This window comes from Schistocerca cancellata, chromosome 11 (assembly GCF_023864275.1).
Source record: "Schistocerca cancellata isolate TAMUIC-IGC-003103 chromosome 11, iqSchCanc2.1, whole genome shotgun sequence".
Lineage (NCBI taxonomy): Eukaryota > Metazoa > Arthropoda > Insecta > Orthoptera > Acrididae > Schistocerca > Schistocerca cancellata.
In genome coordinates this window covers 164,846,112-164,990,290 of record NC_064636.1, presented here as the reverse complement: position 1 = coordinate 164,990,290, position 144,179 = coordinate 164,846,112, and the positions used below count along the sequence as shown (strand labels likewise).

The window sequence follows — 144,179 nt, the reverse complement described above, 5'->3', positions numbered from 1 at the left end:
CGTATGAATTTTTTCGACAGTATCTGGGTTTGAGTGTTTTCAGTTAACGTGTGAACTGCGACTAGGGCCTCCGACTATTTTTAGAGACATATCGTGTATCTTATTTCGACTACCAGTGAATAAAAAGTATGTTTTCTAAAAATATCACTTTGTATTGCGTAACAGACAGAACCGTCAGACTTTTGTCAGTCGGTGGTCTCACACTGAGTGAAACTGTTCGAACCCAAAGAGGGAGGGGAAAATTCGTATAGCTGACACGCCCACAAACACTCATTTCATTCGACTGAAAGAGTGACAGATGAAACACCCTGACTGTCCAATCGGTTATTAAAACCAGTCAGTCGTCCCAACCTCTCCAGATTTGTTGCTGTGGTCGGCAGTTGTTTTCACCTGAAGGTGCATTTAACTGTGGTGTCCTCACATTGACGGCTCGATCAGTAACAACAGGAGATGTATTCACCATATCGGTGAGCCGGAATGGAAATTATAAAAACGGGGAAAAAAATATTGAGGAGACGAAGTAGAACTTCTCGTACAATACAGGTGATGCAGAGCGTGAGAACATTACGAAAGAGGCCAAAAGGTGGAGGGATAGAGGTGCCGAACTGGATGATAATGGTAATCATTTTTGCCTTCACACATACAATATATTGCACAACACACATTGGAGTACAGTGAACTATTAAGTGCCGGAAATTAATTAGTGCACACAACAAGGTACCTTAATGCAAGTGCGTACGTAACTTTTCGGTTGCTACATTTGTCTGGGTCACTGGAGAGTCCTGCCCTCTCTGGAGTTCCCCATACCAGAGGCAGGAGTGCCCCACAGTACCTTCGCTGCCGCGAGGTGTACCGGTACACTCTGTTACTTAATATAGCGACACGTCTCACTCCTTCCTGCTATACCGACTGCACTGATCTGAAAAGCGAAATGAGAGCACGACGACGAGCACGTACTGTACCTCTACTATCGTTTACATTCTGCAGTCACAGTTTGTGGATGTTGTGGACTCCAGACAGGAAGTCATCTGGCAACAGTGTGTAACGCCGGAAATGCATATCCTCCTATTTCCATCTATTGTACTATTATTTTTTTTCCTTGCTTTGTTACCTCAAGATATGAGATTTCTGTCTCTTTGTATATTGTAATTGTTTTACTGTTTGTATATATATATTTATGCATTTATGTCGATGTATAATTGGTTTGTTTCGTAAATATTATTTGTATTTTTACGCTGGGTCTTGCCTAGGGAAGACTGCTATCGAACGATTACGTCGATAGGTCGTGTGAAGAATCAAAGTGTGTAGGATCTTTGGGAGTGTTAACTCTGCCGCGTGGAGCGCGGGCTGAGCAGAGAGAGTCTGGCTGGAGTAGCGAGTGGAGCAGGTGTGTTGTGTGAAGCTCCCGTGAGTTGCCGCGCTTTCGGGGTTTGGTAGCATGTAATTGCGCTCGACTTGCAATGATAGTTTCTGACACGGTGTCCCGGACGGGAAGCATTAGCTGGCGCACATCAAGAGCCCGTTTCGTCTGGTGACCGTGTCGAGAAGAAGGCGCGCCAACATCCAGCTTCTGCAACAGCGACGGCCGACAATGAGTGACTGTCGCCACCTCCTCGATCGACGGCTTCAAACCTTCAATCAACCAACAAGGAAGACTAGAAGCACGCAAAGTTTTAGAACTGTATGGCAGACCTCAGCTTTTAAAACTGTTCAAATCACAAAATTACAGCAATGTACCATGAACCTTTGTTGCTCATTGTCCCAATTGCATTACCAAGCAGGATCCCTTCCTTTTCCGGAATGAACCCGAGTGTCGTTGAAATTCAAACACCAGCATTAAAGCAGCATCATTCGATTTCATTGCTTTAATTTCAAAGTTCAGTTAAGATATTCATAGCTGGCTACAATATTTAGATTACACAAGCACAAATTAAGAGTGCGAGTTTTGTTACCGTATTTTAGCTTACCTGTGACTGCAGCTCAGCTTGGTACGTACTAAATTTTACTATTGTTAATTGTTCAGAATCATTTAATTCGAGTTCAAAGTTAAATCTCTTATTTATAAATTGCGTAGATTCAAGTAGCTTTTGAAATGATTGTTGAGGTAGTCCAAGACTAACCGTATTTTATTGAATTTCGATGTGCTTCAGAAAGAAAGCTCACTATTAACTTCAGTCACTAAATTAACTTTCGATTATCCGGTTTTATTAATTCTTTTGCTAAATTAAGTCAGAGTGTAGCGAAATTTATTACTTCTGACAAACTTTCAATTTCCACACTACACGTGTCAACCTTCAGTTGCCACGCTTCTAGTGCTAATTATATGTGTAATAACCTTTCTTTTTCAGTTACTATAGTAATTGTCCTTAGGACTGGCGACCGTAATTTTCCCAAAATCTCAAATATCTAATTACCGCTAGTTACTTGTTAATGTAACGGCCGGACATTTACTTTCTTTATTAACTTTACCCCTTTTCAAAATTAATTTCCACCAGTTTCATTTGCATTTTTCCTTTCATTTAGATGTAATCCTTTCCTCCCTCTTTACCGACAGATTAACTTTGGTGATGATTGCTTTTCCCAAATTTCCATTAGGTACACGCGGTTTAATTTTTCACTGTCATTAAAGTCGATAAGTGAGGGGGAGGTTACAAGTGGTCTATCCCCAGAACAAATGAAACTAAATTACCTAATCTCTTACTTTTTCTGCCATTTGATTACTTACTAGACAGTAAACGAGAGAGCTGTTCACCACATTATTTTGCTTTACGAGAAACATCGGTCGTACAAAACTTCTTTAAAACCCCATTACACAGTTTCGTAGCTAGTTGCTAGAGAATACGAGGACCGTCTTAGAGTCCTCGAGTCGCTGCATCTGGAAACCGACTCTTACAGCACAGTTAGTGACAATGGACAGCTGGACCACCGCACTGAGAATTGGCACAAAGGCGACCGTAAGAAAATACTCGAGGTAAACGGTATTGCGAAAAGAATCGGGGCGACAGATCACTTCGTGAAGTAGGTGCCCACACTGAGGCAAAGACGAACTGTACCACTCCACGGGGGAGGACAGCAGTGCGCGCAGCTGCAATTGCTAGGATGTCATCGTGCTCGTCGCCACCACGTGTATATTTTCATTTTGTGATTCACCATTCATTCTGAACCGTTCCTCAGTTCTTTTAAATTCCTGGTACTCCTGTAAGATATGCAGTTTTTATTTCCACCTGCAGATGCACAAAATGGAAACAAAACATGCTGAAAATCAAATTGAAGGAAACTCCACTTTTGTTAGTATCAGACTTTATGTAATGCAATTACAGTATATGTCTCATCGAAGCAAAAATTGTCTAGCCCCATACGGTTTTTCTGATGTCGAAATGAATTACTTACACGATCGCTAGTAACACTAATAGTCGATGTTATTCCGTGTGACAGCTCCATAGTAGTACAAGGAAATATTTCTAATCTCACAAGAAATATCATTGGCATAATTTTGCTAGTGCTCCAAAAATTTATTGTATTTTTAACATTTTCTGTCACCGAAGAGATAAAAGCACTCCGTCTATAGGCCGCAAGTAGCCCATCGGGAGCATCCGACCGCCGTGTCATCCTCAGGTGAGGATGCGGATAGGAAGGGCGTGTGGTCAGCACACCGGAGCCGCCACTGTTCCGTGGAGCAGCTCCTCAGTTGGCACGACGGCGGCCCGGACGGTGACCCGTCCGAGTGCCGGCCACGCCCGACAGCGCTTAACTTCGCCGATCTGACGGGAACCGGTGTATCCACTGCGGCAAGGCCGTTGCCACCTACCGAAATATGTCCAGATTAAAGAAAAATTAGATCTTCGATATAGTTTAACAAGGGCGTCACTTGGCTCTGTATCATTTAGAGGTGATCAAATATTCAAATGTGATGTTGCTAGGAGCTTACAAAACAGTCCCTTACTGACAGTGTGGCTCAGCTCGTCCGACACTCGATTGTGTCGCGAGAGGCTCAGCTAGTCTGGCGTTTACACGGCTCGTATAATTTCGTATATAGTTTTGCAAAACATTCCAAATTTCAGTGAACATTTGCTTTGCTGTGTTGCAAATGGAAGAATATTCTACTGGGAAAGAATGTGACAGTCCTGCTTGTGTCTGAAGCTGCCAAGTATTTGGAAAGGCAGGAATGATTTATATAAATATCACTGGATGAGTGCTGAGTACTGCAGAGCTACACAGTCACACAGAAGTTTATATCTGATTGGTAACAGTAGTATGCCACAACAACACGATATTCGTAAAACATCCATATACAAAAATTTTGAAAAGATAAGACCCTTTTAGCTGCAAGTCCTTTATGTACGGGTTAGAGTGGTTTCACAGCATTTTAGTCCTATCTTCAGGTGCAATCTTTACAAAGTGGGAGACAGAGACTCGTGTAAGGTAGCAAGAAAACACAACTAAAATTTAAAAATACATTAAGAGATCAAAAGTATCCGGACACCCCCAAAACATAAGCTTTTCATATTAGGTACATTGTGCTGCCACCTACTGCCAGGTACTCCATATCAGTGACCACAGTAATCGTCAGACACTGTGAGGGAGCAGAATGTGTGGAACTCGCGGACTTCAAACGTGGCCAGGTGATTGGGTGTCACTTGTGTCATACGTCTGTACGCAAGATTTCCACACTCCTAAACATCCCTAGGTCCAATGTTTCTGATGCGATACTGAAGTGGAAACGTGAAGGGACACGTACAGCACAAAAGCGTACAGGCTCACCTCATCTGTTGACAGAGAGACTGCCGACAGTTGAAGAGGGTCGTAAAGTGTAATAGGCAGCGATCTATCCAGACCATCATACAGTTATTCCAAACTGCATCAGGATTCACTGCAAGTACTATAACAGTTCGGCGGGAGGTGAGAAAACTTGGATTTCCCGGTCGAGCAGCTGCTCATAAGCCGTACATCACGCCGGTAAATGCCAAACGATGCCTCGTTCGGTGTAAGGAGAGTAAACATTGGACGAGTGAACATTGGAAAAACGTTATGTGGAGTGACGATCACGATACACAATGTGGTGGTCCGAGAGCAGGGTGTGGGTATGGCGAATGCCTGGTGACCGTCATCTGCCAGTGTGTGTAGTGCCAACAGCAGTGGTGTTACGATGTAATCGTGTTTTGCATGGCACTATCACAGCACAGGCCTACATTGTTATTTTAAGCACCTTCTCGCTTCCCAGTGTCGAAGAGCAAGTCGGGGACAGCAATTGCATATTTCAACACGATCGATCACCTGTTCCTAATGCACGGCCTGTGGCGGAGTGGTTACACGACAATAACGTCCCTTTAATGGACTAGTGTGCACAGAGTCCTGACCCGAATCCTATACAACACCTTTGGGATGTTTTGGAACGCCGACTTGGTGCCAGGCCTCACTGACTGACAGCGCTCTGTCGAACGTATGCCTGCGACAGTGGAAGCTGTCGTCGAGGCTACGGGTGGGCCAACACCGTACTGAATTCCAGCATTACCGAAGGATGGCACCGTGAACTTTTACGTCATTTTCAGCCAGGTTTCCGGATACTTCTGATCACATAGTGTATACACAGGATGAACAGTCACGAAAACTAATAGAAAGAAATTCCTCGTTAGAGACTACGAGGTAGGTAAAATATTAACAAATTCCACTCACCACAAGTAACAGTACGTGGTGAGCTTGCGGAATCACCGAATGTCGTAATGGTGCTAGAAGCACGTCCCGCATACGATCATCTACAGAATAACGTAAACATCGGTCACCAATTGCCTAAAATGGATTAAAAACCGTATTGCTAAAGACCTAGTTATTCGAGCTAAAAGTATATTGAGTCTTCTCAAAAATATCCAGCATAAAGCTATTTTAAAGCTTAGCACGCAACTGCGTGCAGTAAATAATGGAACTGAATATCATCTCGTACCTAAACAGCTCAACTGATGAAAAGTGACGCACTGCGAGGCCAGGTGGCAAGAGGCCGATGTCACCGACAGCAGGTGCACAGTCATGTGGAGTGCTGTGATAGCTGGGTAATCCCTTACAAAGTAGTACTTGTCTTCAGTTTTAAGACTGGTTTGATGCACCGCCCTACACTACTCTATCCTGTGCAAGCCTCTTCATCTCCCAATAACTACTGCAACCAACATCCTTCTGAATTTGCTTACTGTATTCGTATCTAGGTCTCCCTTTGCGATTTTTACCGCCCACACTTCCTCCCAATAATAAATTGGTGATCCCTTCTTCTAGTCTGGTTGTGACACATATTTATTGTCTTCCAAAATTCTATTCAATACCTCCTCCTCGTATACATCGTGTATCCGTCCAATATTCAGCACTCTTCTGTAGTACCCCATTTCAAAAGCTTCTATTCTCTTCTCGTCTGAACTGTTTATCGTCCACGTTTCACTTCTGTACGTGGCCACAATCCGTGCAAATGCTTTTAGAAAAGAATTATTAACACTTAAATCTACATTCCATGTTAACAATTTTCTCTTCTTCAGAAACACTTTTCTTGCCACTGTCAGTCTCCATTTTACACCCTCTTTACTTTGTTGATCATCAGTTATTTTGCAACACTCAACTACTACTTTTAGTGTGTCGTTTCCTAGTCCAGTTCCCTCTGCATCACGCGATTTACAATTCAACTGCATCCCATTATCCTCGTTTTAGTTTTGCTGATGTTCATCTCGAAGACAGTGCTCCCGTTTCGTGCCACTCGACTCTCGTAACTGTCGTCTGGTTTCTGTACACATTGTGAATAATCTTTCACTCCCCGTACTTTACTTGTGCTACTTTCTTTTATTCGAGGATCCTCTGTGGCCTTATTTCACCACTTAAAGCTATCCATTACTCTTCTATTGTATTCTTTTCCACTGTTTCAGTTAAATGTTTTCCAATTCTCCCTCCAAAACTATCAACAATCTCTAATTCTTTCAACTTATCCAGGTCCTGTGTCCGTAATGTCCTACACTTTTGCAAATTCTTGAGTTTTGATTACATTTCAAAACCAATCTTAAACAATATATTTAAAAAATGTAAATTTGTAAAAGCTATTCTTAATGGCAATATGGTGGATGAGGTCGTTAGTGACAGAGCAAAGCTCGGATTAGGGAAGGAAGTCGGCTGTGCCCTTTCGAAGGAACCGTGCCAGCATTTGCCTGAAGCGATTTAGACAAATCACAGAAATCCTTAATCAGAATAGCTGGATGCAGGTTTGAACCGTCGTCCTCCCGAATGCCAGTATTGTAAAAGGTAGACCGTGGAAAATCTGTGTATTAAATGGCTGCAAAATGAATTCAATATAGCAACTACCTAACATTTCTCAACCATTAACATAATTTATAAAAAGATCTGAGCTACGAGATGATATTCAGTTCCACTATTTACTGCATCTCAGTTGTGTGCTAAGTTTTAAAACAGTTTCATGCTGGATATTTTTTACCACTATTTACCAAGGTATTTTAGGTAAGTGGGCAGCTGTTAGCTGTCCAGTTTTTATATTATTCCGTAGGTGCTTATATGTGGTCTGTTTTGATAACCCTATCAACATACGGGGTTTTGCTGACTTATCAGATCCTATTCCTCATCATGATTGGAATTTATTAGTATTTTATCTACTTCATAGTCCCTTACTAGGAATTTCTTTTTATTAGTTTTCCTCCTTTCTAAGTATCACAGGAGCATTCTATGTTATTTTAGTTTTGACATCCATTACTTAGCGAAAATTTGTAGATTATAAACACTGGCTCATCCTGTTCTCTTTTTTCAGTACAAACGTGACTCGATTTTGTGAGTATGCTCATCCCGTGCACACTTTTTCCATTTTATTTGTGTTTTCCTGCTACCGGACATGAGGTTTGTCTACCAGTTTGTGCGGACTGTACTCGATGCCCCCGAAGTGCTGCAAAACGTTCTGTGCCTACAAAGAAAAGATTTGCAGCTAAAGTTGGGTTATCTTTCCAGAACGATAAATTCGAGTTGTGGCTGCCCAAACTTTGAAGTTTGGCATAAACGAAAATACTGGAAAAACTATATTTGTTAGAGATGACAGCAGATTCAATTCTCATAACCTCAGTGACGGCAGTCACTCTCGCCTGCGACGCCTCGCTCGCTGTCAAATGCCGTCTGCCCCGCAGGCCGTGCCCTCACAGGGTGAGCAAACCTGCCTCGCACATCCACGTTCTGTGACGACACGCGGACGTCCAGCACCTCGTTGCCTACTCGAAGTTCGCAGTGCTTCGACTCCTTTCCGTAGGTGCTCACGACAGTAGCATGTGGACGTGTGACCAGCTCTGCCATTTACGAGATGCTCGTTAAGAGCTGAAGCGTAACACCATCATTTGACAAAGATACTTACATCAGTGGATTTCCTTATTTCATCTACATACACGTACACGTGCCACAAACCGCCATACGCTGTGTGGTGGAGAGTACCTTCAAAACTGCAGTTCTCTAAATTTTCTGAATAGTCTTCCTCGAAAAGAATTTCACCTTTCCTCTAGGAATTCCAATCTGCTTTCTGAAACACGTCTGTAATAGTTTTAGGTTTTTTGATTCGACCAGTAACAAATCTAGTAGCCCACCTCTGAATTCCTTAGATGTCTCTCTTCATCAGATGTGGTAGTGATCCCAAACTCCCTAGAAGTACTCGGGAATGGGTCGCATTAGTGTTCTGTACAGATGAGCCACACTTTCCCAAAATTCTCCCAATAAAGCCAAGTCTACAATTCGCCTTACCTATTACAACCCTTGCAAGTTCTTTCCATTTTGTATCATTTTCCGACATTACACTGAGACATTTAATCGATCTGACAGTGTCGAGCGGCACACTATCGGTGCTGTATTCGAACATTACAGGCTCGTTTTTCCTACTCGTCTGTATTAACTTACGTTTCTCTACATTTAGACCGAGATGCCACTCGTCACGCCAAATAGAAATTCTGTCCGAGTCATCTCGTATCCCCTGACAGTCACTCGAGTTTGACACCTTCCTGTATGTCACAGCATCGTTGGCAAATGGCCAGATTGCTGCACGTGTTGTCCGTCAGATTTATGTACAACAATGAAAATAATCAATTTTTGACAATGCAATGTAATTGGATACATTAAAAAATCTACTCACCGTGCGGTAGTAGCAGAACACGTGTACAGAAAAGGTTTTGTGTATATGTCAGCTTTTGCAGCTCGTGGCTTCTCCTTGCGGCAGAAGGGTCGAAGAGGATGGAAAAGGACTTGTGAGGTTTAAGAAAATGGGTAGAGTTTGGAAAAGTCGGTCAGAACCCCAGGTCTGGGGAGACTTACCAGACGGGAGGAAAAGGAAAGGCTGATCAGTCTTTGCCAGAAACAGTGAGTGCCAACACTGCACCCACATTCACATGACTGCCCAGCTGCCGCAGTCGGTGTAGAACTGTCCTCTTCTGCGTATAAAAGATTTTTGAGCGATCGAAGACACAATCGTACTGCCGAACATTTGAAACCGTACCTGAACGTTTATGTTTACAATAGTAACCAAATGCAAAATAATTTGCAAATAATACTTCAGTCTGATAATACTAATCAAATGTTAATGTTGTTCAAAAATTCCTGGTTGTATGTCATTTTCAAAATAAAATATTACGGAATTCTCGTGCGTGCCCTTCCGCGTGCAATATATCTCTAAGTCGGATATGTGCATATCTACTGTTTTGTGGGGACTAACTAGCATCGCATTCACTCATTACTGCCCACAATACAAATAAGGAATACTATTTGAAACACAACGTGCATTTCTTTTTCAATTTCTAAAAATTAATCTCAGAAATGACCCTGTCTAACCTCTACCACAAAGTATAGAGATCGTGAAGCCATTCCAAATGTTCCTATTTTTCAGGTGGCCAGTGTTCTTCTTCGCAATCGATATGCACAGGTCCAACTTTGAGATATATCATGTGCAATAACTACTATGTTTTTTATTATTCGATCTTGCACGTTTCGACACTTTTTGTGCATATTTTAAGCATTTTTAAGCATATTTTAAGCTATTTATATTGCAAATAATCTGGCGTCCAACTACAAATAAACAGAAGTGCTCTCTGAAACTGAAATAATTAAAATGTGCAGTTACTTAGTGACTGCATCTTGTAAGGTAACAAACAGGTTTCAATTAAAGCCGAGTATCCCATACAGAATATCGTAAATGTTAATGTGTGCAATTCTACAGAATTCTTTTGTGACAAGATATTAAAAGCTGTTAAAAGAAGTACAGCGTTCCATCAAAAAACTATAGATACTTCAGTATTTCGACAGATGAAGTTTCGAGTATTAATTGTACCGTGAAGTACATACCTGTCTGCACGCTATCATTTTCAAAAAACCTCTTTTTCATATCTAGAGTCATTTACGAAATACAAGAGGTTTCTACGACAGAACAATTCACAGTAAGCGCAAACAGAACACGGGGTGCGCTGCGCTGCACGCAACCCTCCAGCAGATATACAGTCTACGCAATGCATGTCTACCTCCGCAAAACTCTTTAAGATTTCGAGCAGTAGTTCACAAAATTTGCCACACAGTAACCGAGACAAATAACTAAAAGAAGTTCAGTCCTTTATCGAGCAAAGATATTGGGCTGTAAGATGTGAAAGAATCTACTTTTTTTCACCAAATAGTTTTCTTAATGTCGGATGACGAGTATTTCAAAGCGACTAGCACATCCGCTCACGAGCATCGCTGACAATTCGTGGAGTGCTCCAGGAATATTCGGTACAGAAAAGCCAGACCGTGCGGCAAAACCAGTATTGACGTAGTGGGCGGAATGCGGTTTCTCGGCACAGATAGCAGTACGAGGTGAAAACGGGCCCACGTACACCACGGAACGCAGCGACCTCGTCTCTAGTGGATGGAGAGTTTTTAGATTCAGTTACCTCCCTGGCAGTGCGCGGCAGATGGAGTTAGTCAGCAAAACTGTGACATCACAGCAGAGTCCAAGAGGAATCCCCGAGTGCTCTGTTCCGTAGTCCTTACACTGATGTCAGCTTCCAAACCATTACATTTGTCTGGAATAAATAAAAGTATTTGACAGAACCAAAATACGGAAAGGAGGAAAAATGTAATTATTTACTTATCTGTGAATACAAATGATAAAAGTGGAGTAAATTTAACCTACCGATACCGCAATTCAGTTTCGTCCCACAAATTAACGACGTAGTGGGTGCACTGAAAGGTAGCCAATCACTGAAAAATATTTATTTTGCATTAATATTATTTTTGAAATGTACATTACAGTGACAGACTAATATGCTGTGGTTAGGCTGGAAGATGATATCGACCGGAGTTGGCCGAGTTTCATTATTTCCACTACGCACAATGACGCCATTCGGTATCACAGAAAAGACGGCATTCGAGGAATTCCCGAGGAGCGATAATTAATTTGTGACATTTCAGTTCCTCTCATTTTGTAAGCACGGAAAGCAACAGTTTGTGAAAAATGAGAACGGGTCCGTAAAACTAGTATATCTAAATGATTTTAACTGGTAACAAGGCAGCCCTTTACATGCATTGCCAAGGTAGTCTAAGTTTACCTTACATCAAATAGTATATACGAGCATTTCTTACGGGAGATGCCGCTCCCAGCTAGCACTCGAGCTTATTTCAAGGTGGATATTGAGTTTAGGTTCAGTTGAAAATTCAAGATTGAAAAATCAACCTGTTACACAGTTTACATCAAGCTGTAAAAATTTGGCTCGAATTAAAATAATTTTCCCAAGCTTGAAATAAACTGTAATTTCCCTGGAAGCCTGTACAGCAGACGCGCGCGCACCATAGCTTCCGTAGACGTCCACAGGAAGCGCCACAAGCGTTTATAAGCCTTGCACTGACTCTGCTAGGTTTACAGCCATTTTACTTTTGTGACGCGCGTTAATGATTGTTGACTCTTGTGAAGTTTGTTTTATACTGGAAAATAGTTCGGTAAGTGTGTGGCGTCTCCTGCATTACTGCTACTCCGGGTCTGAAGAGGATATATAGTGTATTACAGGTACGTTGGTGCATTTTTCTCTAGTGGTACGTTAATATTACAAATGTTAAATATTATTACGTAACGTAAAGAAATATCATATTCTTTTAAGTAGAAAAATTGAGCCTGGATGTAAGTGAAATGGATTACCAGCTAAGAATACATATTACAAGTTGTTCAGCAAACAGAGGTCATTTTAAACTAGCTCTCTAGTACGTGGCAACAATAAATTAAAACTTAATGTTATTTTACCTTTTTAAAAATCTCGCCTTTTTTTGTTCTTTTACATTTCAGTTCCACAGAACTGGTAATTTCTTAAATTCATTTTGATTTCATCTTTTATTTCATTTTGATTCAGTTTTACTCACCAAAAAATAATTGTGGGTAGAATAAAAGTCTACATTTTTCTAAACAGTGGATTCCCTGTAAGCTTACTGTATGAGGTGTATATCATTTCAAGTAATTGTTTCTTTACAATTCAGATTAAATGGCCCTGAAACAGTTAGAAATAGTGATGTGTGGCTTCTTCATGAAGTCATCGCAAAATTACCCAAATGTCATCTTTACTTTAAAAATTTCAAACAAAAAGTTATTTCAAATTACTTTAAAACTCTTTGGAATGAAGTCACCAGAAGCAGCTGCTTACTCAGTGACGTTTATACTAATGATTCTTACTACATCAGTGAGTTTGAAGTTATTTTGCTAATCTGGGGTATAAATTATATTTAGGTTGATCAGTTTCAACTTTTTACATTTTTTATGTTTAGGTATGGCTAACATTTTCTTTTACCTGTTACAGGATCATTATACTGGCAGAAGTCAGCGATATTTGATCCTTCTATGGTCTGTGTGCTGGGCCTGGAGGGGCTTCAGAATAATTAAACTTTAAAATAAAACAATTTTAAACACTTCAAAAATAAAAAATTTTAAACATACATGTCTTGATAATTTTTTTCACACCATTTCCATTCTGATATTTATTTAATTAATTAGGTTCAATAAATTCAGATTAATAATTATATAACTTAAAACAAGCTGTAAATACCAGGCAGTATTCCACGTGTGTAGATACAGCTGGAGCCAAACTTGATAAGTCAAGCTTGAAATATAGCTTGAACTCTGCCAACTTCGATGTTTGTTTCAAACTTGAATCCAACTAACAGGCCTGAATATTCCAGCTTTGATCAAGCTTATATACTTGAACTTTACATCTGGAAACAAGTTTGAAACCGGCTTACTGTGCTATCTGGGCTTCCTTTGTGTGCAATTAATACTTCTTAATAAACTGGTACCACACAGTTGTTGCACGAGTGAAATATTGTCTAAAACTTGACTGGAACAAACTACCACGATGCTGTAGCGGGACTTTGAATTTCGCCGCGCTGCACTCGTTCCCTCAGACATGAGTCGTGCCGTCGCAGCGGTACGAGCGCTCGACGGCAGAGCAAATACTAAAATTGTAACTCTTTTTTGTTTTCTATCCGCTTCTTGGTTGTCTCTCGATAGCCGAAGCTTAAGGCAGACGTGATCTGATGCTGACATAAAACACGTAATAGCTAGTCTTGATCTGATTTTAATGTGTAAACATATTGAGGAAGATATGAAATTTGGAGGAGGGAAGCAACGAAAAATAAATTGCATTTAATATCAAACGGTTTTGTGTACATTAGAAATTCCTGGACAATGAAACTTATTGCAAGATTTCGGAGCAGACTTTTCACGCAGAAATGAAGGAGATTTTTGAAGACCTGGACGACGCACGAAAGAAGACAAGTTAACGTGGAAAAGGATGATCTCTCATCTACGCCACTTCCCCCTGTCAGTTACATTTTGTTATTCTCTGTTTCTTTTCAGTATAGTGGAAATTGGTTTAACTTTTGCTCAAAAACGCCACAAGGACCACCCCAACTATAGCTTTTCTGTAATACGAAGTCCGATTTGCGTTTCATTCTTTCCTTTTTTCACGGTCATTTACAATTTTAAAACCCCCTTTTTTATTCACCATTTTTTCCCACAATGGTCAACCTTTTCTTTTCTTCTCTTTCTCCTTTTCCTTTTTTATTAACCACTACAACTGGCTCCCGCGACAGGACGCAATTTTCGGATGTGTCGTTTTTGAGCAAATCTTAAACTTTAATTTGTATTTTTTCCCAACAGAGAATAACCAAAAATCCTGAAGTTTAAAGGGTAACGAAAACACCAACTTTATTGTACCTAAGCAAATGATTATACAACAATATTGTAAAGAATTTTTGTAACTAATTCAATCTGTTTTCTTTTCATGGCATGTATTGATGCAAAACTGTTATTTTGAGACCTTTTGGTGATTATCCGATGGAGATGTAAAATCCATATTTTGACGAATACAATTTACACAGAACTGTTTGACCAGCCGCTGCATGACAGAAAATTTAATGGTGAGTCGCAAAATTATGTTTCATTAAACATTCAATAGCCAACTGCAGAATCCATTTTTCCCTTTCCACGCATCCTGTAGTTTTCTTCTAGATTTTTCCAAAATTATCTATCTCTATTGTAGTTTGTGGTAATTATAGTATTGTTGTAGCATATGAAGATCGTGAATTTGACCGCCAGTCAGTCATTTGTTACGAAAAATTTTGTCCACGCTGCTGCATCTTTCTCAACCATTGTTTGCAATAGAGCAATCATTTACATTGACGAGAATATATTTCATCCTAAATTTGAGTCAAATCTTTATTAATCAGACTTATATTATTCCCTTTTTGACTTACGATTATACATCCTGTTACAATGGAACGCGGTAAGGTAGAGAGAGTTTTGGCAGATGAGTTAAGTGAAGTAGATTCATCTTTCAACCAACAAGAAAGTCCGCGTTTACCTCCATGGACGAATTCACAGATCAATGCAATGATTTTGCCTCAAACTCGCAACATTTGTGATAATACACAGATGGCGACTTTAAATGACAAAATGTGGAATGGACGCGAGACTAGACCGTCAGCACCATTGTTAACATCAATGTCAGAACCGAATATGAGACAAATTCAGCAATGTGACACAAATCAGACTATTAGAGTTATTTGCAGACATGAAACGAGACGTTAGTCAGAAAATTGACGCAAAACTGGACGCACTTGGTCAGGACTTTAAACAAAGGCTAGATAAAAGCGACGAAAAATTTGACGTATTAAACCGTACTATGACCGAAAATTTTGAACGAACGACAAAACAGATGACAGAATTAAATAATACCACTCAACAGCTCAGCCAGCGATTTGAGACATTGTCCGACCGAGTCACTAAACAGGAAGAAATTTTGGTTACATTCACACACGAAACAAAAAACAATATCGCCCGATGTGAGAATCAGTTAACTCAAATAGTTAATGTGCAGCAGGAAGTGAACACCCGTGTGGAAGAGTTAGCTCAGGCCCACACTTCAGCTAGCTCCACCCAAGAAAAGCTGACTGAAGAAGTGGGAAATATTACCCAACAACTCACAATGGTAGTGCTTGAACAAACCCACCTCAAAGAAAAGATAGAAAAATTAGAAGACCCAGCGGACCTCGCGTCACTAAACAACGACACCAACACCGCCGAGAGAATTGTACACGAATGTAAATTGTGTGACGACTATCTGGACAAAAAATTTGAAACAATTACACAGGACATACTTTCAAAAACAAAGACACATGTTAAAGACGAGACAAAACACATAGAAGACGAAGTGACAAAATTACGAGACAATGTTGTGCCGTGTTTGGCGATTGGTGCAAATGCATCGTCAGGGAACGACAAAACAGCTAAAACCGTGGCTAATGACACAGACAGAACACCTATTGTGGAATCATCTATTTCAAGTCAAAATTACAATGTGCCGCTTTCTTTTCCACCAAACGAGCAATATTGCGGTACGACACCTAGAGTAGCAAGTGACACAAACCATGTCAATAGTGCTATACCAACCGGCATGGCCGATGACACGTTTGTGAGGCATGGGTATTTCCAGACATTTTCCAGTGAGGACAAGCACAAAGTCCACCCTGTTGTGTTTATTAGATCATTTTAGGGTTTTTTTACACGTAGTTGGTCAGAAGTCGATAAAATCAGATACATCACCAATCTCATGAGAGGAGGAGCAGCTAAGTGGGGTGCCACTATGAAACGGCGGTGCCTTTCGTTTGAAAAGTTCGAACAAGCCTTCTTGGACGAATTCTGGTCCGAGAATGAGCAACAGAGTCTAAGGAGAAAAGTGTACAACCCCGAGGCCTATGACCCTAAAAAAGAGACATTAAGACAATACTTTGAGAGGTACCTAGACAAGACAGTGTACTGGTCCAAACCAGCCGACTTGTCAGCGATAATTGACTCTCTAAAGAGCCACTTACCCTTTCCATACCGAGACAGATTAATAGGAGTACCAGAGAATGACATTAAGACTTCCTTAAACTTCTTAGATCAAATGGACGTAGTTTACAGAGGCGATTCACGCCATTCAAAATTTACTCGTATTAGTAACCAAAATCAGCACCCACCCCAAAGGAACCGTAGTGACGGTGGTTGGTGGAACCATCCGTCCGCGCCGCGACACAATACGATGCCTGCGCGCAAAACATATTCAAATGGAAACGTGTATGACGGTAGGAACAACTGCAGAAATTCGTGGAATAATAACAACAACAATAATTATCACCCATATCAAAATGGTAACTACATGGAAAATGAAAATCACAGACAGTACAACAACAACAACAGGAACATGCCATATAACAGACATAATTACCACCAAAACAATAACAATCCCAACAATCACCGACAGAACATGTGGAACACACAAAATGCACGCATGACAAATCATAACCCTCCACGGAATCCGCCCCCGTTCCCCAGTACAGTTACGCACTCCCCGCCACGAAGTAGCAATAGCAATTGCGGCGCGCCATCAAATGACGCGTGGGCGCCAACCGGCCGGAATGTAAACATAGTGGAGCTGGTCAACGAACCCGGCCAAACACAGCAGACGACGGAAAACAGTCGATGACCGAGCTAAGCGCTCGTGCTTCGGTCGGGAGGTGTTGTAAGAGCGCAACGGCTGAGACGGTTTGTTCTCTCAGGTACGATGACAAAATGACAGCAGATCAGGAATTAAGAAACCTATCAGGTTCATGGCCTTGTTCTTTTGCGTTCACGTCCCAAGTCTACAACATTAAAACAACTGAACAGAAAATGACAGCTATTATACTCAGGTCCTTTCAGAATAGCAAGCATACCTCACCCTGGTTGTTACTCCCTAGAATACCCGTTATCTCACAAGCCGAGGGGGCTGCATCCCCACAGACATTTGAAACCCTTTGCACACTAAAACAACATAATATAATGATAACTAAGTTGAACATGAGCAAGTTGCTGTGAAAACGAGATCATAAATATTTGTATTGAATACACGAACATTAAGTTATACAGCCTAAGAACACAAACATTCATTTATGGAAATTATATACTGCAGTTACACTTGTACACATAATTATGAAGAGAATGTAAACTCAGGTGAGTACACTTACTGAATGAGAAGATATTCATACAGGACTGAGATCTACGCAGGTTACATTTGTTGTTAATTGTAAATTATAAGGTTAATCAAGAATTAGGTAGTTATTTCAAGGCACTCTAATGACAGGAGATAATAGCTATTGAGATCAGTAATGACATAGGTATGTAGCAGAATGAATGACGTAAGAATGAATGATCAGGATGAATGAGTTAATATAAGAAGGTAAGTTATTGTGAAATAGTTGATGTAGACAGATTATTTGAGGAAAATATTATTGGAGTTTTATGAGAATGGAAGTGCCAAATGGCCCCACGTATGTGATATACTAATGTTTGATCTTTCCCTCTCCTTCCCTCTTTCCTGATGAGGCAACAGTTTGTTGCGAAAGCTTGGATTTTGTGTGTATGTTTGTGTTCGTTTGTGTGTCTGTCGACCTGCCAGCACTTTCATTTGGTAAGTCACATCATCTTTGTTTTTAGGTGTCTATATATATATATATATATATATATATATATTTATTATGATGAATATGCGAGTAAGGAATGAGTGAGAATGTTTTGGTAATATTTGTACTACATAGAGAAGTGAGTAAACAGTCTACATCTTTAAGATTACATAAGAATTTCAGTTTGAAAGAAAACATTTGTGATGAGTTGGAACACGTGAGCACAAGACGTTAAATGTGAATCTATTTTCAGTGCCCTTGAAAATGAACGAATGCAAGAAAAGCAGAGTGAACATAATGATGATTACAGCTGTTGAAAGAATGTGACTCGGAAACACATTAGCTTTAATTTATTTCAGAAGTGTAACTTGGTAACCTTTCGTTAAGTTTTGTTAAGCCACTGTGTGGAAGAAAACATTTATAGCTCGTGTTCAGGCAGGAGAATGATATTTTAAGGAACTTAAGTTGAAATATGGTTTTTACACAGCCCTCACGTGAATACATTTGTATAATTTTTTTTACGAAAGTGAAATTTAGTGCCATGTTAGCCTTTATTATACTTACACACAACAGAAAACCATGAGGAAACAAAAAATAGGAGAGTTATTAAGGCCGTTTTGCGATTTGTACAACACCTCCACTTAAACGAACAGATGACCAAATTACATCTACGTTGAAGACAACATTTGACTTTTCATTTTATGCAAGGTAAGTGCAAAGAAGCAGTGACCACCCGTGCAACCAACGTCGAGCAACAGACACTGCAGAAGAGATATTATACTGTCAATTATAATACTATGTTCTTTATTTATGTTTTATAGAAAGAAATTATATATGTACACCACATACATGATGTTTAACCTTCACTAAAATAGAAGAAAGTTCATGGTTGAACTCTTGAGAGGAAATTTGGTATGTTATTATATAATACACATTATGAAAGAGACAATCTCTGTGAGATATATTTTCCATTTGTATAGACGGTACCCACAAAAAGTGGAGATATCGAGGAAGTACTGAGCAGCTATGTGATTTACTCATGCAAGGATTTGTTAATGTATAATACACTTAGGTCGGTATTACACTATCAAATTTCTTTGTCAAAGATTTGATCAAAGATGTGATCCAATATTCCGTCCAATATATTTGACAAAGATTTTTGACGTAGAGCTAGAGGGGGTATTACACTGTCATCAAATTTTTCGTCCAAGTTCAAGATGGCTGACAACAACTTGTTACTAACCGCAGCAGTTCTACGTACTCCAATTGCATTGTGTGCACATGCGGAAAAGAAGTGGAGGAAAAAATGGAACCATACATACGAGGTTGACAGTCTTAAAAGTCCTGGGATTACAACTTGATAATAAATTCAGTTAGAACTGCAGAAAGGCCTTAACAAATCTGTATTTGCAATTCGAGTGTTAGCAGACATAGGAAACATAAAAATGAAAAAGCTTGCATACTTTCATTCCATAATGTCATATGGGATAATATTTTGGGGTAAATCTTTAAGTCAAACAAGTTTTCAAGGTCCAAAAGCGTGTAATACGTATTATTTGTAGAGTAAATTCACGGACCTCCTGCAGAAACCTCTTCAAAGAACTGGGTATACTAACTACTGCCTCTCAGTATATTTACTTCTTAATGAAATTTGTCATAAATAATATATCTCTTTTTCCAACAAACAACTCAGTTCATACATACAATACCAGGAACAAAAATGATCTGCACAACGACTTAAGAGCGTCTGTGATCTATTCTGTTACTCGTTTTTATTCTCTGTGGGTGTTTTTAGTATTTGGAAAAAGGGACCAATGACCATCGCAGTCTGGTCCCTTTAATCCCACAAACCAACCAACTTACTTTAGTTCAAAAATGGGTCCACTACTCAGGAACACTCATCTTCAATAATTTGCCAGGAAACATAAAAAATTTAATTAGAAATAAAGATCAGTTTAAAAGGAGCCTGAAATACTACTGGCCAACTCCTTCTACTCCATTGGCGAAATTTTTAATAGAAACAAATGATGTATTGTATTTATTCGTACTATTAGTATTGTTATTTCAGCTTAAAAAAAAATCGACATGTTCCACATCCACGAGGCTCTCCTCAGCACGGGTCTATGGAACGAAAAACTAATCTAATCTGGGTGAAGCCGTGGGTTTTACGACGACACGATAAAAGCATTCAACAAAACTTGTTACATGAGCTTACAGTGGAAGACGTCAAGTCGTACATCAATTACTTAAGAATGGATGAGCATACATTTCTGTATGTGCTCAATGAAGTGTATCCTCATATCACAAAGCACAATATTCACTTAAGAACTGCTACATCTTCAGAAGACAGGCTCACTATAACACTCCCATTCCTTGCTACAGAAGAGGGTTATGTTAGGTTAGATCAGGTTAGGTCTCCAATCTTCTTAATCTATTTTTGTATTCAGGGTGCCTCACGTTGTAAAGCGCCTCATCAGGTTCAGACATCTCTATTAATTTTGTAGTTGTCGGCACACACCAATTGTATTTACCGGCAATGGTTATAAAAACACTACAGACGACAGTACGCTGCAGCGATGCTAGCGCTCCATGTGGTATCAAGTTAAATTGCAGTGAACAGAAGACAAGCGGTTTCTTTGATCAAATATACAGCGAGGCCCTAGATTTGATCAAATATTGGACGACATTTGACAAAGTCCCTATTACACTATCAAATATCTTTGACAAAGATATTGGACAAAGAAATTTGATAGTGTAATACCGGCCTTAGTCATATGAACAGTCAGAACACAAACAGAGAATCTGTCATGATGTTACACTACACAGACTTGACGTAAGGACACTTACATTTACCCATGATTTGGTAAATTGTAAGCACCTCCTTTCACACACCCCTGAAGATGATGCAAACGTTATAACGTATTGTGTTCTCTTTTTATGTAGTAGCTGTAAGATTTGGTAGTTTATAGGTAGTGAATAGTTTCTTCCAGTCTATCTTTCTTTCTTTCTCCATTATCCTGCCACCTCCTGCAGCTGGGTATTGTTTGTTTATGAAATGTAAGAATATATTGTGTGACAGTAAACTTTCAGGTATGAATAAAAAAGACATGAATATTGATGGCATTACAAGCCTGGTCAACCACTAGCCAAGATATGGAATCAAAAGGAAGAAATAAATAATAAGTGAAGGAAAGCCCGTGCTTTTAAACATTAAGTCTTATATCCCTTGGCACGCCCAAACCTGAATAAAAAATTAATACCCCAATAAAAGAAAGCCAATGGGACTTGGTATGATTTTTTAGTGTAAATATTTCATATGCATATTCTTGTAAATTTATATGTATTTGTATGTGTGTTAAAACTTTGCATATTGTCAACACATTCTGAAATGTGACCACAAAGCGTAAGCTTTCATAATTAACTATGTAAACAAGCTGGGACACAGTGAACTTTGTTAAAATGTAAATATGGCAAAAAAGTGTTGCAAACTGAACGTTATAAACGACGAATTTTGTGTTATTTGTGAAACTTATGGTGCATAAACCAAATAACTGTTTGTAAATCGATATAAACTGCAATTTACTTCGACAATAATGAGGACTTTCACACTGCAAATGAAAGTTTGTTGGCAAGTGTAAACAACGTGGTGAAACACCTACCTTTGCGAACATCAACACCGTTGTTCCTGGCCGGCCTTCAGATGCTTTGGAGACAATAAACTCAGCACCTGTCGTAGGCGATGTGGAGGATAAAACCAACATCGACCATATATGCCCCGGGAACAATAGTCGTAAAACGCACAAGGACCTGGAGTGTTGTGTCGTAACAGAAGACATGGACGTTGCTTCAGATCACGCACACGCTCAATCTTATGGTGTCTCCGGACTTAACACGCCATTTATGCGGGAATAACAACTTGTAATGAACACTATGTGAAAGTGAATACTGTTCAAGACTGTCATAACACAGCGATTTTGAAACTGCCGCACGTGAAATTCAGTGATGCTATTGCGCATGCGCAAAGACTACATGCTGCCAGAGATTTATTGAGAAACCAACGCTGGAAGCGCACAAAATTAACTGCACTGGCGAGCAGCTTGATCAAACACACACTATGTAAATATATGTATATTAATTTTTTAAAAGGGATCCAAACTGTAATAATTGTATTTAGTATATAAGTTTAGAAAGTAAGTGTTGGCAAAGATTATCCCCTGTGGATGCATGTGGCCTTTCCAATGAAAATATACATGTATTGACTTTTAGGTTTGCTAGCCTGCCACGCTAAATGTTTTAGCGTGACAGTCGAGGGGGCGATGTAGCGGGACTTTGAATTTCGCCGCGCTGCACTCGTTCCCTCAGACATGAGTCGTGCCGTCGCAGCGGTACGAGCGCTCGACGGCAGAGAAAATACTAAAATTGTAACTCTTTTTTGTTTTCTATCCACTTCTTGGTTGTCTCTTGATAGCCGAAGCTTAAGGCAGACGTGATCTGATGCTGACATAAAACACGTAATAGCTAGTCTTGATCTGATTTTAATGTGTAAACATATTGAGGAAGATATGAAATTTGGAGGAGGGAAGCAACAAAAAATAAATTGCATTTAATATCGAGACGGTTTTGTGTACATTAGAAATTCCTGGACAATGAAACTTATTGCAAGATTTCGGAGCAGACTTTTCACGCAGAAATGAAGGAGATTTTTGAAGACCTGGACGACGCCCGAAAGAAGACAAGTTAACATGGAAAAGGATGATCTCTCATCTACGCCACTTCCCCCTGTCAGTTACATTTTGTTATTCTCTGTTTCTTTTCAGTATAGTGGAAATTGGTTTAACTTTTGCTCGAAAACGCCACAAGGACCACCCCAACTATAGCTTTTCTGTAATACGAAGTCCGATTTGCATTTCATTCTTTCCTTTTTTCCATGGTCATTTACGATTTTAAAACCCCCTTTTTTACTCACCATTTATTCCCACCATGGTCAACCTTTTCTTTTCTTCTCCTTCTCCTTTTCTTTTTTTTATTAACCACTACAATGCACTGCATAAGATTGCGGCGTTCTTCAGAAAATGTTTCGGCACACAAAGTAACTGGGAATATTAAAACAAATGACACCAGTAAATCTGCAAGTATTTGTTTATTTCTACAGTTACTGAAATGCAATTTAGACCTGTAGCTTATTTACTGGACAAGGCAGAAAACCTGCCGCATGCTGCAGCCGAGTGTTCATTTTTTAGAGTTTTGGCGTTCACAGTGAGTAAAACGTCTCCACACGACGAGAAGTCACATTATTGGGAATGGAACAGTTATTTCATAAAAATCTATCACAGCCCTCACAAATCTGTGGGATACACGACTGCAACTGCCACTTTCTGCGTACCCCGTCCAAACGGAGCCCGCGTACAAAACTTGAGGACACAAACACGATAAGGTAACACAAACAGTGCACAAAGATCACAATACTGCTCGTAACTTGACAAAAAATGCTGGCAGTTATTTCATTTGTTAACTGAATAACTTCCTTTTTATTCACTTTGTAAATTCACTTAAAATATGGAAGAGGACGAGCAGTGGCAAAATGATATGGGCTGGGGGAGGGGGGGGGGGGGGGGGGGGGTAAGTGGCAGATTTAAGGTTCTATCCTAATTATACTGAACTTAGATAATAATCATAATAATACAGTAATAGCAATAACAGTGATGTCCTTACACTGAACGACTTCAGATTTATTCCTCCGAAGAAATTAAAAGGCAATCTAAATGAAAAATTATCACATATTTCAGTCACTTTCTGTTCCCGTTCGTCCAGTTCACACACCCGCATGGCAATACGCACAGGCGGATGCACATCGCTGCACAGTCTGCCCCCTCGTCACTGTGATGTTTCGGGTGGCCGGCAGACGGGCAGACTCCGCCGCCTCAGCGCCTCCCCTCCGCCCCGCCGGCAGGGGGAGCCGCGCCCGCGCTACGCCCCCATCGGCCGTCACTTCTTCTTCAGCTGGCTGCATATCCACTCCAGGCCCTGGTACAACCTGCAACACGGCGTTCGCCTACACGTCGTGCTCTTCCGGGAAGGGCTGTAAAATTGATTATTAAATTTTGTACAGTACATATCTGCTACCGACTAATGACATACCCGTTACTACGATTTCGTTATTCGTCACATCGTGTAGTGTTACAGAATATTCTCTGTAACACGGACATCTACCAGCCTTAGCGCGTCGGGTAAATATTTACGAGTTTGTTTTAAATGTATATTATCAAATATCTAGAAACAATAATACAGAAATCGAATAATAAGCCGACAAAACATAGCACAAGAAACAGGACTCGAGATATCCTTCGGAAACATCGAGACGGTGTTAAAAGACTGGCTACTAATAAACCACACAACAGTAAATGACAAATGACAACAGTAAAAATAGTGAAACAATTTTAATACCTAAGAGAAATTGTTAAATGCACGTTAAATGAAAAACCTCCTTGGCAAGAAATAACTAGCAAAATGGTAAAGTCTCCAAAACACACACGGTCCACAGATAATAAAACGTGTATCGATCAAAACAAAAGTAACATAGTATGAGGCAGTGGTTCGGCCACAACAACAACTCTCTTAAAAGTCACACACACACACACACACACACACACACACACACACCATAAAAGAAGAGAGAAGAACAGCTAGATGTACACTGCTGGCCATTAAAACTGCTACACCATGAATATGACGTGCTACAGACACGAAATTTAACCGACACGAAGAAGATGCTGTGATATGCAAATGATTAGCTTTTCAGAGCATTCACACAAGGTTGGCGCCGGTGGCGACACCTACAATGTGCTGACATGAGGAAAGTTTCCAACCGATTTTCATACAAAAAAGCAGTTGACCGGTGTTATCTAGTGAAACATTGTTGTGAAGCCCCGTGTAAGAAGGATAAATGCGTACCATCATGTTTCCGACTTTGATAAAGGTCGGATTGTAGCCTATCGCGATTGCAGTTTATCGTATCGCAACATTGCCGCTCGCGTTAGTCGAGATCTAATGACTGTTAGCAGAATATGGAATCAGTGGGTTCAGGAAGATAATACGAAACGCCGTACTGGATCCCAACGGCCTCGTATCACTGGCAGTCGGGATGACAGGCATCTAATCCGCACGGCTGTAATGGATCGTGCAGCCACATCTCAATCCCTGAGTTGACAGATGGGGACGTTTACAAGACAACAACCATCTGCACGAACAGTTCGACGACGTTTGCAGCAGCACGGACTATCAGCTCTGAGACCGTGGCTGCGGTTACCCTTGACACTGCATCACAGACAGGAGCGCCTGCGATGGTGTACTCGACGATGAACCTGGGTGCACAAATGGCAAAACGTCATTTTTTCAGATGAATCCAGGTTCTGTTTACAGCATCACGATGGTCACATCCGTGTTTGGCAACATTGCAGTGAACGCACATTGAAAGCGTGCATTCGTCATTGCCATACTGGCGTATCACCCGATGTGACGGTATGGGGTGCCATTGGTTACACGTCTCGGTCACCTCTTGTTGACATTGACATCACTTTGAACAGTGGATGTTACATTTCAGATGTGTAATGACCCGTGGCTCTACCCTTCATTTGATCCCTGCGAAACCCTACATTTCAGCAGGATAATTCACAACCGCATGTTGCAGGTACCTGTACCTGTACACGCCATCCAAGGTCTGTTTGACTCAATGGCCAGGCATATCAAGGCCGTTATTAGGGTCAGAGGTGGTTGCTGTGGGTACGGATTTCTCAGGATCTATCCACCCAAATTGTGTGAAAATGTAATCACATGTCAGTTCTAGTATAATATATTTGTCCAATGAATACCCATATATCATCTGCATTTTTTCTTGGTGTAGCAGTTTTAATGGCCAGTAGTGTAGTTTTTTGCTGTGACCTTCATCAAAGAAAGCATTATCAATTAGGGTTCTACTGTCTTTATCCACCAGTGTTGGAAAGGTAATTACTGAGATCAAATTGTAGGAGGTAATCAAGATTTCCAGATTTTTCCCCCCCCTATCGGATTCCTTTAGACGATCTGCACTGAAATCACCGCAGAATATTAACTGCTAGCTGCTGTCTGACAGACAGCACAGCATTCCTCACGAACAGTTCAGAATTTCCCAGTGAGGATCCATGGACAGTTACAATTAAAAGTGAGCTATTTTTCAGTATTAATTCACACTTTTACGTGCTGATGTCAACAAAAATGTAGCAACTCCTTTTCCCATAGTAGTGAAATCTTTTCTATGTAACTTCCCTAATCCTGTGCTTTTGTGGTGCTCTGACAGGCACAGAGTGTCTATGTTTTTAGAGCTCACTAAATTTTTGAAACAGCCAAGGTCTTCCATCTTATCACTCAGTCCTCTAATATTCTGATGAAATAAGGTAACCTTACTTTTCTGTGCATTGTTAAAGACTTTGTGGAGGTGGTTACCTTATTACTGTATTGGAAGTCCATATCCTGATGACAACCTAAAACAGGTGCTGCCCTGACATCAGAAACCACAGGAATCTTGCTTTGTATGATGATGCAGCTCAGCCCCCCCCCCCCCCCCCTCCCCAATACATTTTATGCATTAAGCTCAGTCTGTCTTCCACTTTGTTATCCTGTTTAAAAACTACCTCAAGAAACATCTCGTAAAGAAACAATTTTTGGAAGGGGAAAATGATTTTCAGAAAGGGAGATAATCTGAACTGTTGTCTTCCAAGAATGAGAAGTGGCAAATATGCATTCAGTATTATGACTTACAAACAAAAACTGGCCAAAGCCATAGGAATCACTACCACAACAGTGGATACCATTACGGAATGCATCCATTTACAACTTCTGCATTACAGTCACTTTCAATGACTATAATGTGCAAATTTGTCTGGAAATGTGACAGAAAATGTTCAGTCCACTAAATCAGGTACCCAAAGATGTGAAAACTGCTTCTCATACATTCTAGTACTTTCAATTAATTTTAGAACACTATCACTATCGGTTAGGATTTAACTCACACATCGAACTGTAATAAAGTTATTTTTAAAGGTATTTGCTGTAAAATCTTGTACTTGCAAACCCACCCGTGACATTCTCAAAACGCCAAATACGAGTAATTAACACATAAACAGCCAATAGGCATAAAATATATCCCATGACAATTACAATTATTCTAATGCATCACATTGGTTGATTTTGCCAATTCATGCCCGAACTGTCATTCTTCTACCCAATCTTCAACTCATACTATGCTACATTAGTCTGTCATCACAACTTTCATTCCAAACAATAATACTAAAACTGCTGCTGTTCTGTTCTGTGTGTGTTAGTGCCTATACAATATACACCACACCATTACACCAATGGACACAGATAAAGACTGGTATTGATAGGTTCAAACCACCCTAATACTGTATTTAATATACTTCAAATTTGTACCCAATTAATTTTGTATCCTAGTTTTTCAACAGAGTTGGTTTGGCGTCCAGCTGTGATACTGCTGGTCAAATTCATCCAAAAATGACTGGATGTTTTCGAGCAGCTACAATGAAGAACTTTTATTCCTATTCAGATGCAAAAGCTGCAGTAATGCTATTACAATATCTCCAAACTTGGGTTCAACACGGACGGTCAGTGCAGGTCATTCACAAGCAGTTTGTGAGGTTGGGTCAAGACAACCAGACCCAGTTGGCAGGTGAGCAACTACAGAAACTGCAGCCTGTGAGATTTTTTACATCCCAATACCTGGAATGTCAAATTTCAAGTTACATGTAAATGCAGCCTTATTATTAACACTAACAACTGATCGGGTTTTCTGTAATATCATTGCAATTTTGCAAACATTATTTAAGACATCGAGTGATTTTCAAGCAGGAGTTTGTAGTGAACAATGGGTCCTCAATGTGTAACCCCTTGGCTTTGCACAACTTTGCTGATAATAATGAAATTCATTCTCCAATCTGTCACTGTGCATACATACAGTATCATCAGTTATTAAGTAAAGTCTAATAAGGACATTTGTCTGGAATCAAAATTTACTTGTGTTGCTGCTACTGAGGCCTCGTTTACATATTCAAAGACAACTAATAGCATAAAGATTACTATAAAACTTGCTTTTCAGTCCGATGATCACTGTGCAATGTTTCCTCAGTTCTCCAAAATAAGCTTTTTAAATGACATCTAATGTTAATAATGAAATGTTAATAAAGAAATCACAATTTTTATTCCACACCTTGCACACAATAGAATTATGCACGACCTGCATCTGTCTTATTTTCAAATTTAATTACATTGCTAATATTTACTGTAAAGTAACCTTCACTCCTCTGAAGCATATTAAAGCAAGCATTAAAAAGAACCCACATCAAATCAGGCTGAATTCAGTACTATGCAAACATAATATCAATTCCCATGAGTGGAGAATTACAAATTTCTGTAAATTTCTAACAAATTAAATTGGAACTGTGCCACGTGCCCTTTATGAATTTCAACATAACATAAATTATTTTTATTCATGAAGCACACTCCATAAGTATACAGGGTTGTCCATTGATCGTGACCGGGCCAAATATCTCATGGAATAACCTTCAAATGAAAAAACTACAAAGAACAAAACTCATCTAGCTTGAAGGGGGAAACCAGATGGTACTATGGTTGGCCCACTAGATGGTGCTGCCATAGGTCAACGGATATCAACTGAGTTTTTTCAAAAATAGGAACCCCCATTTTTATTACATATTCGTGTAGTACGTAAAGAAACATGAATGTTTTAGTTGGACCACTTTTTTCGCTTTCTGATAGATGGTGCTGTAATAGTCACAGACATACGGCTCACAATTTTAGACGAGCAGTTGGTAACAGGTAGGTTTTTTAAATTAAAATACAGTACATACGTACGTTTGAACATTTTATTTCGGTTGTTCCAATGTGACACATGTACCTTTGTGAACTTATCATTTCTAAGAACGCATGCTGTTACAGCGTGATTACCTGTAAATACCACATTAATGCAATAAATGCTTAAAATCATGTCCATCAACCTCAATGCATTTGGCAATACGTGTAACGACATTCCTCTCGCCTTCTGTAATGTTGGCACATGCATTGACAATGCGCTGACGCATGTTGCAGGCATTGTCGGTGGATCACGATAGCAAATATCCTTCAACTTTCCCCACAGAAAGAAGTCCACGGATGTCAGATCCAGTGAATGTGCGAGCCACGTTATGGTACCTTGACAACCAATCTACCTGTCATGAAATACGCTATTCAATACCGCTTCAACTGCACGACAGCTGTGTGCCGGACATCCATCATGTTGGAAGTACATCGCCATTCTGTCATGCTGTAAAACATCTTGGAGTAACATCAGTAGGACATTACGTAGGAAATCAGCATACATTGCACCATTTAGATTGCCATCGATAAAATGGGGGTCAATTACCCTTCCTCCCGTAATGCCGCACCATACATTAACCCACCAAGCTCACTGATGTTCCACTTGTTGCAGCCATCGTGGATTTTCCGTTTCCCAATAGTGCATATTATGCCGGTTTACGTTACCGCTGTTGGTGAATGACGCTTCGTTGCTAAATAGAACGTGTGCAAAAAATCTATCATCGTCCAGTAATTTCCCTTGTGCCCAGTGGCAGAACTATTGTACACGACGTTCAAAGTCGTCGCCGTGCAATTCCTGGTGGATAGAAATATGGTATGGGTGCAATCGATGTTGATGTAGCATCCTCAACACCAACATTTTTGAGATTCCCAATTCTCACGCAATTTGTCTGCTACTGATGTGCGGATTAGCCGCGACAGCAGCTAAAACACTTACTTGGGCATCATCATTTGTTCCAGGTTGTGGCTGACATTCACATGTGGCTGAACACCTCCTGTTTCCTTAAATAATGTAACTATCCGGTGAACGGTCCGGACACTTGGATGATGTCGTCCAGGATACTGAGCAGCATACATAGCACACGCCTGTTGGTCATTTTGATCACAATAGCCATACATCAACACTATATCAACCTTTTCCGCAATTGGTAAATGGTCCATTTTAACACGGGTAATGTATCATGAAGGAATGTTACGTGATACCACGTACTTATATATTTGTGACTATTACAACGCCATCTATCACAAAGTGAAAAAAGTCATTTTTTAGGATGAATCCAGGTTCTGTTTACAGCATCATGCTGGTCACATCCGTGTTTGGCGACATCGCGGTGAACACACATTGGAAGCGTGTGTTCGTGATAGCCATACTGGCGTATCACCTGGCGTGATGGTATGGGGTGCCACTGGTTACACGTCTCTGTCACCTCTGGTTCGCACTGACGGCATTTTGAAAAGTGGATGTGTTACGACCCGTGGCTCTACCCTTCATTCGATCCCTGCAAAACCCTACATTGCAGCAGGATAATGCACGACCGCCTGTTGCAGGTTCTTTACGGGCCTTTCTGGATACAGAAAATGTTCGATTACTGCCCTGGCCACCACATTCTCCAGATCTCTCACCAATTGAAAACGTCTGGTCAATGGTGGCCAAGCAACTGGCTCATCATAATACGCCAGTCACTACTCTCGATGAACTGTGGTATCATGTTGAAGCTGCATGGGCAGCTGTACCTGTACACGCCATCCGAGCTCTGTTTGACTCAATGCCCAGGCGTATCAAGGCCGTTATTACAGCCAGAGGTGGTTGTTCTGACTATTGATTTCTCAGGACCTATGCACCCTAATTGCGTGAAAATGTGATCACATATCAGTTCTAGTATAATATATTTGTCCGACGAATACCGGTTTATCATCTGCATTTCTTCTTGGTGTAGCATTTTTAACGGCCACTAGTGTATTAAAAAAAAAACATAAAAAAAGGACAAAGGAGGGTAGTTCTGCACAGGGAGCTGGAGCCTATTACGGATACTATACACAGCAATAGGATTTCTCTCTTTGGCCACACGATGCGGACTCTAGAAACCATATTAACAAGTTATCGTGCGGGGATTTGTAGGATTCCCTTCGATCAGTCAGGGGAGCATGACACAGAGGAAGCAGCTACTCTGATAGCAGACTACTTGGGGAGTGCACACGAGGGTTTTTTAGGTTAGGCTGGAGTTTGAAGTGCTCTGTCGAACACTCGCCAGTCTATATGCGGCGAGCGAAGTCCAACTGCATTCTGAATTGAGACACTTTGACTGTCAAAATTTTATCGGTAAACTGTCGAAGTATTCAAAATAAAGTCCCCAAATTTACCGCCCTCCAGGAAAGTTCTAATGCTCAAATTATTCTCGGAACTGAGAGCCGGGTGACACCCGAAGTGGGAAGCTCCGAGATATTTAGCGAGTCGTGGGACAAATATCGGAAAGGCACATCTGAGGCCGTACGAGGGGGAGTGTTCGTTGCAGTTGACAAAAATATTGTCTCTATTAAGATCTAAGTTGAGTGTGATAATGAAGTCACGTGTAACAGGTGTAAGTGAAACCGAGTCAATTGTCGGATTTTTTACTGGGCCATGCCACTGTGACACTTCTCTAGAAACATTCAAAGAAATTTTACAGTCAATAGCTTGTAAATACCCAGATCCTGCAATACTAGTTGGGGGCGACTAATCTGCTGAGTATACAAAGGGATGTCTACGGCTTCATTGCAGGTGTACAGACAGTTTGTCACGCAAAATACTTTCGAGCACGTTTTCCGGAAATTGTCTCGAGCAGCTAGCTCGGCAGCCCACACCCGACAGAAATATCTGAGACCTCGTAGCTACGAAGAGGCCACGCCTTATCGACGATATCAGCATAGAAATGGGGATTAGTGATCGGGAAGCCATTATAGCAACTTTGATTAAGAAAGTTAATAAATCAGTCAAGATGGCTAGGAGTGTCTTTCTGCTAGCTAGAGCAGATAAGCAATTATTAGCATCTCACTCAGACAGTGAATTGGCATCACTTAGTTCCAGTAAGATGGATGTAGAGGAATTACGGGCAAAGTTTAAGCAGATTGTAAATCGTGGTCTGGAGAATTACGTGCCTAGTGAGTGGATAAATGACGGAAAAGAACACCGGTGTAATAACGAAACATGGAAGATGCCGAGGAAGCAGAGGTTGTTGCACTCTCAGTTGAAAAGGGAACACCCAAATGACAGTTAACAGAGAAGAGAGTGTGTGTGAAAAGATCTATGCATGAAGCATAAGGGAACTACCACCATCACACCTTAGCAAAAGATCTGGATCTTGCAGAGAAACTGAGAAAATTCTCATCTTACGTGAAACTGCTAAGCAGATCTAAGGCTTCCATTCGGTCCCTTGTCGACCAGTCTGATCTGGCAGTTGAAGATAGCAATACGAAAGTCGAACACTGAAATTTCACGTGAAGAAATCGTTCACACAGGAGGAGTGTACGAAAGTACCATCATTTGACCATTGGACAAACTCCTGTACGGACGATACAGTAATAAGCGTACACGGCGTAAAAAAACAACTGAAAGATTTGAAAACAAATACACCAATAGGTCTGAACGGAATCCCAGTTTGAAATTTACAAAGAGTATTGTACGGCATTGGCCCCTTGCCTAGCTCGCATTTATTGTGAATCTCTCACCCAGCACAAAGCCCAGGTGACTCCAGTACGTTAGAAGGGTAAAAGAACAGACTCGCAAAATTACGGACCGATACCCCCGACTTTGGTTCGCTGCAGAATCCTCGAACATATTTTCAGTTCGAATATAATAAACTTTCTCGAGACTGAGAAGCTTACGTCCACGAATCGGCACAGCATTAGAAAGCATCACTCGTGCAAAACAGCTCGCCCTTTTCTCACATGATATACTGCGAACATTCCATACTTCTAGAATTTCAGAAAGCATTTGACACGGTGCCCCCATTGCAGATTGTTAACAAAGGTACAAGCATACGGATTAGGTCCACAGATGCGAGAGTGGTCGAAGGTTTCTCAGGTCGTTAACAGTGAACGTTCGTCGGAGACAAGGGTATTGTCAAGAGTGTCCCAGAAAGTGCGACAGGACCACTGTCGTCCTCTACATACATAAACGATTTGGCCGAGAGGGTGGGCAGCAATCTTCTGCCGTTTGCTGACGAGGCTGCGGTGTACGGTAAGGTGTCGAAATTGAGTGATTGTACGAAGGTACGAGACAACTTGGACAAAATTTCCAGTTTGTGTGATTAATGGCAGCTAGCCCCAAATGTGGGAAAATATAAGTTAATGCGGATGAGTAGGAAGATCAAACCTGTAATTTTCAGATACAGTATTACTGGTGTCCCGGGTGGCACAGTCAAGTCATTTAAATATCCGAGTGCACCGCTACAAGGCGATACGAGGTGGAACGAGCGTGTGAGAACTGTGGTAGGGAAGGCGAATGGTTTACTTCCGTCTATTGGGAGAATTTTGGGAAAGAACCGTTCACCAGTAACAGAGACCGCTCATACAATGCTGGTGCGACCTATTCTTCAGTACTGCTCGCACGTTTGGGATTCGTATTACGTCGGATCGAAGAAAGACATCGAAGCACCTCAGAGGCGGGCTACTAGATTTGTTACCGGCAGGTTCAAACAACACACAGGTGTTACAGAGTTGCTTCCGGAACTCAAATCAGAATCCCTGGAGGGAAGACTATGTTCTTTTCGAGAAACATTATTGATAAAATTTGGAGAACCGGCATTTGAAGCTGACTGCCCAACGATTCTACTGCTGGCAACATATATTGCACGCAAGGACCACAAACTTAAGAGAAATTAGGGCTCGTGTGGAGACACACAGTCAGTCGTGTTTCCCTCGATCTATTTACCAGTGGAACAGGAAAGGTAATTAATAGCAGCAGTAGTATCCTCCGCAACACACTGTACAATGTCTTGCAGAGTATCTACGTAGCTGTAGAAAAGGAAGTATTGTAGAGAAATTGTGCAACCTGAAACAACAAGTACAAAGGATCAAGGAAATTATAGAGGATGCGGTATGATCTGGAAAACAAAACAGATATAATCAAGAAACTGAAAAACAAGAAATAGAAAATTCAAGATAGAATAACAACAATATGGAAAGAATAAATTGCTACTCACCACATAGAGGGGGCATTTAATCACATACAGGCAAAAAGAAGAACCAAAACTCTCTCTCTCTGCCCCCCCCCCCCCCCACACACACACACGCACGCACGGCCACTGGCGAACGATTATCTGGCACTTGGAGACAGTGGTGTGTGTGTGTGTGTGTGTGTGTGTGTGTGTGTGTGTGTGTGTGTGAGAGAGAGAGAGAGAGAGAGAGAGAGAGAGAGAGAGAGAGAGAGAGAGAGAGAACTGTGCTCATGTTAAGATGCCCGTTTTCTACTGTACATGAAGAACTTTGTCCAAAAACTTTAATATTTCAGTGGTCTTTTTCATGTCTGCGACTCAACGCCCCCCTCCTCTGTGGTGAGTAGCAATTTATACTCTCTATAGATTTGGAGCAAAAATAGATGAATGGCATACAGTGGAAACGGTATTTAAAGATGACCAAAGACGAAAAAGATGAGAACCGTGGAAAGATATTATTCAGAAAGAATGAAACACGGCTTGTCAAAGATGATGATCAGCAATTCACTGACCAGAGTGGTCCAATGACACCATCCAAGTGTGTTGTAATAATATCAAACTACTGAATTATTTTCTGTGGGACACGGTGATACAGGTCTATACTATTACGCCTTTGCCAAAGGCCGGTGCGCAGAGCGAGATACCGACCGCACTGTGAAGAACCTCGCTGTGTTTGAACTCTGCAATGTCACATTGTAGCTGAGTCTGTAGACAGAAGATACTATATTATGCAATGCCATTACTGTTATCTTCTGCAATAAAATCTAACTCAGCAATGAGGCAGCAATGGAGTTTAAATTGAGAGGTATTTTTACTATAGTAGTATTAGGTATCAGATTAAGGAAGTTAATGTTGGCTGTTAAAATTGGATGTCGGATGTTAAAATTGTTGTCTCCGGTGAATTATGCACCGATTTTGCTTTTATCGAATATGAAAGTTACAAGCTGAAGGAAATTGAAACTACGAAGTCTTAATCGAATGGGAGAACACTTAACAAAATAATAATGAAGCAATATCTTAATATTCAAATTAAGCTGTTTGAAATTGAGAAATACGAGAATTTACCTAATTTTTTGGTGTTACCAGGCAATTCTGGGTCATTCTTGTTACAAAGGACCCGTAAATGGCTGATTGTTTAAAACACCTTCAAACATCTGATTACTTTCCAAATCAGTTAAGGTGTTACCTATTTGTCATTTAGCACGTTAGTGAGAAAAACGTTTATAAAAGTTTTGAAATTACGTTTAAAATTTGTCGGAAGTCACTAAGTGCCCTCATTATCAAACACCAGATAAATATTCCGAGTAATTTGCACTATTTTACGCAAAAGCTCTACGTTTATGATGTCGTATCTCCTGAACCCCGTGTCTTACACGGATATAATTTTGCAAGTACAAATGTGGACATTGTCTGCAAAATGTGTTGTGAATACAGGAGTAATAAAGAAGAAAGAAATTAAAATGTCATAGCTAATGCGGCCGTTTTACGACGAATACGATGTGGGTATTTGTGCGTTGTGAGTTGTGGCACCTCACAGTATATGCCCCAGTTTCTAAGAGTAACACGTGTGTCACTGTATTAAACCAATAATACGAGATTATACCTATTGACGAGCAGATTATAACAGCCATTTTAATTTTGAAACGGGCTCGACAATTATACGAAATAATAGCTGTTACCCACAGCTGTGCTCGAGTATCGAGAGTTTTGTGATGACGACTTGTGGGGAGTGAGTAACTTATTGTACGTGCCGTAACACCAAGCTGCCCTTATGTGTCTGCCAGTTTAGGTAAGCAGAGCTCAAGTCTGAAATGACTCAAACTTTCCTAATGCAGTTTTTACTTTTTACGTTTACTCACTCCAGAGTAGCCTGCACTTTGCCACAAACTGTCCTCTCGATCACTTTCCAGACGCCTCAGCCGGAGCATTACGATCACTGACCCACTGCAGATATAAACCCGCCCGAGTGCAGCAGTGTCACCTGGCGAGGGACGACCGCTAGTCGGGACACGCGCGCCGTGCACTCAGTACCGGCGAGCGCGTCGCCTGTGCGTACGACGAGGGAGGTGCGCGACTCGTCCGAGTTTCACAGAGGCGGAGAGGCTCGGCTCTAGCATTTCTGAAACTGCGCGATTTGCCGGGAGTTCGAGCAGTGCCGTCGCGAGTGTCTCGGAAGAAAAAATGCGACTGCGTCCAGACGTGGGGTCGGACAGCTATCCCTCGTTAAAGGTGTCGCACGTGGGCGGCAATCTGCGGCAAACCTGACACCGGACTTTAATGCTCGGCCGACCGCACAGTGCGCCGATAACTCGGAACGGTGTACTTCCGCAGCCGGTGACCCCTGCACTCGCCAATGTTAACACCCCGAAATCGCGACTACGACTGAAACGGGCGTGTGACCGTCGGCACTGGACGTCGGCACAGTGGTAGAGTGGCAGAGAGTCGCACGGTCTCACAATTCCCGACGCCTCCTCCACCGGGGGCACGAGTCTGTCGTCTTCCACTCGACACCTGTACTGTGGGACGGAGACAGTCTGGGGGTGGCCCATTTCGTGCCGGGGAACATTCACGCGGGCATCCGCAGGTCCGGTGGAGCTCGTACGAAGCAGTGTGACGGTCGAGGAGTACGAGACCGGTCGCAGACTGCGTACGCGTCTTCGTGTCGATCGAGTTTCCCGACAGCAGGGGCATTTTTCTCGACGAGATAACACGCCGTGTCACGAGGGCAGGACTGTGACGGAGCGGTTCGAAGAATACAGTGGTGAGTTCCAATTGATGTGCCAACCCCAGTACTCGCCAGATCTGAATCTTATCGAGCACATCTGGGATGCGATCCAATATGGCGTCAGAGTTCTCAACACCCTCCCGGGTATTTACGGGGATTAGGTGTGTGTGTGTGTGTGTGTGTGTGTGTGTGAGAGAGAGAGAGAGAGAGAGAGAGAGAGAGAGAGAGAGAGAGAGACGCATGTATGGTGCCAACTCCCTGGCCTACCGAGGACTCTCACTGCTTCCACGCAACGCGTGCCAACAGTGGAAATACCGGCTATCGGGTAGGTGTTCGTAATGTTCTGGCTGATCAGTCTACAGGGATGACAACCTTTAGAGGTGCACCAAAATATATGTAATCAAAACATGGAAAAATAAAATCACAGATTGTTGGTCAATACAAAGATGAGACGTCGAATTGCAGACAGGCACGATGCAAAGACTGATACGTATAAGCTTTTGGCGAAAGCAGTCATCAGAAAGTGAGCAACCACACCTCACACACACGACCACTGCCTACAGTCGCTCCAGTCAGAAATCGACTAAACTGTACCGAACGGGAGTGACAAATCGTAGTGTGGTGGGGAAGGATGAGGGACGGCGGGATACGGGCGGGACGGAAGGAAGGAATCGGCGCTGTTGCCAGACTGTGCAGCAACTAGATCGATCGATTGATCGAGGGGGTTTACGGGACCAAACGGCGAAGTCACAAGTCCTGTGATTCCAAAGTAATCACAGAACGAAGAGGGACCACTAAAAGGGATAAAAGGTTAGACCAAATCTAAAAACTGGAAATAACAGTGGTCTCACAATGAGGGAGTGGTCACGGTACAATATTACAGGTCGGGATTGATTTATAAGTCTTGAATATCTTATCTGTATCTGTCAGTTGGTATGGAGAAATTGAGATCTCGAGCATTTCTTTATATAGTTCTGCGTGATTAAGTCCCGGCACTATGCAAAGGTGTTATTTAGTTATGTGCGATTTTTCTGATTACCATTAAAATATAATAACGATAAATGTTTGAGGTCATTTGGAATAATATTTTAATAACTATGTAGATGATGTGACACCATTCTTTTACTCTGGGGGGTGGGGGGTAGTGGGGGTGTTAATTGTGCGTTTATGAATGGTCAGTGTCGGGATCAATGATTACGATTCGAGAAATAATTAATTTGACAAAGTTCAATTGCACACAACCGTGTAGGGGGAATTATGACCTTAGAATTGATTGTAGATTTATGCAGGTCCATTTTGTGACAGGCCAGTAAGCATCACGAGTGTGTCGCAGTATCAAGACTGCTTTCACGCCGCTGACTGCTTTAAACTCGCAAAAATACAATTCACGCGAATTCTTAATTATCGTAAAAGGGGAGAATATTTTATGGTTATCCCACTGTTGATGGGCCATTGTGGAGGATGTAAGTTTGGATAGAAAGATCAATTTCAAAATTGAATATAAATCCTGTTGATCGAAGTAGCCTAGCATTCCGAAAGCTCATACGTGGTTATCAGCAGAAACAGTTTACACGTTTACACTCTACATCGAGGTGTGGGTGATTTGTGGATGCGAAATAAACATTTGAAAGCATGTGATTGAATAAAAGGAAAGATATATAGAAGTTTATTCGTACATTTTATTTCACGAACAGTGATATTTTCTAATAGTGGTGTAGAGCCTTATGTATTATTAATGTTGTGACAGACTGGTCGTAAGTGCTCTCGTTACTAGTCGAGTTTAGGGCCTGATTAAGAGTAGCTGGTTCTTAGAGTCTCAAAGATTAAGTGATGAATAAAATCACACTTAAATAATGCTGCATCAAAACACACTATCTTTATACTACAGTAAGCTATTCTGGAATCAGGTGGTAACGTGGCCGTGTAGTTGTGTGTTGTCAACAACAAATAGGTAAACACAAACGTAAACATTTCTCACGCTCCGATATTGACGAGGGAAAGAAGAGACAGCAACAACGACATGCACGTATACATATACAAACGGTATACGTGGCGCCTTACGATATGACACGACGTCACGGTATAGCCGGGTCCGAGACTGAGAAAATGTGAAAAGAGGCCCCGACCACAACTTACTGCCCCCGCTCAGGAGTAAAGCAAAACCTTATACCTGGAAATAGAAACAACTTTCACGGACGAAACTGAGGACTAGTCCAACTGTCCGTGAATTGTCTGCAAATACTAAAATTAAAAAACCTGGGAGACTAAACTTTGCACAAAGGGGGAAAAGAAAGGAGCATTCCACCAATATGTGGGATACTGTCAGTCCGGTACCACAGCCACATTGTGGGGCGAGTTTGTTACGCGGGAGGAAACACCGGGTGAGCCCGGTACGACCAGTGAGTAGACGGCACGAGGCAGTGGACTCCTCCTGTGAGGAGGGGAAGGAAGAGCGCCACACTGCAGTAGACTGAGCACAGTTTATTACCGAGAGCAGTAGCGCACCAGACGTCATTCCACTTTTTGGTAAAAAGAGATACGTCACAGATCTGCATATCTGTACCCGGAGGTACGAAAGGGAACGGAGGGTAAGTATCGGCTTCTCTAGCCGAACGGTCAGCCGTTTCGCTCCCTGGGACAACCACACGGCTCGGGTCCCACAGCGAGATAACCGAACAGGTGGCACGGCCGAGGTAGGAGAAAAGGACACGGGCGGCAGAGACCGGAGGCGGACGAGAGAGGCACGGGTCGATTGCCCGTAGACCGCTTATCGAGTCGGTGTACATTAAAACACAGTGGAGGGAGGCCGGAGTAATAAAACGTAGTGCCCAGGTAACGGTTGGCAGCTCTGCTGCGAACACTACAAGATCCCAGAAATAAACTGCGTTCAAAGCCTGTAGGAGCGTATCCCACTTCATCTACCGTTTTAGAACCGTCAGTGTAGAAGAACTCTGCAACGACGGAACGTACGAGATGCCAGAAGACCGTAAGGGCGACAGAGACCTCGGCACCACGGAATAGAGACCTCGGCACCCCGGAATAGGTCAATCCTAATCCGTGATATAGGCACCAGCCGAGGAGAGGTACAGGGTGTATTCCAGCGAGTGGAGACGGTGATCCGGACAGATAAAAGTGAGACGCAGTCTAACCGACAATCCCACCAGTGGGCGGTGATTAGGAGGGAGACATCCCTCGCTTGCAAAGAGAACAAAGTGCGAGGGACTTTCAGAGAATTTGCGGACAGCAGTACGTAAGAAACCGGGAGTCGGCTCCGTCGTATTTGCGGAGAGGGAATCCCCGCACCTGCGAGGAGACTCGACGGGACTAGTGCGAACAGTGGAAGGAGCCGCCGAGCCGTAAACCTGTCTACCAAAATCTAGCCCGGACGAGACGAGGACGCAGTACGGGGGCACAAGAGTCGCGCGGTCTGCACCCTGAAATGTGTGGGCCGGCAGCAAGCGTTAAGCTTCCGTGTGCATCGTGTAGTCTTCAGGTGGGGAATATGGGGCAGCCACGTCAGCTTTTTTCAGAAAAAAGGCCCGAGAAATGGAACTGTGCTATGAAACGTGCTCACTATTTTTATATACTCGAATTTAGCATATTTCGTGACAGTAGTCACTTTTCCGTGGACGTTTATAAGAGGATATTTGACTTTTTTGTGTCGGCTTCAGTCGTATAGTGAATGTATGCCGCTTCGTCGGCTGCGAAAATGTCCCGGTTCGATGCGTTTGCCTCATTTTTGGTGCTTCGAATACCATTTTTCTGCATGTGCTTCCTTCTCGATGTTTATATAAAAAAGTAGTAGAATAACTCATTTTTGCCAGTCACTTGCAAATTATTATAACGGGGACCTGTACAGTGTTCCACCGTCACACACCGAGTGTTCACTACCGACCGACTACGGTCAGAGACGACTCCGGCGTCAAAGACATTCCACACGACACGCGAGCTTCAACTTGTAACCAGTCTCTTTGACGTTATTTGTCACATCTACTAATATTAATCAATATGCTGTCACTCTCTAACGTATAAGCAAATTAGCATAAAATAAGGCAAATTACAATTCACAAAAAATATTCTGAGAAAAATATAAAAAACATTTACAGCCTCCCTCATTAGATTTGGTATTGACAAATCCGGTAGAAAATAACACATCTCCCAGATCCGTCACAGCTACAGCATCGAGGAGCCAGTCATCTAAATAAAGTTCCAGATTGAGGCCTACTGTGTGTTGTTGACAAAAATTCACAACCCACGTTTTCGAGGGTGAAAAGTGTGGGAGATGGTGACTTCGAGCCGGTGCTCAGCCGACGGTGCCAGTGGGGACTGCACCAGATTCAAACATCGTCGACATACAGTAACGGTGTAACCGGAGGTTACAAGCCTACTGGTGGCTGTGAGGAAGAGTGTGACACTCGATACAGAACGCTGTGGGATACTGTTCTCCTGAATACGAGAGGTAAAGAGTGAAGTACAAACTCGAACCTGGAAGAACCGGTGGGATAAAAACTAACAAATAAAAGTCAGAAGGGGACCGCGAATGCCGCAGTGATGTAAGGTAACTAAAATGTGATTGCGCCAAACCGTGTCGTACGCCTTACGTACGTCAGAGAAGACAGTAACACGGTGTCAGAAGTCAGTAAAGACTTGTCGGATTGCAGTTTCCGATCCGAGTAAGTGGTCAGTTACAGTTCGTCCTTTCGGAAGCTACACCGATACGGCGACCGAAGGGCCCGACGCTCGAGTACCCGAGATAATCGGAAGCTACCTGTCGTCTCTAGCAGTTCACAAACTACGATCGTCAGGCTAACTGGGTGGCACCTGTCTAGAGACACCGCATTCTTCCACGGCTTAAGGATGGGGACAACTATACCGTCTCGCCATTCCGAGCGAAGTCAACTGTGAGCCAAAGGCGGTCGAAGACCCCGAGTAGACATTTGTAACATCCGAGTGTCGGATCGTCTGGTCGCGGATAGAATTCGCGCCTGGGGCCGTGTCAGGTGAAGAAGGAAAAGCCCGCAAGAATTCCCGTTCAGCGAAGGGTTCACGACAGCGTTCAGCTCGGCGAGGGTCGAGACAGAGGGGGTCTGTTCGACTCTGTGTTTCTGCTGGAGACGTGTAGCAGGACAGAAAGAGTACGCCAATGCTGTCACAAAGTGTGTCGCAAGGACCGACGGAACAGTAGACAGAGCACCTCAGAGGATAAGGCCACAGACAGTCGACTGTCGCCGGCAGCCGAGAAGGCAGCCGAGCTCGGACCAAACCTGCGAGGAAGGTGCGCGCGTTCCCACGGGGGAAACGTAGTGCTCCCAGGATTCCTTTATACTCGGTTTAATAAGGTAACGAGCCTTAGCACAGTGACGCTTAAAAGCCAGGACGTCCGTCTGACAGCTGTGCCGGCAGCACGAAGAATAGTGGCAGAGATGCCTCGCACAAATGCATCGGTGCCGTTCGAGAGAGGGTCGTCCGAGTGCACGGCAGACGTGTATAGAGGCCGATCGGCACTGCGGAATGCCCGACGTGATGAAGGCCCGTCTGCCTGGCGGCGGCAGGGGAACGACTGGCAGAAAGTGGTCACTGTCACAGAGATCGACACGGGGCAACCGATGTGGGGAAGCCACAAAAGCAGGGGAGCAGATTGTGAGATCGATAGCAGTAAAGGTGCCACGAGCGGCACTAAAGTGGGTGGGGGAACTGTCGTCAAGGGAAGACAAATCTAAGTCCGCAATATGTCGGTCGAGTAGAAGACCTCTACCTGAAGAAGTGTCACTCCACCACGAGGGATCTCACACACGGAAGTTTCCGAAGAGGAGTTGCCGTATTAAGTTAGACAGTCTGACATAAGGAAATGGCCTACCCGGAGGGAGGTAGACATTGCAACCTAATTGCCACAGTCATTTGCACTCTAACCACTATCAATTACAGGTCGGTACAAAGGGGGTTCCGACCGATAACGACGTCGGCGCGAACCGAAGTGCAGACCCCTCCAGACAGTATGCCGGGGCAGGCACGGTTCGGACAGAACATCCGATAACTACAAAATGCCGGAAAGTGGTCGTCACAAAAGTGCGTTTCTCGAAGACCGAGACAGAATGAAGAGTAGGAGGAAACGAGGCGGCGTATTTGCAGTAGGTGACGATAATATCCAGTGCAATTCCACTGGATTACACTGTGGTAAGAGGCCGGGTGAGACAGAAATAAGCTGAGGGGAGTTCACGTCAGTCAGTCAGAGGTCGTCACTGACGAGGATCGGGTGCCATCCGTAAAAACTGGGTCCGATTCGGAACGAGGACGAGGAGCGAAGCCCCCCGGGAAGCCTCGTTCTTTGACTTGCCCTGCTGCTTCTTCTCCCTCAGCTGGAGGCAAGAAGGAAGTGTTATCAGTGAGGAGGAGGAGGCAGTGACGTCGGGATCTGACAGAGAGCGAGTGGCTCCGGGGCCCTCCGAGCGTGGGTCTCGTGTCCGACCCAAGGACCCCGTCCCGAGAACGCCAGGGAGCTAGCTGGAGCCAGAGAAGAGGACAAGGAAGAGGAGGAGGGGTTCCCGGAGGGGAAGGGACGGTTGCTGCCGTGGGTGAGGAAATGGAAGGGGGTAACGGGGAGAGGTGAGGGGGGGAAGACGTAACAGAGGCCGGGGTACAAAAGAGATTCACAGGGTGAAGTCTGTCAAACTACTCCGGGTGTGAAAGTAGCCGAGACAGTCGAGTATCGTCAGTTATCTCTATTTCTCGAATTCTTTTTTCCTTCGCGTACACGGGACACTCCGGTGAGCGGGCAGAATGGAGGCCGAAGCAGTTTACACAGTTAGGCGGTGGGGTGCGAGGGGGTCATCACACGAAGAGAACGGCCACAGTAGTCACAGACGGGAGTGGCACCACACCGCGAAGACACGTTGTCGAACTCGAGCCATCTACATCTACATCTACATTTATACTCCACAAGCCACCCGACGGTGTGTGACGAGGGAAATTTATGTGCCGTCATTACCTCCCTTTCCTGTTCCAGTCGCGTACGGTTCGTGGGAAGAACGACTGCCGGAAAGCCTCCGTGCGCACTCTAATCTCTCTAATTTTACATTCGTGATCTCCTCGGGAGATATAAGTAGAGGGAAGCAATATATTCGATACCTCACCCGGAAAGGCACCCTCCGAAACCTGGACAGCAAGCTACACCGCGATGCAGAGCGCCACTCTTGCAGAGTCTGCCACTCGAGTTTGTTAAACATCTCCGTAACGCTATCACGGTTACCAAATAACCCTGTGACGAAACGCGCCGCTCTTCTTTGGAGCTTCTCTATCTCCTCCGTCAACCCGACCTGCTACGGATCCCACACTGACGAGCACTACTGAAATATAGGTCAAACGAGTGTTTTGTAAGCCACCTCCTCTGTTGACGGACTACATTTTCCAAGGGCTCTCCCAACGAATCTCAACCTGGCAACCCGCCTTACCGACAATTAATTTTATACGATCATTCCACTTCAAATCGTTCCGCAAGCATACTCCCAGATATTTTACAGAAGTAACTGCTACCAGTGTTTGTTCCGCTATCACATAATCGTACAGTAAAGGAGCCTTCTTTCTATGTATTCGCAATACATTACATTTGTCTATGTTAAGGGTCAGTTGCCACTCCTTGCACCAAGTGCCTATCCGCTGCAGATCTTCCTGCATTTTGCTGCAATTTTCTAATGCTGCAACTTCTCTGTATACTACAGCATCATCCGCGAAAAGCCGTACAGAACTTCAGTTTTATCTGTACACCGTCAGCTTCAGCTTCTCGGACAGAGTACGGCCCCGAAATGCCCAGACGAAAGCACTGGGGCTACACGACAGTCCATGGGGCCTTTCTGAACGCGCCGGACGAAACTGACACCACGTCATTCCAGATCAGTCCCAAGGTCGTCATCGGTCTGGAGGACAAGGTCCCTACGGAAAATTACACTGTGTGTTATATCGAGTGACTCGTGAGGAACGATAGTAATGGTCCCGGGCACGAAGGGAGGCCGAAGGAGAAGATACGGCTGCAGAACGGCAGTCTGAGTGTTCGACACATTTTGCACGACAATCATCCACCACAGTACCGCCCAGTCTGAACGGGGTCTTGCCTCGTGGCCGCCACCGAGCCACAGCGACGGCCACCCGGCCGGACAGTTCTCGCCGCGAGTTCCAATGTCGGGAAAAGGTGGGCAACTGCTCCCAGGCTCACACTCACAGTACAGTGTGATCCCTGCGGTATCAGACGGGTACGTAACAGCCCCACCACACAGACCGGCTACCGAGCTGGCGACCTACCGAGGAGGTGAAACGGCTACAGTGGGGAGGGAAGGGAACGGGGTACAGGGAGGCGATGACGAGGGCGAGAGGAACCCACACCGGAGTCACTGTGGAGGGTGTTCTTCCCCTTCTGGCTCTCACTACAGATTTCAAATCCCTGAGAGGGACCAAAAAAGGAAAGCCAAAAAGTGAGGGGGAAAGCAACCGACCAAAAACGCGAGACGGAGAAAAGTTACGAGGATAGCCGGGCCGACATAAAGGACACCGAGACAGGTAAAGCGAGGGGCAAAGCGAAGGGAGGGGAAGATAAAGCGGCCCGGAAAAGAATAACGTCTGCAATAGCTCGGGGACCGGTGTGCACCGCACACGTACCCGTAAAAGAGCTGTGGGCACCCCGGGGGAGGGGACGGAGATGCAGATACTTTGAACTACTCTACACGTAATCTAGTATCCTAGAACTGAAGAGTGCTTACGTAGCACACAGAATTTTTATCAAATGCTTTGATGTTTTAGTAGTGTCTATGCTGCACACAGTATTTCACGAATTATTGACAATGTAAAATGGTATCGTAAGCCACAGTAGTGCCAAAAACACACAGAGGACTTGCTTCCGAGATATGGTATCGAATTTTTGGTAGTGAAATTGGTATCGTATCCTACAATATTGCAAGTGGTATCGTATTCTACAGTTATGATGAAAATAACAGAAAAAGACTGTTTTCAAAATTAACTTTTCTTAAATTGAGTAACTTTAGGAAGTTAAGGGTATAAGAGAACAAATCATTTACCTTATTATTTTCTGCATCCAAGTTAAAATTTCCTGATTGTCCAGTGTTAGTTTTAGTTTTGTTACCCCTAATACATTAATATTAGTATTACAATTTTGTCTTAGTACACGTGTTTTTCCTTTAATGTTACTAACTAGTACTCATACAAAATTCAAAAGCATAATTACATCTAACAAAATTAATTTTTTTTTTTTTTTTTTTGGGAGAAGTAACCTTTTACAATTTTTTTTTTCAAGACGAGTCAGTATTTGCTTTTGCCTTAAGGGTTTGCCAAGTATTCTTTTTACTTAACTTCAAATCAGTTAAGAAGTCATTTTGAGCTTTCTCTTTTTTTAAAAATTCAGATTCTGAGAGCCTTTGTTTAACCTGCAATTTATTCTCATGAAATATTTCATATAGGGTGAAATGGGGTAAGTGTAACCACGTTTTGGCATAGTTCAACTTTGACACCAAATTGCCAACTTGTTATTGAAGATATGATTTTGAAATTTTTCATGCTTAAAGTTTAACTTATTGACTTTTAAACAATCTACATTTTGTTTTTGAAACAAGAAATTATATGGTCAATTAATTGTTTTCAAAATTTTGTGTGGTTCGGGGCAAGTGTAACCCCGCATTGTTGTAACCATACAGAGCATTGTAAAAGAGACTTGGGGTAAGTGACCTGATTACGCAATTTTTACTGAACTAGAGGATTTTTAAAGTATTAAAATATCTTAAATTTTACTCAAGATATGAACTTTTTTGCACACGCCTCTTTGTATATTATGAAATATACAGAAAATGTTAGCTAAACTAAAAAATAAGTGTTAGCCTAAACCATAAAACACTGAAACAGAATGTTTCATAGATGATTTATTTTTGTTTTAGGCCAGTAATTTATTAGTTTAAATTCTACAAAAGTAATATTTTTTCTTTAGTAGGCAATTTAACAAAAATAATAAAATATCTATTATCAAGAGAAAAGAAAAATTTACTTTATAAGTTAACTTTCTATTATTTTTCATGGTAATTGAACTCAAGTTGTTGGCAATTTGTGTTTAACGCTAAACTGCCCTAATTCAACTTATTATATTCACACTTAGGCCCTAACTTATTTAGTCACTGAATCTTGTATGAATAAAATGTAACACCAAATGTCAGGTCTCCCCTGCAATTCAAAGTAGGCTCAGGCAGCACTGGAATGATGTCAGAGGATGGAACTTCCGTCTCATCTCTTCTATCAAGCCAGTAGAATGTGGTGCCATGCTTTGTCTTATTTTTGCATCTGAGGAAAATCACTTCTGGATCTCCTAAATCACCAATTTTGGTAACATGGTCAATAAAATGAACCTTCTTACATTTTGTTGCAAAAGCTGCCAGAACATAGTTTCCAACTGTGATTTTATCTTTGGCTTCAAAAAAGTTTGCCTCTTTTTCTTCTTCACAGTTTACCATTTCTTTCCTGAGATCGTCCAGTGTTATTATGGTTCCATTTTCTTCATCACCACTTATTAAAGATAGGCCTCCTTCAGTTTCACTTTCTTCACTTGATTCAACTTCCAGTCTTTTTTTTCTTGTTACCCACATGAGCAATCAGGGATTTTTTCCCACAACATTCCCAAATGCCATTTCGGATAAAGTAACAGCACTTTGTTTGGAAGGTTTACTTTTCATTACCGAGCCCTTTTTTATGTCGATAATGCTCTTTCGTTTTGCTTTCTCCTTTTATTCTTGTTTCCTTTGAAATCTTTTTCTTTATAGATGGCATCTTGAAAAGTGATAACTTCAGCTCCTGGTGCAATTCTTTCCTTCTTTGTTTTACCAGTGGGACTACACTTGCCCCAGCCTGTTCGTTACACTTGCCCCACATAGGAAAAAGTTGGGGTAAGTGTAACCATGCCTGGCATATCAAGAGCTTTATCAGTAGAGTAAAATGAATCTCATATTTGAAATTGTCATGCAAAAGTTAGTTTGTAACCAAAAAATTGTGCAGTTATCTTTAAAACTGCAAGAATGACAGACTACCAAATTCTGAGCGTGTCACTCACTTGCAGAGTGAAAATTTAGACGTCAATTCAAGTCCAAAAATTAATTACCAACTTATGTCAGATTTGATAACTTATAGTTAAATATAACAAAGAAAGGAGTAAATTAATATGTGTGATAGGTCAGAGGTAAAAATACAGCTTCTTTAAGTCACCATAAGCCGTGGTTACACTTACCCCACTTCACCCTATGTGATTAGGGAATGTTGGATTCTGAAGCTGATACACTGTAAAATGTTGTACAAAATACCCAAAATCATCAAGACCATCAGCACAATGAAGAATCATCGGACACCACCCTCCAATTCAACGCACACCGGACGCCTCTTTTTACTAGCCTTCAACTATTCAGACCACAGAAATCCACGATTTTGTAAACACTTGTGTTGTTACTGCATGTTCTAATTTTCAAATTTGTAAACATTGTGCACGCCTGTGAGACTTTCCCTCACAGTAGAATTCGAGCGAATCCCCCGGAGGGGTGTGTAGTGTGCAGTAAGCCGTCTGGACCATGTATGCTCTTAAATTCACAATTTTATCCTTTTTTTGATCTTATTTGAAATGTTTTAAACTCCAACTGTATAATATGTCGTGCTAACACAATTAACCCTTAAAAACAAATTTCATAAAATTACTATACAATAAAAAAGATGACTTTTTGTTTATTTGAATACATGTTCATAATTGTTCTATTGTGCTATCAAGTGAAATTCATTTTCTGTACATTATTTTTGATTTAATGTTCTATGTTTTGATCTTAGTACGACTACATCTTTACTGACGTACTCTGAACAAAGTTAACTGGCTGCGAGTGTGTTTCATGGGGAAGGAAGGAGACATATAAAGTTTTCTGGAGTTCCGTACAAATGGAATGTATTTCACCGAGTGAAAATTGTAATTTATGCCAGCAAGTCATCTACGACTATTAAAAATGAAAATTACATACGAATCAGTTTGTCAACTACGTTATTTCAACAAACACGTCAATCTATAGGGTTTCCAGACTTACAAGAGAACCTAGCTTCCAGACAGAAGAAATTCAAGCTACAGATTTAAGGAGATCCTCAAGAAACAAGATGAGTATTTTTTCTTTAAAACTACCACTAGACTCTGCCAATATTTCACTACTCCAGCTATTACAATTAAAGGTCATCCGAGGCGCATTACAAAGGAGGTCGTTAAAATGTACAGTCTGTCAAGTCGGGACACTACTGCAAACTGCTTTACCGACACCTCGACGCACGCATGTTGCGCGAGGTTTTCTGTATTATCTGACACTCTTCACGCAATCTTTAAGCCTTTGAGAAAAAATGACTAGGTTGTTGTAAAGGAAATTTAATGTAATTTAATTTTGTACTGTGACAAGTTTTAGTTACAGTCCACGGATTTCGTGTTTTTCAAGAAAAATGTATAAAAGTAACTTTAAATATGTTCCCTTTTGGAAACCGTTTGGGATAGGATATAAGTCCACATTTAGTTTTTTGCTTCAAACGATCGTTCCTGTCGCATCTCCGAATATCGACCGTTCCTTCGACGTTTATACGTGGACTGTCGTACGTTAAAATAATTGTGTTCTATGTACCGTTATATTCGGTCTCCTATCCACCCAAAGTAATTCAAACCTGGGTGAAGTCTACAGAGACAACCACAACAGCAACTATACGTGCAACAGAAATAGCAGGAGACATACTAGTACACCTAACAAGAACACACAAAAAGAAAGCAGAAAAGCAAGAACACGACGACTAGAACAAATCGTATAAGGATACCGAGAATAAAGAGCTGAACTCTGACGGAGAAGTGCTCAGTCGAGAAAGCGAATTGCACGCCGTATCACTGCGTCGAGAGCACAGCGAACAAGGTGACGCCTCGAGTCCTCGTGCGGTCTGCTCCGTGGGATCTCGTCTCTCGTTTGCAACAGTGGCTGGGAGCAGTGAGCTGATCCACAAGGACGGTGGGGAGTAGTGAGCTACCTCGCAAGCCAGTCCAGAGAACGGCGGAGAGAGAACGCAGCTAGTGAGGAGCTCCCACCGGTGAGAGAAGTGTAGTGAGGGGAGTGACGCCCGGATCACTCGGCAAAACACTCCGACTGCACGGTGGCCGGAGACGGCAGCTTTTACAATCGCCGACAACACACTCCGAGTGTAGTGCTGCATCAGAGGATAAGAAGTAACGACTCACTCGAAAGTAAGCACTTATCGAGCTTCCGAAATTTGAGATATTCTTTTGAAATCGAGAATGGAAACGTGAAGCCGGAAGTGTTTGCTGCCTCAGTACACCGTACCGAAGCACTTCGGTCTCGTCTGCCTCGGTAGCTACGCGGTCGAAGCGGTGGAATGTGATGCGAAAGGGCCCTGGTTCGCTTACCGGTTGGGCCGAAGATTTTTTTCTTTCCACTCTGAGACAGTGCTGTGTTGTGCTTACTTTCATGTTGTCCTAATTAGAACTACTATTAAGATAGCTGAATGGGTACTGCCCAACAAACAATAAATTGAGGCAAGAAAACTTGCTCCTTTTATTTTCTGTTTTTACGGATGAAAGAAACAACGTACTAATAAGATTTTCTCACGGCTGCAGCAGTCTAGTGCAGAATCTTCATCGCATTTGTTCTGGGCACTGGAGACACATTTTGAAATCAGATGAGCTAGCATTCATTTTTTCTGAATCATCCGTGCTCCACTGTTTACAAACCTCTGGCTCGCTGAATCAATTCAGGAGTGGACCATCTCTGGCAGGGACTAGATGCGACAGGACAGGTCGGCAACGTGCAGTGTCAGAGACTGGAGAGGGGGAGGGGGGGTGGCCGGAGGGGGGGGGGGGGGGGGAGAGCAGAGAAGGTGAAAGGCCCACGGGTGTGCCGGCAGAGAGTGGCACAGAATGTGTGTGAAGGGAGGTCAAACTGTAGGGAGGTGACAGAACAGAGGGGGTGGAAACAGTCGAGCGCAGGGCACGGGGACAGTAGGTTACAGTAGGTCGAGGCCAGGAGAATTTCGAGAGTGGACAACGTGTTTTGAGGATAACACCCATCTGCACAGTTCAGAAAAGCTGGTGGTGGAGAGGAGGATCCAACACGGTGAAGCAGCCACTGAAACGGTAAACGTTACGTTCGGCTGCACGTCGTGCTACAGTGTGATCTGTTCTGCTCTCCGCTACAGCGGTGGCCGTTAATTCCGGTGTACCGCTGGTCGGTTTACGTACCGATCTAAAAAGCTGTGTGACAATTGCAGCAGAGCTGTCTAACGACACGACTGCTTTCACGACCGATGGCCCGGCTTCTGACGCGGTAGGACACGCCCGTGACAGGACTCGATTAAGAAGTGCCGGACGGGTGGATCGGGCAGGTTCAGACTTCAGTCTCCCACTGGGACGAGAGTTAACGGGTCGAGATTGGGGACAGCATACGGATGTACCGGGATGTCGTGGTGGTCGCCCTGCACGTCAACACGTCGTCATATTACGACACGGACTTTCCTCCGTTTGAAAAATAAATGAAGTTTCAGACTTTAATCGACACGACGGGAGTGTTAACGATCTCAGTCGCGATAATTACTTATACAGAAACAATCACAATCGAAAAATATCGTTTATTTAAAAGACCATTTGCGGCACGTACGTCAGACCACCTTCAGATCAACTGCTCCACTTGCCGGAGCTGGTGAAGTGCCGAGCAGCCGCGTTCTGTCGAGACGACAACTGGTCCACAATAACCGGGCAGTTATCACCTCGACAGTACGCAGCTGGTCAGAACGTCGCCAGCTTCGGCAAATGGCAGAATCGATCTGTAGGTGGCCTACCGTATGCGCCAAAACCGGTCAGCTTAAATAAACGACATTTTGCGTTCGCGACTGTTTCTTCGTAAGAAAATTTCAGTTTCAGAATTTAAATTTTGAAAAATAATTCAACCAAATACCCCGAATTAGCAAATGTCACGGCATAGTGGGGAACAGACAGAACAAATGTGTCGTAGGTGCACCACACTTGCCCTGCACCGGCTGCACTCGTACAGGAGATCTGACGCCGTTCGAACGGGGTACAGTGGTCGGTACACCACGGGTGGGAATTTAGATTTCGGCAGTGGTGCAGTAATTCGGCTCCACACATTCGACCACGTCCCACAGGGCGTACTGCGGACGTCAGGCGAACTACCGGCCGCCCGGATGCCCTCTACGAGTGTGACCGGTGACTTCCTCGGTAGTGACATTTTCACAATACAAAAAAACGTAGTGTCGTACGACTATAATATCACTGGCTTAACTCTCACGAATACACGTGTGTAACACCGGTCAACTCAGATAAATACCTGGCCGACTATCTCAAATACCCGGGTGTAAAACTGCAGATATACGAAACGAAACGATTACGTCGGTTCGATCGTGGGTAAAGCGGACATTTTCCCACTTTGGTTTGTCGGTAGAATACCGGGGGATCTGCAGTCGATCTGCGAAGGAGATTTGTAAGCAATTACGCGTGCGACCCATCCAATACCGGATAGGACTGACAGTGGATACTGAAAGTATACAGAGAAGGACGGCACGAACGGTCACAGGTTTGACCCGTGCGAGAGTGTCACAGAGATACTGAAGGAACCGAACAAGAATACTCTCAAAGATATACGTAACTATCTGGAGAAAAACTAACAAAGTTTCAACAACCAGATTTAAACCATTACTCTAGTGGTATACTACAACCCCCTAATTATCACTCACACAGGGATCACGAGGATAAGATTATAATAATTACTGCACACACAGAGTCATTCCGACAATCTTTCTTCCCACACTCCACACGCGAATGGAACAGGAAGAAACCCTAAAGACCAATACCACGGGACGTATCATCTGCCGTGCACTTCACGGTGGTTTGCAGAGTATAAATATAGATGCAGACGGGCGACAGTGCCACGAATCACGGCTCAAATCGACACAGGACAAGCTAGACCAACTCCGAGTGGGCAATCTGTAGGAATACGGGCTCCGTGGGATACGGGAGCCGGCACCGTACACAGGTGCCACTGTCAATCCGACAACGTCTGGCACGAGAGCTCGCATTTATCACCGATTGCCAGGGACTGTCACCGGAACAGTGGCACAACACGATACGGTCGCACGAATTACAATTTCGCTCGCACTGTGCCGACGGGAAACACCGTGCGAACACAGACCACGCGAATCGACAGATACTGCCTGCCGAGAAGACGCAGTTCGAAGCTGTGGTGTGTGTGTTACAGTCCGGGTCACATTTTCCGAGTACAGAATGGGCCACCTAGTCATTCCGGAACTGACTCCGAACGGCTGGTGGTACGTCGAGCCACTCTGAGTGTCTCCACCCGTTTTGCCTTCCTACAGCCGAACAGTACTGCAGTGTTTCGAGATAACGTGTTGCCACATTGCTCCCTCGTTGCCAGGGAACGGTTCCAGGGACACGCACCGGGGGAGGGGGTCGAAGAGCGGGACGACCACCCAGGAGCGAGCCGAGATTTGAACCCCACCGAACGTATCGGGCACGTCACAGAACGCAGGCTTGCGGTGCGGATCCTGCACCCGGAACAGATCACAATGGGCAGCTGCTCTGCACGCAATTCGACGTCAGGTGGTTCCGGAGGAGTATCGGGGACTCGTAGACTCAGTTCCGTGGTATCTCACTGCAGTCTGCAGGGTCAGAGGAGGCCCCGTGCTATATTAGGTACCTACCCCCGTGACGATTATAGATCCTGTGAAATTTTCGAAATCAGTGTATTGTGGGCAAAACAACTGACATAAATAGAGCCACAAATTTGGAAATGGCATCACACTTACCAATAAAAAAATCCAACTGTCAATACAAAATATAGTTTTAAACATCTCAGCTGAAACTACAGAAAATGGAACAATGTAGATAAGTCTACAAGAAACAGGTTCAAAGGCAGGTCGTCGTAACAGGCAGGTATAATTAATGTGCAGCTACTCACAGAGGACAAGTGTGGCGTGTAATTATCTCACGGCAGTGAAACTCAGTCGATATTCCAATTTTGGCCACCGGATGCAAATCTGGCGCTGTGAATGCAAGAAAGACATACGGAAAAGTTTCTGTACGCGAACAGGACGTGGGCAGGAAAGGACAAACACGTGAGAAAGGCACAACGTTTATTTTACAATTAAGTGCCGCTTACACAATTTGTCCAATACGAGCACCGGAGTAGCCTAGGAGACGGCACATCTGGGAAATGACACGTTCGACAGTCGCTTGCAACGATTCCGGTGGAACGTAAGTGACGTGTTCCTGTATATTGGTCTTCAGATCTGGTAAAGACTGAATGTGTCTCCGGTAAACGTCTTCTTTTAGGTATCCCCGGAGCCAAAAGTCACACGAATTCAGATCAGGTCATCTCGCAGGCCACACATCTGGAAAACCTACGGAGATAACAAGTTTGTGGAAGGCTGCACGAAACAGATCTGTTACTGGGCGAGTGACACGAGGGGTTGCCCCATCTTTCACGAAAACAAAGGTTTCCACACAGTTGCGCTCTTCCAAAGCGGGAATCACGTGCCGTACGAGGTGGTCGATAAGATTCAAATTTCACTGTACACCTGTCAGGCCCTCTGGTCTATTCCCTTCAAAGAAGAATGGCCCCAGAATGAAGGCGCTCGTCGATACACCCAACACTGTGAGTGCAATGTTTCTTTGCGCACAATATGCGTTTCAACAATAGCCCCAATTTGGCAGTTCTGCACCCTGTAGCGAGAAATGTGCCTCGTCACCGCACAGAATATTTCCTGGACACAGACTGTCAACTTTGACGCATGCCAGAAACCGAAGAGCAAACGCAAAACATTGCTGCAGATCGTGAGGTTTCTGTCGCTAACCTGTTCAGATCTCATTGCTCGCAATGTGTCCGGTGGAATATAAGCGAGGTGTTCCAGTATATTGGCCTTCACATATGATAACTATAGCCAGTGTAAAATAGACAACAACCCTTTCCGTACTGTCAGTCACAGGACATACAATTCTCGTGACACTATGTAAGAACTAGTACTATCCAGAGCACGTGCTACACGCTCAGTTAAAGCGACAGCAACCTCATCAATAACTTCCACCGGGATAGCGCGCCCTTCTCTTCCGAGTGACAAATTGAGCTCACCTGTGTTTTTTTAATTTCATTACCATCACCTTTAAACCATTTAATGGGATCGGGCGTCTCCTCAGACATTTCAGTTGGTGACAGTCTCTCAAATTCACACTATAATTGCAACAGTACACACAAAACAATTTCACTAACTGTGCACGGTCTCCCTTCTCGACAGCATTACAGCTTACGAAATCACAGCGTGGATGTCATCCTCTCATACAAATAATGCACAGTGCAAAACTTGGACCTGGTGGCCAAAACAAGAACTAACTGTTTTTCCAGTATAAATCAGTTATGCATTAACACATTATAAACCTACAAAGTTTTGCTGCCATACAATAACTATAGCCCATACTGTATCTCCATATGTAGCTGTACACCAATTGCAACCACCCAGTACATGTTTTGGGAAAAAAGAGAGAGAAAGAGAGAAAGAGAGAGAGAGAGAGAGAGAGAGAGAGAGAGAGAGAGTATGTGACAAACGTGAAGGAGACACCAAAATACAAAGAAGCTAACTTAGCAAGTACAAGGAAAATGGATGCAGCTTTTCAATTAATAAAAAAACCTGCACAACAAGAAATCTTTATCCATAAATATTAAACTTGGCACTACAGCACTCCTTAGACCAGAATGGCTTTATGCTTTAGAATGCCTGTTGTTTAAATTCAGCCAAATATTTGGTTGAAATAGAAAAGAAGGAAAGGAAAAAAATCTTGGGATCAATGGAAAATAAAAATTAAGACGTAATGAAACAGTAGGATGAATATTAGACAGTGAGGAAGAGAACAGTTGTATTCTATGGATATCTAGGAAGGCTAGAAAGAAACAGAAGAAAAAGAAAATAATTTTTTTGACAGAAACCCAAAAATAACAATGAGGTGAATCAAACATGTTAAAGCAGAATCCGAGGGAAATGGCAATAATGGAGAAACGAGGAATGTTCAGAGAAAAAGTAAAAAGATCTGAGGGCTTCCAGGAGCAAACAAGTTACAAGACAGGCAGAATGTGGACAGAAGAAAAGCTGAAAAACATAGGGAAGGAATCAAAAACTACCAGAAAGAAAAAAAAAGGAGAAAAGAAACAAGACATTAGTTATTTTATGTGGTCCTCAATAGGCCAAACTCATATCTGTCCTAACAATCATCATCATCATCATTTAAGACTGATTATGCCTTTCAGCTTTCAGTCTGGAGCATAGCCCCCCTTATAAAATTCCTCCATGATCCCCTATTCAGTGCTAACATTGGTGCCTCTTTTGATGTTAAACCTATTACTTCAAAATTGTTTTTAACCGAATCCAGGTACCTTCTCCTTGGTCTGCCCCGACTCCTCCTACCATCTACTGCTGACCCCACGAGTCTCTTGGGTAACCTTGCTTCTCCCATGAGTGTAACATCACCCCACCATCTAAGTCTGTTCGCCCTGACTGCTACATCTATAGAGTTCATTCCCAGTTTTTCTTTGATTTCCTCGTTGTGGACAGCCTCCTGCCATTGTTCCCATCTACTAGTACCTGCAATCATCCTAGCTACTTTCATATCCGTAACCTCAACAATAAATCTGTAAAATTCTCTGATCTGTTTGCCCGAATACACTTCTCCAAACCTACAAGATAAATTTTCACGGGGGTTTCTGCAGGTAACTCAGGGCACCATTATGCTTTATTTCATCAAAATCAGAAAAAAAAGGATATCGCAATTGAATGTTTTATCCACACAAACATCATAAATTTGAAAGTTTTCACAAGTAACCTGGTGGACCAATTTCAATGAAATTGATTTTAATTTTAATAATCAACAGCCTCAGTTGCGCTGTTTACCTAGATTTCAGTCGGGATAACCCAACCTTCTTCAGAATAACAGTAACTACCGTTTGTCTGTAGTGAACATCGTCAAGCTAAAACTACAAATCTATAAATTATCGTCAGACTGTAAAACTTATCTGGAACTGCCTAGGCCCCACTTCGTGACCATGACGAGGCAGCCACTTCCTCCCGTAACAGACTTCTTCCGACAAATGTTTTCCCGCGTATTTTCGCTTCGATTACGAGTCGTAATAGCTAGTATCTTTCGCCTCTTATAACGTCTCCTAGATATTGATTTTTGCTTTTACAGTGGGCAATAGTTCTTTCTGCTTTTTCATCCTACAAATGACTACTTCATTTGAAATTTTCGTCAACCAAAACATCTGTAAGAAACAGCAATACAGAAAAATTTCTGAAGTGTCATATTTTCATCCTCCAGATATCGATCGACGGGCCAGCTTTCACACCGAGAGAGAAAAATCGAGAACTAGTAACGACAAATCATTTACGTGTTCAGTTGCGGACCGAGATCCAATCTTAGGAAAGGTTTCTTCACGCCACTAAATGGGCTGCTGGCTTTTTCTATTCTAGAGCTCACCTCTTTCTCGCAGTCACACTGCTCATCCGTCTCAGGGCCCCGAGTCCTTCGAGGACAATATCTGGCCGACATTATTTCCCCGTACTGACGGGGTTGCCCGGACTCTTCTCCCACATAAGACTACAACTTAGGTCTCGGGCAGGTCAAACTCGCCACACTGCCGGACTAAATTGTCTGTCACGTGTCGGACTGCAGGTAGACCGTCTGCTACAACAGTGTCACCCGCGTACCTAATACTGTCGATTATCTTTCCGTCGGTGATGATCCCACTGCTACCTTCTGCCAAAACTCTCCTGAGAATTGCTCCAGACTAAATGATAAACGAGAGAGGTGGTAGTATACAGAACTGACAAACACCTTTACTAATTGTAGTCGTTTCCGATGTTGTCACACCTGCAGTCAGATTCCAATATTGCACACTCACGATACGTAGATCGTTTTGCTCGAAACTGGTTAACCTCAAAATCACTACCTTTTACGTCTTACGCAATCGAAGGTCCACAGAACACCCGTTCACATCGACATTCGTATCCCTGACACATCTGTGCAGACTAAAGCGTCAAATTAAAATATGTACCGAAGCTGGGAGTCCGAATCGGGCCTCACACTCACTACGCGGGTGCGCTAATCGGTACGCCGTCCGGCCGCGGTGGCTCTGCAGAACCGTACGAACTATCCTAGCTCGCCTCCCCGCTCGATCCAAATTCCGTCACACCTCGACCCACTCGGTACCCTCCCCTGACGGCACTGCAAAGACACTAACAGTACCGGAATACTACCTCAGCTTCGAACAAATCCCAGCCTCGGTACAAATGTTCGTCCGTCCCCTCAGTCTGCACGTATACACTGTACGTGCTCGAGACTCGAAAAGGTCTCCGCGACCGTCTATTTTCACCCGATTCGTATCTCTGCACTCTGTGCGCTACTACATTAGGAAATAGACAGTCCCGAAATGTGGTGTTCCAGGAGGAAGTTAAACATTACGCAGGTACATCGAGTAAACTAATCGAGATGCGCAACTGCGGAGAGAAAAGACCCGAGGAAGGGATCGGTCAGTAGGACACGTCCCGAAGCACCGAGGAATCGTCAATTCGGTAACGGAGGGAACCACTCCGCTACTGGGACCCGGCACTGACCTCCCGGCGGAGACTGCCACCAACACGTACGGACGACAGACGGGAGGGGGTCCCAGACTCGGGAACGTGCGAGGAGAGGAGAGGAGAGAACTGACCCTTCTCCGGTGAGGGCGCAGCAGGACTGGATCTGCCACTGGTGGTGCTTGATGGAGGTGAGGTCGAGCAGGCGAGAGATCTCGGCCGCCGACATAGAGCCGCGCAGGTCCTGCTTGTTGGCGTAGACCAGCACCGCCGCCTTCGACAGCTCCTCGTGCTGCAGCATGCGGCACAGTTCCTGTCGGCACACGCCGATGCGCTCCCGGTCCGTCGAGTCCACCACCAGGATCACAAACTGAAACCGGACGTGCACTAGTCTGTCACACCTGCGACTGGGGTGGTCGTAATTTGAGCCGACCGAATAAAAATGCCAAACCGTAATTACGAAAATTTAATCGATATAAAAATGTTACACAGTCGGCCTTACAAATATTAAAAACAGCCATCATATTTATTGTAGGCAACTATTTACTGTCACAAGAATTTATTTTACTGACATTGTTTTTTAACTTTTCTTGCTGAACAACATTTACAATTCCAGAAAATAAACTAACTTTACATATAACTGTAAAGTACAATTTAGTCCTTTTTTGGAAGGCTGCACAAATTTATAGATCTTCAATGATTTCCTAGTTCTTTTTCTCATAAATTATTCCTTTATTTTGACCAAACAAGTCAGCAAATCGTCAAGATTCTCTCCGTGCACGCAGTGCCGGTAGGACAAGAAACAAGGAACTAATACAGAACTTGTATAAACGGCTTAGTGTTTCGAATAAATTAGTCGTACAGATTTAAATTAAACTATTTACCATATTTTACAGACTGTACGACATTTATTTCATCGAAAAGCTGCCTCCAAAATTCGGGTGCTTCTCGTACTCTAAATTAATATAAAAATGCCCGATTGTTTGATTTGAAATTTCCACTAGTCTTAAAAATGGCCATATATTCAATGCCGCAGGAAATCGATCTCAATCTGGCAACACTGGATTCGACTGGCAGCAGCAGTGCACCGACAAGATGCGAGGGTTCACGAGCTCACTAACACCGTCTCCCTCCCGGCTCGCCGTCACAAACCCTGCACACTGTCTAGCCTATGACGCGTCATTGCAGTCTACGGTGACAGTACAATATTTTGGCCCTCTAGCAACAGCAGAGACAATTTGTGACTGGTGGACAAGTGTAAAAAAAGGAGGAAGACTAAATGTATAAATAGGGGACTGAATGCAAAATGGCCAAAACTACAAGTCGACTTACTGAAACGGATTCAAGGATACTGTCAAGATGGCATTAGAGTTAATACAAAAATGATTCGAGCACATACTCTTTTAAGTTAGAGCTACAGTGGAACTTAACAGAGGTTAAGAGTGAAGTCGGTTACTGCTACAGGTTTACGGAGCATCACGAACTGTGCACGCAAATCGAAACCAAAATATCTCAGAAAATGCCACGAGAGTATGAAGATGAAATATTATCTTTCCATCACTTTATTATTCAACACTGAAAGAAAATTATTGTGGAACTAAGCCAAACAGCGAATTACGGACGAAACTTCAGACATCTGTTGTGCCGAGTAACAGAACTGTTGCCACGAAACGTGCTAAAACTGTAACTATAAAAAACAAGTGGATATGAAAAAATGCACTACACTGTTGTCATTTCACGTTGTGCCGGTAGCACTAAACTTAATCCGACGATCATTTTCGAGCACAAAATGAGGCCAAAATCTTCTGAAATTCAACCACGTGGCAGTGTTCACGTACACGACAAGGGTTCGACGGATGAGGTCGGTACGAAATTACGTATTAACAGAGTGTTGGGTAGAAGGAGAGCTACTTTATTCCAGAAGAGTTCTCTTCTTTTGTTGGATCAGTTTAGAAGTCATTTGAAAAATTCTGTGAAAGAGAAACTGAGACAGAAAACTCAAGTACAGAGTTTGCTGTTATTCTGGGAAGACGTACTTCAGAACTGCAACCTCTCGATGTCTCAATAAACAAACCATTTGAACAGCGTGTATACGAGGGAGAAATGGAACAAATGGATAACTGATGAAATCAATCACGAATTCACACAAAAGGGAGATGTAAAATGACCTACGATCTAAGAAGTGTGTCAGTGGATAAAACAGTGCACGGTCTCGAATGAGAGAAGTCATTATTGTTACACCTTTCAAGTAGTGTGGAATAAGTAATGCTCTCTATGGCAGTGAAGACTGTCTTATATATAAAGAGGACAATAAAGAGGAGGAGGATGAGGAAGAAGAAGAATTTTTTTTAGTGTGGTTTTGCAATCTAATAATAAAAATGGTAAGGCATATTTAAAAAAAACTTGCTCAAAATGTGAGGTGCATCTTTTAGTCCATAGCATCTTATAGGTCATAAGATACAGCAATTGTCAATCTGGACAGGGTGGGGGTGGGGGGACAAAAAACCCATAAAAACACAATTTCACCCACCAGGTGTTTTCTAACAGGATTTATCCCAACACTGTCTGCAGCACTTTCATTTTGTCATGTAGACAGTACAATATTTCCATAAAATATGTTGTGATATACACCACGCCTCGGAGTGAGGCATATTCCCACACAGTTCTTATGTACGAACAGTGCTGAAAGAGGAAATAGGACAAACGAATGGGTTGACGGTAGATAGCGCTCAATTGCTAGTCCACGAAAGGTAAGGTTCTGAGTTACTGAATGTTATGTGTTTAAATTTGTGCATTGCAAATAACAAAGTACTTATCTGAAACTTTTTCTATAAACTGTTGCACTTTTTTTTAGGTATGTGATCTGCCACATGGGTAAAAAAGTCAATAAAGCCTAGAAAATTGTTTACTTGTAGCACTGTCCCCACTATTGTAGATTAGGCACTGTCATAATCAAAATGTACCCAGAAAAATATACACAGCAAATATATTACATCAGAGCATAGTGTAACAGAAATGTTAAATACAAGGAAAAAGCTATTACAAAACTATTCATAAAGTCACTACGTCAATTGTTCTGTAGTGACTGGATTAATCTACCAATTGTTTCCAAATTCGTGATTGCTTTCTTTAGCATTACAAAATGGAATACCAGAGAATTAAATTTTCATACAACTCAACAACACAATTCAATATGCATAAAACACTCAGGGAAAAACTGAGGTATTGTTAAGTGTAATCATAACACTAATACACGATTTGGTCCATATTATCATCTTGTTGACTTTAAGGTGGGAGTAATTGCCTCTCTACCTCTATTTCGTAATGACACGTTTAAAAAGTCTGTATTCACTTAATGTCTGACCTTCACTGACATTGTCACCTGCTTCCTACTTCGCTTTCAGCATTGGGTGGTGGAGGAGGAGAAGGAGGATACGCTGGTACTGAGCGCAGGACAGTATAACCTTCAGTTATACAGTTTGAGGCAATTGTCAGTAAAATACACTAAACAGGAGCACAAAACAGCACGGAAACTAAAAGTAACAAAATTCGGAAAGCTATATGTGTGCCTACACAGAATCACAAAACAAAGTATAGTGGCAATATTAAAACATTAGCTAAACAGGAAGAATGTCGTAGGAGGAGTTAAAACAATACAGCAGATTGACACGGCTGCCTGACTGCGAGAATAAAAAAAGGATGTGGAACCCACTCTGCAACATACTCAAACCTCCAGTCTAGAAGCTTATGCCAGAGTCCACAGACGTAAGAAAACTTTAAAACTCGGGTCACACTCGTCTCACGATTAGCTGAAATAGAGGGGCAGAACCTTGCCAATATTGGCTTCTGCCCTGACATCACGGTGTGAAATAATCTGTTAAACTACGGCGTGCAGAGATTCGCATTCCTCATCCTACAACTGCACGAACTTCCTACAGAGTGCAGAAATGACAGCCTGCAGGGGAATAGGACACCGAGCTGCAGCCTGCTCGGCCTGTTCATTTTCCCATATCCCTACACAATCTGGCACTCGGCAGAATGACACCTGCTCTGCCCACCGTCAGAGCAAGTATAGAGCCGGTCGTATATCGGTCGCGCCGACTTCTCAGCCGGGTACAGGTTCCGTAACGACCGGAATCGGAGCAGACGAGGAACTGTTTGCCCTGAATACGTCACATCTGCTCCAGTGCTTTCACCGCGGTGTAGAGCTCTGCCGAAAAACCGCTATACTCGTCACGCTGGCGAATCCTAGCGACGTGGTCGGGGAGCACTACAGAGCAGCCGAGGGCATCCCTCGTTTAGAGCCACCACTGTATACTACTGTGAAACAGTAATGCGTATCGAAAATGTTAAAAAACGTAAAGTGAAATGGAATATACAGTGTACTATCTTTCTTAAAATTAGTCAACTCTAAAATAAGTCCGGGCCTCTGTAGGAGCCAATGTGGAAATCTGCTCCAAAACTGTCGTAAAACATTAAGACCACCTCCTAAAGGCAATTCCGTGCGCGAATCCCGTACGGCATCATCGACTGTTACCCATTACGAAAAAGCCTTTCTGGTGGAGGCCGAGCAACGGAACGGTACACAGACGCGTACGGTACGAACAGTATTCTAGAAGCCTAGTGCAACGTACGTAGCGGTCGCCTGACGTGAAGTGGCGGTTCGCCAGCCTATACACAGAGGTTCGGTACGGGGCCCGTTCCGAACGCCCCATCGGCCGACCGGATCCCTTCACAGTGCACCGAGCCCGACACCTTCAAACGAGAGGGTCTCGCAGACCCGAACACCCGTAATCTAGCCGAGATCGACAGAGGCTCTGTAAAACCAGAGCAGACGAGTCCCGTCTGCTCCCCGTCCCCGTGTACTGTGGCTCAGACATTTTAAAATACTTACAGCCTTAAGAGGGACTTTTTTCAGGTCCTCAATATGTGGGAACCGTGTAAGTTTACAGTCAAATACGATGCTCAGAAACATCACCGTGTCTTTAAAATTAAGACCAGTGTTCCACAGCCTCAATTCAGTAAAGTTTAAAACGGAACGAGAACAGTTAAAAAGAACACACACGGACTTCTCGGTCAAAAACTTAAAACCACTCGTCTCCACCATTTGCCCGAACATCAGAGAGTTAGTCGCAGCTGACGAGCTGTCGTCGAAAGGCCGGAAGGAGAACAAAACACGAGGCAGTCGTCGACAGACGGAGAAAACCGGACGGGACTTTTCACTACTGACACAATGCTATTAATAGCTACGGCAAAGACAGTCACTCTCAAAACACTGTCTCGAGGAATAGCAGTATCCCGCTCGCAGCAATCCTGCGGGACGTCGCCGGCTCGGTATCTACAGTACTGTAACGAAAGGACAGAATAAAAATGGGAAGCCATCCACGAAATCCCCATTCGTGAAGCAGCTCGAGAATAACATGCCTCCGAGTAGTACCGTACGCCTTCTCGGTGTCAAAAAATATACCCAGAAGGTGACGGCGGTCCAGATGCCTGTTGTACAGCCACCTCCAGGGCGGCCAGATTATCGAAAATGGGACAGTACCTCCTGAAACCACCACGGAGGTGCCCGGTTTCTAAGAACGAGACGAGGCGGCAGTCGACTATCTCCTCCGAGGTCTTTGCTATGCAGCCAGTCAGGACGACACTACAGTAACTAATCGAGCACGTGCGGTCTTTCCTAGGTTTTAAAAGAGGAATTGAAATTGCCTCACGCCACGAGTCGGGAAAGTGACCAGATGCCAAAATGGCATTAAAAAGTACAAGGAGGGTATCTCCGTTTCACCTCATGAGGTGCTGCAGCATACTGTAACGGATTCTGTCGTAACCGGGCGACGTGTCACGAGACGCAAACAGTGCAGAATCCAGCTCCCACGTGCAAAATGAGCAGTTGTAATGTTAATCAGTGGTGGATCGGAAGACCAAATTGCTCCTCTCAGCAATGAACCTTTGGTGCTGGAAAACTACACTACTGGCCATTAAAATTGCTACACCATGAAGATGGCATGCTACAGGTGTGAAATTTAAACTGACTGGAAGAAGATGCTGCGATATGCAAATGATTAGCTTTTCAGAGCATTCGCACAAGCTTGGCGCCGGTGGCGACACCTACAACGTGCTGATGTGAGGAAAGTTTCCAACCGATTTCTCATACACAAACAGCAGTTGACCGGCGTTGCCTGGTGAAACGCTGTTTTGACGCCTCGTGTAAGGAGGAGAAATGCGTACCATCACGTTTCCGACTTTGATAAAGGTCGGATTGTAGCCTATCTTCATTGCGGTGTATCGTATCATGACATTGCTGCTCGCATTGGTTGAGGTCCAACGAGTGTTAGCAGAATATGGAATCGGTGGGTTCAGGAGGGTAATACGGAACGCCGTGCTGGATCCCGATGGCCTCGTATCACTAGCAGTCGAGATGACAGGCATCTTATCGGCACGGCTGTAACGGATTGTGCAGCCACGTCTCGATCCCTGAGTCAGCAGTTGAGGACGTTTGCAAGACAACAACCGTCTGCACGAACAGTTCGACGACATTTGCAGCAGCACGGGCTATCAGCTCGGAGACCATTACTGGCGTATCACCCGGCATGACAATATGGGGTGTCACTGGTTACACGTCTCGGTCACCTCTTGTTCGCATTGACGGCACTTTGAACAATCGACACTACATTTCAGATGTGTTACGACCCATGGCTCTACCCTTCATTCGATTCCTGCAAAACCCTACATTTCAGAAGGATAATGCACGACCGCATATTGCAGGTCCTGTACGGGCATTTCTGGATACAGAAAATGTTCGACTGCTGCCCTGACCAGCACATTCTCCAGATCTCTCACCAACTGAACACGTCTGGTCAATGGTGGCCGAGCATCTGGCTCGTCACAATATGCCAGTCACTACTCTCGATGAACTGTGGTATCGTGCTGAAGCTGCATGGGCAGCTGTACCTGTACACGCCATCCAAGCTCTGTTTGACTCAATGCCCAGGCGTATCGAGGCAGTTATTACCGCCAGAGGTGGTTGTTCTGGGTACTGATTTCCGTGAAAATGTAATCACATGTAATTTCTAGTATAATATATTTGTCCAATGAATACCAGTTTATCATCTGCATTTCTTCTTGGTGTAGCAATTTTAATGGCCAGTAGTGTAGATCTCTACTGGTGATTGCAGTAAATCAGGCAAAATAGGCCGTTACAGTCCAGGCAATGTCTTGTGTGGTTTGGAGAGTACCGTTCTCCACTACGGCAACCACGCGGCACTTCCCTCCTCTCCTAGAAATTCTACTGACCGTCTCCAAAGCAGCAGAACTCTCTGACGAACGATTAACGGTGCTCAGAAACTGTCGCCACGAGCTCTTCTCGCTCTCTCAAACAATGCGGCGACATTTTGGTCTCGCCACCCGAAAGGCTGCGAGATTATCGCCCCGTGTCTCCACCGGAGTGGGGGGACTGCGGTGGGTGAAAGTTCAGTTGTGGGCGAGACGACTGCCCCACGTACTCCCCGTACTCCGTCAGCTCTGGGGAAGAGGCAGATGCAGCACCAGGTAGAAGCGTGTCGACACGGTCCGACGTCTCACTACCCGATTTTACTTGTTGTTATTGCCGTACGTTATCTTTTCTCTGTTTCGAGGGCTCTGCCGGTGACAGTCGTGCCGGGCTTCTCGACAACCTCAGCCGTCGGAGGTGCCTGGGACTCTCCGATGTCGGCTGCTACAGGTTCTGAAACACTTGCTGCCTTGCAAGTGCACTGACAGGTGCAGGCGTTACTGCCGACATGCGAACCTCCGTTTGTGTAGAGGCGTCAACTTTCGAGGTACGCTCCTCGAGGATCGATGCCGAAGGTGTAGCAAATGCGGGAGGCTGCACGAACTTTTAGATCTTTTTGGCCTCACCACACGGGATGTGCTTTGGTGTTCTTATTTCTCGAACAGGGTGTATACGGGGACAAGGAAAAAAAATTTCCTGGATTATTCCCGGATTTCTCCCGGATATCCCGTTTAAAAAATATCGAAAATACACTTTTTCTGTGGTAAGTGACAGTAGGTTTTCCGTAGATTTTCCCTCGGAACTGTAAAACTTATCAATCCTTTGAATGGTTAACGTTTTATATAATCGCGTAGAACTTCTCAGGGGGGGGGGGGGGGGGGAAAAAAAAAAAAAAAAAAAAAAAAAAAAAAAAAAAAAAAAGGGGGGGGGGGCGGAGCAGAGAAGTTTTGGAGAGACTTTTAATAAAAAAAAGGAGAGAAGTTTTGGAAACACCTTTGATTTGCAGCAACATATACGCTGCATATTTTCGTATTACGAAAGCATAAATTCGAATTGCACCAAACACAGCGTGTTAGTTTTCGGAATGTTGCAACCGAGGTTGCGATGTCTTTTTGTAAGCGAGTCATATCTCGAGCCACGAGATCTCGCCAGCCGATGACAGCAGCTATTCGTGGCATAGGACACGTGTTATAGTCAGCCAATAGCAAGATTACTGGTTACATAGCGCGAACACACGTGGAAAAGTTAACGGTTTACATTAATGTACACAGTACCGTATATCTACAAGAAAAGCTAAGCTTTCACATATAATATTGGTCTCTAAGATTAACACGCTGCAATAGAAGTTAAACTTTCACATGTAATATTGATCTTTTTTTGCGTGTGTTATACTTTAAGATACATCACACAAATGTGCCAGTAAATTTAAAATTATGACATAAATGCCTCGGCTCGAAATTCTTGTAAGTGGCTGGTCCTCAAACTGCTCAGTTTCAAACACTCTGTGATTTAGATATCCATCCCACTTTCTCACGCGTAACATAATTCATCGTGCGTGAAAAGAAATTTCCTTTGAAAGTAATGCTTTTCTAACCACCGTTCGCAATACTGTTAGAAATAGGTTCGATTTACCAGTTCCCAGAGAGCTCCAGAAAACGCATTATTGTGCGTGTGCAACTGCAGTGGTGTAGGAAGCTCACATGTTCGTGTGTATAAAGCACTAAGAGAGCTTACATTGCACCATAAAAGAAACAGGGCATCGGAGGATACTCCAACGAGCATCGAAATTTCGTAAACCATACTAAAATGCATAATTCGGCTTGAAGTGCAAATTGGCTTTTTCCAGATTCACAATGAAGTAGGTCCCATCTGATATTAAGCTTTTCCGTGTTATTTTTGGGATGTAAATTTCCTTGGAGTACCAGTACTCTACAATCTAATGTTTGGTTCTTTATTATGGTGTAATGCCATACATGGCAGAAGATAACGTGCACTTGAAATTCAGCGAACAGCCGGCCGGAGTGGCCGTGTGGTTCTAGGCACTACAGTCTGGAACCGGGCGACCGCTACGGTCACAGGTTCGAATCCTGCCTCGGGCGTGGATGTGTGTGATGTCCTTAGGTTAGATAGGTTTAATTAGTTCTAAGTTCTAGGCGACTGATGACCTCAGAAGTTAAGTCGCATAGTGCTCAGAGCCATTTGAACCATTTTTTTCAGCGAAGAGTTGGAACTAGCCAATACTGTAGAATGAAACACTTCGTTTCAAATAAAATGATTGCCTCAGCGGAATTTCTTTAGCAAACTTGCAAAAATAACTTCATTCTTCTGCAAGGCGATTAATGCTTGACTGCTACTAACTTGGAAAGAAAATAAAATCAGAAACTGAAATTAATAATATATTTTTGCCCTCCGTAATTATGTGAATGTATTTTAATTCACTTGATAGCTCCCGGCCACAGAAATCCATTTTGTTTTCATTTGACGTGGGAGCTGTACACGAAGAGAAGCATCGAAATCACTTAACGTAAACACGGGTCACGTAGGACTAACCCCCTCCACACTGCAACTCTGTGCAAGCGCGAATCTGGCAGCTAGGGCGCGCGAGAAAAATTCTCGTTTGCATCTGGCTGCTTGCTGCTACTACCAATACAGCTAACAGCCAAACTTCAAGTAGCGGGAAGTGGGAGAAGGTACTGCTTATACGCGAGTCAAATGCGCATGCGCAACAGACTGCTGGCAACTGGTCAAACGAACCTAATGTGAACAGTTGTTACGTCATGCTCATAGCAAGTAGTTTATTGTTACGAAGTATTACAGTCTGCGCCCTACGGGCGTTGATATATTTTTGCTATCTGCAAACGCTTGTGCATGCACGGTGTTTATTGTCCTAAATTGCACATTTCCTTTGCCACTAAAGTTTTATTTTTTTCCCTCTCGTTTATATTTTATTGCTGCAGTTATCCAGTAGCCAGGTTACAATAACATTCTTTGCTAGAGAATCAATTCTGCAGTCAAAATTACAAAAATTTAACAGAAAGCTAAAACAATGAAAAATTCCCGGGTTTTTCCCGGTTTTCTCCCGGATGAAAAATTCCCAGGTTTTTCCCGGATTTCCCGGGTCGTATACACCCTGTCGAAGTTTGCATTCCTCTAGAAAGATTATGCAGTCCCTATTCTAAACACGGTGGTTTCCAGAACAGTTTATACATTTGACAAGAGACGTGCAACAGACTCCTTCACAGGCGACCTCAATGCAGTCGCCACACGTCGTTACAGCCTCGGGTCGTACGCCCAAAATGCTGGAATTTGAGACAGTCCGTCAGGTTTGGAACTTACAGCTGTACTTTTGGGTGAAGAAAGACCACCTCGGTGTGCTCTGGGGCTTTGTCAGTACTGAAGATGAAAATGTAGGACCGATTTTACCGAGTCCCTGTCCACCCTTTTCATAATTTTCTGAACATCAACAATTCCCTCGAGGGCCCACTCTTTCTATAGGAATTTCAACTAGATCCCTACACGACAACACCTTTGCTGAAGTTTAAGGAGCTACGGAGCTCGGTGTCTGTAGCATATTCCCCCGGGCACTTACCTCTCTGTAGGTTAACAGCTTCTCCAGAACTGGACATTTCCACCGACAGTGTCTCATTTTGCAACTGTACAGATTTTAGACTCCTGGCAGCTCCTGCTCAGCCCTTATGGACATATAAAAGTGAGACTCTCTTAAAACTTCCTTTTTTCCTTTTTATTAATAGAAACACATTTAGATTGCCACCTCATGTTCCGTTATTCTTTACTGCTTTGCTTTTCTTTACTCCCCGTCTGGAGAGCCAATTACCCGAGCCCTCTTATCGAGTCGGGCCTCGGTGCCCGTCGGCAGTCTACCCGTCCTACTGGCAGGTGTAAAATTAAAAGTCAAAGGATCCATTTTAGTCCCACGAGCAGCTAGGGAACTAGAAGTCCACCTAGACAGAGCGCCACGTACCTGGATAAGCCTCGTACAACTGATGCACGCTCAGTTTCCTAGGAGGTTCCCACTCTCGACTGTTCCACCTCGTCAGCCACACATCTTTTCGGTGCGCCGCGCACCGTAAGATTGAGGGCTTTTTAGACATTCCACCGCTGTGCCGCAGGGTGGCCACCGAAGCGTGCCTGTAGCTCATGGTGACAGAGGACACGCGGCAGGCAGCGGTCCCCGGCTCAGGTACACCGGAGTCTCCAAACGTGTATGAGGCAAATCAATTCTGAGTCCCTGGGGGGGTTTCTTTCAGTGATCGTAATGCACTTTCCGAAAAATAAACACACACAGACATTTGTAGACAAACAAAACGGTAAAAGTAACGCTAATCTGAAACATTTAATGCCGGAGCCATAACAACGCAAACTCTCAAACACTTTCATTGTAAGTTTTTATATAGTCCGAGACAAAAGGAGTGTCTGCAACAATATTCCTGGCGTTCGTGATAAATATTAGATTAAATGTACACGCTGCCAACTTTAAAGAATTCTCCAGGATTTGTGTATAAGCCTTTGGACGTCATATTAGTGGCAATATAATGCTAAGCAACACCAGCATATTTTCTACATCTGATGTACTCCTTTGTATGTACAGATCACTACTGTCATTAACATCCTCGCCAAATCTTGTAAAGTAGCAGGATAGAAGAACACACGTGGTTCGTGGCCAACTGAAGTTCACGACACCACCTACCAGTATATATGTGAAGGTATTTAATTAAATTAACATGTACTGTAATGGTATTAGCTGGCTCGATGAATGACAGAGGTACCTGAAATTTAATTGAGATGAAATATAATGATATTTAATCACTAACTGGGCATATAAGGATAAAACAAGTGTCCAAACTTGTGCTTACAAAATTCAAGCACAGTAAATTAATAGCAATCATTATTCAGTTAATCGAAGTTGCACGGGTCCTGTTAGTATCAAAATCAAATCTGTATTAACAAAGTTACAAAGGAAATGACATCCAACATCACTTTATAAAGGTGTTTCATGTCATTTCACCAATACACTCTCGATATTTTGGCACATTAATCATTTTAGAAAGATCGCAACACATCTGAATCGACAATTCTGTAGCCTGTTTTGCAAAACTAATTAAATTTTACTTGTAAACTTCAAAAATATCTAATTCAAACAGTGTATGTTTTCGTGCTGCAATTGTTGAAACATATAAAGACCAGTGGCAGCAGCACTGACAAGGCTGGTACTCTCTCAGACTTTGTAGGGCCAAGTTTGTATCATCTTTGCGGTACAATTAATTGACTTTATTTAAATCAATAAATTGCTTCAGCCACATTATTTCAATTCTATTAACTCTACGAGTCGCTCCGGATGTTTGACGAGACCTCACTTTCCTAACAGGTGTAGAGTAACACAGGGAAGAGATACTCACCTCATCCGAGAACATCGAGAATTTTAGTAAACAGATTTGTAGCCGTATAACCACGATACATTTTAACGTCCGTCTCTTTAATCGATTGTAAGATTTTGGTGTCACTGCCGTGTCGGTGTTGTGGCACGGCGCTGCTTTTGTCCGAAGGCGAGAACAGAAATACCGTAAAGCGAGACGAGGTGTGTAGCCGACACGCACTTTCTGACAGCTCAAATAGAACTACCTGTTGCCAGCATACAGTACAACTGAAATGATGGCAGAAAGCGTGATCAGACAAATTCTCGCTAAACTGAAGGTTAGAATCTCCTTTGACAATCGCGTGGAGTGTAATTTAAAACATTCTCTTTTTTTTAATGACCGATATTGTCAGGAATCGGACAGCAGTCTGACAGGGAGAGGTCCCCAGTTTGGGACTGACTTTATGAATTAATCTGTACAGTACTGTAGGTTAAAATCCCAGCCACCACACACTACAAAAATTCACTGTGGTGGGCATTTTTCGCAAGTAGTTAATGAAAAAAATTTGGAATTTAATGTACTGCTCTACAGCTTTATATAAAAATATCATATAGAGCAGTTATGCAATGTAATGCTTACAGTACAAATCTCATAGCCAGACAATATGGGCTCAAGTAAGTTTTTATTTTTAATCTTTATCAAAATAATTTGGTCATTATTTTTATTCTAGCAGTGGGTTTAAGATAAATGTTTTAATTTCTGTTCAGTTGTCACGTCATTTTAATCACCGTATTAACTTTTTTGATAGCTCTCGTTTCTTCTTCCCATCATTCTTTTTCCAGCTGCAAATTGCATGTGAATGTAAATAATTATTTTTCTTTGTCTACTACGATGTTGATCTACTTGGTAAAAAATGAAAGATGAAATAATCTATTTATATGTGCAATTTTGTCAAAAATGCAATTTTTGCTACACAATGTACATCTTCTTGGACAGTATTCGTGATACAAACGTTTAAAACATAAATTCCTCTTGCACTACGGACAAAATAATGTAGATGAAGATTTAAACGGAAACAGCGATTATAAGTAAAACAAAATTTGAGCAAAATAAAAAATAGTAATATTGAATAATGAATGCAGTAACATGGCCGAAAATATACAATGATGGAAGAGAAGAAATTTATGTTAGTGCATGGACATAATTAAAATCACATTCAGTAAGACGCCAAGTAGAAAAAGAATTGTAGGAAGAAACAAATGAGAGCAACTGAAGAAGCTAACAAGGTGATTAAAATGATTTGACAAAGAAACAGAAGTAAAAAAATTCCATTTAAACTAATTATCTGAATAAACTAATAATCGAAATTATTTTGATAAACATTCAAAAATAAAAAATTTCGCAGCACCTGACGAGATTTGAAGCCACAAGCTCATGTATTTGAAGCTTGCACCACATCTATTATTACACTACTGTGAAAATACTTCTTTTTTAAACTATTTTTTAATTATTGTGAAAACTTTTTTTTGTCAGTTATTCACAAACGAGAGCCCGCAATGTTGAACAGCTGCAGGGTATAACACCTGGAACCAGGTCAACAGAAGCGTCTGATTCCATCCGCCTGGTTTGACCCATGACGAAAATTGCCGAATTACCATCAGAGAGGGTGCTGATGATATTTGCAGAACCTCTGGATCATGCCCAGCAATTTTTTTTTTCCGGAAGATTTGGACATGAAATTGAAGAGCCAAGACTGAAAAGAATTCGACAAGTCTGATCACATCTGACAGTTCTTCTCACTGTTTTCACCAATTACAATAGGATAGTGAATTACGAGATCCTGCCTTAAGGTCATGTGGTCAATAGGGAAGTTATGCTCCACTCAAGTGAAGTAATCCAAAGGAAACTACTAGAATTGTGGCAAAACCACTCGTGCTCACACCCAATGCTTGTTCATGATTTTTTTTTTGGAAAAAATAAAAGACTATTACATTGCCTCAGACACCGTATTTGCCACATATGCCCCCTGCAGCTTTTTTCTATTCCCAAGGCTGAATACTGTGAAAGGATGTCATTTTGCCACCCCCGACGACAGAAAAAAAAAAATCACTGAAGGAGCTGAATACTATATTGAAACTCGAGTTCCAGAAGGGCCTCCAAGATTGCAAAAATTGCTGGCACAAGGGTATTATATCTGCGAAGGATTGCTTTTGACGACAACGAATAAATAACGATTCTTTAAGAAAAACAAAAATTCTCATTACTTTTTGACCACATCCCATATCTGAGGCTACAGTACACACCAGTCTATCATGGCTGTAGTATTTTTGTGTTGAGTTTTGTTGGCTTTGCCACCTCTCAACCAAAATTTCACATTACATCCTAATCTATGCTAAAGGTTAGTCTGTCAGCTCATCTAGATTTCTCTTTTTCCCCCTTCTCCAGTCACTAAAGAAAACGAAAATTAGTACTCAATACCCAACCTTAAAATTCAAAATAATCAAATTAGTCAAAGTTATTCTTGCATCCACCTCACAGAAAATAAATGTAATCAATTTGTATATTCTACAAAAAGAAATCAGATTCAGCAATTTTCACTGACTATCGTACATTATCACCCGACTGGCTAGGCCCGACATCAACGTTTAGTTAACATCGGCACACAATGCGACAGGCACTTACACTGTGAGTGACCTTTAGCTGTTTGCAATCAAAACAAACAAATTAGCTAAGTTATGAAGGTGGTGCACACATTTTTAGAGCTATTCATAAACTGTATAATGCAATGTCACTGTGAAACGAGTATTCTGACAGTGCGGTCGGCAGGCTCACCTCCGTGTTGGCATAGTAGGTGCTCCAGGCAGCGCGCAGGGACTGCTGGCCACCCAAGTCCCACATGATAAAATGGATGTTCTTCCAGACCACCTCCTCGACGTTGGAGCCAATTGTGGGACTCGTGTGCACCACCTCGTTCATCAGGTACTGGTACAGGATCGTAGTCTTGCCCGCATTGTCCAGGCCCACCATCACAATCTTGTGTTCTACAAACCACACGATCTCAGTTTCCTTTGATATGGCAGTCTAACACTTACAAACTAATGCACTCTACAATAAGTTGAAAAACATCTCCTTTTACTTTCTGTGTAATATTTGTCATCATAATAAAATGAAAATAAACATCTCTAATGCACAGACATAAAAGCATACAAGGAAATATTTACGGGATATGACACGTGATCGGCAATGAACTCGAGGGAAGCTTGCCTGCATTTGTCATATTATTTTGGGAAACCTCAGAAAACCCAAATCGATACGGTTGAAAAGTGCAAATTCCATCCGTCTGAATAGTAAGTGCAGTGTCTCATTCGGTCGGTATAATGTTCTTTCGATTACACACAATTTTCACAATTGTAAACAATACACACAGCAACATCTAAACTCAAATATACAAATAAAAACATTAGAAACACCATGTATGTAATATAACAGCTCACTTCAAAGAAGATAGTCTACCAATTGCTTGAACTGTTTACTATAGAATTCCTGCTGCTGCTTCTCTGATTTCATTGTTTTTCAGTGTATGAAGGTGAAGAGCAATAACGATTTTTTTTTGTTTTTGTGTGTGTGTGTGTGTGTGTGTGTGTGTGTGTGTGTACATGCGCGAGGGAGGGAATGCATTTGTGTGGCACATGTTAAGTTACAATTTACAATCTTGCGGATGTAACACTTTAACCACTTTTGATCAGCCTGTGGTCACTGCTGGACAAAGAATAAGCTGCAAGTGGCGACATAACATTCCTGTTGTTTCGTTGACCTAAGTACTTTTGTGATTGTGTCAACAACAGATCGGTCTATCTCCATGGAAAACTTTTCCAAGCTCGAAAAGGCAACAAATCTAACAGTAGAGGTCTCATATCTCTTCACGTGTTATAAATACTATCAAACTGTCTGTAACAGGAACGAACATGAAACACATCAAATTAAAAACAAAAATAAACCATCACCCTTCAAATAAAAATGGAGAAATAACAAAGAGAAAGAATCCCATAAAATCCAGTTACAAGAGTAGTGGGAAACATTTTGAGCATATCACATTTTAAAAGTATCTTGGATTAACACCATGAAGCTGTGTGAAGTGAGAATCAGGTAAAAACAGTCTCAGGGAAGATACGTTTGTTTGAAGGGTTCTGGAAAGTCCAGTGCATCTCAAAAAGATAACCACACATGCAAGATGCTAGTGTGACCAAATTTTACATTATTGTTGTGTTTGGAATAATTTAAAGTAGGTATGAAAAAAAATCATTAAACTAATTTACACATGCACTGACAGAATTGTTGCAGGCTAATATAGCCCTTATGCAATTTTAACAAAAACGGTTGGGGTACCTAAATGGGAAACCTTGGAAGAAAGAGGACCTCTGCCTTATTAATTAACTGGCTCAATCCAGGTAACACACACTGTGCAACAATTTTTCTGTCATCCCTTAACATCTCACAAAGGAATTATGAGAGTAAGATCAGAGAGCTTACGCAACATCTCCAGATGCAGTGTCATTTAACAGCTGACATGCAACCACCACAGTTGCTACTTGGGCACGAAAAAAAAAATTATTCAAATATCTAGAATGTTACAACTAGAAGAAAAAAATGAAAGATGACAAACTGAGAATGCTGGTCAAATACGGATAAAAATAACAAAATAGGTAATACAAAATTGCCTAACTTGCTACTAGCTTGGATCCCATAAACAATGCTGCGAGATCAAACATGACAACAAAAATCTCAGGCAGTTACTAATTTAAATAACTTAAGCTACTTTCGTTAAGGGATAAAACAAACAATTTTGATGACATGACAACATGAACAGCATTCTGACAAAATTGTGCGAAGAACTAAGGGTGTTTCATTCCGTGTACTTACACTAATGTTTATAAATTACTAGTGTATGACGTAAGAAGTGCTGAATGTAACCCACAATAGTTAACAGCTGGTGATATGTAGCTAACTACTACTCACAGAATAAAAATAAATAAACAGTGTGCCAAATGGCTCTCTTTCCCTTACCTTCATTTCCGAACAGGCTCCAAATTTTAGAAAACAGCAGCCCCATTGTTCTATCACTCAGTGTTATACAAAAAAATGGAACTTGGTAAACAATCACCAGCCTATTGCCATCGCAATATGGTACGTCGACGAAAAACCACGTAAACCGTTATAAAAATACTCACTTTCACTCAATGCCACTGGCGACTGGTATCTCTCATACATCAAACAAGTACTATGAACTTACGTAAATTTAACAAGTTACAGTTTCTAACCTAACATGATAATGAATTAACCATAAATAAAGCTGGCAGGCACTATCGATTCCAACACCTTCTTTACTTGTCGGACACGGAATTGCCATTTACTCCAGTTTCTACAACCTATGTGTAAAGTAGGCCATTTGTTACAGTTAAATGACCATGAAACATGAGGTCTGCGAAAAGGTGTTGTACTATCTATAAAACGGCTTGTACATCACAGAATCGTTAGCATAATAACAATGTCGATGACTTCTTGACGCTTAGAGCGGTGACTAATGAAGGCTTCGTATGGTGCACTTAATCTCATTTAAACGTCACTCTCCCAGTAAAAAATACTATCACTCCCACAGCCTTTCTCTTGTTGATTCTCACTGTGACGTCACGCAATCAGATTTCGCTTGCGCATAGGAAGAAACCTCTGATTGGTCAAGGCCGCCAGCATTGTGCGACTAACGTTATCGATAACGAATGCGGAAGAGAACTATCGATACGGTAGAATATCGAATCTATTGTGAGTATCGTCCTCTATGGTCGAAGGTATCGTCGCTATGTCGGTGGAAGGTGATGAATATGAGTTGTATCCTTTTGTAACAACAGCGAAGGCTCATTAATTGATTAAAGTTATAGAGCTCTGTTGTAGAAGTGTAATCAACTCGTGTACTGAAAGTTGGACCTGCTAATGCGATTATGTGGCGCTACGTTGTTCGGTAATCGGAATCGGGCGGAATGAATCCCTTGTTTACATGTTGGCATTCAACTCACAAATTATGTGCAGCAATTACAGAACGAATTAATGTAATTTATTTCCATGATAAAGTAGTTCTTTTTCCTTAAATAATGCTCTGTAGACAAGTCGATATTCCGTTTCTAGCGAAACGACACGCTGAAATAGCACACAAGGTCCTAAGAGTGGATCTAGAGCCTGCCAGAAGCAAAGTGAAAAAGAATTTCTCTATCAATGAAAATGTTTTATCTATGTGAGTTCCCTTTCTTCCAAGTTAGCAGGACAATCATTACCATTTTTCGTTTACGGTGAAGTTTATACTGTGGCCTTTATTTTGCAGTAAAGTGAGGGCGCCAGAAGTAAGGAATCTAAGGGTGTGCATGACGAATTTTTTCGAGAGTCTCCTCTCAGTAGTTGAGACAATTGAAGAATTCGGGGAAGAAAACAGTTAACGACATTAACACTGAAGAGGTGAGAAGGAATAACATCCTCAAATATCCTATTTATAATTTTAAAAAAATTCTCTAGCATTTGTTTAGGTTTGTTCAATTTTAGTTAAGTTATTAATAATTTTATTCTAATTAAGCTTTGAACATGTTGTGAATGAATATTACTTTCCTTTATTATTAAACAAATGTATATGAAATTTTGTTGTTCACATTTGAGTGTAATATGGACAAAGCAAATCTGTATTTCTTGATATTGTGTAGCTCTTTTACTTGCAAAACTTTGGAGCTATCTTCTGGAGGAGATGAGGTGAAAGTTCACCTTTTTATGAGCAAATTTTTCGAAGACATACACAAGACTATCGTATGTCACTGATAAACATACATTGATGTATTTTTCATATGTGCATTATAAAATGAAATTTACTGTCACATGTTTCTTGTCACCTAAATGCATACTTTGTCAGCAGGAAAAGCTACCAGTTGATAATTGTTCAGCCTTTCCATAAGGGTGCATTGGACATTATATATATTTTTAAATACTTGGTTCCTTTCTGGAATACAAACTTTTATTAGTTGGTAAAAAAGATTACTGGGCGATTTTAGTAGTTCACTGTTATTGTCAAAGAAAAAAAATTTAAAAAATGGTGTGACAAATGGGACAAAAATTAAGTCTATGGATCATTCGATGTTAAAGAGACTTTGTGACAAAAAAATTAAAAAGACAATATTTCAAATATAATCTTAAAAATGTCAAGTTAAAAGTACATTTGTTCATTGCAAAATAATCATGACTATGAAAACATTAAATTTCTACCGTCACTAAGTGTTTAAAGTGCACTACTCTATGGTGCCACAGAGAGGTATGTTTTATGCTATTTCCAGATGAGTATTAGTTGTGTTATCTATGGCCGATTGTTCTACTGTTGCAAAGAATATTGAAGTCAACATTGTTATAGCTCATAATAATTCGTTTTGTTGAGCTAAGCTATTTGCATTTCTTTATTTTGTTAGTTTTATAATATATGTGCAGCTTGTAACACCCATAACAAAAAAGATACAAAAGTTTAATTTGTAATCTAGTAAATTTGTTCTGTACAATACCTTTCTGTAAAAGTGAGGTTATGCACATGTTTTACAATATCATACCATTACATGGCATTTTGAAATCTTATTTAACAATCTTAGGGCTGTTACGGGTGTTACTAATTTTTGTTTCGGGTGTTACTTAACACATGCGTATCACCCGTAACGTGAATTGGAAGGTTTAATGCCACCTTCAGCTGTAGTAGGCCTAGGCCCTACATTTAAATTATAACCGAAGAGTATTATTATGAATGAAAAAAGTTTTTTAACTATGTTTATTACATATGAAAACAAAAATTTTTATTCCTCTGCATACACTTGTTTAAGCACTACACCTGCATTATAAAAGTTAATTGGAACTTTACCAAGAACAACAATATTGCTAACCTCAGTCTTAAATTTTGTATAGGCCCAGTAAACTGCTTATTGAGGCAAATTCTAGCCATTCATAAGAGCCTACAATTTCATAAGCATACTTGAGTATTTGAGCAAAAGCTGTTCCATCTGTTCCAAGCAATCACAAGGAATTATTGAACGAATTAAGTTGTAATTCACAGAAGAAAGACTGTGTTTTTGGGTCATGCCAGGAATGTCAAATTAAATTGAGCAAATTTATCCCAGAAGGCTTTGACTTAACAAAAAAGAGTGTCTGGCAGCAATGGGAAAATGATGTGAAACATCTTCCTTGTCTTAGTGAACATTCAGTGAGCTGCGATGATGCCTTAGCATCACTGGTTGACAAATTGCCTCAGTTTAAAAAACATTGCTATGTGAAGATAAAGCAGAGTGATTTCTTCCAAGGAAAGAAAAACAGCCTTGATGTTGAAGAATGTGTTCTTCAAATGGACTTTGCAGAGAATTATGCTCTAATTTCACAAGATGAGGTACAGACTGCACACTGGACACATTCACAAGTAACTATTTGCACTTTCTGCATTTAGTTTGCAAACCATGAAGTCAGGTCCTATGCAGTCATCAGTAACGACCTTTCACACACGCAATATTTTGTGTGGACTTTTCTTAAAACTGTTATAACGGAGCTTAAAAAAGCGTTTTCTAAAGTTAAAATAGTTTTTATATTTTCTGACAACTGTGCTGGGCAGTTCAAAAATAAATATACTTTGTCCAAGCTTTGTTATTTTGAGAGAGACTTTGGATTGACAGTTGAGTGGAATTTTTTTGCCAGTCCACATGGTAAAGGAGCCATGGATGGCATTGGAGGTGCACTCAAGGGGAGCATGTGGACAGCTGTAAGATCTAGGAAAGTTATTATTAACAACGCAATTGACTTTTATGACTACACTCCGACGAGTTTTTCTAAAATTAAGGTACTATGGGTTGATAAGATAACAGTGGAGCATAACATTCCTATTTTGGATGAAAGGTGGAAAAATTTACAAGCAATTCCTCAAATCCAGGGCTGCCATCACTTTCGGCCTTATAACACAACTGATTTGCTGGCTTCAAAATGGCTTCAAAAACAGCAGAGTCATTGATGACAAGGATGTCAGTATTTATTACTGAGGAGGCCAAAGTTAAAACATTACATGCAAAAGATACATAAACTTCTATGAAGTGTGCGGTTCTGATGATTCTGATCAGGAGACTGTTTCACTATCTGAATCACAAGACAATATTGGAAGTGCTTGTGAGTTAAGCCTAACTAATAAAGTTGAAAAGTCTGATTTAAAATTTGAGTTATTTGTCTTGGTTGACATTCCAAGTGACAAAAAGAAGCCAACCCTATCCAAATTTCAATACTGTTACTTGGGAATTTGCCAGAGTGAGGTTGATGAGGAGGAGGATGTGAAAATAATGTTCCTGAAGTCAGTAGGAAAAAGTAAAACGCTTTTTAAACTAGACGAAACTGATGTTTGTTTTGTGAAATTCAGTCTAGTACTATCTAAGGTAACAACACCAGAAATCAAACAACAAGGTAACCGTTTGTACTAAGAGTTCAATTTTGAGTTGGATGTTGCTGAAAAAGATTATTAAATGAAGTTTTTAAACCATCAATAATAAGAAAACATTTTTGTCATAAATTTATTAGGCCTACAAAATGAGGTAAATGGTAAGTAACGATATCTTGGTCTAGTTGTACTATAAAATTGTAACAAAAATTTTTGTGTAATAAATAGCTTTATCCTTCAAATATGTTTTCTTAAGTACATACTTTTATTCCAAATAAACTACAATACTTCTTTTCTTTTTATGCAATTGAGACATAAATTTCTTCCTTCAAGAATCAAATCTGATGCATCTATGTAACACCCGTAACATTTAATGTAATACCCGTAACAGCAAAAAAAAATATATATATATACTGAGTTATGATGTCCAAAAAAATAAAAATTTATATTTCAAAATAAAATTTGGGGCAATACCTTTTAACAGTTGTTTTACAAGAATAAAAGCTTCATCAAGTTTGCAGAAATTAGAGAATTCCCTAACTCATAACAGGCGCCAGGTCAATTCCAGTATCAACATTTCTAACATGAAATATAATGTAAGCCTTAAAAGTTTTCAATATTAAATTCAATAAATATTTTTCCTTACATTATTTTTCCTAATTTTAAGGTGTGTACATGTAACACCCGTAACTGTGGAATTGCCCCTATGTTGTTGTAGTCTGCAGAATATTCAAGCAAGATTTGTGTGATTTATGTATACATTAAATCTAGTGTAACTACTACGAGAACTTGAAACCTCAAGAACTGTACTTAGCACATCTTAATGTAGGGCCATTTATAAATTTAAATTTCTGAAACAATAAATGTTATGCACGGGACAAGTAATGTGATGGACAGGACATGCCTGATGATTGGCCCTCCAAAATTATATTAAACGCTTTCCAGATGGCTAAAACTGTATAAAGTGGCAGTAGCAACAGAAATAAAGCTGCAGTCTTAAAAACAGCTCAAAAACTAAATTAAACCATAGAGACATGAAATTTGCTGTAAAAGTTATCAAACTTGACCCCCCCCCCCCCCACTGTTTTGTACAACAGGAGAAGAAATTATTTTCAGCGCTTCATCTTTGCTGTAGTATGTTCAATCTATTTACTGACAGCACTTACACTGGCCTGCTGTGCTCTGACCGCTCTAATCACTTCACTAGTGTAATTTTTTTCCATCGTAAGTCACAGCAACTCATTTCCAAAATGCATTATCTATGTCGGCTTGTACAGCAGTCATTAATATCAGTGCTATTTTGAATCTCAGGAACGTGACAGCATAATCATCTGACTCGTCCTATGAGTAAATTTCATATATTCTTACTCGGTTTTAGGGCTCTGTACCTCAATTGGTAAAAATGAAGGGTCAACAGAAGTGTCCGATCCCACACATCGGCTTTGACCCGTGACATAAGGGTGTCGTCGTGTGTTACGTCACGACGGTGCGAAGTTTGGTTTGTGAGTGTGGCGTGTTTGCAGATGTTGTCGTATTGTGGTTTGTTATGCTCACTGGTGATATGTTCACGGTTTTTGTTTGTGTGGTGTAATGGGCTCAGTTTGCTTTTGCTCATTATCCAGAATTGTTTGAGTGTCGGTGTGTTTGTAGCGGAATTCGTTTCAGTGAGTTAACGATTTTGTGTGAAGGTCAATTTAGTGTTGTTCGCTGTATGTCGTGTGGTAATTTTAGTAAAATTAATCGGTTGTCGATTTTGTTCAGGAATGGATATGACGGATAAAATTAACAGTGCGCAGGTCGAGGGAAGTGTTCGATCCCAATGTGTGGCTGCGACTGTCGGTATTGGTATCGGGAGATGTTTTTGAGCTATATAGGCCGAGGGAAGTGTTTGATCCTAATTTATGGGATCGGGAGCTGCTGTTGAGCTATTTAGGTCAAGGGAAGTGTCCGATTCCAGATGTTATTTTGGTATTTGGGGAGCTTCGTGATGTCTCTTTGTTTTTTTTGTTTTGTATGGGGGTGGGTGTCTAAATTTGTTTATATTTAGTTTGCCCCCACCCAAAAAACACCCCATTTCCCGCGCTTGTCCCGTTAGTGTCATTGGGCTTTTTATGGAAAGTGTGTGTGTGTGTGTGTTTCTCGATGTATTTTCGTCCTCCTAATGTGTACGTAACGACTTTATATGCGCCATATTGGAATCGTGGTTTATGGTCGTTTCTGCCATATTTGTGACGTCACGGGTCAAAGCAGACGGACTGGATCGGACGCTTCTGTATTCCCAAAATGAAACCCATTTGTGTAGGTTTGCATTGTCGTCATCCTGTCTGTTAACAGAACCCTTTTTTTCATATGAATGGATGGGTGTGTCAGGTTAAAATTTGTCACCTACTAAAGCCTACACTTCCTTGGCTGTGTAAAATATTTAACGTTGTAAGTCAGTGCAGTCAAAGGTACAGCCATTTGTGTCACATACTTTGACGATCTAACTCGCTGTTGGGTAGTTCCCATTGACATAGCACCATAAAGTTGAGGAAGAAGCAAGGTTTCACAGTACAAGTAAAGGAAAAAAAAAATCTGAAAATTGGGTATTTGCAGTTATATCACAAAAAAGGTCATTTGTTACCTATTTGTCTGTCCATCTGCCCATCTGTTAAGACCTGTTTTTCTCAGGAATGAGTAGATGTATAAAATTGAAAGCTACATTGCATACTAAGACATATGCTGGATAATGTAAAAAATTTAAGCTCACTCAGTGCAATCAGAAGACATGGCCATTTGTGGCACATATTTTGATACTCGCAGACTCTTCTGTAAAAACTTAAAGGGCATTTCCCACTGATCTAGAATCATAAAACGACAAGGTTTCACAGTACAAGTCTAGGAAGAAAATCTGAAAATTGTTAATCAGTAATTATATCACATGAAAAAATATTTTTGTCTTTTTTATTTGTCTGTCTGTTTGTCCTTCTGTTAACGCTCCTTTTTCTCAGGAACGGGTAGACTTATAAATTTTGACACTCGCAGAATTGCTCGTCAAAACCTGTAAGGTACTTCCGTTTGACCTTGTAACATGAAATTTGGCGAGAAGCAAGGTTTCACTGTACAAGTAAAGGAAAAAAAAGATCCAAAAATTGTTAAATTGTAATTACTGCATGTAAAAATTCTCTCTTTGCCATTAGCACTAGCATATTCAGCACCCATCAAAAGCGTAATAGAAATGTATTAATGTTTGCAAACATACATTTAAGCTGTATGTACGCTGTAGTTGTGTTTTAGTAAGCAAATGTGGGATATTTTATTAAATGTTCTGTCTGTTATAGATCCCCTACTCACTTCCTTTTGTACGTCCAGTCGAGTCTCATGAACTACCATAGAGATCTTTACATAGTTGATTCCTCAGATAGCTTAAGTGTCTGTATATGATTAAATTTGCACAAAACCCTCAGTGTGCAAGTCCTACACACACTTACCCCCCCCCTTTCCCGCCCCCCTTTTCTTCATCTGTTATGGCAAGCAGTAAATGATCACAAGTTATATTGTCTGAAAAAGTGGCTGGACTGAGTTCTGGGCACATCTGATACTGAGCCACTGCTTAGAAAGCATTTGTTCATGTTTTACTACTGTTTCTGTACTTATTAAAAGAAATGAGGTTCCTTTTATTTCTTCTTTTGCACTATCAAATAATTGCTGTGGGTTAGACAGTGTACTGGCGAGACATCACTCATTACGAACCTTTCTTTTAACATTTCCATCAGTTGATCCTTCTCTGCGGAATGTTGCAAAAAGAAAGAGAGAGAGAGAAAGAGAGAGAGAGAGAGAGAGAGAGAGAGAGAGAGAGAGAGATGAGGGGGGCAGTGGAGCTCTGCACCAGTCATCTCTTGGGTAGCATGATGGCCTCACAATAAATTTATTTTTAAATTCAGATGTTGCCACATCTTTGTCATGTGTAAGGTGGTCACTACTGCAAAAGACTGCTCTCTAACTCCAGTCCAAGCACATGCACTCAAGATAATCTCTTGTTTGTAACAGTAATGTGCTGACTGTATTTCATCCTGGGAAACCATTGAGTAGTTTTGCGTAAAATCCATTTGCAGGACATTCTGTTGCACTGGTATTCGGATTTTTTCTTTTCAGACTACGCATCTTGAAAATTATAAGAGAGTGTTTCTTGAACACTGGAACCTGATCTGTAATTTCAGAACTCATTTATTGGAGAGGATCATTTTCTTTCAAAAGGACTATCTTTTTATTTCTCTTCTTCCACTACTTCCATTTTACAGACTGGTTTCTGGCAACATCTTTTGAGAGGCATTGATAAAGATCAGGGATGTTATAAGAAATGTCACAGTGTCTTAACATCTGGGGCACTTTCTCTGTTGCAAGACACAAGAGGAAGCAAGCCCCTACTAGGAAAGTGTACCCACACACTATTTATAGCCTCTAGCAGGTAATTAAAGTTAGCACGATATTGAAACACACATACATTAAGTCGAGTATCTAAAACAGTCAGTACACACATGGGATGAAGCTAGTAAAAGAGGGACTTCTTTATGACAATTTCTGTTTCTTGTTAAAAGGCTTCACATGCCTGTTTAACTGGAAGCGTCACATACATCTTCTGGTGAACCTCGCGTTTCCCTGTTCTGAAGTTATTTACAGATTTTGTCCCTTGCTTTCCTGCTGATTCCACAATAATTAAAGTTGCATCTAGTAAGTTAGTTCCAATGAGCAATCAATAAAACAAAAATGTTACTAAGTAAAAAATATATATTGGAACATTTACAATAGTATGAAAAAGAAAGACTGGTATTGACCATATAGTGGAGACATTGAGTTGCAGATAGACACAACAAAAATAGTGCTAAATAAGTAAGATTATAGCCAAAGGCATTCTTCTGACGTAGACAACACCCGCGCGCCCAAATGCAACTCGCGCCCTTTGTGACACGGTCTCTGGCTGCCGAGGCCAGACCTGGCAGCCAGACAGTGGTCGCGTTTGTGCGAGTTGTGTTTGCATGAATGTGCTCGTGTGCACTGTCTACTTCAGGAGGAGCCTTTGGCCTAAAACTTACTTATTTAGCGGTCTTTTTGTTGTGCCTGTCTGTAATTCGACATCCCCACTATATGGTGAATAGCAATCTATCCTTTTCATAACATTGTCATTATTCCGACCTGGATTTTCCTTTGTTCGATATTGGAATATTTACATAGGTTCACTGGCTACTTCTCAACATAGTTGCCATTGTCGAGATATTTATCGTAACGGTGCATCGTCAGTTGTGTCTCACAGGTGTCTGCCACCAATGTTGAGAGTCACAAAGTCACTTCAGTCTGCACCTCAACGTCTTCGTGCAAATGTTTTCCTACCAGAAAAAAACGTCACGAAATGGAAGAGATGAGTCACTTGGAGTGAGGTCGAGACTGTAGCATAGGTGGTCAAAGACCTCCAAATGGATTCGATACATTTTTTCTGACATCTGATGTACGAGAACTTGTGTCGTAATGAAAAGGCTTAATGCCTCTTGTCAACATCCTAGATCTCTCGTTCTGGATTGCAATTCTCAGATGTCGATGTCTGTCTGTACCGATCGGCATTTTTGGCCTCCCCTCGTGATAAAAACTAGCACCGGATGACATCACATCAATCCCAGAAGACTGTATACACGACTTTTTGACAAAGATTGTCCGTTCGAATTCGATCTTCACGGGCGAACCACTACGCCGCCAGTGTACGGACTGTCATTCTGTTTCCGGTGTGACGTGCGGTACCCGCATTTCGTCCCCAGTGACGACACGGACGAAAAACTCGTTACCTTTCTCCGCTTACCGCTGTAGGAATGTCAGTGCTGTGGCCAGACGTACAGTTTTGTGTTCCCCTGTCAGTTGCCCCGGCACATATCTCGCACACACTTTACGAAAACTGAGCCGCCGGGAGGCAATTTCGGTTGACAGCGGGTGAAGTGTCTGGAGGAATTGACATTACAGTTCTGAAATTGCATTCTCCACATTCCGGTGTCACCAGACACAGTCAGCTACTACAATCTTTGTCGCAAGTATCGGTCCGTCCTCCAGCAAATTCCCCCCCCCCCCCTCCCCCCCCTGCCAGGAGCCTCACGGTTCTTTCGTGAGTACGTGTGTGGTGAGCGAGGGGTCCCGAGCGATTGCAGCTGTCCTTCTTTCCTGGGCTGAATTTGCTTTCCTCTCCCCCGTCGTTGCTCCTTCCCCTACACCCTCTCGTCTACCTCTCTCGGTGTCCTTGTTTATGTTGGCCCCACAATCCTCCTGGTTATGTTGGCTTTGTTGAGTGAGTACCTCACCTGGCCCCCCTCTGGGGTTTAACCTCCACTACTAAATATCTGTTCCGTAGTGTGAGCCATCTAGGGAAGAGCACCTTACCTAGTATCTCCGACATGTGCCCTCCTAGTTCCTTCCGTCTTTTCCTTCACGTCGTCGTCTGATGCTAGGGTGCATAGCCAGCCTGTGTGGTGGTGTCACTATGTACCCTTTTGGTTGAGCCCCCTGAAAACACAGGGATCACACTTCTGATACCTGAGCTGTGACCACCTCACGTAACCCTGGGAGTGGTCGCTCGTCGTCCCAGAGCATCGGAACTCCCGGCAATGGCCACCGTGCCAGACTGCCCGTGCTGTGGCTGGGTCGCGCCCGTGATTGGAGTGGGTGATAGCCGGGCGGACGCTGTGCGAATGAAACGCGTACGGGTCCAGAACTCTGGCCGTTCTTCTGCGGCAGTCTCTCTGCGTGGAACCGATTCTTCGAGTGCTGCTTCTCTTGCCCTTTCGGCCTTCCCTTCTGTGGCTAGCCCCTGGGAAGAGGGTCGGGCCTGTCGGCTAGGGGCGAAACCTTTCCCCCGTTATCTAGTTTGCACCGGGACTGGTGGGGATACTTTCACCAATACCGAACTTTTATTTTTTGTGGAACACATCGAAGACGAGTTTGGCGAAGTGGACACTCTGAGCGAGATGCGGCCGGGTTCATTGTCGATCGAAACTAATATCCACCATTTGCTGTTTAGGAACCTGTTAAATATCTCGTAGCAAAAAATTGCTGACGAAGAGGCTCGCCTAAATGCGCACCGAGTTTACACTCGTATTGTGAATCGGCATATTGCACTGTATAAGTGTGTCCTACTGGCCAATTTTCTCCAAGTATTGGTCTGCTTTCCACCGCCGTACTGGGACCCGCCCCACCCCCTAGTACCCTCTCCTCCTCGATGACTGTCCCTTTCCTGACAATCTCAGTAAGGCCGACCACTTTGCCTCCCACCTCTCTGATGTTTTTTTCCATCCCAGATGATCCCCACTTTGATTATTCCCTCTTCCCTGACGTCACGGACCGTACGAATACCTCTGTTCCTCCCCTTGCTCCCAGCTTCCAGTACTTGGGCCACACCCCACCATCTGCACTTAACACTCCCATCACAACACAGGACATCAGCCTCATACTCCGCACTAAACGCAACACTGCTCCCGGCCACGACTCCGTTACCTACCGCCACCTCAAACACTGCCCTCCCTCCTTCTTTTCCCTCCTCGCCGCCCTCTACAATGTCATCCTTGGCACTGGCTTCTATCCTGACCTGTGGAAAACCTCCCGTATCCTGATGTTCTCCAAACCCAACAAGCCTCCATCTGATGCCTCTTCCTATCGTCCTATCTGTCTCACATCGGTGTTCAGCAAGCTCTTGGAATCCATCCTTCCCGGCGCATCCATCTCCACCTCCACCAAAACCACCTCCTCCCAAACACCCAATGTGGCTTTCGACCTTCCTTCTCTGCTGATGACCGACTCCTCCGCCTCACTCATCTCCTCTCCCTCCAGCTTAACTCCCGTCGCTCCGCCATTTTTGTCTCACTTGACCTCGAAAAGGCCTACCACCGTGTCTGGCATCCCGGTCTCCTGTTTAAACTCCAAACCTACGCCCTTCCTATCAACTACATCCGTCTGATGGCCTCCTTCCTCTCCCACCGCCCCTCCTATGTTACCATCCATAATGCCAATTCCCACACCTTCTACGCCTCTGCAGGTGTGCCCCAGGGCTCTGTCCTCTCCCCTCTCCTCTACCTCCTGTACATGGCAGATATGCCACCCCCCCACCCCCCGCTCCTGTACACCTCTTGCAATATGCCGATGACACCGCATTCCTCACCCTCGCTCCTACCCTCCAATGGTCCCAACGCCTTCTCCAGAATCAAGCTTTTTGCTGCACGGTGTAACCGGTGGCTCCTGAAAATCAATCCTTCCGAGACCCAGGCAATCGTCGTAGGTCGTACCACTCGCTCCTTCCGGCACCTGGATTTCTCCCTTACCGTCTGCACCTGTCCTGTCCGCCTCTCCCCCACCCTCACCTACCTCGGCCTCTCCATTGGCCGTCACCTCACCTGGATCCCTCATCTCCACTCCGTCCAATCCAAGGCCCACAACTGCCTCTGACTCCTCAAACTCCTCTCTGGCCAGACATGGGGTTGCACCTCTCTACCATCCTCCACACCTACAGATCCTTAATCCGTCCCATCCTCTGTTATGCCAGTCCCGCCTGGATATCCGCCTTCCCCCCCCCCCCCCCCCCCCAAATTATATAAGTATCTCCAGATCCTCGAGCACCATGCACTCCGCCTCGCCTTCCGTATACGCCTCCCGTCCCCCACACGGATCCTCTATGACCTCATTCCTTTCCCCCATCTGCTCCTATTCCTTGAACATATCCGCATTCTCTACAACTTTTTTCCTCTCCTTCCCCCCCTTTCCTTTCCCTTCATCTGTCCAGGTTCCCCCCATCTGCCTTCACCTGTGGTATATCATATTTGTGCCAATTTTTTTAGTGCAGTTTTCAAGTGAATGTTCAGTGTTGTTCATCTTTCCAAAGTGTTGCGAACAGAAACCATACTGTCGCTGGGTGTAAATTTTAGATCTCTTGCGAACAGAAACCAGACTGTCACCGTGTTTTTTAATTGTCTGTCTATTCTTTTACCTGTCTGCTTCATATGTATTTTATTAGCATCACCACCCCTTTGTTCTGTATTTTAAGTTCCACGATTTTCCGCCATTTTAAGTCACCGATTTTATCGCCTGCTTTTATTGTTTATTATCTTCATCTTTTTAAAACAAATTCTGTAGGCTGAAGAGCGGTGTACCAAGCTGCTGCCAGCCCGCCCCCTTCGGGGGGGGGGGGGGGGGAATCGAAACTCAATAAAGAAGAGAAAAAAAAGAAAGAAAAGCTATTCATCCATCTCATTGCTAGCCTTGAGGTCGGCATTCTTGCCATGTGCTAGGCTGCTCTCAAAGTGCTCCCAAAAATGGGCACTTTTCAGAACTGTCTGCTCGTTAAGCAATGTGCAGTTATGAGATTTCAAGTTGCAGGAAGTCTCCATCTTCTCAAGGAGATAAAGATATCTGATTTTGCACCCCTACACAGCAATTTAATGTTCTGCAAAGTTGGATATATGATCTGGATGGTTAGAATTACAATCTAAGCCTCTCAGTGCACACATTCTTCCTAAATATTCCACAGGTGTGCCTGCCATTTTCATTTCTTATAACTAGATCTAAAAAAATTATAGAGATCTCCATCCCTATATTGACTCCAAATTCAATTTTCTCATGCAAGCTGTTAAATGTAGTCATTATTCCATCAATTTTGGTACTGTTTCCTTTAATCAATAAAAACGTATCAACAACATATCTATAGTAATAAACTATCTTGCTAGGAAGTTCAGAATAATCGTTGAAAAATTTCTCTTCAAGGTAATCATTAAAATCGTGAGCCAATAAACCTGAAATTGCGCTACCCATACATAATCCATCTTTCTGAACATATATTGTATCGTCAAATGTGAAATTATTGTATTTTAAGCAGAAAGAAAGGCAGTCTCTAAATTCTTCAATTTCTTTCTCAGATAAGCCACCTTGTCTTTGAATGTTGGCAGTGGCAATCTCAAAAGTATTGTTCGCAGGGTCATTTGTGTATAGGTTTACAATGTCCAGTGAAAGAAACGTCATATCGTCTGTTATCTGTACATCCTTAATCAATTTTGTTAGCTCTATACTATTTTTTTACTGAAAACTGCCAGTTAAATTTATAATATTTCTTAAGAAATTACAGGCATTTCCTAGCAATCTTTCACAAGGGGCCTTCCCTCTAATCTACAATTGGCCATATCGGATTTAATTCCTTACGAACCTTAATTTGTTTGCTCAGTTTGGGTGCACAAGGTTTCGTTACATTAAGAAACTGTGCTTCATTAGGTGAGGGAATTTCGTAATATGTCTCAAGTTTTTCTATTAACTTTTTTTTGTGTCATTCGTGGGATTCCTGTTGCCACTGTCAATCACATTTTCTCAGAAAAACTTTAAAGTTTTCTCGATATATTCATTTTTGGAAACTATATTCCCTTTACCAGCTTTCGCGATAAAGGCCCCATCGTCGACTTGCTTCTTATTGACGACTTTCACTAATTTTATCTGATTTATGGGTTTGTCCATTGTCTTATTAGATTCTTGCCTAACCGCTTTGAGTTGCCACTGCAATTGTATTTTGCTCAATTCTAGGAACTGAGCATGTCTAATGCAAACTTAATACGAGCCAACATGTTTTCGACATCTGTTTTCGTAAAATTCTTATTAATATTATAATTTAGCACTTTCTGTAGCAGTGCTGCTTCTTGTTTGTCAGACACAATTTCAGTAAAATTTAAAACACTAGGATGAAAACTAAACCTCAGTTTACACACCTCACCAGGAGTGTGTGACTGCCCCATTAAGTTTAAAATCCTTTTGTTTTGCTTTTGTCTTGTGACCTGTACCATTTCTCTACGATATTCTGTGTACACACTGACACTGAATCAGACAAAGTATGACTTTGTTTCTTAAAGTTGAAGTACGCTGCACGCGCAGCAGAATCTTCTCTCTGTCTAATTTCAGTGGGAGCTGTCTGCACTCCAACCGTGTTGTTAAACATTTTGGATAAATAGCAGCAGCAGTCACAAATATTGAAATCTTTTGTTGTAGAGATCGATTTCGGTCACTGTGTGACCATCATCTGTGCTAAAAATACATTAGAACCATCAAAAACGTGAGGATCTTTACACAAATGAGGCCCTATTTATAACCACCATCAAAAAATTCAGAATCCGAGGGATGTACAGGGTATATCATAATTAATGGCATAAACGCACACAGTTGAAGGTACACAATACTAGAAGCAAAAAAAGTCAGTAAACATAGGGTTGACAACGCATACCTTAAGAGCTATGAGCAATTTTTCTTCTTCGATACTGTGAAGCAAATCTCTTCTACAGCCAGCTCTTTCCTTTCCATATTTTGGGAAGTGATAATATTGACCAAAACAAGAAAAAAAAATATCCAGTAAACATGTGCTCTAAAATGCCTACCTTAAAAGTTATGAGCACTTGTTCATCTTCGGTACTTTGGAACACAACTCTTCTAATGAACAAGTGCTCATAACTTTTAAGGTAGGCATTTTAGAGCACATGTTTACTGGATATTTTTTTTTCTTGTTTTGGTCAATATTATCACTTCCCAAAATATGGAAAGGAAAGAGCTGGCTGTAGAAGAGATTTGCTTCACAGTATCGAAGAAGAAAAATTGCTCATAGCTCTTAAGGTATGCGTTGTCAACCCTATGTTTACTGAGACTTTTTTGCTTCTAGTATCGCGTACTTTCAACTGTGTGTTTACGCCATTAATTATGATACACCCTGTATAGAGATATACATATTCTCATATCTACCAAGTTAATGATACAGCCTGTATAGAAATATACATATTCTCGTACCTACCAAATTATTTTAACCTTTTAAGCTCGTGTTGTAACAACACATTATTTTCTATGAGGTGTAACATGTACTGTGATTATTACTTCCAACAGATATCATCAATCACTTTTACTCCAATTTGTAATAGGACACAGTGCAATGGAGGAAATTATTTGAAGTTTGTGCTCGTCGGGTTCCACAATTATTCACTGAAGACTGCAAACTTCAGAGAAGAACTGTCACCAGAAACCTTCAGAGGTTTTAAAATGAAGGTAATATTTTTTGACAAGCATTGTGACAGATGATGAAAGCTAGTTCTGTCATTATGAGCCTGAAACAGAACACCAGAGTATAGACTGGCAGCACTCGGATTCGCCATTGTAGAAGAAAGCGATGACAGCGCAGTACTCGTGGAAGTTACGGGCACCGTCTTCTGGGGTGCACGAGGTTGCATTCTTATTGATTTTCTCAAAACTGTACAAACCACAAACGCAGCCCACTGTATCCAGACACTTCAAGCTCTGTTGTGTGCTGCGTGATAAAGACCCTCGAAAGGATATTGTCTTGCAGCAGGGTAATGGGCCCTATCACACTGCTCGTCTCACTGTGGGAAGATTGGGACATTTAGATGGGAAACTTTATCACAGCCTCTATACAGTCCCAACTTGCCAACCTCCGACTACCGTCTCTTCGGTTCTGTCGAGAAAAGTACGCGAGGCCGATGCTACGAGACAGTGGAGGATATTCGGCAGACGGCGTAGCTGTGTCTTTGGTGGACCGGAGTTCTGCTGTAAATATGTTTTCGAACTTATAGAACAATGGCATAATGTGTGCAAACAAATGGACAAATATGACATAAATTGTGTCGATTAAGATGATTAGAGCTGGAGTGTCCGTGCAAATGCCTGTTGCGTGCACGGTTTGGCCATTTGGGGAATAAATGTATATTTAGAAGATTCTTTAAATATAATAGCTGAATTTAGACATTCGTAATGCGTATAACATTTTTCTGACTTCGGTGCTTACATTGTAGTGGCTCGGATGATAACACATTTTACTGTTTCTTCATACAAATTGTGCCAAAAGTGATGGAATAAGAGTAATTTTCTAAATTTTGTTAGTGAACTCGGAGTGCCCCAGTTCGGCCGGGTAGATGTCGCCGTACGGGAATATACGTAACGGATGTACGATTACAGGTCGTAAACACGCGGTTGACAGCGTACGGAAATTTGGGTCCGGCTGTGAGTTTCGGGTAGCCGAACGGTATGGCGACTGCTCGTGATCCGTAAGAAATCCGGGTTCGAGTTTTGATCTGGCACAACTTTTCATTATTTCCATTCCGTTATACTGGCGATCGTTGTCCGTATTCACATATGTGAATACAAACCTCGTATTAAGTGCAAAATGTGTTGTGAATAGTGACTAGTAAAGTAGTAATAAATTAAAACCTCACGCCCGATGCTGAAGTTTCACTGCACGAACACCGAAAATGTCACACACGATAAACTTTCTCCCTCTCATTATTTTGTGGGGCTATCGGCGAGAAAAAGTTTTGAAAAGGCTCGAGCTGACACCGGGTCCCAGCATAGTGTTCTAGTAATACAGGTATTACGTATGTCCGGCATGGTACGGTGTCAGATTCGCTGCTAGTGGGCACCGATATAATTTGATGACGTCAGCTGAAAATTTGTGCCAAAGTGCAATGTGCATATTCCAATGAACAGACAGTTTACCTACATAATATATGCACCGGAGGGCGTGCCGTCACACAGTAATTTCCGACCTCTTACAGTGTACGGCAGGGCCGAGAGTGTGTGCAGACGAGATTCGGGTCGGAAGGGAGACGCACTCGGATACCTGGAGCAGTTGAGGCGACTGTTCACACAGAGCAGGGAATCGGGGTTCGAATCGTGGTCCGGCACAAACTCTCGCCTGTCACCATCAAGTTTTTTGATGCCCCAGAGCTGTGTTACGCCCGGGTATTTGCACAAACTGGCAGATTCCGACAACAACTCGGTGATATACTCGTAGGCTACTCCGTTTTCTCTACGTTGTGAAGTGCACAGTTTTACATTTACGAATATTTAAACCGCGTTGCCAATCTTTGCGGAACTTTTAAATCTTACCAATATCAGAATATTTGTGCAGCTGCTTTCAGACAGTAACTCGCTATAGATAACTGTGTTATCTGCGAGAAGTCTGAGGTTACTATTAACATCGTCTGCAAGGTCATTAATATACAACATGAACAGCAAAGGTCCCAACAGACAACCTCGAGGCACACCCGAACTTACCTCCACTTCTGTCCTCAGTTCAGCCACATGATTCACTCGCTACCCCATATCACTGTACTTTTGACAAGAAGTGTATTTGTGGTAGTGAGTCAGATACCTTTTGAGAATCAAGAATTACTGTATCTATCTGACTGCCTCAATCCAAAGCTTTAGTTTTGTCACGTGAGGAAAGGGCGACTCGAGTTTAATGTGATTAATGTTTTTGGAATCCGTGGTGGTTGGTGTGGAGCAGGTCGTTCTGTCTGGGACACCTTATTTTGTTTGAAATCGGAATATGTTCTACCAGAAACTCGATATTGAGAATACTGGACACTAGTTTTGTGGTTCACTTCCACTGCCTTTTTTGTACATGCATTTGACTGTGCTTTCTTCCAACTAGTGGGCAAGGTTTTTTGTTCGACGGATCTCTCGTAGATTGTAGTTGCAGGACGGGCTAACTTAGCTGCAAATTCCTTATAGAATCTGATAGGGAATCCATTGGGCCCTTCAGCTTTGTTAAATTTTAATGATTACAGCCATTTCTCAACACCACTGACACTAACATATATTTCACTTTTCTTTTCAATGGTACTAGGATTGTTGTTGTGGTGGTGGTGGTGGTGGTGGTGGTGGTGGTGGTGGTGGTGATCATCATCATCATCATCATCATCATCATCATCGTTGTCGTCTTCAGTCCAAAGACTGGTTTGATGCAGCTCTCCATGCTGCTCTGTTCTGTGCAATCTTCTTCATCTCCCAGTACCTACTGCAGCCTACGTGCTTCTGAATCCGTTTAGTGTATTCATGCATTGGTCTCCCTCTACAATTTTTACTCCCCACACTTTCCCTCAATACTGATGAATTGATGATCCCTTGATGTCTTGGAATGTGTCCTACCAACTGATCCCTTCTTCTAGTCAAGTTGTGCCATAAATTCCTCTTCTCCACAATTCTATTCAGTACCTCCTCATTAGTTACGTGATCTACCCATCTAATCTTCAGCACACTTCTGTCTCTTCTTGTCTAAACTATTTATTGTCCATGTTTCACTTCCATACATGGCTACACTCCATTCAAATACTTTCAGAAACGACTTCCTGACACTTCAATCTATACTTGATGTTAACAAATTTCACTTCTTCAGAAATGCTTTCCTTGACATTGCCAGTCTACATTTTATATCCTCTCTACTTCGACCATCATCAGTTATTTTGCTATCCAAATAGCAGATTGATCCACTACCTAAGTGTCTCATTTCCTAATCTAATTGCCTCAGCATCATCAGACTTAATTTGACTACATTCCATTATCCTCGTTTAGCTTTTATTGATGTTCATCTTATATCCTCCTTTCAAGATGCTGTCCATTCCATTAAACTGCTCTTTCATGTCCTTTGCTGTCTCCGACAGAATTACAATGTCGTCGACAAACCTCAAAGTTTTTATTTCTTCCTGTGGATTTTAATTCGTACTCCAAATTTTTCTTTTGTTTCCTTCACTGCTTGCTCAATATACAGATTGAATAACATTGGGGAGAGGCTACAACCCTGTCTCACTCCCTTCCCAACCACTGCTTCCCTTTCATGCCCCTCGACTCTTATAACTGCCATCTGGTTTCTGTACAAATTGTAAATAGCCTTTCGCTCCCTGTATTTTACCCCTGCCACCTTCAGAATTTGAAAGAGAGTATTCCAGTCAACATTGTCAAAAGCTTTCTCCAAGTCTACAAATGCTAGAAACGTAGGTTTGCCTTTCCTTAATCTATCTTTTAATATAAGTCGTATGGTCGGTATTGCCTAATGTGTTACAACATTTACACAGGATCCAAACTGATCTTCTCTGAGTTCGGCTTCTACCAGTTTTTCCATTCATCTGTAGAGAATGTGCATTAGTATTTTGCATCTGTGGCTTATTAAACTGATAGTTTGGTAATTTTCTTACCTGTCAATACTAGCTTTCTTTGGGATTGGAATTAATATATTCTTTTTGAAGCCTGATGGTATTTCGCCTGTCTCATACATCTTGCTCACCAGATGGTAGAGTTTTGTCAGGACTGGCTCTCCCAAGACTATCAGTAGTTCTGATGGAATGTTGTCTACTCCCGGGGCCTTGTTTCAACTTAGGTCTTTCAGTGCTCTGTCAAACTCTTCACACAGTATCATATCTCCCAATTTATCTTCATCTACATCCTCTTCCATTTCCATAATATTGTGCTCAAGTTCATCGCCCTTGTATAGACCCTACATACACTCCTTCCATCTTTCTGCCTTTCCTTCTTTGCTCAGAACTGGTTTTCCATCTGAGCTCTTGATATTCATACAAGTGGTTCTCTTTCCTACAAAGGTCTCTTTAATTTTCCTGTAGGCAGTATCTATCTTACCTCTAGTGAGATAAGCCTCTACATCCTTACATTTGTGCTCTAGCCATCCCTGCTTAGCCATTTTGCACACCCTGTCGATCTTATTTTTGAAATGTTTGTATTCCTTTTTGCCTGCTTCATTTTCTGCATTTTTATATGTTCTCCTTTCATCAATTAAATTCATATCTCTTCCGTTACCCAAGGATTTCTACTGGCCCTAATCTTTTTATCTACTTGATCCTCTGCTGCCTTTGCTATTTCACCTCTCAAAGCAACCCATTCTTCTTCTACTGTATTTCTTTCCCCTCCAGTTTTGTCAATCATTCTCTAATGCTCTCTGAAACACTCTACAACTCTGGTTCTTTTAGTTTATCCAGGTCCCATCTCGTGAAATTCCCATCTTTTTGAAGGTTCTTCAGTTTTACTCTACAGTTCATAACCAATAGATTGTTGTCAGAGTCCACATCTGTCCCTGGAAATGCCTTAAAATTTAAAATCTGGTTCCTAAATCTGTCTTACCATTATATAATCTATCTGAAACCTGTCAGTATCTCCAGGTTTCTTCCATGTATACAACCTTCTTTTATGGTTCTTGAACCAAGTGTTAGCTATGATTAAGTTATGATCTGTGCAAAATTCTACCAGGCGGCTTCCTCTTTCATTTCTTAACCCCAATCCATATTCACCTACTACGTTTCCTTCTCTCCCTTTTCCTACTACCGAATTCCAGTCACCCATGACTATTAATTTTCGTCTCCCTTCACTATCTGAATAATTTCTTTTATCTCATACATTTCTTCAATCTCTTTGTCATATGCGGAGGTAGTTGGCACATAAACTTGTCCTACTGTGGTAGGTGTTGGCTTCGTGTCTATCTGGACTACAGTAATGTGTTAACTATCCTGTTTGTTGTAGCTTACCTGCACTCCTATTTTTAAATTCATTATTAATTCATTATTAAACCTACTCCTGCATTACTGTTATTTATTTTTTATTTATAAAAGAAGTCTCATTTCTCCTGCCACCGAACTTCACTAGTTCCCACTATATCTAGGTTTAACCTACAAGCATTAAACTGGGGCACTTCTCCCAGGGTTTCCTTTTTTAAAGGAGCTTTTGAAAACGGAGTTAACCATAAGAATTGATTTGGGTTTTGTGAAAGTTCATTTGACAGTTTTCTGCTACAGTAATCACTGAAGACTCCATGCATTGCTCTCTTAACAGCCAAACGTCATTCAGTCAGCATCTCTCTATCCGTAGGCCTGTGCTTTTTTTTTACACCTATCCTCAGACCTCTGCATTCTGTGACAAGTCACGGCTTCAAACACCTCTGTCACTTCTTTACGGTTTCAGCTTTCTTCAGTGATTTTTCATAGGTGCTCACGATTAGTGTGTGAACAGCTGCCAACTTTTTCATTCCAGAGACTCCAGTCCCCAGATGCTCAGCCGTAACAGTCTGCTCTTTGTTAAAGTTGCTTATGTCGGTGGGTTTTCCCATTTGCACGAGAATGATTCCCCATTCGTATCTGGTCCACTTACGTACTTTGCTCACCGTGTTGTACACCTACGATGCTACCGAGTGGCATTCGATGTCACGGTGGTAATATTGTGGCTCGGCGTTATATTATTACCTCGTACTATTAAGTTGAACACTGTGTAAAAGGATTTCAAGCAGAACTCTCTTATTAAGAGACAACAGCTTACCCATTCCACAACATCGGACTAAAAATCCAAATTCCTGAAAAGACAGATGTCGTATTGGGAAATGCGCAGGGATAGTATATTCTTTACTAGCCCAAAGTACTGTACATTTCAGCAATGCAGTGTAGGCCACGGCCTGTTCCAGCGTGCATCCGGCCGAGAGCCATGCCCGAGCACACCCCGGCACCGACACCGGCGCGTGCCGTCTACGGGTTCGTCTTGTACCTGGCGTCCGTCACGTCGGCCGCACTCTTCCTGCTGTGGGCGTACGTGCCGCCGGATGTGGCATCTTCGCTCGGTCTCAGGTACGGTGTGCCGTACTTTTGGTTCAGCCGAGCTCGACTGGGATAGTTTGAGGGCGGCTGTGGTAGTTTGGATGTACCCTAATAAATGAACAAAGAGAGAAGTGTGCCAATGTAGTTGGTACACTTCTGTCATGTATATAAACAGTAATGTCTACAGTTGTATTAGCTGTTGTCTATTTGATTAAGGGGATAGTAATAGTAATAGCTCTTTAGTAGTGGAGAAAGTAGTTTTCCTTCCATTTTATGTTTATTTGCTGTACTACAGATTCTTTTTTTTCTGGTGGTGTTATAGTGTTAGGAATTTTTCCTATGTAGTACTTGTCAGTACCATGTAGTGATAATTACCATTTACACTGTTTATTACACAAAGACATCTGAGATCACTGAAAAGTAGTAATTCTGCTATTATGACTGCATGTATAAAAGAATATATGAGGGTCACTCCAAAAGAAATGAGACAATTTTTTTAAATCTATCTTATATTCTATATGTTTGAAAGTTTTACAGTGTGTAGATACATCCTTTAGGAACAATATTTTCATTTCTCCACATAATTTCCACACCTCTCAACTACCTTACGCCATCTTGGAACCAGCGCCTGTATACCCACATGGTAAAATTCTGGACCGACCTGTTGGAGCCACTGTTTGCCAGCGTGCACAAGGGAGCCGTCATCTTCAAATCTTGTTCCACGAAGAGAGTCTTTCAGTTTCCCAAAGAGATGATAGCCACATGGAGCCAGGTCAGGACTGTAAGGCGGCTGTTTCAGTGTTGTCCATCCGAGTTTTGTGATCGCTTCCACGGTTTCTTGACAGACATGTGGCCGTCCATTGTCGTGCAACAGCAAAACATCCTTCTTTGCCGATGTGGTCGAACACGACTCAGTCGAGCTCAAAGTTTATTCAGTGTCGTCACGTATGCATCAGAATTTATGGTGGTTCCACGTGGCACGATGTCCACAAGCGAGAGTCCTTCGGAATCGAAAAACACCGTAGCCGTAACTTTTCCAGCAGAAGGTATGGTTTTGAATTTTTTTTTCTTGGGTGCATCTGCATAATGCCACTCCATTGATTGCCTCTTCGTCTGTGGTGAAAAATGATGAAGACATGTTTCATCAACTGTCACAATTCTTCCAAGAAATTAATCTCCACCATTCTCATACTGTTCCAAAAGTTCACTGCATACCGTTTCTCTTGTTTCTTTGTGAGCCACTGTCAACATCCTGGGAACCCACCTGGCACAAACCTTTTTTAACGCCAACACTTCCAGTATTCTGCAAACACGTCCTTCCCCTATCCCAGCGTAGCATGACAATTCGTTCACCGTGATGCGTCTGTCAGCAGTCACCAATTCGTTAACTCTCTGCACATTGTCTGGAGTGTGTGCAGTACAAGGCCTGCCGCTGCGAGGACAATCCTCAATATTGCCGTGCCCGCTTTCATCACGTAACCTGCTTGACCACCGACTAACTGTACTGCGATCGACAGCAGCATCCCCGTACACCTTTTTCAACCTCTTGTGGATGTTTCCCACTGTCTGGTTTTCACAGCACAGGAATTCCATGACAGCACGTCGGTTCTGACGAACGTCAAGTGTAGCAGCCATCTCGAAGACATGCTGTGACGGCGCCACTCACGGGAACAGGTTGAACTAAGTTTGAAAACCAGTGGGAAGGTTGTATCTACACACTGTAAAACTTTCACACGTGCAGAATGAAAACTGTATTTTTACAAAAATAGTGTGCATTTCTTTTGGGGTGACCCTTGTAAAATGGTGTGCTTACTTGATAATGTTGCTGTTAGTTATCTTTATAAGCATTCAGTGACTCACAGCATGTTTCCTATAGACTTAAATATGCTGCAGTAACACTCATATGTGAAACTAGATACAGACAAATAATTGCAGACCTGTATCACTCATTCCAGTCTTTGCAGAACTATTTCAGAAAGTGGCCTGTGGTAAGATACCACCTCATTTAACTGTGCAGAACATATGAACTGTTTCAGAGTTTGGCTTTTATAAAGGATTGTTCTCACAGAAAGCAGTGCAAGACCTCACAAATAAAGCACTAGCAGAGCTAAACAAGAAAAATTATCCTGCTCGTATGTTCTGTGACATTGAGAAAGCCTTCGATTTAGTAGATAACAAAATTCTACGTATAAAACTGATGTATAGTGGCATTAATGGCATTCCTCACACATGGGTGGAATCTTACCTCCATAACAGAAAGCAGTGTTCCCATTGAGACTCTTATCGCAGACACACAAATATCAGAATGGGGGAACATAATGTGTGGGGTCTTTCTGACCTCTGTAAATGATTTTCTGTTGACATTAGAGGACAGTTCAAAACCAATGTTTGCTGATGACATAAGCATACTAGTCGAGGTTCCAGACTCAACCCTAAAAGACACAGCTCGGATGATAACCGAACTGGCTTGCAAATTGTTACTAGCTAACATTTTAAGTGGTAGTCTCAGAAAGGCTGTAATTATGCATTTATGAGCACATAATAGTGACCTTCTAACACCAGAAGTTTAATGTTAACATGAATTTGACATCAAAATATAAGTTGTGCTTTACTGAATAAGTGACTTTCGGTGTAGATCACATAGAACAAAAATGAAGACATACCAATTGTGGTAAGGATATTTTAGAATCGAATAATTTTTATAATAATGAAGATGGAGAATTATATAAATTTGAAGTAAGAAACAAAGCTAAAACAATGATGAACAAACAAAATTAACTGGATGTTGGATTCCATTGGGGACAGTGTGCTGTTTGTTTTACGCAACTGTTGGCCTTATTAAACTCTCTACCAGACAGTTTACCATCCGCAACAACTATTTTATTCTGATCAGCTTTGGTACCTTGCAAATGTTATGTGAGCTTACTAATTTTATACTTAAGCTCTTTCTTTAACAATTTCTCATGTTGCTCAAACGCAATGTTTGCCAAATTTAAAACCCAAAATGTGTTTCACAAACAGCGTACGAGGTGCACGACTCTCATTAGGTTTAAAATATTTTTTTCGTACCTTTGCCTTACATCATTTACCGCTTTTACGACAGTATCGAGCACAAAATTGGACAATGGATCAAAGACTATTGGGAAAACTAAATTAGCTAAGTCAAAAAAAGGGCAGCTCATTTTGTGTTTTTGTGAAGTAAGGGCAAGACTTTCACGGATACAGTACACAAATTTAGGTGCAGTCATTAAAACAGAGGCCTTTCTTGCTGTGGCAGGACCTTCTCATGAAATTTCAACCATCGAGCTTCTCCTTAGAATGTGAAAATATTTTGTTAGCACTCACCTACCTTGGGAGAAGTAATTGTTGTAATAAAGTAAGAGAAATCAGAGCTTGCAAGGAGAGATTTATGTGTTTGTTTTTCCTGAACGCTGTTTGAGAGTGGAATGGTAGAGAAGTAGCTTAAGGGGGGAAGCCACATTGGGAGGCGGTTTGACACTGACTTTTTGGAATTTTTAATCAAATTTTGACATCTTTTCATTCATATTTCGAACAGTTTTTGGGAATTTTTTTGAATAATTTCAGCCAAAAATAACAAAGTTACGCTGTGTTGTCCGCTGAAGGTTGTGAGTATAGTTCAATTGCGTGCTGTGTAGCCATTCAGATTTTCATCTGAAATCAAAAAAGTTTTGGTTTTACATTAACTTATTTTCTAAGAATATGAACCTCAATGCAGGTGAAAATAATGAAAATTAAAAATTTTGTAGGTGTTGGATAATTTACTTAGATTTTTATGATTTTTTTTTCTAATTATGCAAAGAAAAATACCCTTAAAATCATGATATCATGTCACAAGTTGGCACATATAATTTGTAATTTTTATGAAGAATGATTTATAAGTTTTCATAATGATCAGTTCTGTATTTATTGAGTTAGACTGCACGCAAATGTGAAAAAAGGCATTTAGAGATAAATGTGTTTGAAAAATAAATTCACGAAAACTAGAAATTCGAGGAAGTTAACAATAATGTAAAATTCTTACCAATAAATCTGTGATTCCAGTACCGTATAGTAATCCTTCTTCCTCATAGGCTTCGTTTTGCGCTTGCAGCAGTGCTTTCTGAGCTTTTTGACCTTCCTTCAATTCCAACGATTTACGGCGATTCTGCCGGCTCACGTGCCGGTCATCCATTTGTTCTGCATAATTGAAGCTTTGCGTGCCTACTACAATTCCTGCCTCATTCATGACCGTCAGAAGGGATGAATTTCCTTCATGGAATAAGCCCACTGCTAAATACGGTGCCAATTCAGTGACTTCTGTTCCGGAGTTAACGTGTTTAGGAGCTAATCGCCCAATAGTGAAATTAAAACTTTCATTCACATTTTGTGTGGGGCCACTTAAACATCTCTCCAGTAACTCATCATATATTGGAAGAATTTTGTTCTGTACATCGGGGTGCAATGGAGTAGGGTGTGCTTCATGTTCCATTCCGAGGGCTGTTCATTTGTGCCACTCGCACCAGTTGTCTTCTCCCTCTAGGAAATACTTGTGTCGAGGATTTTCAGGCGTGGAAATTGTACGATAGTATGTCGCCATAATTGCTGTTTTGACGTCTTGCACACTATCGAGGTGTCATATACAGTACTCGCATATTGTGTACACCAGTTAATTTCTCAATAGAACCGGACCTCGAGAAGATTGTGCCTAGCCCGGCACGTGCAGCGTACTTTGAGTTTTACTCACGTCAGTCACACCGGCAGTTACAATTCGGCACATTTCGACAGTGCCTTTGAATCGGTAGTCCGTAATAAGTACTGAGTATTTTCACTAATGACTCTGAGTTTGCCTTTTCCACTGAGCTTTTTAGTTTTTCAAATGTTTGGGAGTCGAGTCCCCGTGCTCCTGGACTCGAGCTTGTAGCTAATGTGCACTGGATTCTGTGCTCGTAAAATCTAAACGAATGCAAATTTCGCTTCGAAATTTTGACAGCGTATTCTTGGAGAGTTGAGCTAACAATTTGTGCAATAAAAAAATCAGTTTTTTTGAATCTTCTAATGTGGTTTGCCCCCCTCGAAGGTGGTTTGACGGACCTCCTGACGGGCACTTAATCGTGAATTGTAGAGTCATCGTGTAGATGTAAATGTGTTATATAATTCTGCACTAATCACTTTTTTGTCGGATAGAACTTTCTAATTTCACTCCTTACCAAACAGCTTCACATTTTCTCCTAGCTAATTTTCTGGTATTTAGTCCACTGTCGAAATGTGCCGAAGTGTAACTACCAGTGCGATTCCGAAGTGGGTAAAACTCAAAGTCCGCTGCCCGTGCCGGGCTAGGCAGAATTTTCTCGAGGTCAGGTCCTATCGGGAAATTAACTGGCACATGCGAGTATCGTACGCGACACCTCTACGGTGTAATCGGGTCGAGTCGGGGTACCGTGATTTAGTGTCTCTGCAGCAGCTACCTGCCCCAGCGCTACTGGGCCGTCGCCCTGCCGGTGCACCTGTGCGTCGGGCTGGCGCTGTTCGCATTCTTCTTCTACCCCGGACTGGGTCTCGCGATGACGCCCGCCCTCTCGGACCCGCTGACCGTCGGGGACGGTCGAGGCCGCGGAGCGCGGAACGCCGCGCCGGCGCCTGCGCCCGGTGCCGTACCCCCGGTGGGAGACCTGCACGTCTCCGAGGTGAGTACTGCCGCGGGAGCCTGTAAATGAAACGTACACATTTTACGAGTACGTAGTTTGTGACGGAGCAGGTCCGAAAGGAACGAGAGGACAGACAGGTCCGAAAGGAACGAGAGGACAGAGGAACTTCTCGGTAACGGTCGTCTGTCCTTCGCTGCTGGTCAGTTCTGTTCCCACGTCAGTCTCGTTCGTTTTTGACCGGTTACTCGTCGCTCTCTCCGGCTCAGCCGTTCTTTGTCCGGTTGCAGTCCCTTTAATTTTTAACGTTCGGCTGTTATCGTACAGTTTCAGACGATTCTCGAAATTTTGCCTTTTAGTTCTTTGTCTGCACTGGTCCGTGTCCGTGACCGGTAAGGTTATTTTGTTTGGCCACACCCACACCCTCAGAACGTGCGATCAAAGTTTAATGTTAAATGTATTGTCTTCAGGGAACTATTGTTGTAATTTGTATATAGCTTATTAATATGTTTCACAAATTTTATATTAGTTAAATAATCTGACATCACATTTACATTGAAATAATTCCTCTTCTTATATTCCTAAATCTAACATTTCCATCTCTGGAAGCGGAGTTACTATGAGGGTAATCCCAAAAGTAAAGTCTCCTATTTTTTTTATAATTACATAGACCTGTTTATTTCTACAATGGTTTACACCAGTTTACAGCTTGAACACTTAGCTATTTTTCGATGTAATCACAATTTCTGTCGATGCATTTTTGTAGACAGTTTTCGTATGCCCGTGTCGTACCAGCTCGCCGCCGTGCTGTTCGTAAAGTTATGAACTGGCGTGATTGTTGCTCGGTCTCGGGTGTAAAGTGGTTTCGTCACCCGTGATAATTGAGTCCAGAAAGTTGTCCCGTTCGGTTGCAAGGTGGTGAAGAAATGCACGGGAAGCATCAACTCGTTGCCGCACATGTTCCTCGGTCCGCAAGTGCGGCACCCGTCTCGCGCACAGGAAACCTCGGAACTGACACGCAGAGATCATCCGCGGTGATCCACCGATCTTTATGCGTGCTTTGCTCGACCTTCCACACTGTCTCCTCAGAAATTGACGATATCCCACTCATTCGTCGGTCGCGAATTTCAGTCCGACTAGCTGCAAACTCTCTACACCACTTACGAACATTTTTGACATCCGTGCACGACTCACAATACACTTCCGTCCGTCGGCAACGGATTTCAATTCGCACTCGGCGGTAACATCCGACGGGAGCTCCGTTCTCGACAGCTGCCGAGCCGAGACTGAGCACCTCGGCGCGGCGTGCTCGTGTTTACACACGGCGCGTGAGCACTATTCGTAACAGTGTGACCGACTGCCACACGAACTGAGTTCTGTACTTATAAAAAAATAGGAGACCTTACTTTTGGGATTACCCACATATGTAGATTAACTAGTTTAAAATCATTTATCCGAGCAAATTCCACTGCACCACTTATTTATCTCTGTCCCTGACGATGGCTTAACAGCCGCAAACTGGTTTGTGAAATAAATAATAAATACTGTAGAATATTACACCAGTGTTGTGTGTGTTTTCATTCACAAGGTATAAAATTTTATACCAGGAACCAATGGAACAGTCAATAAATGCACTTGTGTGATCACTTTGTTGTCTGCTGTCTGTCCGTCTGACTGTTAAAAACCCTTTTTTCAGGAGCAGGTAGACGTATCGAGCTGAAATTTGTGCCACATGCTGAGGTCTGTTGTCCTTCGGCAGTGTAAAATGTCGGAGTTTCTAAGTATGTGCTGTCAAAAGATACGGCCGTCACGTCTGTCACACATTTTGATACTCGTGGACCCACTCGTCAGAACTTATAGAGCGCTTCCTGTGGATGTATAATTATAAAATTTGCCAAGAAGCGAGATTTCCAATTACAAGTAGAGGAAAAAAATCGAAAAATTATTGATTTGCAGCTATCTCACACAATATTTTATCATTTGTTACCTGACTGTCCATCCATCTGTCAACACACATTTTTCTCTGGACTGGATAGAAATATCAACTTGAAATGTATGTGACATACTAAGGCCTGTGGCCCCTTGGTGGTGTAAAAAGTTAAGGTTCTGAGTTATTAAACAATGGAAAATCCAGGTGGAATGTAACAATACGGGAGAAGGAAAGTTGCTACTCACCATATAGTGGAGATGCTGAGTCACAATAGGCACAATAAAAAGTGTAGTTTTAGCTCTATGAGACAGCAGACGTGTGTGTGCAAGTTGTGCTTGTGTGTGTGTGTGTGTGTGTGTGTGTGTGTGTGTGTGTGTGTGTGTACAGTGCTGACAAAGGCCTTAATGGCCAAAAGCTATGATTGTGTGAATCTTTTTATTGTGCCTATTGTGACTCAGCATCTCCGCTATATGGTGAGTAGCAACTTTCCTTCTCTCATATTCTAAGGTTCAAAGTTAGTGCTACCAAAAGATCGAATCGTTTGTGTCACATATTTCGATGATCAAAACCTACATGGTTTTGCAGTAAAATCGTCATAATCATTCACCATCATCATCATTTAAGACTGATTATGCCTTTCAGCGCTCAGTCTGGAGCATAGCCCCCCTTATACAGTTCCTCCGTGATCCCCTATTCAGTGCTAACATTGGTGCCTCTTCTGATGTTAAACCTATTACTTCAAAATCATTCTTAACCGAATCCAGGTACCTTCTCCTCGGTCTGCCCCGACTCCTCCTACCCTCTACTGCTGAATCCATGAGTCTCTTGGGTAACCTTGCTTCTCCCGTGCATGTAACATGACCCCACCATCTAAGCCTGTTCGCCCTGACTGCTACATCTATAGAGTTCATTCCCAGTTTTTCTTTGATTTCCTCATTGTGGACACTCTCCTGCCATTGTTCCCATCTACTAGTACCTGCAATCATCCTAGCTACTTTCATATCTGTAACCTCAACCTTATTGATAAGGTAACCTGAATCTACCCAGCTTTCGCTCCCATACAACAAAGTTGGTCGAAAGATTGAACGGTGCACAGATAACTTAGTCTCGGTACTGACTTCCTTCTTGCAGAAGAGAGTAGATCGTAGCTGAGCGCTCACTGCATTAGCTTTGCTACACCTCGCTTCCAGTTCTTTCGCTATGCTGCCATCCTGTGAGAAAATGCATCCTAAGTACTCGAAACCGTCCACCTGTTCTAACTTTGTTCCTCCTATTTGGCACTCAATCCGTCTATATCTCATTCCCACTGACATTACTTTCGTTTTGGAGATGCTAATCTTCATACCATAGTCCTTACATCTCTGATCTAGCTCTGAAATATTACTTTGCAAACTTTCAATCGAATCTGCCATCACAACTAAGTCATCCGCATATGCAAGACTGCTTATTTTGTGTTCACATATCTTAATCTCACCCAGCCAGTCTATTGTTTTCAACATATGATCCATAAATAATATGAACAACAGTGGAGACAGGTTGCAGCCTTGTCTTACCCCTGAAACTACTCTGAACCATGAACTCAATTTACCGTCAACTCTAACTGCTGCCTGACTATCCATGTAAAGACCTTTAATTGCTTGCAAAAGTTTGCCTCCTATTCCATAATCTTGTAGAACAGACAATAACTTCCTCCTAGGAACCCGGTCATATGCCTTTTCTAGATCTATAAAGCATAGATACAATTCCCTGTTCCACTCATAACACTTCTCCATTATTTGCCGTAAGCTAAAGATCTGGTCCTGACAACCTCTAAGAGGCCTAAACCCACACTGATTTTCATCCAATTGGTCCTCAACCAATACTCGCACTTTCCTTTCAACAATACCTGAGAAGATTTTACCCACAACGCTGATTAAAGAGATACCTCTGTAGTTGTTACAATCTTTTCTGTTTCCATGTTTAAAGATTGGTGTGATTACTGCTTTTGTCCAGTCTGATGGAACCTGTCCCAACTCCCACGCCATTTCAATTATCCTGTGTAGCCATTTAAGACCTGACATTCCACTGTATTTGATGAGTTCCGACTTAATTTCATCCACCCCAGCCGCTTTATTGCACTGCAATCTATTGACCATTTTTTCCACTTCCTCAAATGTGATCCTATCCCATTCTACCTCGAAATCTGAAACATTACTGATCGCATTTTCACCTACATTGAGCAACTCTTCAAATTATTCCCTCCATCTTCCCAAGCCATCCACAGGATTCACCAGCAGTTTTCCTTGTTGTTGTTGTGGTCTTCAGTCCTGAGACTGGTTTGATGCAGCTCTCCATGCTACTCTATCCCGTGCAAGCTTCTTCATCTCCCAGTATCTACTGCAACCTACATCCTTCTGAATCTGCTTAGTGTATTCATCTCTTGGTCTCCCTCTACGATTTTTACCCTCCACACTGCCCTCCAATGCTAAATTTGTGATCCCTTGATGCCTCAAAACATGTCCTACCAGCCGATCCCTTCTTCTAGTCAAGTTGTGCCACAAACTTCTCTTCTCCCCAATCCTATTCAATACCTCCTCATTAGTTACGTGATCTACCCACCTTATCTTCAGCATTCTTCTGTAGCACCACATTTCGAAAGCTTCTATTCTCTTCTTGTCCAAACTAGTTATCGTCCATGTTTCACTTCCATACATGGCTACACTCCATACAAATACTTTCAGAAACGACTTCCTGACACCTAAATCTATACTCGATGTTAACAAATACCTCCTCTTGAGAAACGCTTTCCTTGCCATTGCCAGTCTACATTTTATATCCTCTCTACTTCGACCATCATCGGTTATTTTACTCCCTAAATAGCAAAACTCCTTTACTACTTTAAGTGTCTCATTTCCTAATCTAATTCCCTCAGCATCACCCGACTTAATTTGACTACATTCCATTATCCTCGTTTTGCTTTTGTTGATGTTCATCTTATATCCTCCTTTCAAGACACTGTCCATTCCGTTCAACTGCTCTTCCAAGTCCTTTGCTGTCTCTGACAGAATTACAATGTCATCGGCGAACCTCAAAGTTTTTACTTCTTCTCCATGAATTTTAATACCTACTCCGAATTTTTCTTTTGTTTCCTTTACTGCTTGCTCAATATACAGATTGAATAACATCGGGGAGAGGCTACAACCCTGTCTTACTCCTTTCCCAACCACTGCTTCCCTTTCATGCCCCTCGACTCTTATAACTGCCATCTGGTTTCTGTACAAACTGTAAATAGCCTTTCGCTCCCTGTATTTTACCCCTGCCACCTTCAGAATTTGAAAGAGAGTATTCCAGTCAACATTGTCAAAAGCTTTCTCTAAGTCTACAAATGCTAGAAACGTAGGTTTGCCTTTTCTTAATCTTTCTTCTAAGATAAGTCGTAAGGTCAGTATTGCCTCACGTGTTCCAACATTTCTACGGAATCCAAACTGATCTTCCCCGAGGTTGGCTTCTACCAGTTTTTCCATTCGTCTGTAAAGAATTCGCGTTAGTATTTTGCAGCTGTGACTTATTAAACTGATAGTTCGGTAATTTTCACATCTGTCAACACCTGCTTTCTTTGGGATTGGAATTATTATATTCTTCTTGAAGTCTGAGGGTATTTCGCCTGTCTCATACATCGTGCTCACCAGATGGTAGAGTTTTGTCATGACTGGCTCTCCCGAGGCCATCAGTAGTTCAAATGGAATGTTGTCTACTCCCGGGGCCTTGTTTCGACTCAGGTCTTTCAGTGCTCTGTCAAACTCTTCACGCAGTATCTTATCTCCCATTTCGTCTTCATCTACATCCTCTTCCATTTCCATAATATTGTCCTCAAGTACATCGCCCTTGTATAAACCCTCTATATACTCCTTCCACCTTTCTGCCTTCCCTTCTTTGCTTAGAACTGGGTTGCCATCTGAGCTCTTGATATTCATACAAATGGTTCTCTTATCTCCAAAGGTCTCTTTAATTTTTCGGTAGGCAGTATCTATCTTACCCCTAGTGAGACAAGCCTCTACATCCTTACATTTGTCCTCTAGCCATCCCTGCTTAGCCATTTTGCACTTCCTGTCGATATCATTTTTGAGACGTCTGTATTCCTTTTTGCCTGCTTCATTTACTGCATTTTTGTATTTTCTCCTTTCATCAATTAAATTCAATATTTCTTCTGTTACCCAAGGATTTCTATTAGCCCTCGTCTTTTTACCTACTTGATCCTCTGCTGCCTTCACTACTTCATCCCTCAGAGCTACCCATTCTTCTTCTACTGTATTTCTTTCCCCCATTCCTGTCAATTGTTCCCTTATGCTCTCCCTGAAACTCTCTACAACCTCTGGTTCTTTCAGTTTATCCAGGTTCCATCTCCTTAAATTTCCACCTTTTTGCAGTTTCTTCAGTTTCAATCTGCAGTTCATAACCAATAGATTGTGGTCAGAATCCACATCTGCCCCAGGAAATGTCTTACAATTTAAAACCTGGTTCCTAAATCTCTGTCTTACCATTATATAATCTATCTGATACCTACTAGTATCTCCAGGATTCTTCCAGGTATACAACCTTCTTTTATGATTCTTGAACCAAGTGTTGGCTATGATTAAGTTATGCTCTGTGCAAAATTCTACCAGGCGGCTTCCTCTTTGATTCCTTCCCCCCAATCCATATTCACCTACTATGTTTCCTTCTCTCCCTTTTCCTACTGACGAATTCCAGTCACCCATCACTATTAAATTTTCGTCTCCTTTCACTACCTGAATAATTTCTTTTATCTCGTCATACATTTCATCTATTTCTTCATCATCTGCAGAGGTAGTTGGCATATAAACTTGTACTACTGTAGTAGGCATGGGCTTGGTGTCTATCTTGGCCACAATAATGCGTTCACTATGCTGTTTGTAGTAGCTAACCCGCACTCCTATTTTTTTATTCATTATTAAACCTACTCCTGCATTACCCCTATTTGATTTTGTATTTATAACCCTGTAATCACCTGACCAAATGTCTTGTTCCTCCTGCCACCGAACTTCACTAATTCCCACTATATCTAACTTTAACCTATCCATTTCCCTTTTTAAATTTTCTAACCTACCTGCCCGATTAAGGGATCTGACATTCCACGCTCCGATCCGTAGGACGCCAGTTTTCTTTCTCCTGATAACGACGTCCTCCTGAGTAGTCCCCGCCCGGAGATCCGAATGGGGGACTATTTTACCTCCGGAATATTTTACCCAAGAGGACGCCATCATCATTTAATCATACAGTAGAGCTGCATGTCCTCGGGAAAAATTACGGCTGTAGTTTCCCCTTGCTTTCAGCCGTTCGCAGTACCAGCACAGCAAGGCCGTTTTGGTTAATGTTACAAGGCCAGATCAGTCAATCATCCAGACTGTTGCCCCTGCAACTACTGAAAAGGCTGCTGCCCCTCTTCAGGAACCACATGTTTGTCTGGCCTCTCAACAGATACCCCTCCGTTGTGGTTGTACCTACGGTACGGCCATCTGTATCGCTGAGGCACGCAAGCCTCCCCACCAGCGGCAAGGTCCATGGTTCATGGGGGGGCAGTTTTCCTGACCTGTCCAAAATACTTGTCATTTCCTTCTTACCTCCCTTTCGAAGACTGCAAATTACACTCCAGAATGGTTTTCCAGCAGCTTGACCCATAGTCTCCAACCTGTTTCCAAAGTCTTCCCACGATTTCATCTTGGATGCTGCAATTATCTGTTTGGCTTTGTTTCTTTCTTCAACATAACTTTCTCTGTCTACCTGGGTTCTGGTATGTAGCCATTTTTGATACGCCTTCTTTTTCCTTTTACAGGCTGCCTTTACTGTATCATTCCACAAAGCTGTTTGCTTCTTCCTACTTTTACACACTACTGTTCCAAGACATTCTTTAGCCACTTCTAGTACTGTGTCCCTGTACCTTGTCCATTCCTTTTCCAATGACTGTAATTGACTACATTCAATTAACTGGTACCTTTCTGAGATCGCTGTTATGTACTTGTGCCTGATTTCCTTATCCTGAAGTTTCTCCACTCTTATCCTCCTACATATGGACCTGATCTCCTGCACTTTCGGCCTCACAATCCCAATTTCACTGCAGATTAAATAATGATCAGTGTCATCAAAGAATCCCCTGAATACACGTGTGTCCCTCACAGCCTTCCTGAATTCCTGATCTGTTATTATATAGTCAATGACAGATCTGGTTCCCCTGCCTTCCTAAGTATACCAGTGAATGTTCTTATGTTTAAAAAAGGAGTTTGTGATTACTAAGCCCATACTGGCACAGAAATCCAAGAGTTGTTTCCCGTTCCTGTTGGCCTCCATATCCTCTCCAAATTTACCCATAACCTTTGCAGTAAAAGTAAAAGGGAAAAACCAGGAAATAATTAATTTGTTTTTATGGCACATTGTCATCTGTTGTGCAACTTCAGACTTAAAATCAAAACATTCTCAAAAGCCTCAGAATTCCCAGCATCGATACCTGGCCAGTACCAATGTCAATAACGGGCAGAAAGTTCTCGATTCCTGGGACGGGTGAACTGTCTGTATGTATGAACGAGTTCGTACGCAATCCTCAGAGCTCGAGTCCTGCTCGCACCCAGCTTTTTTTTTTTTTTTTTTTTTATTATTCAACTCAATTTAGTATTTCGTAATTAGTCGTTTTATCTACCCTATAATCTTCAGCAGTCTCCTGTAAGACCACATGGAAAGCTTTTATTCTCTTCTACTCTGATGTGTCCTTACCCTTCTGTACAAGGCTGCACTCCAGACAAAAGCCTTCAGTAAAAGCCTTCCTAATACTCAAACTTATTAATACAAGCTGTAAATTTATTATTTTCAGAGACGCTTTCCGTGCTATTGCCCTTCTGCATTTTATACCTTCTGTGCTTCAGTCCTTCAGATATTTCGCTGGCCGAGTAGCAACCAGTGTCGCCCCTGTGTCCCGTACGGCGAGGCTGAGAAGATCTGTAGGGCCGTGAGACCTCCCACATTAGCTACACCTTTTGCTTTGACTCTCGAGAAGCCTATTTCATCAGCTGACACTTTTAAACAAACGGATATTGCTGGCGTCGGCACTAGTACCTGTGTTTGTAACTGCACTTGTCAAGCTGCAGTTGTTTCAGAGCCTACAGCCCCGCCCCCCTGCCCCCCCCCCCCCCCCCCCCCCCCCTCACCTGGAGAACATCAGGGAAAGCCACAGTTACCACGACTGCGGTACTCCTGGTACCTGACCATTTCGGTGTCACTCGACGTGACAATTCTAGTGCTTCTCCTCCGGAGCTGACGGATTGTGAAGTCTGTCTGGGGCAACTGTCTCACCCTGACACTAAACCTCCACCCGTTGCGTGCTCCCCAGCCTGGTGGAAAGACATGTTGAAAGTGCAAACCCCGTGGTAAATGGCTCTCATACAGAACCCGTGTTAAGGAACTGAAACCCCTGGCACAGGCACATTCCCAGTGCCCGTGTTTACAGGAGACCCCTGTGCTACCGGTCTATAACCTCCACCAAACCTGACTTGGCCGAGAACTGAGGGAGGGGTTGCCGTGTTTGTCAATAACACACACCACTCCTCGGTTGCTGACCTACGAGCAGTAGCCGTCGCTGTTTGCGTGGGTCGCTATACGCTCCCTGTATTTACCTACACAGGAGCGATAGACTCTGAGGCTCTGACACCTCTTATCGCACAACTCCCCCATCCGTTTCTCGTACTGTGTGATTTCGGTGCCCGTAACGTATTACGAGGCTCGAACTCTATTTGCCCTCGGGATCGGAGAACCTCGTGATGTTTCGGGAGCTGTGCATCCTCGAAACGGGCAGTCCGACTCGTTCGTCTGCCGGAACCGAGTCGTCCTCGGGTGTCGACCTCACCATTCTGCTCTCCCGCCCTCGAGGACAGTAGAAAACGGCTGGTGACCTTCATTCCGGTGACCACTTCCCCACTGCGGATCCACCTACCGGACAGAGAATTGCTCGAACAGAAGCCACCGAAACGTATGGTCGGCAGGGCTAACTGGTCGCCATTCGGCCGGCTGGCAGTGTCCGAGCACCCCGACAGTTTCCGGCAACGGGTGGACCGCATCACGTGTCTGATCTGTCACCGCACCGGCTTACCTGTCCCGATGTATTCGGGCCGTCTCGGGCGACCTGTACCTCGACGGACTGACGAGTGCCGTTCGACAATCCGGGACAGGCGTATGGCGCTTCGACAGTTTAAATGCTGCCCGACAGCAGACGACCGCCCAGTTTTTTGAGTCGGAATTGCCCGTGTCAGTTGGAATGCGCAATGGACACGAATGGATGCAGGTGATCAGACAGAATGCTCACATGTTTGTCATATGTCAGAGCTGTATCTAGACATGTGAGGGGCCCGTATCACTCCAACTGCACACGCCCCACACCATTACAGAGCCTCCACCAGCTAGAACAGTCACCTGCTGACATGCAGGGTCCACGGATTCGTGGGATTGTTTCCATACTTGTACACGTCCAACTGCTCGATACAATTTGAAAGGAGACTCGACCGCCCAGGCAACATATTTACAGTCGTCAACAGTCCCACGTCTATGTTGACGGGCCCAGGCGAGGTGTAAAGCTTTGTCGTGCGGTTACCGAGAGGACACGAGTGGGCCTTTGGCTCTGAAAGCCCGTATCGGTCACGTTTCATCGAACGGTTCACACGCTGACACTTGTCGGTGGCCCAGCATTGACGTCTGCAGGAATTTGTGGAAGGATTGCACTTCTGTCACATTCGACAAGTCTCTTCAGGTGTCGACGGTCCCATTCTCGCAGGATCTTTTTCCGGCCGCAGCAGTGTCGGAGGTTGACGTTTTATCCGGGTGCCTGATATTCGCGGTACACTCGTGACGTGGTCATTTGGGGAAAATCCCTACCTCAGTGCTACCTCAGATATGCCGTGTCCTGTTGCTCGCGCGCCAGCTATAACACCACATTCGAACTCACTCAAATCTTGATAATCTTCCATTGTAACAGCAGTAGCCGATATAACAGCTGTGCCAGACATTTGTTTTTATATGTTGGCATTGCCGACCCCACAGCCGTATTGTGCCTGTTTACATCTCCCTGTATTTGAATACACATGCCGATACCAGTTTCTTTGGCACTTCAGTGTATATTTTTTGACATCAGTAAGGGGTACAACACTATTTAGAGATACAGTATTCTTGTGCAACTCCATCAGTGGGGCTTTTGTGGCTATTTCCTAATCTTCATACAATCTGTCCTGTCAAAGCAGTTTTTTAAGCTCCACATTGGTGGCATGCTGTCAGATCATTTTGTGCAGGAGAATGTTTTTCCCAGGTGATTGTTTTAAGTGTTACCTTCTTTGCCATAGCCATAAACAGTATCACGTCTATGGTACAGAGTCCAGCACAGTGCTCCTTATTTGTGGACGATTTTGCTGTTTCATGTTCCTCCTCCGTTGTTGCAACAGCAACTCGGCCAGTTGCATCTAACAATGAATAGGCCACAGGAGTGAGCTGGAAAGACTGGGTTTATGCTTTCTGTAGAGAAGTGTGTGTGTGTGTGTGTGTGTGTGTGTGTGTGTGTGTGTGTGTGTGTTTGTTTGTTTTCATTTTAATAATTCTCATCGCATTTTCAATCTACCTGAACTGCATATGTCGAATACCATTCCTCCCTTTTAGAGACACTCTGCAGTTTTTGAGCCTCATTTTTGACTCTGAGGACTTGAGGGACCTGAAAGCCAGAGTTCAGACGGCACTGAACATTTTGAAATGCCTCAGCCTCAGGTCTCGGGGAGCAGACAGGGTGCACGTTTTACGGAGCTTTTATTCGATTGTGGGTGGACCTCGGGTGCACATATACGTACCCATTAGAGAGGCCTTCGATCTGAAAATTGTCGACACCGTACACCGTGAGGGGATCGGGCTGTCCGCGGGCGCTCGAGAGAACGGCCACGTATCCGGTGCTCGTGCCGAGACTGGGGAACTCCTACGCACCGTCCGGTGGTAGCTTCTCACGGTGCGGCAGGCGTGTCGGTTCCTAACTGCTCCCACTTGCCCGGCATGCCGTACCGTCGCTCGTCCCGCTACGGAACGCGTCTCTACGAATTGTCCGGGGGTGACGAGGCCGTTCGGTATCTGTGTGACACGTGTGCCGGAGTCCCTACGTTTTGGGCACGTACGGGCTCAAATTGGGGGTTTTAACCGACTGCCACACTGGTTACTGCAGAGGCCCCGAGTGGTTTCAGAATTACTGCAGTGCAGGAGAGATTGCACTCCCGGTTCTGTTTTTCGTGTGATATTTTCAGAATTTTTAAATGGGCTCCACAACTACGTAGCTGTCTTTACAGTCGGGCCTAAACGGGGGAACTCCGTCAGTTCTCCTGTCGTTTTCGCAGATCGTGTCCTCGAAATTCGGTCACCTCCGGAGTTTACTGTATTTGATAAGAATTATCTGCTGTCTCGAGGGTGCCGGAGCAGACGAGATGGGCAGTGACTGCTAAATTTGTCACCTGTTTTGACTCCGAGTGCCCTTCGGTCTCTGCAATTCTTGTGTCCGACTGATAAAATAGTCCGTAATATCCGATATTCCCTCCTCTGGCTACAACAGTGGGCAAGGACGTGTCCTGCCGGGTGCCGGGACATTGGGGTATTGCGGGGAACGAAAGGGCAGACGTAGCAGCCGAGGAGGCGTGTCGCAATCCTCAGTTACTTCGGTATGCCGTCAGCACACGCGCTCTCGTACCGCCGTCGAGGTACGGTGTCGTGCGTCGACGGGAAGAGGAGTGGCCGGAACTGCCGGAGAACGAGCTCCGGCTAGTAAACCGTGCGACACGGCAGCGGTGTGGCTCCTTCCGGCGGGACGCAGCTCTCCGCACTCTCCTCCGTGTAGGCCACAGTTCTGTAGTGCACCGGCAGCTAGAGGACCCTCGGTGTGTGGTGCTTGTGACATACAGATCACAGTGCACCACATTCTAATAGACTGCGTTTTATTTTCCGATAACAGGGCAGTCAGATTGCTGACAGATCTGCCTTCTATTTTAGGTAATGTTTACACAAATGTGGTGAGAGTTTTAAGGTTTTGTGATATGTTTAACTTGTTTCCTAAAATTTTAGAGAGGTATTCCTAAATTGTTAACAGGGTAAATGGTTCACCCACGTATTTCGCAAGTGGTCAGTCAGTCACATTCCCTTTGCATTTCTTTTAGCTCTTCTATGATTTCACATCTGTTTCAATCCCAGGCATAGTACCTATTACCTTTCCTCAGTTGTCTTCAGGCGTGTGAGATAGTGCGATTGTGCGGCTCGATGCAAATGTTACACCTCATTTCGTCCGACCGCTCTATCTTCTTCCTTTCGAACTGTCTCTTCTTCACTCTACATAATTTATCAGCTCTTTCCCTCCTCTCTCTACCTCTAATCTTCTGCAGTATTGTCTGTCTCGCCTTATTTCTTTCTCCGATTACCGGTGGGCATTTCTCGTCAAACCGTTTCGCCGTTCTTTAGTATTCTGCCCTCCTCCGTACTTCTCCCGCAGTTACAGTGACAGCTGTTTCCAGTATCCCCCATTTAGTTTCCACATCCCCTTCCTTTTGTGTGCTCTTTCTTGCCTCAGTAATGACTTCTAGTTTCTTCTTCTATTCTTCTTCGATTTGGAGACTTTCTGTGCTTGTTTCAATTTTCCCTCTACTATTTTTGTTTCTTGCCCTATCTGTCTTCTGTCTATATTTGAGCCACATCGAGGAATGATGCCCATCTACAACTACAGACTTTCATAATGTCTGATGTGTGCATTTATCTACAGGATATCTAGAAATTCCCATTACAGACTTCTATGACTTGCAGAGGCGAGCGAGTACGTAATATTTTGAATAGGAACCCACGTCCAGATACGTACTGTTTCCAGTCTACGACAGTTTCAGTTCGGATGTGTATTGTGTACCCATCTGCTGAGGGAAAGAGTCGAGTCCCGGAGTTGCTCGTCCCGGCATGCAGTACGGTGGACAGTACGACACGTACTACGTAAGACAGTCGTCCGACGGTACTCGACATCTGCCTCACTGCCAGACCTCTTGATGCCAGTGCGTCTCTGACACAGATCTGCTGGCACGAGTTCTGGCTGCTACACTAAAAATTAAAGACACACCAGGTGGGATGGAGAGAGTGTACCAGAACAGGCTTCGTAGGCACAATGTCGGTGGTTGCCGCAATTAGCTGCTGTCGTAATGCGTCAGTGCTGTTCTGTACGTACACTATGCTGGGTTCTTTTTCTGATTTGGAATAATGTAAACACACAATGTTGTGTTAATACAAACAAATGTGTCTATTTGATAAATGGATGTTTCATTATGTTTCCTTTTGAATTTTTACCTAGCATTTGTTCCGTCTCATACATATTTCAGTTTCTCAAGTGGAAGTGGATGAGTTAAACATATGAACTGAAACTGTTGAACAGAAATGGTACATTTCTGGACAAGGTTTCCTATTCAAACTATTATGTACTCATTCCCCTCTACAAGTCCTAGAATTTGTAATGAGAAATTCCGAACATCCTTTATAATCACGTGGTCTACCTGGTTTTTTTTAACTCTGTCTGGTGAAGCCTGTTCTTCCTAATACCTTTCATTGAATGCCGTGTGCTTTTTATCGTCTTCTCCTTACCATTGACGAAGCGTATCGTGCTGCGTTAGAAGGAGTTGTGTGGAAGTTAGGACCAGCAGTAAACGCGTGTAAAACAAAGTGCATAATGATGGGAGATCTTGGTGGGGATAGGGGAGAGACTTCAATTTTAAAAAATGGGTAAGAGTACCAAAGAGTGAAAAAGTTTAAATACGTAGGCCTGATAATAACAGAAAATAATAGTTCAGCACCAGAAATTCAAGGAAGGATAGCGAGTGAAAACTGATGTCGTTACTACGAAATAGCAGTGCACGTGTTATTAAGAAGTACAATACAGTGTTCCTTTGCACAGCTGAAGGAGTATCACACAGCACTTCTCGATAACACGGGCACTGCCGTTTTTTATTTATTCTCAGGTACCGTGCCCTCGGTTCTCACTAACGTACGAGTGCAGGTCGTGACACACAGAAGTTTGCGTCCAGTCGCGATTCGTACACAGGTAGCCGAAGCAGTTAAGCGACGGATCACACAGAGAGGTAAATCCACGTCCGAATCCCGGTGCGGCACAAATTTTCATTGCCGTCATTCCGATATACAGCTGACGGTCGTTACATTTGCACCCGCAAATACATTCCCCGATGTAGTTATTCCTTTTAGAATATACCGAAGCCCAAAAATGTTAGTAGGAATCCAAAAATCAAAATATATTTTACCGTATTACGACTCACAGTAAAGTACGGATCGGAAGGTCGGGTGACGACCACAGACGAGGAAGGCAGGTTACTGAGACGGGAAAAGGAAGTTTGTGAGAAAGATATCTGGGACAGTGAGTGAGGGAGGAGGCCGGAGAACGAGAACAGAGGCAGAATTACAGACACTTTCGGGACACACGAATACTGTAGAGAAATGGCCGAGGAAGAACGAGGTGGGCCGGACGTGTACATAGAATACCAGAAATTCGAAGTGTCGAGGAAGAGCTTATACGGAGAAGGAGAAGAGAGAGACCCGAGGAAAGGTGACTCGAAAATGCGGAGCGGGTCGCCAAAGCGGTCGGAGAAGGGAGGCAGTGGACAGAGGAGAACGGAGGTGAGTGACGGAGGAGGCGGAGGTCGTACGAGGCCCGTAACGCCGAGTGGTAAGTGAGACACCGATCTGCCGGCGCGGGACCACTACTGGAGGGGAACGAGAAAACACTGAATAAAAAGTAGATCGCTCTGCCGGCAAAATTTGTTGTCGACTTAGGTGTGGTAAATGTGCTTTCCTAGAGCAGAGGAATAGTCACAGAAGTGGAGCGTGCAGAGTGGGGCAGGGTCCTGCTGTGACGTGTGGTCTGTTCCAGGTGTGCCGCCACCTGTACCTCGGGGGGCAGAGCGGCTGACGGCCGACTGTGGAGCCGGGCCGGGCCGGGCCGGAGGTGCCCCACCGAGTGGCGTCCCGCGTCCTGAGGGGAGCTCCAGCTGCCGGTGGACTCTTGTGGAGCACGTGTTCCTGTTGAGACAAAAGTGGAAAATTGTTCTAAAGGCTATTGATAAAGGTTGTCTTGTGTGTTAATGAATAAACTGTCTTAAATTTTTTCCTCAAAACCACATTATTTCTGATGCCAATGCTTTTGACCTCCATAATGTGGTGGGTGCATTTCTCCATTTCAGTGACAGATTTCAAGTTAAGATATCCTCTCACTCAGTCCAACCGGAAATCTCATGTTTCATTAATCCTTTAACATAAAACCCAGAGTTATCTAATTTTCATTATTTTGACAGAAACGTAAAATCCCTCCCTCCCCCCCGCCCCCCCAAAAAAAAGCTTATATCCCTTTCAGCACTGATAGTTATTACATATAAAAGTCAGTTGCACTGCCCTGTAAATTATTTTATATCATTGGCGATGAGCCCATTTTGTCGTATTGCCGTCATCAGGTGCTCTGTCAATACGTAAGTACCGTATTTACTCGAATCTAAGCCGCACTCGAATCTAAGCCGCACCTGAAAAATGAGACTCGAAATAAAGGAAAAAAAAATTCCCGAATCTAAGCCGCACCTGAAATTTGAGACTCGAAATTCAAGGGGAGAGAAAAGTTTTAGGCCGCACCTCCAAATCGAAACAAAGTTTGTCCATTGTAATATGAGACACAATTTAGGTCGAATGAATGATACAGCTACAGTAGTTTGGTTCGAGTCTAAGCTTAGCAGTTAAGCTTTACCACATAGCCATTGCTATGCGTCAGGCGCTCCGTCCGTATTTATACGGGTGCCGTTCCTTCTTCACGTGCTTCGTCTGGTTTGAATCGATTGCTTATTTTGCTTTGATCTGATAATTGCCGTTTTCTTTGTTATAGGTGTTTGCGTCACTCTTAAGCTGAAAATGCATTACTGCACTGTGTCATGCATTGTTTGTCGCATTCTGATAGTGCGTGTTTACGGCCTGTCGCGGCTCGAGGCACGGCTTGCTTTTGTGCGCGCTACCGCCGCGTACAATTTAAAAAAAAAAAAAAAAAAAAAGAGAGGAATCGTCTCATTAGCGAAACAATGGCAAGAGACCGCAATTTGTTGTTACTTACACTGCTGCTTTCTTTGATAATGATCAACAAGAATCAAATAATAGACTGCGTATGATAGAACATGTTCTGAACGAAAGTTAAGCGAAAATTTTTCTCCGTTTGAAAATCTTTGCGGTCGCTTCTTTATTACATCAAATTCTGCACAGAAATTAGTCATTTTAGATTTAAAAATCTAGTCACTTGCCGTGCTTCATTTCTGACTGTATCACTATTAGGCATAAGAATAATACGAATATAAACATGACACGATACGTATATTCTTCCGCGTTTGCTGTTGTCTCACTCTAGTTTCGTAGTTTATTAGGCAGACAGGATTTAAATGAGATAGCAGCAAACACGAAAGAATACATGGCAAAATGTTTATATTCGTATAATTCTTATGGTGAAGAGAATACTGTATATGATTCAAATTTCATCAGGTTCCTATTAGCAACCATTTCTTCTCACAGATAGGAAAAAATTCAGAACGTAGAGTTGGCCATATTGACAAACATCCCAAACAGTCTTGCCAGTCAGATTTTCGTAGTACACTGAAATTGTGCTACATTCGAAGATGAACAATACGGAATTTGTATTTACTTCGTTGGATAATGTATGAAAATGCAGTGGTCGAAACTCGCGGCGGAGAAAAAAAAGCTCGTCTTCTCCTTTTTTTTTTTAATTTATTTACTGACGCTGAGATTTTGGCGCCAGTATTTATCCTCTACAAAGTATGCCTGCGTAGCGCTACATATATTCGGCGGCAGAAGTTAGTTGTGGCGGCATGTACCGACATTTTTCATAACTTCTGCTTGCTTTGCACTCGATTCTAAGCCGCAGGCGGTTTTTTGGATTACGAAAACCGGAAAAAAAGTGCGGCTTAGATTCGAGTAAATACGGTAAGCGATGTTCTTAATATGTATTTACAGAGCACCTGACAATGGCAAGATGCCGAAATGGCTCGTTGTGAATTAATATATATTGTAAAAACAATTTACAGAGCACTGCAGCTGGCTATTATTCATAATAACTGTGTCATTAAGACATATTTTGCACTGTGGACCCCAAAGAACAAGAGTTATGATAATTATGTGTCTGGCCACGCGAGAGCATCCAGTCTTACATACGTCGCTGGGCTGTCTCGTTTTGGTTGAGGTGGCTGCCGCCAGATATGATTATTACAGCGTGCAGCTTTGGATACTCGACAACAAAACGTGTACTTTCAGCCTGCGGTGGGGCGGGTTAAATGAGGTGTTATGAATTGTGTACCTAAACTGTTCACTGTCTGTCGGTGTTCGGCATGCTGTCAATCACAATTTTATCACCTACCTCAGCACAGCGTCTGTTCACCGACCCGCTTCTCTGCAATGTAGGTACTGTGTAGACGACGTTAAAAGCAGTGTCGAAGAAAACCGTCGCCCGTACTTATGATTGTAGAGGCCTCAAAAACTCGGTAGCTAAATATCCTGAAATATCTTATAACAAAAGTTCTGGTGGAGGGCGATTGCTTCATCTTTATACAAAAATGTCTAAATCCGGTAAAATTTTCTTTATTGCCTCGAGAGGCAAAACTAAACAGGTACCATCCGCCCACATTTAATCGAACAGTTAGTGTCACTGTCCTCCTGTCTCACAGTTACGCCATTTAGTACACACACACAAGACAGCCAGAAATGTACTACGTCCAACCCGAATTCTTACGCGATTTTACAGTCGTTGATCTGCTAAAATATGAGTTTCACAATCGGTCCTTTTCAGTGGATTTCCTTAAAGGAAGATGCTCACCAATATTGTTCAGCGCTTGAATACTGAAACGTGCCACGCGGAATTCTTCACGAAGGTCGATAGTTTCACATGCGGTTTTCTCTATGACAAACACTCCAAAATCTTCCATACTTCACAAACCTATTCCTAAATGCATCTGCTATTATGGCAATATAAACCAAACGCGAAATACTAGCATTTCTTCATTTTACACAACTTTTTACGACACGTACAACATGACATTCCCGTCCATGACTGCCCTGAATGCCGTTCCTGACAGTGCCTATACTACTTGATAGAGCACAGGAAAGACTTTACGCTGATTGGTTGATCAAAACAAACAGCCAATCGGATCAGTCTTCCCAGATCATATTCGCACTGAAACCGTTTTACTCCAATTAACATTCGCAGATGCATTTATGTCATTTCCTGCTGCAAATGTTCAACCAAACCAAACGAAAGAAAAACTAGTTTTGAAATAACTTTAGAAAATCATTATCCTACAAACAGCTATTCTGGCTGCCTTCTTACAAAAGCAAGTACTCTTGCTCGTACATCAGCAAATAAGGGGAATTACAGCTTCCGTGGATACAGTTTGCTGTACTTTTTCCATGAGAAACATTGTGCTACGCTCAGAATATAATATTGAAACTTTTCGTAAGTCAATCATACACACTGTCATTTACTCTCATTTACTCACATAACAAAACAAATAATTATTAAATGCATATTGGCTATTACTGATACCTGTATTATGAAAAAAAAAGTTGAACATTATTTAAATATAAAAAATCTAACACATTGACCTATCCTTTCGTAAGCTTCTGTAAGAATTTCAAATGATAGTAGAAGACAAATTTCTATCACGCCTAACTGATTTTAGTCTTGACAGTTTCCGTTTTGTGAGTTTTATGTAGTTTTTGGTATCTTTAGAAGTATTCCATCTAGAAAGCTGAGACTTTAAGAGCTTCTTTTCAATAACATAAAGCTATTCCAAAAATTCTATCAGAATTGAACCACATTTAGTTCTGTTTATTTAGATTCCTAGGGGCTTAAATATTATGTCACTGGCAGTGACACCAAAATCTATTCCCATGGTCGGATGACAGTAGGTGCTTATAGGTCACTTGTAGGCACACACAGCTACATATGCGATCACCAATGGCTCCGAGCGATGGAGGCCCGTATAAGTGGCATACTGCAGTAAAACTATTGCGAATTGGTTAGCAACATTACAAGCCCCTCTCTTATGTTGTTATTATGCAGTGTTTCGAAAAAAATGATGGCAATAGTGACACTGAGTTTGACATTGAATTTAGCAGCTCAGAAAGTGAAGAATGATATGCTGTTACTTCTCTAAAGACTGAAAGCGACAACAGTTCATCAGTCTAGACAAGCACTCAGTGGTGGTATGAGAGAAGTACATCCACTGTGCTCCAGCCAGCAGCTCCGAGATTTATGTTCGTGGGAAACCATTTTAAAATACACAGGCACCATTAGACTTCATAGCTATACAGAAACTAAAAAATGACTTCGAACTTCGGGATATTTTACTCAAAGTCCAGTGCATGGGTGTACTCGGGATTTGATTATTGGTAATCTTCAAAGTATTGTAACTCATTATTTTGAACTTTAAAGCTATATTTACACACTGAAACGACAAAAGCCATTGGAACCTCCCGATATGTCAGCCATCCTTTTGTGCGGTTTAGTGCAGCAGTGTGATGTGGCACAGACTCGAGAAGTCATTGGGAGTCCCTTGCAGAAATATTGAGCCACATTGCTGTCCGTAATTGCATAAGTGTCGCCAGCGCAGGAGTTTCTGCACGAACAGACCTCGCGATTGTGCCTCGTAAGCATTCAACGGGATCCAACTCGGGCAATCTGGTTGGCCAAATCGTTCACTCGAATTGTCCAGAATGTTCTTCAAACCTATAACGAACAATCGCGGCGGGATGACTCGGAGCATTGTCGTCCGTAAAAATCCCTTCGTCATTTGGGAACGTGAAAACCTCCAAGTAGTGGACATAAACGTTCCCAGTGAATGGTCAGTTCATTTGGACCAAAGGACCCGGTCAATTCCGTGTAGACACAACTCTCACCATTATGGAGCCGCCATCAGCTTGCAGAGTGTGTTGTTGACAACTCGGGTCTGTGGCTTTGTGGGTTCCGTGTCACACATGAACCATACCATAAACTCGTACCAATTGAAATTGGGACTTCTGTAACCGAGCTACATTTTCCAGTTATCTAGGGTCCAACTGATCGAGTCACAGGCCCAGGAGAGGCACTGCAGGTGATGTCGAACTGCTAACAGAGATACTCGTGTCGGTCGTCTGCTACTTTGGCCCATTATCGTGAAATTTCATCGTACTGACCTAACGGATACATTCACCGTACGTCCCACATCGATTTCTGCAGTTATTTCACGCAGTGTCGCTCGTCTGTTTGCAGCGACAGCTGTACGCGAATGCCGCTGTTCTGTTATAAAATGAAGCTCATTGGCAACTGTGTTGTCCGTGGTGAAATGTAATGCCTCAAATTTAGTATTCTCAGCACTCTCGACAGTGCAGATCGCAGAAAATTGAATTCACTAACGATTTCTGAAATGGAATATCCTATACGGGTAGCTCCCAACTACCATTCTCCGTCGAAAGTTTATTAATTCCAGTCGTGCGGCTGTAGTCACATTGAAAACATTTCAATACGAATTGCCTGAGTACAAATGACAGCTCCGCCAGTGCGCTGCCCTGTTATGTCTCGTGTGTGCAAAACTACTGCCACCTGCATGTGAGCACATTGCTATCCCATAACTTTTGTCCTGTTAATGAATGTCCACATATGAATGTTTTTAATTAATAATGAAATGTTACACTTTGGAACACAATTTGAACCCCCGACGGAGCCCACAGTCCTTTTGTGGGTACCTGTGTGGCGCCCACGGCGCCCCGAGCTATTGCAGTCTCCTTTCCTTTCCTTTGAAGGCTGCATTACCATCCCTGTTCCTCTCCCTCCCTATCCTTGCTCCTTTGTCCCTGCCCCCTCTTTTCCCTCTTAGTGGACTTCTTTGTGTCGACCTGGCTATCCTCCTGGCTTTGTTTTGGTCTGTGCTATTGTTTAGTTTGCTGTTTCCGTGTCCCTTTCGTCGTTTCTGGTCCCCTTGGGGTTTGACCTCCATTTCCAAAATTTTCCATTCAGTGTGAGCCATTTGGGGATGAACTCCCTACCTAGCTTCCATGGTGCAGGTTCCTCTCCTCCTCCCCTCTCCTTTCCCATTGCACCCTGGCCACCCTCCTGTTAGGTCGCCAGCACGGTAGCCAGTCCGTGTGGTGGGGCTGTTAAGTACCCGTGTGGCTGAGCCCCCTGAAACCACAGGGATCACACTACTAGTGCCTGGGCTGTTAACACCTCGTGTATGCCCAGGAGTCGATGCTCATTGTTTTGGGGCACCAGAACTGCCGGCAGTGGCCGCCGTGCGAGACGACCCTTGCTGTGGCTGGGTGGCGCCCACGGGGCGAGCCCCTGGTCGGAGTGGGTGGTACTAGGGTGGACGCCTTGTGCGTGAAGCGACAAAAGCTTCACCATCCTGGCCATTCTTTGGCCGTCTCTAAGACTGGTAGCAGACGTGACACTCCCTCTGATCCTTCGGCCTTCCCCTCCCTGGCCACCCCCTGGGAGGTGGGGCAAGCTTGCTGACTTGGGTTGAAACCTTTCCCTTGGTACCTGGTTTGTACTAGGACGGATGGTAGTAGTTCTGCCACGACCAAGCCTTTGTTTTTCGTGGAGACGATTGAAGGTAACTAAGTAAGTAAGTTGAATCGGTGAGTAAAATGCGGTTCAGTGCTTTGCTCATCAAGACATCTTCTGCTGCCCAATCTGACGCCCTGTGTGCTTGTGACCATCTCGGTGATGTCCCAGTCTCCATCACGCCCCACCAATCTTCAAACTCAGTACAGGGCATTATTTTCCACCAAGATATTCTTTTGCAAACTGACGAGGAGCTCCGTGCTAACCTCGAGCGACGAGGGGTTCAGTTTATCCACCGTGTGCAGCGAGGTCCTCCAAACAGTCGCGTCGCTACGGACGCCTTTATCCTGGCCTTCAAGAGGGATGTCCTCCCAGAGAAGGTCGAGGTAATGGTGTATCGGTGTGATGTAAAACCTTATATTCCACCACCGATGAGATGTTTTAAATGCTTAAGGTTTGGACACACGTCTTCCTGCTGCACCACTGATCCCCTCTGTGGTGACTGTGGGCGCCCCCTCCATGAGGGGAGTGCCTGTGCTCCCCCACCAATGTGTGTAAATTGTAATGGACAGCATTCTCCATGCTCGCCTACATGCCCGGTACTTGTGAAAGAAAGGAGGATTCGAGAGTACAAAACCTTAGAGTGGCTCACCTATACTGAGGCTCATCAAAAATATGACCGGCTCCATCCTGTGTCTGTGACCTCTACTTTTGCTTCAATTGCGTCCATTCCCCCTCCTACCCCCTCCTCTTCCCAGCCCCACCCCATTCGCCCCATGCCTTCTGCCTCCTCCTCCCCCCTCTCCCACCTTTGGGTGTGCTCCCTCTCTCCCACCAGAGAAGTGCTCCCCTCCTTCGCAGGCTGCCGGTACTGGAGCCCCCTCCCGGGACTCCTCTTCCCGGCACCCCCCCTGAAAGGCAATCTACTGCTCCACATCGGCAGTGTGATCCGTGCCCGGTGGGCGCCAAGATAGCCCGGTGTAATTCCGTGCCTGTCCTTGCTGAAGTCTGCCCTTCTCTTCCTTCCCAAGAGAAGAAGCAGAAACATAGGAACAAGGGCAAGGCCCCTCTGGTACCCCCTGAGGTGCAGCCTTCCCCTCCTACAGTCAATGAAGCAACAGAGTCTGACCCCACCTATATGGATATTACCCCATCCTTATCGGTGACAGATAGCGACTCGGTGGCATGACCAACTCCGGTCCATTCACTTCCACTTTGGACTCCGGCTTGAGAATCCTTCCAGTGGAATTGTAATGGATATTTGCGTCACCTTCTAGAGTGGCAGCCCCTTCTTTCCTTCTACTCTGCCACTTGTTTTGCGCTCCAGGAGACCCATTTTGTCAATTCTTACTCCTCCACCCTTCGTGGGTTCCACACTTTGTGTCTGAACCGAAATGACCCCTTGCGGGCTCCGCAAAGACATTGTTAGCAAATGGGTGGCCGTGCGGTCTAATGCACGGCTTTCCGGGCAGGAAGGAGCACCTGGTCCCCGGCACGAATCCGCCCGACGGATTTGTGTCGAGGTCCGGTGAACCGGCCAGTCTGTGGATGATTGACCCCAGGGGCTCAGCATTCATTTGCTGGGTACGGGCTTGGCAACCCCGGGGTTCCCGAGCTGGGGACTGGTAAGTGCCGGCAGTCCCCTGTCACCGTAAGCTCTGAGCATACTTCAGCGACCACCGTGCGGCGCGGCGGTGGAACGTTGTGTGTCTCAGGGAATGGGGATCTTGGCTTGACCGCCCGGATCGCGAGGATAGAATAAACCTCTATAAACAACCCCTCAATCTCAAGGTGTGTTGCGCACTGGTGAGATGTGTGGCTGTTGAGGTGGAACAGTCGTTAGCGGGCAACCTCTGGGGAACCTGCCGCACCTCAGTTGTATAAGGCTTACCTGGGCACGCGGGGCTCTGTCTGGGTGGACTTCTAGTTCCCTAGCTGCTCGTGGGACCGAGATGGAACCCTCGAACTTTTCTTCTCCTCCTCCCAGCGGAAAGGGTGGGCCGCTGGTAGGTTCTAACACCCAATCTAACAAGAGGGCTCGTGTAGCCAGTATTCCTGATACAGTTAGAAGTAACAGAACGCATGCTGCTTCGCAGAATGTGTTTCTCATAATTAAAAGAAAAAATGGGAGTTTCGAAAAAGTTTCGCCATTTTATACACAGAAGGGCTTAGAAGGTATTGCTGGCACGTTAAAGTCTGTAAAGCGCTTGCGAAATGACACCTTGCTGGTTGAAACATCTAGCTTCCAGCAAGTCCAGAACCTTCAGAAGGCACAATTTCTTGGGGAGTTTGCGATAGAGACTGAATTTCACAACACCTTGAGCTACAGCAAGGCCGTTTTGACTTGCAGAGATCTCGTTGACATTCCCCAAGATGAACTGAAGTCTGAATGGTCCCAGGAAGGAATTGTCGACGTGCAACACGTTATGAAACGGGTGGATGGTGCTCTCATGAAATCTGACTCCTTTATCCTTACGTTTAACAGCACCAAATTGCCAGACCGTGTGAAGGCAGGTTTCCTATGTCTCAGTGTATGGCCTTATTACCCCAACCCCATGCGGTGTTTTAAATGCCAACACTTTGGACACACTACTCTCGGCTGTAAAGGGGAAGCCACTTGTGGGAAATGTGGTAAAGCCACCCATGAGGGAGTTGGTTGCTCCTCTCCTCCCAAGTGTGTCGACTCCTCTGGGGATCACCCTGTGTGGAGCAGGGAATGCAGAGTTTTCCTTGAGGAACGGAAGATCTAGGAACTTAAAACCACCAAACGCATCCCATATGGTGAGTCAAAGAAAATCTACAAGTCCATGCAGCCACCCACGTTCGCTGCCTCCTTTTCTTCCATTCTGAAACAGCCAGTCTTGAAAACCGATGCCGCTACACAAACGGAGGTTGCTACTGTCAGCACTAGCACCTGCGTTTGTCAATGTACATTTGCTGCTGCCATTCCTGTGAAGCCTGCTGCTCCCCCCCCAGCCTTCTGACCAGGCCGTGGTAGCTGACATCATGGAACTTCTGCCCCTTCCCGGGTCCAGTCTTGTGCACTGCCCAGCGCTGCTACACCCCCTACTGCTTCTGAGGTTTTGGCTCCAATGCCACCTCAGGCCCGAAAATCTAAACCAAAGCCAAAGGTAAAGACTCGCCCACTGAAGGAGACTGAAGTTATTCAGTCTTCTGATGTTGATGTCATTCTCTCTGATGTCTCTCTCAACTCCTCTTCAGAGGCGATGGAGGGGCAATTGGGGCAATCATCTCGCCCCAAAACTGAGCCTCCACCTGTTGTGGGCTCTGCTCCCCAACAGAAAGTGAGAATGAAGGTACTCCCACCTTGATAGATGGTTCCCATTATACAGTGGAACATGAATGGATTCCGGGCACATATGGAGGAACTTAACCTCCTAGCACAGCAACATCCCCTGTGCTTGTGTTTACAGGAAACGCATTTCAAACCTTCAGATGCTCCTGTACTAAGGGGCTATACGTTATATCGCAATGATGACCTGACTGGAGAAAGGGCCAAAGGCGGAGTCGCCGTGTTTGTCAATAATGACCACGACTCCTCTGCTCTCCCCCTGGATACTGACCTGCAAGCAGTTGCAGTTGAAATTCATTCACATCGGAGGCTTACCGTTTGCTCCCTTTATTTACCCCCTCTGGATGCAGTGAACTTAGAGGCTCTCACAGATCTTATCGACCAACTCCCCCACCCATTTCTCCTCCTGGGAGACTTCAATGCCCATCATGTCCTGTGGGGCTCCACTTCTCTTTGCGCTCGAGGTCGAATTTTGGAGAGCCTCCTAACATCTAAAGTGTTGTGCATCCTCAACACAGGTACTCCAACTCATTTCTCTACTGCTACTGGGTCGTTCTCAGCCATTGACCTATCTTTCTGCTCTCCAACCCTCACCGACTCTGTTCACTGGGAGGTCGTTGAAGACCTTTATTCCAGCGATCACTTCCCCATCCACATTCATCTCCTGGATGGCCGGCCGGAGTGGCCGAGCGGTTAAAGGCGCTACAGCCTGGAACCGCACGACCGCTACGGTCGCAGGTTCGAATCCTGCCTCGGGCATGGATGTGTGTGATGTCCTTAGGTTAGTTAGGTTTAAGTAGTTCCAAGTTCTAGGGGACTTATGACCACAGCAGTTGAGTCCCATAGTGCTCAGAGCCATTTTGAACCATCTCCTGGATGGTGTATTGCTGGAGCAGAGGCCGCCATCATGGATGGTTGGCAGAGCTAACTGGCCACTGTTCACTCAGTTGGCTGTCTTTGAACGCCACAACAGCGTACAGGAATGGGTGGATCACATCATACTTGTGATCCATCATGCTGCTGACCTGTCCATACCACGGTCTCCTGGCCCTCTTAAGCGGCGCCTTGTGCGTTGGTGGACAGAAGAGTGCCGTTCAGCCATCCGGGACAGGCGTGTGGCTCTTCGACGATTTAAATGCCGCCCAACAGCGGTCAATCTTACCGCCTTTCGAATCGCGAAAGCCAGGGCACGCCGTGTCATTAAAGAAAGCAAGAAAATGTCATGGCAGGAGTTCCTGGACTCCATCAACCGTTCCACTTGTTCCACAAACGTATGGGAAACCATCCGGAGGATTTCCGGTAAACAGCCGTTTACCAATAGCTGCAGTCCTGAACCAGGGATGCTTCCAAACGACACCCAGAGCCATTGCTCAGACGCTGGAATAGCATTTTGCACAAAGTACTGCCACTGCAACCCAGGATCCAGCGTTTGGTCGCTACCGTGCGACTGTCGAAAGAGCGAACTTTGACTTTTGGTCGAACAGTTCTGAGGCCTACAACTCCCCTTTCTCCATGTGGGAACTTGAATCGGCACTTAATGAGACTTCTGACACTGCGCCAGGTTACGACTGCATCTGGTACTCCATGCTGCGACATCTGCCAGCGGTGTCAAAGGAAATCCTCCTTGAATGTTTTAATCTCATATGGCAGACAGGAGTGTTCCCCACCTCGTGGAGGGAGTCAATCCTCATCCCTCTCCTCAAACCAGGAAAGGACCACACATGTCCCAGTAGTTATCGTAGTATCACCTAGACAAGCTGTGTTGGAAAGACCCTGGAACGGATGGTTAACCGTCGTCTGGTCTGGCTGTTAGAGACCAGACAGCTCCTTAGCCGCTTTCATTGTGGACTCCGAAAATTTCGGTCCACGGTCGACAACCTGAGCCTCCTAGAGGTGGCTATTCAGCAGGCTTTCCTCCGTCAGCATCACTGTATGGGTATCTTCTTTGATATCAGTAAGGCATATGATACTACTTGGAGACACTATTCTTGCGCAACTGCATCAATGGGGCTTTCGTGGCCGCCTCCCCATTTTCATTCGGTCTTTCCTGTCTCAGCAGTTTTTTCGGACCCGCGTTGGTAACACACTGTCTGATCGCTTTGAGCAAGAGAACGGTGTCCCCCAGGACAGTGTTTTAAGCGTTACCCTCTTTGCTATAGCCATCAACAGTATAACGTCTACAGTGAGGAGTCCAGTACAGTGATCCTTCTATGTGGACGACTTTGCTGTTTTCTTTTCCTCCTCCAGTTTTGCAACCGTGAGCCGTCAGTTGCAGCTAACAATGTGGCGGTTAGAGGAGTGGGCTGCAAAGACAGGTTTTCGGTTTTCTGCCGATAAGGGTGTTTGTGTTCATGTTAATCGTTCTAGTCGTCTTTTTACTTTGCCTGCCTTGCGTATGGGGGATACTGTCCTACATTTTAGAGACACAGTGCGGTTTCTGGGCCTAATTTTTGACTCCAGGTTGTCATGGCTGCCACACCTACGTGACTTGAAAGCCAGAACCCTGAAGGCACTGAACATCCTCAAGTGCCTCAGCCACAGGTCTTGGGGAGTGGACAGGGCACGTCTCCTTCAGTTTTATCGCGCTTTTGTGGGTTCATGGCTGGACTATGGGTGCACAGTATATGGGTCAGCAAGGCTGTCTTATTTGCAGATCCTTGGTATCGGACCAGTCCCGTGGCCAGCCACTGTGCTGAGGCTGGTGAACCGCCACTTACCATCCGGTGGCAGCTCCTGCTGGTGCGCCAGGCATGTAAGTTTCTTGCAGCTCCCAGCTCGCCTGCTCACCATCTTGTTACCCATCCACCTCTGGACCGCCTTTTTTCCCACCGTCCTCGGGCTACGTTGCCGTTTGGGATCCTTGTGCAACGTGTGCTAGAGTCCCTCGGTGTGGAGTCTGTACAACCCCAAATCCTGGTTTTTAACTGCCTGTTACTCTGGTTACTGAAGAGGCCCGGAGTGATTTTAGATTTATTGCAGTACAAGAGAGATTGCACTCCTGCCACCGTTTTTAATGCAGCATTTTCTGTCATTTTATCTGAGCACCACGACTATGTAGCTTTACAGATGGGTCGAAACAAGGGGATACCGTTGGTTGCTCAGTTGTTTTTCCGGATCGTGTCCTCAAGATCCGACTGCCTCAGACTTTTACTGTCTTTGATGCAGAATTGTCTGCGATCTTGCGGGCACTGGAGCAGATGAGACTTTCTTCTTCTCCTAAATTTCTTATCTGTTCCGATTCACTCAGTGCCCTTCACTCATTGCAACATTTGTATCCGACAGACAAAATAGTCCAGACCATCCAGGATGCCCTCCTCCGACTACAGCAGCTGGGGAAGGTTGTAGCTTTCTGCTGGGTTCCGGGGCATGTCGGCATTGCTGGGAATGAAAGGGCAGATCTTGCAGCCAAGGAGGCGTGTCTCAATCCACAAGTATCTCAGTGTGCTATCCACTTGTACGCACTCACCTCGCTGTTGAGCTCACGAGTCATGCGTCGGTGGGAGGATGAGTGGCTGGAAGTGACTGACAATAAGCTCCTTATAGTCAAGCCCACAACACGTGTGTGGTGTACTTCCTTTCAGCCCCGTCGACGGGACGAGGTTCTCCTCACGTGGCTTCGAATAGGCCACAGCCCTATGACGCACGGCTTCCTGCTCCGGCGAGAGGACCCTCCAATGTGTGGTGCTTGCGGCGTCCAGGTCACTGTGCGCCACGTTTTATTGGATTGCGTTTTATTTTCTGACCAGCGGGCCGCGGCTGACTTGCCATCTCTTTTAGGCAACACTCGGACGAATGTGGTTAAAGTTTTAAAGTTCTGTGCCATGTCAAATGTTTTTACAAAGATTTTAGGGTGAGGATTTTAATTTGCTCACTGTGTGACAAGCTCGCCCATACTTTATGTAAGTGGCCAGCCAATGACAATTTCCTGTGGCATTCTTGTTGCTATGTTTTCCCTTTCCTTAGGTTTTACTTTCTTGTGCAGCATTTTCCTTCTTTTCCTGCTTTCTTTGAGTGACTGCTTCAGTTTTATTAGGTCTGTCCACATTCGTTCCTTTTAATGTGTGTCAGGGCGCTGATGAACTCGATGTTGAGCGCCCATAAGCCCCAGCACACCAGCAAATGGGTTCCCCTCCATACCACTCTGGAAGCCATTGCTGTCAGGGTCCATCTGGCCACTCCACTCACGATCTGTAATCTTTACCTCCCATGTCCCATGCCCTCACCACCCTTCTTCAACAACTCCCTTTTCCCTGCCTGTTATTAGGGGACTTTAATGCCCACAACGCTCTTTGGTGTAGTCATACGACTACTGCCCTGGGCAGGACAGTTGAAGCTGCTCTGGCAGGGCTTGACCTCTGTTTACTAAACACAGGCGCTCCCACACACTTTAGTGTGGCACACGGCACTTTCTCAACCACTGACCTCTCCATCTGCAGTCCCGGCCTTCTTCCCTCCATTCAGTGGGGTGTCCACAATGACTTATGTGACAGCAACCATTACACGATTGTTTTGACCTTCTTTCAATGTCTCTCGCTTCGTCACCCTCCCAGGTGTGCCATATCTAAGGCTGATTGGGGTGACTTCTCCTCTGCTCCCATCCCCCCTGTATTGCCATGTGACAGTGTTGATGAATCTACTCAGACTTTGACTGCCTCTGTCCTTTCAGCAGCTGTTTCAGCAATCCCTTCTTCTTCAGGTTCCCCCCACTGGTGGGGTGACTCTGGAAATTGCTGCAGCCATAAAAGACTGCCGCCATGCTCTTCAACACTTCAAGTGGTACCCTTCTACTGCTCTCGTTCTGGTCTTTAAACAACTCTGCGCCCGGGCCCGCTACTTAATCAAATTTCAGAAATGGATTTGCTGGGAACAATATGTAGCTGTCATAGGACCTCACACCCCATCTTCACAATATGGCCGAAACTCCGGAGAATTTTTGGCCACTGCCTCCCACCGGGGTTGCAGGAATTTCTGTGCATGGTGTTGTTGTTACCAATCTGGACTTTTTGGCAGCAACTTTCCCTCAACACTTTGCTCAAGCTTCGGCATCGGCTCAGTATCCGTCCACTTTCCTTCTATTGAAACAGCATTCAGAACGACTCTTTTGTTTCTCACTGCTCAGAACTATATAATGCTCCATTCAGTGAGTGTGAATTTGCCAGCGCCCTCGCCCTTTGTCCTGACACGGCTCCTGAACCGGATCGGATACGTGACCAAATGCTCCAACACTTATCGGTGGCTGGCCACTGTCATATACTGACCCTCTTCAACCATCTGTGGGGTGAGACTGTCTTTCCTACTCAGTGGCAGGAAAGCATTGTTGTTCTGGTGTTGATGCCAGGGAAGCCACCTCTTCAGTTGGATAGCTACCATCCAATTAGCCTTACTAACACCCTCTGCAAGCTCCTCGTTTGCATGGTGAGTTGGTGGCTGTTTTGGATCCTTGAATCCCGTGACCTTTTGTCGTCAACACAAAGTGGTTTTCGCTGTGGCCACTCTACGGCGGATAACTTGGTCTACCTGGAGTCTACTTTCCGGTCAGCTTTTGCCCATCGGCAACACCTCCTTGCAGTCTTCTTTGATTTGCATAAAGCCTATGACACCACCTGGCGCCACCACATCCTCAGCATCCTCCACGAATGGGGCCTTCGTGGCGCTCTGCCCGTTTTTATATGGAACTTCCTTTCTTGTTGCTCTTTTTGGGTCCAAGTTATCTCCTCCTACAGCTCTCCCCATCTGCAAGAAAATGGGGTACCACAGAGTTCTGTGCTAAGCGTCCCTCTCTTTCTCATAGCCATTAATGGTCTGGTGACAGCTGTTGGGCCAACAGTGTCCCCCTCTTTGTATACTGACGATTTTTGTATCTACCTCGCCTCTTCCATAATAGGCACTGCAGAACGCCATCTACAGCTGGCAATCTGTCGGGCTTACTCGTGGGCTCTCTCCCACGGCTTTGTTTTCAGCGGCCAAGACTTGTGTTATGCATTTCTGCCATCGCTGTACAGCCCATCTCCATCCGGAACTGTTGCTCGATGGCCAGCCCCTCGAGTTGGTGGACACCCGTTGCTTCTCGGGTCTGGTCTTCGATGCCTGGTTGACGTGGCTCCCTCACCTTCGCCAGCTGGAGAGGACGTGCTGGTCCTATCTCAGTGTTCTCAGGCGTCTGTGCAGTACCACCTGGGGTGCAGACCGCTCTGTTCTCCTGCAATTGTATCAAGCGTTGGTCCAGTCTCGTTTAGACTGTGGAAGTCCTGTCTATGGTTCTGTGTTGCCTTCGACACTGCAGATACTAGACCCCATCCACCACTGTGGGGTCCGACTTGTGGCTGGTGTCTTCCGAACTAGCCCCGTACTTAGCCTTCTCGCAGAGGTGGGGATTCCACCGATCCGCGTTTCACTCCAGCAACAGCTGATATCTTGTGAGCTCCGCATTCGCTGCACCCCAAAGCACCTTAATTATGGTCTCCTTTATCCAGAGATGGAGATCCCCCAGCCACAGCGGTGGCCACGATGTGTGCTTACCGTGGCTGTCCGCATTCAGTCGCTCTTTTCTGAGCTCCAGCAATTGCCTTTACCACCCCTCTTCTCCACTCGTGCACATACCCCTCAATGGTGCATTTCTCAGCCACAGCTCTGTCTTGCTCTCTTAATCAAGTCAAAGGATTCTGTCCCTCCGATGGCACCACCAGGTCTGCTGTCTCCTCAATTCTTTTCAGGGTTCAGAAGTGATCTATAGTGATGGCTCCATGGTTGCTGGTCACACTGGTTTTGCTTACACCTATGCGTGGTGTGTGGAACCTTGCTCCTTGCCAGATGGCTGTAGTGTTTTTACTGCAGAATTGGTAGCCACCTCGCGCGCACTGGACCGTATCCGCTCCTGCTCAGGACTATCCTTCACTATCTATAGTGACTCATTGAGCGGTTTGCACACTATGGGCCAGTGCTTCCGTCGCCACTCATTGGTCATCGCTATCCAGAACTCCCCTTTCTCTCCTCGCTCAACGTGGATGCTCAGTGGTTTTCATTTGGACCCCAGGCCATGTTGGGATTCCTGGCAATGAACTTGCCGATCGACTGGCTAAATTAGCTACTACCAGGCCATCTCTCGCTATTGGCATTCCGGAAATAGACTTTTGCTCGACTTTACGTCATCAGGTTTTTAGCCTTTGAGATGCAGAACAATCTCAGGGCTATTAAGGCTTCTACAACTCTATGACGTTCCTCCTTACGGGCCTCTTGTAAGGCCTCTCTCATTCTCTGTCGGCTCTGCATCGGCCGTACTTCTTTGACTCGTGGTCATCTCCTACGTCGTGAGGACCCCCCTCTCTGTCATTGTGGATCGATGTTGACACCTCATTGGATTGCCCCAACTTAGCCACCCTAGGACTTTTAGATTTCCAGAATTGCTACCCCTGGTGTTGGCTGACGATGCCTCAGCAGCGGATCTCGTTTCATGTTTTATTCGTGATGGGGGTTTTTATCGCTTTATTTAAGGGAGGGGCCTTCCACCTTATTGGTGAGTGGAGGGGATGGCAGGCTTTTATGCTGCCCACTTCGCCCTGACTGGATTGGCTTCAACTGGACTTGGTGGTTCACCCCATCCCTCTGCCTTCCCACTCCTTTCCTCATGGAGTCTTATGTCCTGAGCATCTCTTCTCTCCTGTGCTTCTCCCTTCATGACCCTGTCATTAGTCACTTTCTTTCCCTCACCTCATCTTCTGTCCTTTTCCTTCCTTCCCAGTCAATAGCTTATCATTTTATGGATGTTGTAGTTCCCTCTTTTAATGTGGGATTTTATCGGTTTTAGTTACTTTCAGGTCAGAGGGACTGATGACGGCATAGTTTGGTCCCTTCTCCAATCAACCAACCAACATAATTTGAAAAAAACATCAATATGTTAAGGCATTAATTCTTGATCATTAGTGATAGCTGATGAATTGCTAAATCTGGTAGTAGTTGCATTTGCAAACATTTTTCTCGAAACATTATTTATCATCACATTCAATAAAGTTCTTTTTCAGAAATGAAACATTGTATTTCACGAAAGACTTGTTATCTGACGTTTGAATACATATCGATGCTGCTCTTTTGATCACTCTCGACAAATTATCGCAATCTGTCATTCTCATTCTAGTACGTTTTGCAGTCTGTTTTGAAGAGGTCCAGATCTCCTGTGTCCTATCCTCACTCTTCTTACATATAAAGTGCATTGTGTTGACAGCACATTTGTAACTGGCAAGTTTGCCATTCGTTCTTCAGTGTCACAGTCTTAAAGCTGACTGCTCGGAGCTGAGACTGGATGATTCCTGTTGCCTAACACTGCATCAGGATTCCACAATCCTCCATTAATCGACTGTCTGTGGAAATACCTTCGAATAGACAGATTGAAATATCTATATGAAGTTATTTATTTGGCGAGACTAAAAACGGTAAGTTCACATAGAAGGAATGGCATTATTACGAAGATCTTGAGCGTGGCATTGGTCAGCAACAGTAGAATTATTGATACAAAGGGAATCGAACAGCCAACCAGTTGCATGCCAAAAGTTTATTGAACCTTTACCTAGGTTTCCGTCAGATATAAACCTGTCTTCCTCAGAATGAGTAAAAACATCTAAAAATAGGATATATTGCAACCAGTTTGTAGATCTCATATGTGAAGCAGAAAGAAACATCAAAAATTACATGAAAAGGAAATATAAAACAAACTTGAATACATACTGTGTGCAAAGAGAAACAAAGCCATAAGGCTTACACCCCCCAGGGGGATCACGGTTCTTTCGTGAGTACGAGCATGGCAAGCACGAGGCCCCGAGCTATTGCAGCCTTCCTTCTTTCCAGGGCGGCATTTCCTTGCCCTTCCCCTCCTTTCCTCTCCTTGCTCCTTCCCCTTCTACTCTCCCTCTCTTAGTGGCCTTGTTTATGTTGGCCCCACTATCCTCCTGGTTATGTTGGTTTTGCAATTTGGTTTTGTTGCATAATCACCTCATCCTTTTGACATTCCCTGATCCCCCCACTGGGATTTGACTTCAATTACTAAATTTATATTCCGTAGTGTGAGCCATTTGGGAAAGAGCACCTTACCTAGTATCTCCAATGTGTGCCCTTCTAGTTCATTCCACCTTTTCTTTCATGTCATTGTCTGATGCTAGGGTGCATAGCCAGCACGATAGCCAGCCCGTGTGGTGGGGTCGCTATGTACCATTTTGGTTGAGCCCCCTGAACACACAGGAATCACACTTCTGATACCTGAGCTGTGACCACCTCATATAAGCCTAGCTTGTCCTGGAGCATCGGAACTCCCGGCAAGGGCCGCCATGCCAGATGGCCCTTGCTGTGGCTGGGTGGCGCCTGTGAGGAGAGCCTCTGATTGTAGTGGGTGGTATCAGGGTGGACGCTAGCAAATGAAATGCATACAGGCCCAGAACTCTGGTCGTTCTTCTACAGCCGTCTCTTTGAATGGAACTGATTCTTTTAGTGCTCCTTCTTCTGCCCCTTCGGTCTTCCCTTCTGTGGCTACCCTCTGGGAGGAGGGTCAGGCTCGTCAGCTAGGGGCAAAACCTTTCCCCCACTATCTGGTTTGCACCAGGACTGATGGGGATACTTTCACCAATACCAAAACTTTATTTTTTGTAGAACACATTTAAGACAAGTTTGGCGAAGTGGACACTCTGAGCAAGATGCGGTCGGGTTCGTTGTTGATCAAAACTGCTTCAGCTGCCCAGTCTGTGGCCCTTCGTGCCTATAACCATCTTGGCACAATTCCTGTGTTCATTACCCCTTCCCCCACACCACCACCAGTCTTTGAGTATGGTTCAAGGTGTAATTTTTCACAGGGACCTCCTCCTTCAAACTGATGAGAGACAATCTAGGAAGGTGGGGTGTTCACTTTGTTCGGCATGTTCAGATGGGCCCAAAGGACAATCGCATTGATACTGGTGCCTTTATCCTGGCCTTTGAAGAGGACACCCTCCCTGAGAAGGTCAAGATTATGGTTTATCGATGTGACGTGAAGCCATACATCCCACCTCCTATGAGGTGTTTTAAGTGCTTGCATTTTGGACGCATCTTCCCACTGTTCGCAGGCCCCTCTCTGTGGTGACTGTGGACTTCCACTACATGAAGGGGATTCCTGTGTTCCCCCTCCTCTCTGTGTTGTCATGGTAATCATTCTCCACAGTCACCAGATTGCCCAGTATATAAGAAGGAAAAGAAGATACAAGAGTATAAGTCCCTTTATCGTTTAACCTACGCTGAGGCTCATAAGTAGTATGCAAGTCTTCACCCTGTGGCCATGATATCTAGTTATGCTCTAGTTAAATCTTCACCCCTTCCTCCCCCTTCCTTACCCCATTCCCACTTCTTCGGCATCTGCCGGTCAAGCGTGACCCTCCCGGGATGCCCCTTCCCAGCACATTCCAGGCCAAAGGTCTGCTGCCACACGACAACCACGAGAATCACGGTCTGTGGGGCCCCCAGGTCGCCCGATCTCTTTCTGTTCCAGATCTTCCTGCAGCTGGCTCCTTTATGCTGCACAGCCCTCCTCAATCTCAAACAGAAAAGAAGAAGAAGCATAAGTCCTGGTACAAGGAGCCTCCGGTGTCACCAGATGTCCTGTCCCTGCCTTTGCAACCTGACTCTGACCTGCTGTTTGTGGATGTCGCCCCTCCTTGTCAGTGACGGGTGGTGACCCAGTGGCATGACTGGCTTTAGCCTGTTCCACCCCCATTTGAATCGTTCTGTTGTTATCCAAGGGAATTGTAATGGATATTACTGTCACCTTCCGGAGTTGAAATCCCTTATTTCGTTTTACTCTGCAGCTTGTGTGGTTCTACAGGAATCTCATTTTACTGATGATCACTCACCCACCCTCTAAGAGTTCTGTGTTTTCTGTCGAAATTCTGCCGGCCCCTCTGCAGGCCTCTGGTGGCATTTGTACATTGGTCCGTATGGACGTTGCTAGCATGTGGATTTCTCTTCAAACCACATTGGAAGCAGTTGCTGTTAGGGTCCACCTGGACTCTGAGGTCACAGTTTGCAATCCTTATGTCTCCTGACAGGACTCTTACACCTGTTGCCTTAACTGCCCTCCTTCAGCAACTTCCTCGTCCCTTCCTCCTTCTCGGGGATTTTAATGCTCATCATCTCTTGTGGGGCAGTGCATTTCGATCTAGGCGAGGTCTTCTCATAGACCAGTTTCTTGCAGACCACGACTTGTGCCTTCTTAATGATGGCTCCCCTACTCACTTCAGTGCCTGTCATGGTATATTTTCTGCCACTGATCTTTCTTTTTCTTCTCCCTCCCTCCTCCCTTCATTACACTGGTCGCTACATGATGACCTTTGTGATAGTGACCATTTCCCGTTGATTATCACGCTCTCTTCCTGCTCCCTGATGCATAGGTCATCTCTCAGTGGTCTTTCCAACGTGGCGATTGGCCTCTATACACTGCACACATCATGTTTTCTCCCTCTTTGTTGGGTTGTATTGATGACGTCCTACGTGATGTGTCTGACCCGATTGTTCGCACTGCTAGTCTTGCTGTACCATGCTCATCTGGACCATTTCGCTGCCGGCAAGTCCCATGGTGGACTACGGCCATTGCCATTGCCATCTGTGATCGCCATCGAGCTTTGCAACACCTTAAGAGGCACCCATCTGTTGCCAACCTTATTACCTTTAAACAGCTTCTCGCTAAAGCCCGTTACTTAATCAAACAGAGCAGATGGATGTGTTGGGAAAGCTTTGTTTCTTCCCTCAGTTCTACTGTCCCTATGTCACGGGTATGGGCTCTTCGCTCTCTCTGAGGTTGCCATCGGCAGTCTACCCTCCCAGGCCTTACCCTTCCGGATGGCCTTTGCACGGACCTGTCAATTCTTGCGGAACATCTTGCGACACATTTTGCAACAGCATCAGCCTCCTTCCCAGCTGCTTTCCTTCACTAGAAACAGCAGGCCAAAGCTTCCGCCTTATGTTTTACTCCTTGTCAGTCAAAATCTTACAACATTCCTTTTACTGAGTGGGAACTTCTTTCTGCACTTTCTTCTTCTCATGATAAGGCCCCTGGCCCAGACTCCATTCACAACCAGCTGCTTTAATCTCTCAGTGCTCCACAATGGCAAAATCTTCACTGGGTGTTTAACCATATTTGGCTCCAGGGTGACTTCCCTTCTCATTGGAGGGATAGCATCGTGGTTCCTGTCCTTAAGCCTTGTAAGAACCCCCTGTTTGTCGAAAGCTATAGGCCAATTAGTCTGACAAATGTTGTTTGCAAGTTACTTGAATGGATGGTAGCCTGTTGGCTCAATTGCTCAATTGGGTCCTCGAATCTTGGGTTCTATTGTCCCCTTACCAGTGTGGCTTCAGAGAGGGTCGGTCTTCGATCGATCATTTACTTCGCTTGGAATTGTCAGGCTTTTTCCCAGCACTGCCATTTGATTGCAATATTTTTCGACCTTCGCAAGACCTATGACACGGCTTGATGGCATCACATCTTACTTACACTTCATCAGTTGGGCCTTCAGGGCTCACTCCCGATTTTTATCCGCCAGTTCCTGTTCCATCTGTTGTTCAGGGTTCGGGTTGGTACTGTTTATAGTTCTCCATGGACCCAGGAGAATGGCATCCCACAGGGTTCTGTATTGAGTGTACTTCTTTTCCTCATTGCTATCGATGGACTTGTGGCCTCCGTTGGTCCTTTGGTCACCCATGCTGTGTATGTGGATGATTCCTGCATTTGGGTTAGTTCCTCTTCGACGGCCTCTGCAGAGCAGCAGCTCTAGGGAGCTATACAGTGTGCCTCTGTGTGCACCCTCTCACTCAGGTTTCAGTTCTCTCCTTTAAAATCATGGGTGGTCCACTTCTTTCACTGTACTACAATCCTCCCCGATCTGGAGCTCTATCTCGATGCACGACGATTACCTGTGGTCCCACAGTTTCGTTTCCTGGGTCTTCTTTTCGACAACAAGCTCACTTGCATGCCTCATATCAGACTTCTGAAGGTAGGATGTTTCCATAAACTCAATGTCCTTCGCTTACTTGCCCACACCTCTTGAGGTGTGGATCACTCCATCCTTCTCCACCTTTATCAGGCTTTAGTGCTGTCTTGCTTGGGCTATGGCTGTCAAGTTTATAGTTCGGCTGCTCCTTCCACACTGCACCTGCTGGATCCGGTCCACAATCGTGGTATCCGTTTGACCCCTGGTGCCTTCCCTACTAGCCCTGTTGATAGTCTCCTGGATGAAGCTGGGATCCCCCCCCCCCCTTTCTGTTCAGCGGTCCCATCTTCTGGTTTCTTATTCAATTGCTGTCCGTTCCTCTCCCACTCCCCTCAGGGGGCTCAGCATTTAGTTGCTAGGTACGGGCTTGGCGACCCCGGGGTCCCTGAGCTGGGGACTGGGAAGCGCCACCAGTCCTCAATACCGTAAGCTCTGAGCATGCTTCAACGACCACCATACAGTGTGACAGTGGAACGTTGTATGGTACAGAGCCCGGGGATCTTGGCTTAACTGCCTGGGTCACGAGGATAGTATAAACCTCTATTAAAAAAAAAAACCTCAATCTCAAGGTGTGCTGCACGCTGAGGAGACGCATGGCTAT

General features: G+C 43.5%; 2 protein-coding genes across 4 annotated transcripts; one reads left to right on the top strand and one right to left on the bottom strand.

Moving 5' to 3' along the window:
* Positions 1-23,690: 23,690 nt before the first annotated feature.
* On the bottom strand, positions 23,691-76,845 carry LOC126108122 (ADP-ribosylation factor-like protein 5B). The gene is made up of 4 exons (XM_049913366.1): positions 76,228-76,845; positions 73,996-74,204; positions 58,653-58,888; positions 23,691-24,019 (listed from the first exon to the last, which is right to left on the bottom strand). The coding sequence occupies exons 1-4, from the start codon at positions 76,271-76,273 to the stop codon at positions 23,971-23,973; spliced, it is 540 nt and encodes a 179-aa protein (XP_049769323.1). The 5' UTR covers positions 76,274-76,845; the 3' UTR covers positions 23,691-23,970.
* A 688-nt stretch (positions 76,846-77,533) lies between these two features.
* Positions 77,534-120,809, top strand: LOC126108123 (phosphatidylinositol N-acetylglucosaminyltransferase subunit P). Of its 3 annotated transcripts, none has more exons than XM_049913369.1 (4): positions 77,534-77,664; positions 98,904-99,063; positions 104,495-104,717; positions 120,563-120,809. In XM_049913369.1, the coding sequence occupies exons 2-4, from the start codon at positions 98,924-98,926 to the stop codon at positions 120,599-120,601; spliced, it is 402 nt and encodes a 133-aa protein (XP_049769326.1). In that variant the 5' UTR covers positions 77,534-77,664; positions 98,904-98,923; the 3' UTR covers positions 120,602-120,809. The 3 variants fall into 3 exon arrangements, with proteins under 3 accessions (XP_049769326.1, XP_049769324.1, XP_049769325.1); XM_049913367.1 differs by having other exon boundaries at positions 104,492-104,717; XM_049913368.1 differs by having other exon boundaries at positions 98,887-99,063; positions 104,492-104,717.
* Positions 120,810-144,179: the final 23,370 nt, after the last annotated feature.

Bases quoted from the DNA above. Each gene is read 5' to 3' on its own strand.
- LOC126108122 (XM_049913366.1), bottom strand. From the start codon at position 76,273: ATGGGGCTGCTGTTTTCTAAAATTTGGAGCCTGTTCGGAAATGAAG. The intron at 58,889-73,995 runs GTGAGCCTGCCG...GTCCGGTTTCAG, and splicing joins CCTACTATGCCAACACGGAG to TTTGTGATCCTGGTGGTGGA. The intron at 24,020-58,652 runs GTCAGTTCTCTC...GCCGTGTTGCAG, and splicing joins TGCGCCCTCACCGGAGAAGG to GTTGTACCAGGGCCTGGAGT.
- LOC126108123 (XM_049913367.1), top strand. From the start codon at position 98,924: ATGCCCGAGCACACCCCGGCACCGACACCGGCGCGTGCCGTCTACGGG. The intron at 99,064-104,491 runs GTACGGTGTGCC...GTGTCTCTGCAG, and splicing joins GCATCTTCGCTCGGTCTCAG to CAGCTACCTGCCCCAGCGCT. The intron at 104,718-120,562 runs GTGAGTACTGCC...GGTCTGTTCCAG, and splicing joins GAGACCTGCACGTCTCCGAG to GTGTGCCGCCACCTGTACCT.